This window comes from Triticum urartu, chromosome 7 (assembly GCF_003073215.2).
Source record: "Triticum urartu cultivar G1812 chromosome 7, Tu2.1, whole genome shotgun sequence".
In the NCBI taxonomy this organism is placed as follows: domain Eukaryota; kingdom Viridiplantae; phylum Streptophyta; class Magnoliopsida; order Poales; family Poaceae; genus Triticum; species Triticum urartu.
This window is the reverse complement of record NC_053028.1, coordinates 393,365,697-393,509,875: the sequence shown is the minus strand read 5'-3', so window position 1 is coordinate 393,509,875 and position 144,179 is coordinate 393,365,697.

Here is a 144,179-nt window from a genome sequence, read left to right as displayed (position 1 = left end):
CGCAGTCTCCAAGATCCTTTCATCGCACCCTGGGCCAGCCAGACGCCTTGACATCCGCGTGTTCAGTACCAACTGCAAGGTCCAAGCCAAGTTCGACGAGTGGTTCTTATCCCCCGCCCTAGATTTGCTCGAGGAGCTTAGCTTTGAAGCTAGATGATGTCGCTCTCTACCGTCGTCCGCGCTCTGCCTCATGCCAACGCTGCGCCGTGCCAGCTTCAGCTCCTACTATCTTCCCTAGATTAATGTCGCGCCTGCCCTTCTTCTCCCTCAACTCAAGCAGCTCGACCTCTTCGACCTTGGCATCTCGAAGAAGGCTATGGAGCACCTACTCCGCAGCTGTACTATGCTCGAGTACCTTCGTCTTGAGCAGATCCACGGGTTCATTAGCCTCCACATCGCCTTGAGGAATCTCCGATGGATTTTTGTGTCTTGCTGGCCCCGCAACAAGACATCAATTGGGAAGAGATCACTCCAGCTGTTCCATGTTATGGTCATTGGGAATGCACCTTTCCTTGAGAGATTGCTTGTATCTGATCTAGAAGGTCCAACAAAAATCTGGGTCATTGACGCGCTGAAATTGACAGCGTTGGTGTACTCGTCTGCCAAATTCTCCGAACTCGTTATTGGATCAGTAATCGTTCAGGTACAACACTCATCTTCTACTCCGTCTTCTTGAAATTAACATTTTTAAATTTCTTCTTGATGTATTTATGACCGTCTTCCAGAAAATGATTCCCAAAAGCTTGACCCACTCTATGCGCATCGTGAAGATCTTGGCAACAAAATCTATCGGCCCCAATCTGGATCAAGTTGTTGGATTCCTTACATGCTTTCCGAGCTCGGAGAAGCTACTCATCGAGGTGAAACTTCTTCCCTATTAGTAAACGGTAATCACAACATAGCTCAATTTTTTCGTAATTTTCCCAAATTACGATGACAAGTGTAGTGCTCAAAATTGCATCTACGCGCTGCACCTAGAGAAATGTTTTCAGTATTTTTTCTCACGTGATCACCTGCATCGTTTTTTTGTTGTACTACTATACTAGCCTAGTCTAGTCATAGTGGAAAGTAACTTAGACTAGTAACTCTATGTTGGTTTACTCTTCCTATCAAGTACTACCTCCGTCCTGGTTTACTCTTCCTATTTTGTAGTAGAGTATCAAAATTTGACCATAGATTTAACTGACAAAATGTTAATGTATGTCACTAAAAATTATATCGTTGGATTCGTATTTGAATATAATTTCAAATGGTATAAATTTTGGTGACATGCATTGGCATTTTCTTAGGTAAATCTATGGTCAAAATTTTACACTAAATACGAGGTAGTACAAAAGTGGGCTATAACGACCCTCCACTATGTAGGCCAAAACATGTGCCAAATTCACTTGTGATGCATTTGGCATCAATGCCCCTCCATTGCTCACCTGGTGCCCCAATCTGGATCACCTACTTTGCTCCGGTGCCAAATTTACTCACGCAATGAAAAAACACTTGCATGTGTGAGAGAGAGAGGACTAAGGCAATAAAAACACTTTTCTGGGAGAGTGAGAGGCTGGTGTCGTTGGTTTGATTGATTTGTTTATACATGTGGGTTTGTGTGCACAGCAGTGCCAACTCTCTTACATCGCGAGAGCGGTGCCAAAATCTTTTGATTTGACATCGGTGCGTATTATGTGGCATACTTTTGAGAAATATGGCATCGGCCACATAGTGGAAGCAACAAATGGCCAAGCTCTTCACGTGCTCCTAGGTAAATGAGAGGAAAGAGAAAGAGAGAGAGAGAGTGAAGAAATATCACTAGCCAGCCAACCCTATCGTATGAGCGAATGATATTGCTACCTATTGATGACACGACAATCTTATACAGCAAGATGCTCTAATATGTTCTCTTCTTTTGTAGATAAAAAAAGACCCGAAAGTGAAAAATGTGCTGCACTATAACAATCTCATCGAATGCCTTGATCTCCATCTTACAGAAATTGATTTGATCGACTACCGAGGCAGCACATCTGAGATTAAATTGGCCAGGTTCTTTGTTCAGGAGGCAAGTGTGCTCAAGGTAATGAGGTTTGGCGTTCTCTGGCGCAACAATGAATGGTGTGATGATCACCGCAAGCATCTAAGCCTAAATGACAAAGTCTCCGCAGAAGCTGAATTTGTTTTTGAAACATCAAGTGGCTAGAGACTCGAAAATTTATTTTCCCATTAGTGACTTGTCACGGTGGTGGATTTTAGTTTGGACGATAATGCTGCATCCACCTAAAGTAACGAAAGTTCTTACGTAAACTTCCTAGTAATTCCCTCTTCGTAGGTGCAGCATTACTCCTAACATTTGTAATATCAGTTTGAAAATTGTAATATTGTCGTGTCCTATTCCTGCGTTTTCAAAATCCTGCGAATCAAAGAGGTCCTGAGTTGGTGATGATGTTGTGCATGCCATCTTTCACCAATAGTCGTCGGACCTAGATCTGACGCATACAAACCAAACTTCTCCAGTTTTGCAAATAGATGCCTGCACTTGTTCCCTATTTACAAACAACTCCTTGTCTCTCACAATCAGCCTTATCTCCTCCCAACCACATCTAGAAGGCCATGGAGAAATCTAGCACGATGGCCGCTGCCGGGGCCGTCCACCCCCAATCTTGGCATTCCGTGCAATGCACAGGCATCTACGCACGGGAAATTATGTCGAATATGGCTAAGTTGTAAGAAGGCTAGCTCTACAACCATGATGATACTGACTGCAGACGGTGAGGCTGACTATGGTATGCCGAACACGGCGCCTATACTCAGGTGTCATCTCCGGCGTAGGGTCTTGTCACCTCACTATGAGGAGTAGCACGTAATAGTTTGACCAATGGGTAGCACATTGGTAGTACTACTACTAGTACTAGCACCACCGTCTGGATTTAGTAGTACTACCACGTCCATCTGGATTTAGTATTTGACTAGCAATATCTGGTAATGCATGTCACAAAAAATGTACTACTCCCTCTGTAAATAAATACATGGTGTATTGTTTTATTCATATCGGCGAGAGAACTTAATGTCTTTTTGCTAATTAATAGTATTACATGCAATGAACTAACCACTGCATGTCATGTTTGGTAGTCTCAAGTCATTGAAAGCATGCATGACCCACATCTCTCATTGGTTGATATGTCATGAAATAAGAAATGAGGAGGGAGTTAATGTACCGTGCCTAAGACTACCCACAGTGGGAGTAACATAGGTGGTAACATCACACTTATCTAGGAAAAATATATGATGTGGCATGTAATTAATGGAGAAAGAGAAGCATGTGGTAACATAGCTAGTTACTGTAACATCACACATATTAAGAAAAGATGAGTCTATAACCTAATAAATGAAGTGATGCATGACACAACACATACGTTACTACCCACTGTGGAGGTAGTAACATAGAGTAGTAACATACGCATGTTACTACTCTAAGTTACTCCCTACTGTGACTAGTCTAAGTGTTTTGGGATTACACAACATTTTTGGTTACATGCATTAACATTTTATTAGTTAAATCAAAGGTCAAAACTTGGCGCAAAATGCAAATGGGACCAATAAACCAGTAAGCATCAAAGTTCTCTCGTTTGGCCCCAACTAGAGGTCCGGTGAGATGACTATACTGCACCGGCACGGAGGGGGACGCAGCTTCATTGACTTACTGCACCTGCCTTTGGTTGTATGACACGTGGGCCCAACAGGTGACTGGCCCGCCTGTCATACACCCAAAGGCAAGTGCAGTAGAGGGCCGAGGAGTAGATGGCCAACACGCACGTGAATTCAACGCAGTCTGCACTTCTCATATAAAGGCTCCATGCCAGTCCAATCTATGAAATCCTATGCACCTATGCACCCTAACCAAGGGTAAGAGTGATCACTCTAATCACAAGATCAGTTGACTAGAAGCTAGACCCATGGAGGAGATGAGTGTGAGCATCAGCCGGCTATGCAAGATGGTCCACGACGCCGGCCTGCGGCCTGGCACCAAGGAACGTCTCTGGGTCATGCTTGAGGCCGCCAGGGTGAGAGGCCGCTTGGATGAGAGCTTCATCTCCTTGTTCGACAAGGTCCTCGTTGGCTTCCTCGACAAGTTCACCGTCATCAAGAAGCTCGCGGACGACCTTGACGTACGCCTCCATGGCTCTGCGATGCCCGCCACCCTCAATGGCCTCTATGGGGACAACCTCTTCGACGCACTGGTGGCCCTGTGACTGCCCGCTGTCGTGACAGAGAATGTCCACCTCGAGGTTGCGCTCGCCGCGCAGCACCTGGCACAGCAAGACACCATCGACATAATCACCCACGTCTACGTGCAAATCGTCCACAAGGACTACTAAGTGCTAGAGGAGGACGATAGGTCGCTGGCCTTCTTGACCCGCAGGGCAACCTTGGACGACATTGTTCAAGAGCATGTTGAGCTCGCCACCAACGCTGCTGCTCCTCACACGTGTGTTGGTGACCCGGCGCACTAGGGCGTGAGGATGTCATTGATGGATCTGTATGTATCTTTATCTTTCCATCAAATCCATGTAGTAGTATATGGTACTACTAGTAATTATCTTACCTTTCGCATCAACTTCATAATTTTTGTACATACTCCATCCCGCCCCGCCCAACGCGTGATGGCTGAGAAAACAGGAGGGAGAAGAGATGGTTGTAGCATGGACTCCAAGAAAATTGGTGTCGGATGGGACTCGTGTGGGTGGTGTGTGTCGTACTGCTAGACATGAATGCTAGTTATGGCCCATGCCACCCCACTATGTCGAGCCTATATAGAGGTGCTGGTTACATACAACAAATTTCCTGGAGTCCGTGCTCATCCTTCCTCTATCTCTCTTTCAAGCCAGCCAGCAGATGCACGGAGCCCATCGTCTGTTTGCTCACATGCGGTCCCACATGTCAGTGAAAACGCAAGAGGACCCACTGAACCTGCACATCTTTCACCTCGACATGCTGGTGATGAAAAACAAATCCAATAAAGCTCTTCGGTGGCCGCTTTTGGAGTTACTCAAGAGTAGTAAGATTCTATTTATAGTTTAACCCAAGATGCACATCACGTGGCTTCAACTACCACTCCATTTTCTTGCATGACACGACTTGGGTGCTGGATGTCCCACGTGTCAGAAAAGGAGGAAGAACTCGACCAAATCTTCTCAATATTTAGACCGGAGGAGTAGGAAACACAGCAAGCCCTGTGCGTACATCATACTACGTACAAGCCCACCTCACGCAGTCATGCTATCACCATATTTCTCGGCCTCCGTGCAACACCTAACTATTGGTTGGCTCTATGTGATGTGGCAACTTCATACTACTACGGATGCTGGCTATACTACTACGGCACTAACACTCCAAGAAGTCAGTCGAAAACCATTTATAAATTGAGTTTATGACATGCATATGTAAATGTACCATTCATTACATACAACAAGTTATCAACACACAATGACAACGAGGATACATGTTGGATTATAGATTAGTTCCAACAAAACATTCTAGTAAATACTAAAGTTTTCATCACACAACAAATAACAAGCAATGAAATAAACTTCAGCTCAACCACTCCTCGGCATTGGAAACGCTTGCTTTGAACCAGAAGAGTTTGTCTCAGAAGGGCCAGCTACTGTCAATCTCGAGACCAACGCAGGACTGATCATCCAGGCTAAAGAGGCCTGTTTCATTACCCATATTGTGATAGCCACGGTAGGGAAGCATAGCAATGTCCGAGGTATAGATACAATTGCTTCTCATAATTGGTAGTAATATTGTGTCAACAACAGCTGGATCGCCTTTCACCATGATTGGATAGTTTTGTCCAAGGAAGAGCGAGTTTCTCCAAGAGTATCAGTACGAAACCAGGGAGAAGGTGTTGGCACTAGCACAGTAGTATCCATCCCGAATACCCTGCAATGGATGTTGGAATAGGCCCGGAGAGTGCGACCATGGGAGACAACACATGCTTCCTTAGTCACATCAGTGGTGCTCTGTATACAGACAAGAAGTGGTGATCCATCGGAATAAGTTTCCAGGCGCCACTGATTATATGGGTCCTCATGCTCGTGATCATCATCATCGTCATCTCCCCCTTGGTTAATTTTTTTTCAAGTATAGGTGGTGGAATGTTCACAGGACCTTTGAATCACAACAAGGTTAATTAGTAAAGGGAAACTTGCTAACCCGCATGCATGTGGATGAAAAAATTATAATTATGGTGGACGACAAATGTACCGAAAGCATAAGGATTCCGTGCTAAAACAGTGCCACGAGTGGTGGCAGCAAACACAAGACCCTCGTATTGAATTGCATCACAGTACTCATCCTTGTATAGAAATTGATTTTTGCGCAATATCCATCCAGTCGAACTATGAAGGAAGGCAACAAGCTTGTCGAAGATAGAAACAACTACATATTCCATTAAATCCCAAGAGCGGTTACGAACTTGACAAATTGCGATCTTCTGTAGACGACAGTCACCATGACTGTAGTTGAAAGTACGGTCATAACCGGTGTGCTCAACCTCTGGGCAGACTGATATTTTTGGAAGTGGAACCAGGTGATGAGTGTACACATTCACAAGTTCCCACTCGCAGTTGGACCCAATATAAACAACTCAATCACCATTTGCGCCTTCCCAAGCCTTACCCTCAAGAGATGGCATCTTAACATCACACGTATCATTATCAAGCGGCACCAACTTGCACAAGGCGAGGCCTCCGCTGTCCGCGCGCCGGTGAGTAGGGTCACGGTGAAGAAGATAGGGGAGATCAAACCGCTCCTGGACCCTTGGGTTCATTGTAATGATGTTATTAATTGAGTCGAGAATGGTCTTGAGCGAACCTGCCATGCTAGCCGAGGTGATGATGTCGCACCGATCAATGAGTTCCTCCACCACGTCATTATTCAGATCGCGGCAAGAATAACAGGGTTGTTTCTGGTCTGTTCCCTCCATGGAGAAGACGACCGAACAATGGCAGAAGGAAGGGTGAAGGCAAATGGTGGAGGGAGGAAGAGCATGTGACAGCAGTTCCAAATCGAGAGGGAAAGGCGAAGAGTCGGTGGATGGTTGCCACGGTACACGAAGAGGTGCCCCAGCCTACATAGACATCCATTCGGAAATTGTACAAAAGGACTAGCCGTCGTCTCACTGACATGTGGGAATGGGACCACATGTCAACGAAGAGGCTAGTGGGGAGCAGACGGTTGCCACAAAGGTCACATACTGACGACAAGGCCGTCCTGTCAGACCTAGCGCCCGCGCGGGATGGATTCCGTCCCCCACATGAGTGAAGCCACTTGGCACCCCCACACGGTTGGTCCGCCATGACGCTAGGCCAACTCCAGTGTGTGCCGCTCGGATGCGTGCTCACTCAGCCCCCTTTCCCTTGACGCCCCGGAGCTACCCAACCACGGCTACGTGTTTTGCGCACCCGGCGGCCGGATTTGGAGCGGATCCGGTCGGGCTTGAGCTCGCCCGGTTGTGGGAGGTCGCGCCACGCCATGGACTGGCCGGGCACCAGGACGGAAGGCCCCGGCACAGCCGCAAGGCCGCATGCAGGTACTGAATCCTCCTCTAGCCACTCGGATCTACACCGTCGGCAGTCCGCCGGCAGATACATGAATGGCGGTTGGCCGGGCTCGGTGCTGGCCCAAAAGATCGTCGACGCACCATTGCCACTCATTACATCCGACGACTGCCCAAAGAAGGTCTTGCACCACGTGTCTACAATACCAGGACATCCCAGATGGGTTTTCATCAAGTGCTCAACCGATGGGGTATGTGCTACTTTAGCTTCAGTTGTGCTCTCGGATTAGACTTGTTGTGGTAACTTAAAATTTTATTGTGTAGAATGGATGCAAGTTTTGGTATTGGTAAGAAGAGTACATTGATATATTGATAGAGCGCAATTTCATTAATGTTGTAGCACTTTTAGCTAGCATAGAGGCTACAGATGAGACTAGGGCACTTGTTGATAGAATAGAGGCTAGACATGAGACTAGATGCGAGGAAGCAACATCCACTTCTTTACCCTAGAAGAAGAAAGAAACACGCAATATCGAGCCTCCGTCGATCAACAATGAATGCATTGAGAAGGCACTAATCCAACTTACAGGAGCAGTTATGGAAGTTGGATATCTTCTAAAATGTATTCTTGTGGTTCTTGTTTTCTTTGTTCTTGCTTTTCTAGTCAAATTTTGGTGATGTATTTCCATGTACCAAAAATCAATGATAAAAAAAGATATGTGTATGCAAAGAAAAATGTACGCATCCGGGATGCGTCCGCGCATTGGGCGCATGGCCACTGCATCCGAGAAATGGCCCGGACACGACCCCATTGCCCTACCCAAACGGACAGAATCCGGGCAAAACGGAGGTCTGTTTGGGGGTCGTGTGTTGGAGTTGGCCTTACAAGTGGGACCGCAGTTGAGGAAACCGACCATCGGCAAACCCCCACCTCACCCGCCGCGCGATGGCTGAGTTAGAGAAATGACAAGGTTGAAGAGATAGCTGTAGCATGAACTCCAAGAAATATGGTGTCAGATGGAAGTCGTGCTGGTGGCGTGTGCCGTACTCCTGGACCTGAATGCTTGTTCTGGCCCATGCCACCCTACTAGTACTCCAAGTAGTAGTATCGAGGATTTGAGGTGCTAGTTACGTACAACGAATAACATATGGCCCACCTCACACTATGGCCAAATTTCCTGGAGTCTGTACTAGGTTAAAAAGTGTTCTTTGTGAGGGTGGGTGGCTTGTCTCAAGTTTAAAACTTGTTGTATTACGTACATAGACGTAGAGATAGTGCAGCATGTGAAGCTAGTACAAATAGTGTACTATTGTTGATAGGCCTCATCCGATAACCTGTTGCAATGCACGTACAATTATGCGTTTGGAAAATATATTGTTGCCTCGTCGCAGCACCCACTCAGAGAAGCGACTCGAAAGACATTCATAAATTTAGTAAGTTTATCACAGGCATATTGTTTTATTACATACAACAGGTCATCAACCCACAACGACAACGAGGATACATTATAAATACTAAATTTTTCATCACACAACAAATAACAAGCAATGAAATAAACTTCAACTAAACCAATCCTCGACATTGGAAACACTTGCTTTGAACCACAAGTGATTCTCTGGGAAGGGCCAACTTCTGTCAATCTCGAGACCAACGCAGGACTGATCATCCAGGCTGAAGCGGCCTACTATATCACGACCAGGGTAGGGAACCACCTCAATGTCTCAGGTATAGATGCAGTTGCTTCTCATAAATGGTAGTAACGTTGTGTCAACAGCAGTTGGATCGCATTTCACCATCATTGGATTTTTTTATCCAAGGAAGACCGAGCTTTCTCCAAGACTATCAATACTGTACCAGGGAGAAGGTGTTGGCGCTAGCACACTATTATCCATCTCGTATACCATGCAACGGGTGTTGGAATAGGTCCGGAGAGTGTGACCATGGGAGACAACACCTGCTTCCTTAGTAGTAACATCAGCAGTGGGCTGTATATAGACAAGAAGGGGTGATACATCGCAATAAGTTGCCAGGCGCCACTGAGTATATGGGCCCACCTCGTCCTCATGCTCGTGATCATCACCATCGTCATCTCCCCCTTGGTTATAAAAAAATTTCAAGTATAGGTGGTGGAATGTTCAGAGGACCTTGGAAACATAAGAAGGTTAATTAGTAAAGGGAAACTTGCTAACCCACATGCAGGTGGATGAAACAATTATAATTACGGTGGAAGACAAACGTACCGAAACTACGAGGATCCCATGCAAAAACAGTGCCACGAGTGGTGGCAGCAAACACAAGATCCTCGTATTCAATTGCATCACAGTATACATCCATGTACAGAAACTAATTTTTGAGCAATATACATCCAGTCGAACAACGAAGGACGGCAACAAGCTTGTCGAAGATAGCAACAACTCCATAGTTCCTGTAGTGCCAAGAGCGGTTGGGAACTCGACAAATTGCTATCTACCATAGAAGACAGTCACCATGATCGTATTTCAACATGCATAGAATACCAGTGTGCTCAACCTCTGGGCAGTATGAGATTTTTGGAAGTGGAACCCGGTGACGAGTGTACACATTTACAAGTTCCCACTCATAGTTGTACCCAATATAAACAACCCAGTCACCATTTTCGCCTGCCCAAGCCTTGCCCTCAAGCGATGGCATCTTAACATCATACGTATCATTAACAAGCGGCATCAACTTGCACAAGGCGAGGCTTCCCTCGGCCCCGCGCCAGTCAGCAGGGTCATGACGAAGAAGATAGGGGAGATCAAACTGCTCCTGGACCCTTGGGTTCCTTGTAATGATGTTATTAGTTGAGTCAAGAAAGGTCTTGAACGAACCTCCCATGCTAGCCGAGGTGATGACGTCGCACCGATCAATGAGTTCCTCCACCACGTCATCTTTCAGATCAGGGCAAGAATAACATGTTCGTTTCCGGCCTGTTCCCTCCATGAAGAAGACGATCGAACAATGGCAGAAGGAAAGGGTGAAGGCAAATGGAGGAGGGAGGAAGAGCATGCGACAACATTTCCAAATCAAGAGGGAAAGGCGAAGATTCGGTGGACGGTTGCCAGTTTGCCACGGTTCCCGAAGAGGCGCCCCGGCCTACACGTCCATTCGGAAATTGTGCAAAAGGACTCGTCGTCGTCTCACTGCCATGTTTGAACGGGACCACATGTCAATGAAACATGGTGTGTATTTCTCGTGCAAAATGCGATCTGGCCGCGTTGGACCGAGGTGCCGCATTAGTTATCGACCTTTATTTTTTTAACATACAATCTGAGTGGATAGCTCCTGTGGTAATCACACGTGAGCGGATATATAGGTGGGCTAGGTGGGCAGGCGGCAAAAATTTAAGTGCTAAAAGACTTGATCCAATGCTTGGTTTTGTTTGGATTTTCCAACTATGACCATTGGATAGAGTGAATCAATGGCTTATGTTCAAAGTTATTCTCATACTATTGAATGGTATAGGAACGTGGAGAGATTTGGTTGATTTTATATTGCTGAATAATATAAAATATTATGAGTGCAGACGCTCCACCGCGAGGTTTGTTGCTCCTTCTAAGTCATCATGAATCTATGTTCTTCCACTCTATCGTTTAAGACATTAGCTTTGTTCATCCTTTTGCCGACATGCAGGACACCTATATGCCTCCATTTTAAAAATCATACTATATGCCTCCATGGCACGTCGGACATCTAGCATCAAGGTGGCGTGTCATGCAAGAAAATGGAGATATGCAATGCGTAACTGAGTCGTGCACTTCGCTGACACCTAGTACTACACAATATTTATTCTCCTCGATGGCACGTGAGTAGTGCACATACTCAATGACAGAGCACGGGATAGTACCATGGACATGGTCGGCCCTTTTTGAAGAGATTACTAATAAATGTACGTAACTTTGATGTGTCCCGTCAACTCACAGAATGATGAAAAGCTTGCTTACTACGCCTTCTCCCTCGCCAACATGTGTGTGGTGGCTCGCAGCACGAGGAGAAACTTTTGCTTACAAGCAGTGGACATGCAGCAGTTCATTTGGTGTCAGATTGCTAGAAGTACTACTGTAGTACCATCATTATTGTTCGAATTTCGAAAGAGGAGAAGCGCAAGGTCACGTACTAACTTAGTACAGTACTACTATAGCCAAAGCTGGTCCACCTTTTTAGAGCATGGTTAATTAATATATGCGGCTCTTGCAGCGGCACATCATTTAGAGCAAGTACTCTCTTCGTAGGAACAAAGGAAGTGAAACAAAAGTTGTAGTGGATGCTAGATTGCCAATTAAAACATGATTACATAGGGAAAAAATCCTATAGCATTCTATCCTATGAATGAAACGGCCAATGTAGGAAAATTATGAGGGGGGTCTCTCCAACAGTGTTCCTCGGCTCGCACCTAGCATGACGGTGGTCGAACTTGGAGTCATTCATCTCGTACATGTGGCATCTCAGATCTGGACACAAGGTGATGCGACCTCTCACTTCGTCCGCCATTTGAAGTGGCGCCGGTGGAGGGCTAGCATTCTCCAATATTAGGTTGGCTCTATGTGATGTAGAAACTTCATATACTAACCGGATGCCGGCTATACTACTACGGTACTCACAGTCCAAGAAGTGACTCAAGAACCATTCATAAATTGAGTCTATGACATGCATTTGCAAATGTACGATTCATTACATACAACAAGTCATCAACACACAACGACAACGAGGATACATGTTGGATTATAGATTATTTCCAACAAAACATTCTAGTAAATACTGAAGTTTTCATCACACAACAAATAACAAGCAATGAAATGAACTTCAACTCAACCAATCCTCGGCGTTGGAAACGCTTGCTTTGAAGCATAGGTGCTCTGGGAAGGGCCAACTATTATCAATATCGAGAGCAATGCAGGACTAAGCATCCAGGCTGAAGTGGCATATATCAGGATCAGGGTAGGGAACCACCGCAATGTCCAAGGTATAGATACAGTTGCCTCTCATAAATGGTAGTAATGTTGTGTCAACAGCAGCTGGATCGCCTTTCACCATCATTGGATAGTTTGGCCCAAGGAAGAGCAAGTTTTCTCCAAGACTATCAATAATGTACCAGAGAGAAGGTGTTGGCGCTAGCACACTAGTATCCATCCCGAATACCCTGCAATGGGTGTTGGAATAGGTCCGGAGAGGGCGACCATGGGAGACAACACATGCTCCCTCGGTAGTAATAATCTCAGTGAACTCTATACACACAAGAAGAGGTGATCCATCGGAATTAGTTGCCAGGCGCCACTGAGTATATAAGTTCTACTCGTCCTCATGCTCGTGATCATCACCATCGTCATCTCCCCCTTGGTTATAAAAATTTTCAAGTATAGGTGGTGGAATGTTCACAGGACCTTGGAAACACAAGATGGTTAATTAGTAAAGGGAAACTTGCTAACCCGCATGCATGTGGATGAAACAATTATAATTACGGTGGAAGACCAACGTACTAAAACTACGAGGATCCCATGCAAAAACAGTGCCACGAGTGGTTGTAGCAAACAGAAGATCCTCGTATTCAATTGCATCACAATACTCATCTGTGTACAGAAACTGATTTTTGAGCAATATCCATGGATGAGTGGAAGACAAACGTACCAAAACTATGAGGATCCCATGCAAAAACAGTGCCACAAGTGGTGGCAGCTAACACAAGATCCTCGTATTTAATTGCATCACAGTACTCATCCGTGTACAGAAACTGATTTTTGAGCAATATCCATGTACGAATCGTGGAATTAGTAACGACGGCAACAAGCTTGTCGAAGATAGCAACAACTTCATAGTTCTTGTAATTCCAAGAGTGGTTGGGAACTCGACAAATTGCTATCTTCCATAGATGACAGCCACAATGATCGTATTGGAACATACGTAGATCATCTATGTGCTTAACCTCAGGGCACTCTGATATTTTTGGAAGTGGAATCCGCTGACGAGTGTACACATTCACAAGTTCCCACTCGCAATTGTACCCAATATAAACAATCCAATCTCCATTTGCGCCAGCCCAAGCCTTACCCTTAAGCGATGGCATCTTGACATCATACATATCGTTATCAAGCAGCATCAACTCGCACAAGGCGAGGCCTCAATCGTCTGCGCCCAGGCGAACAGGCTTATAGCAAAGAGGATAAGGGAGATCAAACCGCTCCTGGACCCTTGGGTTCCTTGTAATGATGTTATTAGTTGAGTCGAAAATGGTCTTGAACGAACCTGCCATGCTAGCCGAGGTGATGACGTCGCACCGATCAATGTGTTCCTCCACCACATCATCTTTCATATCGGTGCAAGAATAACGGGGTCGTTTCTGGCTTGTTCCCTTCATGGAGAAGACGATCAAACAATGCCAGAAGGAAGGGTGAAGGCAAATGGAGGAGGGAGGAAGAGCGTGCGACAACAGTTCCAAATCGAGAGGGGAAGGCGAAGAGGTGGTGGATGGTTTCCACGGTACACGAAGAGGTGCCCCGGCCTACATAGACGTCCATTCAGTAATTGTATAAAAGGACTCACCATCATCTCACTGACATGTTGGAACGGGACCACATGTCAACAAAACATGGTGTGTCATTTCTCGTGCAAAATATCTGGCCGCGTTGGCCCGAAGTGCCACATTATTTCTTGAATTTATTTTTTCAATGGCGTGCCGTTCAGTTTTGAAGCACGACTAACTTATACTGTATGCAGAGAAAATATAAACTACTCTACCACTACTCCACCTCTAGTACTAGTAGTATAAAAAAGATATATAGGCTGGAGCTTCAGTGCTTTCTTGCTAAGGGCTGCCCAATTGCTTCTCACACTATCACCCTCTCTCCAGATTTAAAAAAGATGGCCTCTCTCTCCCTCCTCACCGGTTGTCATAGATCTGCCGGGGAAGAAAAGGACGTGCAGTGTTGACGCACTCCTTGTCGGCGAGCAAGGTCACGCACTGACGACAAGGCCGTCCTCTCAAACCTTGCGCCCGTGCGGGATGGCCTCCGTCCCCAAGCTCGTTTCCGTAGTGTGTGTGGAGGATGATGACCACGAGCAAAGCCACTTCCCATCTGCCACATCGTTGCATGTGGATCTTTTTCCGCTCCACCATCTTCCCAATTTGCTATCCTCTGCTCTGCTAGTCACGCAGACAAAAACCTTAATTTGCACTATTAAAGGAAACCCTACTTCATGTAGACTAATGCACGTCTGGGTTGAATAAGGAAAGGAAGGGAGACTGTACTGCCCAAGAGAGTAGGCATTGAACCCGCATCTAGGTTGAAAAGGGGAAATCCGTAGCTAAGGAACGAGTCTCGTGTCTCTTGGTTGAAGAAGGGTAGAAAGGCATGACAACGCAATAGAGAATGACCAGGTCGATCGGTTTGTTGTTCTCACATAGGAAAAAGGTGGCTAAAGAGAACAAAAATGGGACGTAATCCACATATGCTGCCTGGATATTTGTTGCTCTGGGCAACGATACCTCCCTCACCACTCTATGCGTCCGTGGAGGTACTGGTGCGCCCACTGTCTGAATGGGCCTCCCATGCTCTTATTGCCACTTTTTTGCTGTTAGTATAACGCCAGCAGTCAAGTCAAGCAATGCTACTGCTAAAGTGATGCCACATTTAACTAATGCCGCACTCAGTCTAATGTCACCGATAAATTTAAGCGATGTCATTTAATGTCACTGGATTATTTCAGGGTTAGCTGTTGATTGTGGATGTATTAAAGTTTTTTCAGCTAAGGCATTCTAATGCTGTTGCACAGTCAGTATACCAATGATGAATCTTGTTACTACCTTCAGATTTTTACACTATTAATGCTTATAGATTACATACCTCACTTTCATGAGATAAGTCAATTTTTTTGTGCAGTGTCAAGAGGAAAGGTCAAGAGTGGGCACCTCCTCCTCCGGTTGTTCTCTTGATTCGTTCGATCAAGTCTTTATGTTTGACCGATTATCAAGATTGGGATAGCAATTTTTAGGTCCCCTCGAGTTCGAAATGATATTTACCTTGAAGGTACATGGTTTGCAAATTTTTTTATACTGTCATTAGTTAATAATGCAAGTTACCTTCAGACTTTCGTATTAGGCTTAATGCTCATGCACAACTAGTATACCAATGCTGAAACTTGTTACCTTTACATTTTGTATTGTTAATTCTTGTAGAAACCTTCCAATGCGTTGAAATCTGTTCAGTAAAACCATTGTACTACACAATGTAATAAAATAACTACTCTACTGTTGCACTAGCCACTGGATTAGTGTATATTTGAACTATTCAAATGGTGTTGCATTAGCGTATGGACATAAATAAAGTGTGGCAAGCTTTCCTAGATATGTGCTCAAGAAAACTACTACTTGTTTTTCTAAATACTAGACGTTTGGGTACTTTAAATTGAACTGTGAAAACATCTTATATTAAGGAACAGAGGGTGTAGAGTTCATTCAAATTATCCCGGTAAAGCTAGTCACACCTTTGTTAAAATTAATGTTCATTATGTTATTAGAGGAGGTCTGTAAGTTTGTCTCTAATGCATGTCGACTACATACCTGACATCATGATGTAATGTTAAGTCATTTCCCTTTGTACAGTGTCATTGAATTGTCAAGGCGGTAATGGCATTTTATTTTAGTTGAACTGCACAAAATATGCTTAAAAGAAGAGGAAATATGAGGAATGGTTCAATTTTTCAGAAAAAAAACTATGTATGCCTTCCTAACATCAGCCGTTGTTGCCTTATTTATTCCTTGAAATAGGTGGTTAGAAACAGTCTTCCTACCTTTTCCCATTTAGAAATTGGAATGCTTATATTTGTGAGTCTATGCTTCAACTAGTGCCACTTTTATAGTAATCACACTTTCAATATCTATGCAAACAGGGATGCTCGATTTTAGTGGAACTGCACAAAAAGTCCAAATGGTTCATCATTAGGAGCATGTTGTCTTCCAAACCTTTATATCCAATTGGTGGCAGTATTAGCTGTTCATTACGAAGGTACATGGTTTGCTACTATCTTGCTACTATTTTTGTACTATCATTAGATAGTAATACTAGTGATTTGCATGTGAATTTATTGGCAGGGTGGACCTACATTGGAGGTGCAGGACAGGATTCATTGATTAGATGCTCAATTTTGGTTGTATTGATTTCACCTCTTCCATCACTGCGAACATGTATATCCTTGGTCTGATGAAGAATAGGTGCTATATTTCTGCTCTGAACCAGCAAATCAATTCAGTATGAAATTTTCGAGGGCAAAACATGAATGTATCAAATTGTCCAGTGCAAAACATGACAGATGCTAAGCGGAAGAGATGTGTTTAAACCGGAAATACAAGGTGGGGTATATGTTAAATAGCTGCTTGATATTTGTGCAGACAGAGATGTCTGCCCGTTGCTATTTGGGAAACAAACAAAGTGACCACAATTTTGGTTGAACTGCACAAGAGAATAGTATAGTCACTGCATGCAGTGCCATTTGAAAATAGACACAGAAAGATTGGATAGTCACTTCATGGACTGCAGAAAAGTAGTACTGTACTATTTATTGGTCAACACTAGGTGCTTCATTGCTTTGGTCTGATTATACAATGGGCATCATTTTGCCTAAGTTAAAGTTTGTATTCCGAAAATAGTGTCATCGTGTGATCGAGAGAAGACCAAATCATATTGCAGTGGATGTTCCTCCATCATGTGTGGTTCATTCTCATCGTTCCAGTTGTTGGTGAAACCACTTACGTTTGCAAGAGGTATTGTAGACTTCACAAAAAAAATTCTTTCTGTCTGTACTGAATTTTGGCCAAGAGAAGCATCCATGTTAGTAGGAAGAACAAATGTTTTTTCTAGATCTTTGCTTTTCAAGCTACATATTTGTATATGATTTGTGAATCATTGAGATGCATTAACATGTTGATCTTATGTATGTGAATCGTACTAGTTGGCTTTGAATTTGGGCTACTAATGTGAACATATTACAATGCCAGGCCTGTGAGTCTCGTGTGAACATTTCGAACGGATCGGCTCTTACTGCTGTGCACAACATGATCCTTATTTCTTTGTTCTGAGTGTTTACAAGTTACTAATAGTTCCTTATTTCTGTTCGCTCAGTGTTTACAAGTTACTGATCGATCACTAGCTAGCCTAGTAATGTAGTAATGCGCTCCCGGTAGTTTTAGTTGCGACGCAAGATCTGAAGTCGCAGTTTTTTGAATAAAAATGCCTACCTCTGAAGAAACTGACAAGCTGCTCTGAAGAAAATGCCATGCGAATCTGAAGAAACTGCCAGCAAAAAACGTTTGCAAATGCCCTATCTCTCAGCTAACGTTCAATAGCTAATGCGATCGTACACATACACCATCCGACCTATTCGATCGTACACATACACTATCCGACCTACTCGATCCTACACGGATAAATAGCGGATCACGCACGTACTACCTCGTTTCCGGTTTGCAGGGCTCAATTCAGGAAACAACCTACTCGATCCTACATGAATAAATAGTGGATCACACGCGTACTAGTACCTCCTCTCAAGTTTGCAGGGCTTAATTCGAAAATCTCACCAACCAAGGTACTCCCTCCGTCCGGGTTTATTAGTCCCGTGAGCCAAAGCGGCAAGACCAAGGCATGGAAATAATTAACTGCATGCAAAAGTTTAAGCCTAATTAATTCCAACAATTTAAGTGGCTGCATGCGTGGCCTTGGCTGTGACTCATTGCATGCTGCTCCGCGTACTGGCTGCGAACAATTCTGAGTGGCTGCATGTAGCCGGCCGTAATTAAGGCAGCTAACTGATGTGAAAAAAGATGTGCTTTAATTGTTGCGGGCCTTTTAAATCCGTGGAATCATTTTTGACAAGGAGGGAGTACCTCATCTGAATGATTCGAGTGCACTCGTTTGACCGTCACGCCGGCGTGCGACCCAGCACGAACGAGATGGGACGACACAGTCATAATTTCAGTTTTTATAGTTTTCCACGACAAGCTGGCGCGCTAAGCCATGCCTGCTTATGCATTGAATTCCGATGACCATGGCGTTTCCCGTGACACGCTAGTTTGCCTACCTTCTGCCTATAATTACTGTTTCCCGGGCTTCTCCGGTGGCACCATCACCCAACTCGCCCTATCCTCATAAGCCCCCACCGGCCTGACTTCGCTTGCCACTTATCTTTGTTCTCGCCACGTCCACCATGCCCCCGCTCGTCCGCAATAGGTGATGCCGGAGGCGGTCACCGCTGGAACTAGTGTTAGGTTTTTCACCGGAAGGCAGACGGAGGGAGGAGGCATTCTATCGGTCTTTAGAAGGCAATGCGGAGTATGGGGAGTTGTTGGAGCGCGACCGCCTAGTGAAGGAGCATCATATTGCCGATTTGCGCTGCCAGCGGGACATGGAGCAGTAGTGCACCGACGCTTTGAGTCACAAGCAGAGCGCCCCCAACTGGGCCGACTATGTGGAGGCCGGTGCCCGGCAAATAGCCCTGGAGGCTGTCGCGCACACACGCGTTTGCGACACCGAATTTTACTACAAGCTCGTCAAGTGGGTTTCCCGCTTAGAAGCCGAAGCTTCGGTGGACCACGCCGGCATGGAAAGGGCCAACGCGCGTGAGCAACGCGCCCTATCGCACCTCTGGCAAGTCCGAGGCGTGGCGAAGGACGCCAGTGCCGACGTTTAGCGTGTACCGCAGATGGCGGCCGGCATCGTCTCTTTAGCTAAGAGTAAGTTAGTACTTGTAAACTACTAGAGTATCGGTGGGAGTAGAGAGTTAACTTGGCTATGATGGTTGTCAACGTGGAAGTTCAGTACTCTATATCTTGATCAGACCTGTTACTTTGCTCTGAATGTTGAACTTTCCGTTTGAACGTATGGAATGGGCTGTTATTTTTTTAAATGGGTTGTATTTGTCCGCCACGGGTTTAGAGGCTGACTTGTGGGCCTACCAGGTCGACACGTACACAATCAGGAGATGACTGTACATGGAGAGGATGACAACAGGGACCCAACAAGGTCATGGAAGTATGCAAGCAAGTGCCTCCTTATTTCAAGCCAATAAAAAATGCCATTATCAACGTAGTCAATAAACGAGAGAATTGCACAGCGAGCGGCTGACACCAGGGACCCAGCAACTCGCCCAGTTATTTTTGTTTTGGTTTAATTTGATAAATGCCACTGCAAATCTGGTGATTCCGATAAATGCCACTGCAATTTCAAAACTGTGAAAAATGCGATTTCATGCCATTTCCAGTGGCATTTTTTGAAGTCTGGAGTGGCGTTTTTCAAAGTTTGCAAATTGCAGTGGCGTTTCTCAAAGTTTGCAAAAATTGCAGTGGCATTTTTTTAAGTTTGAAAATTGCAGTGGCATTTTTATGAATCGCCATAATTGAAGTGGCATTTATCTAATTTGTTTTTGAGACGGAAGCAAGGTGTCAACTGGGCTGTGCAGGGCACTCTGGCCTGTCTAGACAGCCTTTTCTTTTATGTTTACCACAGACCAGCCCAGTAGTTTTTTTGTTCTTTCTTAAAATGGCTAGCCCAGTTTTTTTGTGATTTGTGAAGTAAGTCTCTTTGTCAGGCTTGTTGGGCTGCAAAGTTTTAAGACGAGGAGAGCTTCATTCGGCTGACCAAGAAAATGGCCTATCAGTAATGAGAAATGGGTTGTGCATTTTTAAAACACATCAGACCGGCAATTAGTTTCAAATTTCTTTTTTTCATTTAGAGATTTTAAATTGCATTTATTTTTATGCGTGGACAATTTGTTGGGTTTTATATTGATATACATTTATTTTTAAAATCAGTTTGAATGTGACTCAAAATTTCGGGATTAAAAACGGTTCGGACCGCACCGAAATATGAAAAATTTCGTATAATTTTTTAACCATGGCCACAATATGGGCTGTAATGCTAACAAAAAGAATATGGGCTCCAAAAAAACCTTAAGAATTAGCAAATGGGCTGTAAATTATTAGAAATAATGGCAAATGGGTTGTATGCTGTTTCCCACCAATTTGAGGCTTTCCTAAAAAAAGGTTGACGCGCTAGCGGTGACTGTTGGATGTCCATCCAACGGCCGTCGTGCTTCCTCAATCTCTGCTCTTCCTGCTCTAGCCGTTCAAACAAGCACCGGCGGGACTACCTGCTCCCTCCTCCCACAGCCGGCTGTGCTACCGCGCAGGCCTCACCGCCCCATCGTACTCCCATCGCTGGCTTAGCCATCCCTCTACTCACCCACACCTGCTGTTATTCTCCGGTGACAGCAGCCGAACTAGTCAACCCTCGTACTCCCCACTGTGTGGGCAGCCACTGTCGTGTCTTCCCCGACTCCATGTCATTCCCTTCGTAGGCCTCGCCGTCATCCACCGCCCTGGTGCTCTCGGTGCGGCGTGGTCAATGTGGTCAAGGAACGACTTCCATCAGAAGAGTACTGTACATGGAGAGGCTGACAACTGGGTCCACGGCCGCAACAAGGAAATGCCTCCTTATTACGCACAAAATAATGATTCCGCCACCTAACAGCAGGGACCCACCAGACGGGCCACCGTATGTCACAAAAAAATGTTTCGCCCCTGACTGCTGGGACCCAGCAGCTACATCTTCGCATGCAAGGAAGTGCGTCCATATTATGGGAAAAAAAATGATTCACCCCCCTGACTGCTGGAACCCACCAGCTACATCTTCGCACGCAAGGAAGTGCCTGAGAGTCGAGACCCACCTGGTCAAAGCGTACGTAGCGTTGTCATTCTGGTCGCGAACGTGTATGTACATACTGGTCGTTCCTTCTATCTGCAGGCTGCAGCGATGGACCGTGCCCGTGTAAGGAAGGGCACGTGTGGTAGTAGAGGGGCGCACGTGTGGTAGTAGAGGCGCGCACGTGGCATGTACACGTACGTACAGCGGCCAGGGTGCAAGAAAGAAAATAAGGCCACGTACGTACATACGGGGGGGGGGTCTCGAATGCCTACTCGCGCATACGTACGGCTAGGGCTCGTGTACATGGCTGGGTTGGAACGGAGAAACTATGTCATTGTTGTGTTCATGGGGAGGCAATGGAATGCGTCATGTTCATCGAGAGGTAACGGAACGCGTGCTGTTCATCGGGAGCCAACCGGGTTGGACGGAACAGGCGATGGAAACGAGGCCTGGCATACCGCAGAATGGAGGAAACGGCCTTGTGTTCGATCGGCCATGGTGGAAACGGGATCCTGTTCATCGGGAGGGGTCTGGCGTACTGCAAAACGGAGGAAATGGACCTCCTACGGTCAAAACGGGGTCCTGTTGATCAGGAGGGGTGTGGCGTACCGCAAAACGGAGGAAACAGACTTGTGTTGGAGCGCTACGGTCGAAACGGGGGTCCTGTTCATCGAGAGTGGTGTGGCGTACCGCAAAACGGGACTCCACGGGATATTGTTCATCTGCACCGTTGACGTCCTCCAGCCTCCACGGGCTCCTATTCATCCACCATCGACCTCCTCCAGCCTCCATCTGTGACTGTTCATGCACGGTCTCCTGTTCATCCGGCCTCCACCGCACGCTCCTCCACCGACTACTGTTCAACTAGCCCTCCCCACGGGGGTCCTGTTCAACCACTCCTCCATGGGCTACTATTCATCCAGCCCTCCACCGGTTACTATTCAACCAGCCCTCCACCGGCTACTGTTCAACCAGCCGTCCACGGGGTCTAGTTCATCCAGCCCTCCACGGGGTCATGTTCATCCACCGGCTCGATCGATCGGGGTACTGTTCATCCAGCGGCAACGGCCTCTACTACCATGGGTTCCTGTTCATCCAACCCCCCACCGGGAACTGTTCATCCAAACCCCCTCAACAGCACTCAATGTTCATCTAGAGGCAGTATCAATCGGCTTCAGTTAGCAGCAGAAGCGAAGGAATCACACTCAGGTTCAGTTAACAGCAAGGGCTCAATCGGTCGCTCGAGTTCAGTAACGTGTAGCCTGCAGTGCAATCGCTCGGGTTCAGTCAGAGCCCAACGCCTCACACACACGCGCGTACGTACGAGAGAAACACGCATCGCTCGGCCCCGACCACCCACCGTAACAGGGAACTCCCCGATATTTTCCTCGCCCTCGCTTCTACCATAGTTTTTTCTGTCATGGACGGCCCAAAGAATGTCATGCAACCGCGTCTCCGGCCCGCCCAGGACGAAAAGCCCATTTTCTGTCATGATTTTTTGTCATAGAAGTAGGACCCCACCACATCAATGATGATACCGGGTTTTGTCACAATTATCATCATATAAGTGTCATAAGTATGACAGAAAAAAAAATTCGTTCGGCCCAAAATGTCATGGATGTGTCTTTTCTGTAGTGGTGGCATCGCATTGAAACGAGCAAATGCGGTTCGTCTGAGCAGTGCGTGATAGCCACTTCAGAAGGGGACGATGTCAAAGATCAAGTCTTCGCTTCGGAAGTTGTCCGGTGATCCAAAGACGACTTCCAATGTGATTGAGCCCATGCAGCGGGCCTCTACACCTGGTATTACTCCTTTAAAGGTAGTTTTGGTGGGTTTCATCCTTGACGGATCGATGCCCATCTTGCAGACTGTGTCCTGATAGAGCGGGTTAAGGCTGCTGCCACCGTCCATGAGGACCCGCATGAGGTGGAATCCATCAATGATTGGGTCGAGGACCAGTGCGGCTGAGCTGCCGTGAGGAATACTGGTTGGATGGTCCCTGCGATCGAAAGTGATTAGGCAAGATGACAATGGATTGAATTTTGGGGCGACTGGCTCTATCACATAGACGTCCCTGAGTGCGCGTTTGCGCTACCTCTTGGCGATATGAGTAACGTATATCATTTCACCATTCTGACTTGGGGGGAAATTTCTTCTGTCCGGCTGTGTTCGGTGGACGGGGCTCCTTGTCATCATTCTCACTTGGCGACCCCTTCTATTTGTCCTCAGTATGTAACTTACCGGCCTGCTTGAAGACCCAACAGCTTCTGTTGGTATGATTGGCAGGTTTATTGGGGGTGTCGTGGATCTTACATGGTCAATCGAGGATTCGGTCCAAGCTGGATGAGCCCGAATTGTTTCTTTTAAATGGCTTCTACCGCTAACCGGGCTTGGAGCCACTGAATCCAGCGTTAACTGCCGTGTCATAGGTATTATCACCGTTGTTCTGATGCTGGTGCCTATTGCACCGGGGCTTGTCGTTGCTATTTCTGGCGTCAGAAGTGCCAGGTTCGCTTGCATTATTGCTGCTACAGGCTAGCCAACAATCTTCACCCGCGCAAAATCGGGTCATACGTGCCGTCAGGGTTGTCATGGACTTCAGTTTTTCTTGGCCAATGTGCCGGGCGAGCCATTCGTCGTGAATGCTATGCTTAAAGGCCGCTAGGGCATCGGCATTTGGAAAGTCGACAATTTGGTTCTTTTTAATTAGGAACCTAGTCCAGAATTTCCTGGCTAACTCTCTAGGCTGTTGAACTATGTGACTTAAGTCATCGGCGTCCAAAGGTCGGACGTATGTACCCTGGAGGATGTCACGGAAGGCGTCTTCCAGGTCCTCCCAGCTGCCAATGGAGTTTTCTGGCAGGTTGTCTAACAAGTGCCGAGCTAGTCCCTTTAGTTTTAGTGGGAGGTATTTGATGGCGTGAAGATCATCACCGCGGGCCATATGAATATGGAGGAGAAAGTCCTCAATCCATACTGCGGGATCCATTGTTCCATCGTATGATTCGATATTCATGGGTTTAAACCCTTCTGGGAATTCATGTTTCATTACTTCGTCAGTGAAGCAGAGGGGGTGTGCGGCGCCTCTATAGCGGGCCACGTCGCAACATAGCTCGGATGGAGTCTGTCTACGGTTTTTGGCCCGGGTGTGGTTATGGCTGTCGTGCCCGGCTAGATAGTCGTCCTTGCGCGTCGGAGCATGCCCCCGCGATCCGTAGATCGATCTGGTCTGGCCCGCTTTGTTTTCCAAATCCTGCCGCAGGTCGTAAGTATATTTCCGAGCTTTTGTGTCTCTACCTTTACAGCGAGGTAGTAAGGGCTGGTATTCGGCTTGAGCTGCCGTTTTGTCATGGCCAAGTGGTGGTCGGTCGGCCGCGTTATGCGCCGATGGTACGGGCACTAGCGCCTCGTCGTCGAATTGAGGTAGCATCTTATGCCTCGGGTAACTCTTGGTTGGGCACTCAGGGCCGTATTCCTCGGCTGCCAGGACGTTAGTCGACCTGTCATTGAGTAGATCTTGGTCAGCTTGGAGCTGCTGCTGCTTCTTTTTCAAGCTCCTTGCAGTGGCTATTAGCCAGTGCCTAAAGCGTTCCTGCTCAAGGGGTTCCTCAGGCACGATAAAGTCATCGTCGCCAAGGCTCACCTCCTCCTTGGAGGGTGGAAGATAATTACTATCCTCTGAGTCTTCATTTATAGCCTGGTCATCAGGGCTAATTTGCCCATCTTCCCGATCTTCCTGTTCGGAGGTTGGCTCGGCGGGGTCTTCTTGGTCTTCGGTGTCGTCCAGAGTGTTGTTCTCTTCGGTGCCAGTATCACAGTCTTTTCCATGGTGTGATTTGGAGCGGCGCTGCTGACGTCGGCGCTTTGGTTGAGTCTCAGGAGGTATGCCCTCAACTGGATTTTTCTTGTTATCGTCGTTACCATCTTTGGGTGTATCCACCATATACACGTCATATGAAGAGGTTGCCGTCCATCATCCGGTAAACGACGTGTTTTGGGCCTGCTCTACTCGAGCATCGTCGTGCATATCGTCGATGTCTTTAGAGCCGCAATCGAGCATGTCAGTTAAGTCCTCGACAATGCCTATGAAGTGGGTGGTGGGCGGGACGTAAAATTCCCCGCTCTCAGCCCCTAGTCCGGGCTGGGCATGGTTCAGATGTTGCTCCTCTGTAATGACGAGGGATCACAATAAGTCGAGAGCCTCGCTTAAAGGCGAGGCTCGGTCAGGGAGAAGAGAGTTCATGGAGTGCGGCAAGAAGACAACTCTTTGGCCGAGCTCACATGATGATGACTCCGAGGGTTCGGGGCCAGTGTTCGGAGAGGAGTTCAGCTTCATGACGATTGCCGGTGATACTGCTTCCTCCGGCTCTCCCGAACTATGCTTAATAGACGCAGAGAGTCCGGCGCGCTTGGGAATCTCGTCTTCAGACCTGGAGACATGCTCCGGATTTAAGGCCAGAGCAGAGGTTGGGGTCGCGAACCCTTGGAAGATCAAGTCTCCTCGGATATCAGTGACATAATCGAGATTTCCAAAACTAATATGGTGACCTGGGGCGTAGCTGTCGATCTCTAGATGGCCAAGCGAGTTGGCCTGCAGTGCGAAGCCGCCGAAAACAAAGATCTGGCCGGGGATAAAGACCTCCCTTAGGGCAGCTTTGTTGTAGATGACTGATGTAGCCATCGAACCTTCTGGCGATGACACAGCGGAACTCTCAATGAAAGCACCAATGTCGGTGTCAAAACCGGCAGATCTCGGGTAGGGGGTCCCAAACTGTGTGTCTAAGGATCGATGGTAATAGGAGAGAAGGGACACGATGTTTTACCCAGGTTCGGGCCCTCTTGATGGAGGTAATACCCTATGTCCTACTTGATTGACTTTGTTGAGTATAGGGGTTACAAGAGTTGATCTACCACGAGATCGTAATGGCTAAACCCTAATTGTCTAGCCTATATGATTATGATTGTCTCTACGGACTAAACCCACCGGTTTATATAGTCACCGGAGGGGGCTAGGGTTGTATAGAGTCGGTTTACAGAAAAAGGAATATTCACATCTGCACGCTAAGTTTGCCTTCCACGCCAAGGAGGGTCCTATCCGGACACGGGAGGAAGTCTTTTGTCATGTATCTCCATGGCTCATTAATCCAGCCCACGTCACATAGCCCGGATGCCCGAGGACCCCTTAATCTAGGACTCCCTTGGGAGGGCGCCGCACACAGCTAAGACAATGTTCTAGTGTGCTAGGCGCCCCCTCCCACATATATATATGTGGGGGAGGAGGGAGCAGCCAGGAGGGCTCCCCAAGTAGGCCGAATCCTACTTGGGGTCTCCTCCCAAGTGGCGCCCCCCTTCCTTATTTGGAGTGCGGGAGGAAGTAAGGAGGAGGTGGCACCCCCCTTTCCTTTCTCTCTTGAGAAGGGGAAGGCGGGAGGAGCTAGCCCTCCCCCTTTCCCTTCCCTAGGGCCAGCCGGACAGGGAGAGGGGCGCACCAGCCCCCTGTGGGCTGTTCTATCCCTACTTGGCCCATTAGGCCCATATCTTTCGGTGGGTGTCCGGAACCCCTTCCAATGACCCAATTACTTCCCGGTACGTCCCGAAACACTTCTGGTGTCCAAATATCATCATCCTATATATCAATCTTTACCTCTCGACCGGTTCGAGACTCGTCGTCATGTCCGCGATCTCATCCGAGACTCCGAACAACATTCAGTCACCAAATCATATAACTCATATAACATTACATCGTCAATGAACGTTAAGTGTGCGGACCCTACGGGTTCGAGAACTATGTAGACATGACCGAGACACCTCTCCGGTCAATAACCAATAGTAGAACCTGGATGCTCATATTGGCTCCAACATATTCCACGAAGATCTTTATCGGTCGAACCATTATGACAACATACGTAATTCCCTTTGTCCATCAGTATGATATTTGCCCGAGATTCGATCGTAGGTATCTTCATACCTAGTTCAATCTCGTTACCGGCAAGTCTGTTTACTCGTTCTGTAATACATCATCTCGTAACTAAATCCTTATTAATTTGCTAGCAAGCTTATGATGTGTATTAGCGAGATGGCCCAAAGATATCTCTTCGATACTAGGAGTGACAAATCCTAATCTCGATCCATGCCAACTCAAAAAGCACCTTTGGATATATATGTAGAGCATATTTATGATCACCCAGTTACGTTGTGGCGTTTTATAGCACACAAGGTATTTCTCGATATCCGGGAGTTGCATAATCTCATAGTCAAACAAATATGTATTTGACATTAAGAAAGCAATAGCAATAAACTGAACGATTAGTATGCTAAGCTGACGGATGGGTCTTGTCCATTAGATCATTCTCCAAATGATGTGATCCCGTTATAAAATGACAACACATGTCTATGGTTAGGAAACCTTAACCATCTTTGATCAACGAGCTAGTCTAGTAGAGGCTTACTAGGGACATAGTATCTGTTAATGCATTCACACATGTATTTAAGTTTCCAATCAATACAATTCTAGCATGAATAATAAGCTATTATCATGATTTAGGAAATATAATAATAACCATTTTATTATTGCCTCTAGGGCATATTTCCATCAGTCTCCCACTTGCACTAGAGTCAATAATCTACTTCACATCGCCATGTAATTAACACCCATAGTTCACATCGCCATGTGACCAACACCCAAAGATTTTACTAGAGTCAATAATCTAGTTCACATCGCCATGCGATTAACACCCAAAGAGTACTAAGGTGTGATCATGTTTTGCTTGTGAGAGAAGTTTATTCAACGGGTCTACCACATTTAGATCCATATGTATTGCAAATTTCTATGTCTACAATGCTATGCCTGGACCTACTCTAGCTAATTGCTCCCACTTTCGATATGTATCCAGACTGAGACTCAGAGTCATCCGAATAGATGGCAAACCTTGCATCAACGTAACTCTTTACGACAAACTCTTTACCACCTCCATAACCGAGAAATATTTCCTTAGTACTCTTAGGTAAATAAGGATAATTTTGACTGTTGTCTAGTGATCTACTCCCAGATCACTATTGTACCCCCTTGCCAAACTCATGGCAAAGTACACAATAGGTCTAGTACACATCAGGGCATACTTTATAGACCCTATGTCTGAGGCATAGGCAATGAATTTCATTCTCTCTCTCTCTCTATCTTCTGTCGTGGTCGGGTTTTGAGTCTTAGTCAACTTCACACCTTGCAACACAGGCAAGAACCCTTTCTTTGACTGGTCCATTTTTGAACTTCTTCAAAAACTTCGCCAAGGTATTTTCTTTGTGAAAGTCCTATTAAGCGTCTCGATCTATCCCCATAGATCTTGATGCTCAATATGTAAGTAGCTTCACCAAGGTCTTTTATTGAAAAATTCTTATTCAAATATCCTTTTATGCTATCCAGAAATTCTATATCATTTCCAATCAACAATATGTCATCCACATATAATATCAGAAATGCTACAGAGCTCCCACTCACTTTCTTGTAAATACAGGCTTCACCGTAAGTCTGTATAAAACCATATGCGTTAATCACCTCATCAAAGCGTATATTCCAACTCCGAGATGCTTGCACCGGTCCATAGATGGATTGCTGGAGTTTGCACACTTTGTTAGCACTTTTAGGATCGACAAAACCTTCTGGTTGCATCATATACAACTCTTCTTTAAGAAATCCATTAAGGAATGCAATTTTGACGTCCATTTGCCAGATTTCATAATTATAAAATGTGGCAATTGCTAACATGATTCGGACAGACTTAAGCATTGCTATGGGTGAGAAAGTCTCATCATAGTCAACCCCTTGAACTTGTCAAAAACCTTTCGCGACAAGTCGAGCTTTGTAGATAGTAACATTACCATCAGCGTCAGTCTTCTTCTTGAAGATCCATTTATTCTCAATGGCTTGACGATCATCGGGCAAGTCCACCAGAGTACACACTTTGTTCTCATACATGGATCCTATCTCAGATTTCATGGCCTCTTCATAGTTCGTAGGTTCACCATGGTCTAGTAACATGACTTCTAGGACAGGATTACCGTACCACTCTGGTGCGGAACATGCTCTGTTCGACCTACGAGGTCCAGTAGTAATTTGATCTGAAGTTTCATGATCGTCATCATTAGCTTCCTGTCTAGGTTGTGTAGGCATCATGAGAACGGATTTATCTGATGTGCTACTTTCCAATTTGAGAGAAGGTACAATTACCTCATCAAGTTCTACTTTCCTCCCACTCACTTCTTTCAAGATAAACTCCTCTAGAAATGTTCCATTCTTGGTAACAAAGATCTTGCCTTCAGATCTGTGGTATAAGGTGTACCCAATTGTTTCCTTAGGGTATCCTATGAAGATGCACTTCTCCGATTTGGGTGCGAGCTTATCAGGCTGAAGCCTTCTGACATAAGTGTCGCAACCCCAAACTTTAAGAAACGACGGATTAGGTTTCTGGCCAAACCAATAGATTTAGATGGTGCCGTATTTAACATGAATGTGGTTGTTTCTAATGCATAACCCCAAAATGATAGTGGTAAATCGGTAAGAGACATCATAGATCGCACCATATCTAATAAAGTACGGTTACGACGTTCGGACACACCATTATGCTATGGTGTTCCAGGTGGCGTGAGTTGTGAAACAATTCCACATTATTTTTAAATGAAGGCCAAACTCATTACTCAAATATTCACCTCCGCAATCAGATCGTAGAAACTTTATTTTCTTGTTATGATGATTCTCCACTTCACTCTGAAATTATTTGAACTTTTCAAATGTTTCAGACTTTTGTTTCATCAAATAGATATACCCATATCTACTTAAATCATCTATGAAGGTCAAAAAATAATGATACCCGCTGCGTGCCTCAACACTCATCAGACCACATACATCGCTAACTATTATTTCCAATAAGTCATTAGCTCTCCCCATTGTTCCGGAGAACGGAGTTTTAGTCATCTTACCATAGAAGGTTTTATTCATGTAAACAAAAAAAACAATTATTCTTTGACTTAAATGAATAAATTTTTTGCAATAAACATGATCTAATCATATTCATGCTCAACACAAACACCAAATAACATTTATTTAGTTTTGTCGGCGTCCTGGGAATAGGGGTACCCAGACTTGCCCGCCTGTGGCCCAGGGCGTGGCTCCACCAACGGCCTGGTACGGCCTATCTTCATCAGCAACCACTCAAGACCATCGCGAGGGGCCAAGCCTCATGAGGCGGACGACACCAAGGCGTCCTCGGGGCGGCCTCGCTAGGCTGGCTCCCGAGGAGCGGAGATATCTATGCAGGAGGTACCTCGTGAGGTCCGCGTGACGTGAGCCATGACGACCAAGGCCAGGTGGGTGCCAGCGGGCACAGGGTGCCAGTTTCCTCTTTGGTGGTAAAGGGGCAGGCGCAGGCGAGGAGTCCCGACGCATCAGGCAAAGGTTTCCATATCGGTGGAACAAGACCAAGACCGGCAAGACGGCAGGACGGAGGTCACCGTGGAGCCCACAGCGGCGTCACCACCAGAACCTTTGGCAGGCGAAGACCACCTTTTGTCAGGATAACTTGTACTAGTTATCTCCCTTCGAAATTGGCCGTTGTGGGATCCCTTCCCGCCTAACATTGGGGAAGAGGACCAGGGCCTCTATAAATAGGACTAGCCACCGCCACAGCAAGGGGACGGATAATTCAGACCATCCTCAGACACACCAGCTCATCGATCTCAAAAACACCTCTCCTCAAGAGACTCTTCATCCATTGTACTAGTTCATCCTTAGCCCGCGAGGCAATCCACCACACCACACTGGAGTAGGGTGTTACACCACAACGGTGGCCCGAACCAATATAAACTCTCATGTCACTTGTTCCTTGGGTTCGGCGAGCTAGGCCTTGAGATCGTTGCGAGAGCGAGCTAGGGAGAGAGAGATATTCGTGTGCACCCCAAAGTTCGAACCTCAAGGGTTTTCTGGAACCCAGAAACTGACGTTTGGCGCGCCAGGTAGGGGTGCACCGAAGCTTCGCCTCTCCGCTTGCTTCGTCCTACTCCCATGGCTGGCGCCGCTCCTCCAATTAGGCCGGCGGGCTCCTGCAGATGCACCATGGGCGTCCGGGCCTTCACCCTCACTCTACGACAGGTGCGATGGCCATGCAAATTCAAGCCAGAGATGTCGCCCTACTACGATGGCGCGGTAGATCCAGAGGCCTTCCTGCAGGCGTACGAGGAGGCCGTTCCCGAAGCCGGAGTCGACGGCCAGGTCATGGCCAACTGGTTCCCCTGGCCCTGGCCGGTGTGCCACGCGCCTGGCTGCTCAGTCTGATAGGATCCTCGGTAGCCTCCTGGGAGGAGCAGTGCGGTCTCGTCGTCGCACGCTTCGCGGCACAGGCACCCCCTGCTATAGCAGTGCTCCTTGGTGGTTTGCGGGCACCACCCACGGATCACCATGTCAAGTAGTTCATCCGCCAGGTGGGCACTGCCCCGTGTGCAGTAGGGGGCTCCCCCAGGTTGGGCTGCGCGATCTCTTCGTCGCACGCTTCACGGCACAGGCACCCCCTGCCGTAGCAGTGCTCCTTGGTGGTTCACGGGCACCACCCATGGATCACCATGTCAAGTAGTTCATCCGCCAGGTGGGCACTGCCCGCGTGCAGTAGGGGGCTCCCCCAGGTTGGGTGGCGCCCCAGGCCGACCTCACCTTCAGCTAGGAGGACCACCCAGCCATCACCACGGGCTCGGGTGTGCTCCCAATGCTCTGCACACCCACCATATGCAACGTGGTTGTGACCAAGAACCTCATTGACAGAGGAGCTGGCCTCAACGTGCTCTTCGTGGAAGCTTTCGGGTTGCTTCACTACCATACGGCCGGCTCTGCCCCACCAAGCCTTTCTCTGGGGTCGACGTCAGCTCCACCAGCCCCCTGGGGCAAATACGCCTCCCGGTCACCTTTGGTACCCGCAACAACTACCACAACGAGCTGATCGACTTTTCCATCGCCCACATCAGCCTCGCGTACAATGCCATCCTCAGGTACCCTGCCCTGGCTCAGTTCATGGCAGCAACCCATCCATCCTACAACCTCATGAAGATGCTAGGGAGCAGCGGCATTCTCACCGTGGCTGGGGACACCAAGGAAGCCCTGATGTCTCTCAAGCTCGCCTTCAGGGCCGCCACAGTAGCATGCCGAGCTGACGGAGCTGCCCTGGGTGCTAAGGGGGCTGCGCCAGCAAAAAAGAAGCAGTTGTTCACTCAAGATCGGGCTGAAACCAAGCAAGTGCCAGTCGAGGAGGACGGGGCCTCGAGAGCCACTTTCACCATAGGCGCCAACCTTGATCCCGACCAAGAAGAGGCACTGGTGAGGTTCCTACATGCGAACAAGGAGGTATTCGCCTGGAGCCCAAGCAGCTGGCAGGGGTCCCAAGGGGGTAATCGAGCACCACTTAAGGGTGTGCCCCAATGTGCGCCCTGTGAAGCAGCAGGCGCGATGACAGTCCACAGAGAAGCAGTCCTTCATCGTCTAGGAACCCGCAAGCTACACGTTGCGGGTGTCATCCGCGAGGTCCGGTACCCAGAGTGGCTGGCGAACCCCGTCGTTATGCCCAAGAAAGGCGGGAAGGAACGTATGTGCGTCGACTTCACCAACCTCAACAAGGCCTGCCCTCAAGACCCGTTCCCACTTCCACGCATCGACCAGATCGTCGACTCCACCGCCGAGTGTGACCTGCTATGTTTCCTAGATGCCTTCTTGAGTTATCACCAGATCAAGATGGCGGTGGGGACATGGAGAAGACGACCTTCCTGATCCCGTGTGGGGTATACTGCTACACATGCATGCCGTTCGGACTGCGCAATGCTGGGACAACCTCCAGCGGCTGATGCACATCGCCCTGGGCCAGCAGCTCGGGAGGAACGTTGAGGCCTACGTCGATGACATCGTGGTAAAATCTCAGGAGGCGAGGACCCTCATACAAGACTTGGAGGAGATTTTCACCAGCCTACGCCAGGTGGACCTATGGCTCAATCCAGAGAAGTGCGTATTCGGCGTCCCTTCGGGAAAGCTGTTGGGTTTCCTCATGTCGCACAGGGGGTAGAGGCTAACCCGGAGAAGGTTAAGGCGATAGAAGACATGATCCCGCCCCAAACTCTCAAGGAAATGCAGAAGCTCGCGAGCTGTGTGACCTTGTTGGGGCGCTTCATCTCCAAGCTGGGAGAACGCGCCCTGCCGTTCTTCAAGTTGATGAAGAAGAAGGGCTCGTTCGAGTGGACCCCAGAGGACGACCTGGTGTTTCAAGACCTCAAGAGATATCTGACCAGCTCTCCTGTGATGGTCGCGCCTCGACCCCTCTTGTCCATGGTGCTCTACATGGCCGCCACGCCCCACTCGGCCAGCGCGGCGTTGGTGGCTGTCCGGGAGGAGCGCCAGGCCAAGGGTGCACCGCGTAATGCCATACCTTCAGCCGGGATAGTGCGGCGCCAAGACAGCGCCACTAAAGCCATGATGACTCCCGCGGACGATCAGGCCTGACAAGACGGTGTTTTTGGGCCTGCGGAGGCCATGATGGGTGACCAAGCTCCTGAGGTCCCCCCACCTCGGGAGGCGCCACAACCTCCAGAGGCCACAGGCTTCACCGATGCTTCGGCCCTCATGGAACACCAAGTATACTTTGTCAGCACGGTGTTACGGGACGCAAGAGCACGATACCCCATGCCACAGAAGCTCTTACTCGTGCTCCTGGTGGCCTCACGTAAGCTGCGTCATTACTTCCAATGTTGGGGATATCGCTTATCGGGAACTTATCGGTCGACCCATGATAAGGGGTAAATCAGCCAGTTTATCGGCATATCGGCCAATTTATCGCAATATCGGTTGATTTATCGGTCGATTTATCTTATCGGTTAGAGAACAGTAAGCGATAAATCGACCGATTTATCAGAATATCGGAAGATATCTTGAACAGTGATTACTTCCAAGGCCACCCAATCAAGGTCGTCTCGGCCTACCCACTGGAGAGGGTGGTCCGGAGCCCCAACGCTGCGGGAAGAGTGGCCGAGTGGAACATAAAACGGCAAGCATTCCAGCTGGAGTTCAGCACCACCAGGGTCATCAAGGGAGTCGCCCTCGCCAACTTCGTGGCAGAATGGACCGACGCTCCAGATCCCAAAGCAGGTGAGAGTCGATCCCTCTCGCCAGGAAATGAAGCGCCAGATGGCTGGGTCGTGTACTTTGATAGCACCTTTGCACGCCAAGGTCCGGGGGCTGGCACCGTGCTCATCTCGCCCACCCAAGACAAACTCTACTACGCTGTGCAACTCTGCTTCCAGTGGGGCGAGAAGGTCTCCAACAACATCGCGGAGTAAAAAGGTTTGATCGCCAGCCTCAAGGATGCGGCGGCCTTGGGGGTGAAGCGCCTCACCATCAAGGGCGACTCTCAGCTCCTCGTCAACTTCTCCAACAAGGTGTACGAACCAAAGGACGAGCACATGGAGGCATACCTCACGGAGGAACGCAAAATGGAGAAGCAATTCTTGGGCTTAGAATTGCAGCATGTGCCCCGCGGCACAAACATGGAAGAGGATGATATCGCCAAGAGGGCGTCAAGGCAACAGCCCCAGGAGCCTGGCGTCTTCGAGGAGCGGCTCTTTGAGCCTTCAACATCCCCTCCGGCTGCGAAGCCTACACTGCCTCCGGAGGAGCTCCCCCCACCACCAACCTCAGGAGCTCCCGCCTGCGGCCCCACCTTAGGAGAACGCCTGCTCCTTGCGCTTGAGACTCAGCAGGGGTGCTGGACTGAAGAATTCAAGGCGTACCTACTAGCGGGGACAGGAAGAGGAGGACGTGGAGCATGTGGCCCGGTAGGCTATGGCGTATTACATCCAGGACGGTGAGCTGTACAGAAAACGACCAAACGATGTTTCTTTGCGATGCCTCTCCAGGAAGCAGGGGAGCGAGTTGCTAGCTGACATACACGGTGGGGACTATGGGCATCACTCGTTGTCACGCACCCTGGTTGGCAAGGCATTTTGCATCGGGTTCTACTGGCCCACGGCACTCAATGACGCAGCCGAGCTGGTAAGGTCCTGCGAGGCCTGCCAGTTCCATGCCAAGCAAATCCACCAGCCGGCCCAGGGCCTCCAGACTATCCCACTCATGTGGTCATTCACGGTCTGGGGGCTGGATATCCTGGGTCCGTTCCCTCGAGCGCTCGGGGGCTACCGCTACCTCTACATCGCCATCGACAAGTTCACCAAGTGGGCAGAGGTGGAAGCCGTCTGCACCATCCCAGATGGGTCGGCAGTTAAGTTCATCAAGGACCTCGTGAGCCGGTTTGGGGTCCCTAACTGCATCATCACCGACAACGGCTCGTAATTCACTAGCAATCTCTTCAAGACATATTGTGCTAACCTTGGAACGCAGGTCTACTACGCTTCGGTGGCACACCCCAGGAGTAATGGCCAAGCCAAGCGCGCCAATGCGGAGGTCTTGAGAGGCCTCAAGAATAGGACCTTCAAGAAGAAGCTCGAGGCCTGCGGCAGGGGCTGGCACGACGAGCTCTAGTCCGTGTTGTGGTCCATCTGCACCACCGCCACCAAGCCAACAGGTGAGACCCCGTTCTTCCTCGTCCATGGAGCAGAAGCGGTTCTCCCTCACGAGGTCAAGCATCGCTCCACGCAGGTCCTGGCGTTCGACAAGGCATGTTAGGACGCCATGCGGGGGATGGACCTTGTGCTGGGGGAGGAGAGCCGCCGTCAAGCCTCGCTCCGGGCGACGAGATACCAACAGGCGCTCTGATGGTACCACTGTCACAGCGTCCGCTCCAGGACACTCGAGGTGCGTGATCTCGTCCTAAGGCGGGTGCTCTCCAGGGAAGGGCTAAATAAACTCTCGCCCATGTGGGAGGGCCCGTTTAGGATTGCCCGCCTCTCCAGGCCTGGTGCCGCGTGCCTGGAAACGCAGGACAGGACCCCCATCTAGAATGCCTGGAACATCCAGCACCTCCGGAAGTTCTACCCATCAAGCAAGGCCCAGTGCCTGTGAAGGTCTCTGCTCGTGACACTCTCATGTAATAATGAGTGGGGATATACATGCCCCGGAGTCTCCAGAGTGCTTCCCTCGGGCCTGGGGGGCTCCCTCCCATGTCCTAGTGGCAGCACTTAGCTCCGCGCTGGTGAGAAGACTAGACTAGGTGCAGGACGCGGCTGTTCATTTGCTTTCTGTAGTTGGTTTGCACCCATTTTTATGGAATTTGGAGTTTAGGCGTTTCTCGATTGCTCGGTTGAACCCTTTCTTTTCTCTACTTCCTCGCTTGGTTCTTTAATTTGCACTGGGGAGGGCGGTAGTTGCCCGACGCTGTCCCTCGCGTGCCTCGCGTGGGGGCTGGGCAGGTGTGTGCGTGCGCTGGGCTAACCTAAGCCACGGACACGCCTCGCCAAAGCCCTATCGCTCTAGAGCTTCGGCTCCCCTGACCTTCGCGAGGCACCCTCGATTGAGCTTGTGGTTGACGCACCCCCACTAAGTTCGTGCCCCACGGGTACCGCGACGTGGTGCGCTGGGCCATGATCATGAGGCCTCGCGCAAGGAAGGACAAGGCACCCGACGAACCTCCTAACAATTTCTGCAGCTCTGTGACGCCTCCTGAGGTCAACGGATCCCGAGCCAGCAACAAGGAGGGCTCACCAGGTGCCAGAGGGCGCGCCCTCATGAGACAAGCTTGCACCCATGTTTTCAAGCCTGCTCTGCGACAGTATCGATATAACTTGAGGAAAACTCACTTTGAAGGCAAGGCTAACAGTGAACTTGCCCAAACATCTCCAATGGAAAGTATATCGGATGAAGACTGGAGAGGCCTCGTTAAACACTAGCCTGATCCAAAGTATCAGGTACATTATATATATGTGATCAGATCACATGTTGAAGTCCTATTTACGCATGTGCCTCACAAATCTATCTTCTTATAGGTGAACTGAACAAGGCCAACCGTACGAAAGTGAAATTCCAACAGACAACAGGATCTTGTAGCTATATTGTACACTGCGAGGCTCTTGTAATTAGTTGTTGTTTCACTCTTTTCGCTGTACCATTATGACACCGGGATAATTAAGCTACAGTAATCCCATGTTAATGGTGCCAGGTCATCACATTACTGTTGCTAATCCTCACTTGATCCATTTCACAATCCAAATTCAAATTTAAAATAAAAGTCCAAAATTCAAATTTCTCAAAACATGCAAAATAAAAATGTTCAAAGTGTGGCAAATATTCCATAACTAATTATGGTGGGGAGCCAACATTTTTATAAAGTGGTTAAATGCCTTAACTTAATTCAAACAGTGGCCAATACATCATTTAAATCCTTCTCTAATTTATGAAAATCCCAAACTAATTCCAAACACTCCCCAAACTTTTTGTGGCAGATAGGTGTATGGCATACTGCTTTTTTGAGACCAGCCACACATTGTACCAAGGTGGGTTATTGTTAAAAGAAAATACAAAAACATAAAAAGAAAAAGAAAACAAAACAAAGAAATAAGGGAAAAGAAAACCTCGTGGCTCCCCCTGGGCCTCGACCCACTCCCACCCATCCAGCCCACTTCCCCCCGCTCCCTGCTTCCTCTTCCTCGGTCTCAAACCTCTACAGGGACATGCTCCCGCCCGACCACCTCGTCGGCCACGTCGCCAAGGGAATAAGGACGCTGACGCAGCGCCCCCTCGGTTTCCCTCCCCATCTCATCCACTCCCCCCATTTCCCCACACTCTCCTCTCCCCCTGTCCCAGATCCACCCCGGTTGCGCCCCGTCATCGCTGTGCATCTCGCTTCGCCACGGCGACCGGCGCGTCCAAGGACTTCATCGTCCTCGACCTCACCCTCGGCCTACACCAGCTAGAGCCAAGGAGGCCCCACGTCGTCTGCATTGAGCTCGCCTCCCCGTCGGGCGTCGTCGTCCGCCGCGGTCAATCTGGCCACTCTACTGCTACTAAGCTGCCACCTAGCCACCATGTGCCCTCCCCATGAGCTCCCCTTCCTCGCCGACCCCTCTTGTGCTCCCGTCCGCCGCGTAGTTCTCCCCCTCCGTCACGACGCCATTGCCGTCTCCTCCCTGCGCCCGCATGATGCTCCGGCCGAAGCTCTGTGCTCCTCACGCTCGTCTGCGTGTGGTCACGCTCGTCTTCGCGCCGCCCCGTTTCCGCCCCATACGGCCCCTGCGACCGCGCTTGCCCGCTCGCCGCTGGCTGGTGTCGCTCGCCTAGCCACGCTCATCCACTAACCACCGCCCCTGCCCCGCGCTAGCTCCGCCCATCGTCTGCTGTCGCTGATGCTTTCCCCTGCCACCGTCGTGCGCCGCTTCGCCCGCACCGTCCGTCGTTATCCCTGCCACTGTTGTGCGCCGCATCGCTAGCCGCGCCCACGGCGCTCGCTGCCTCCGCCGGCGCCTGGCTGCCCACGCGTTGCTGCTACGGCCCCGTGTTCCCCCGCCTCAGCCTCACCAGCCCACACCCGCGGTCACGTCCTCCTCCACCTCCCTGGCCTCCGACGCGTCGTGCCCAGCTGGCCCACCACCGCAGTCCGCCGCCCGCCTTTGTCGCCCGCAGTTCCCCCTCACCCGCGGCCCTCCTCCTCGCCAGCGGCCACCCGCCCGGGGCCGCCGCCGGCCGTGGCCATGGCCTCGCCGGCCCTGCTGGGCGAGCGCCCGCCTGGGGCCTGCGCCCGACCCCAGGGGCTCCGCCCGTTAACCCGCCCCGCTGGGCTCGCATTGTGCCACTGCCAGCAGGCCCCACGCCCCCTTTTCTATCAAACAGAAAAACAATTAGTAAAAACAATTAATTAATTAATTAACGTTGTTTGATTATCCTAATTAACTTGATTAGTTTAACTTAATCTGCTAATTAAACTGCATAATCTGTAATTAGTTAGATGTGATTATGACACGCTCCCCCTGTTGACCAGTCAAACGTTGACTGGTCAACTGGGACCCCCTGGCCTATCTGTCAGTCACCGTGTACACATTGTGTACACTATGCTGGGTGCATCTAGCATTTTCATATTTATTTTCAGATTAAAATAATTTTAGAAATTGTTTAAGTCTTTGAAAAATCATATAAAATAATCCGTAACTCGGAAGAAAAAGTTTTATACATGAAAGTTGCTCAGAACGACGTGACTAATCCGAATACGCTCTCCGTTCGTACGCCACACATCCCTAGCATAGTGAACATCAAACCTTTCCCCTCCGGTTCGTTTGTCCGAAAATGCCAAACTTCGGGAAAGCATTCCCGAATGTTATCCCCTTCGCCGGTAACGTGTAGCACCGCGTTAGAACACGTCTAGCTCTCAGTGTCGTCCTGTTATGCACTTGCTTGCTATATATTTACGGTTTCTCCCCCCCTTCTCCTCGGTAGACCTCATGACGGCTGCCGATGCCGCTGTGATGGACTACGTCACCGATGACCCCTCCTTCTCATCTGAGCAACCAGGAAGCCCCCCCTTTGATCATCTCGATATCGCCCATTCCATTCTCTCATGCTTGCATTATATTTTGCTACTGTAATTGATTGCTCGTATTCTAATGCATAGCCTGCTTTTGTAACCTGCTCATTGTACCTTACCTGCTTATCCAAAACTGCTTAGTATAGGTTGGTTAGTGATCCATCAGTGACCCCCACATTGTCCTTGTTGCCCCTCCTTCATTATCGACGACTCGATCAACATGATCGACGACCAGACCCAACACCTCACATCACATCACGCCTCTTTTGTTGCTTGACTTTGCAGAGCTACTATCGAGTGCTGAGGGTGATACCTCGCAACGCACTCCTGATGACAACTCTGTAGTGTAGCTATTCGGTCGTGGTTAACGAGGGTGGTTCCTCCTTCACCATTCCCGATATGGCTCTATCATGCAACACCTCAAGTGTGAACCTCGAGGGTGGTTCCTCATATGTTCACCTTGATGATTACATCAAGTGGAATCAATTGAGGGTGATTCCTCGGGTTTTCCCCTTGATGTTCGGACACACGGTTACCTTGACTTTACTTGAGACCATTATTGAAGTTGGGTCGGCCTGGAGGGGTACTCGCGGGTTGATGTGAAAGTCGAGTGGGCCGGTGGAGCACCCGCGAGTTTTCTACCTGGCACAGATGAGCATTCTGGTCCGTTGCCGTTAGTACATGAGACAGGGCGACGGGGTCACATTATCGTGAGTCTCTGCTCGTCTCCGCGAGCCCCCAATGCACTAACAGGTTTGGGTATTTGTTTTGAGTTGGCTTTCGGCCTTTATGCACTAACCACCACGCGAGAATAGATATGGGCCTCGACATCGTAGTATCAGCCGAATCTTTGTTAGATGTCTAGTTCAGCATTGCGGCATGATCGGATAGTGCTGGCCATCCGAGGCGGTGCTGGTATCCACCCTGCTCGCCACGACCTAGAGTGCAACGGGCGATGGGCCCAAAACCCCAGAGTGCTTAGGATGTAGACTGGCGGGGACCTCTCTGCAGAGCCTAGGTAGGGCTACAACGTGTTGATCTTCCGAGGCCAGGCATTGACCCAGAAAAGTGTGTCCGGCCAGAGTGATCGAGCGTGTTGGGTAACGTGGTGCACCCCTGCAGGGGAGATATATATTCGAATACCGTGTCCATGGTAATGGACGTTCAGACTTGTATCCTGATGCGGAGCATCCCATGATCATCCCCATGGACGTACCTACGCCTCCAACGACACCACTTGGACCAATGTCAAGAGCCAGAGCCAAGGCTATCGAAGATAAGGTGAACTCTCTCCTCTCCGAACTTCCACTTTCTATGCATGAGACATGGCTACTACCTAAGTCTGAGTTGTTGTGCATGATTAGGTACCAAGAGGACCCTCCCGAAGATGCACATGAATATGTACAAGTCCCCAAGTTCACGGATGAAGAGAACCAACGGAAGGAGTCAAGGACACATCCCAGGTCCCGGACATCCGGCCATGACCCCGGACGTCCGGCCCTTGGAGCTTCACCCACCACAGCTGCTCAGCCGCCAGGACACTACAGGCCCCGGACATCCGGCCTCATCAGCCCGGACATCCTGCCCTTCCCAAGCCCCTGGAAATCCGGCTGCCAGCCCAGATATCCGGACACCCCTGAACCCGAGAGCAACATGGCCAGCTTCACCAGCCCGAACATCCGGCCTCCACAGGCCGGACATCTGGCCCTCTGCGAATGCCCAGACATCCAGCCAGACGCCCGGACGTCCGCCTGTCTGCGCACAGTGTAAGGGCCGAGGCTCGTGTACCCCTTCTCCCCCCTAGACTATATATACTCCTCCTCATCCTACTTTCTAGGATTAGCATTGGTTTAGCTCATATTTAGAGATAGAGCATTGCTCATCCACATCGCATCTACTCCACGAGAGAGACCGCGGCCCCTCTTCAGAGTAGATCCCTTTGGATTCAAGACCTCCTAGCGAAGAGAACATCAAGACCTCCTCACGGAGAAGACCGGCTACCTTTGTATCGTCCTTAGTTGTCCGTGGATCGTGTGTTCTCTTATGTACTCGAGGATCTAGCACACGTGTGACTATTTATTGTTGGTTTAGTGTTTTCCTTGTGTTTCCCCTGTGTTTTCCCTTGTTTCCCTCCTCGTGTTCTTCGTGTTGATCGCGGGATCCGCTCCTTCCGTGAAAGATCGGCCGATTAGGGTTCTACCCTCCATCATCTTGGTATCAAGAGCCAAGTTGATCATGATTTCGGAGCCTCTCTGTTGTGTTTCTAGCCTAGTTTTTGTTGTTTTCGTCCCTAATTCAAAAATTCCCCAAAAAAATAGCCCCAAAAATTTTTTTGTGATGAAGTTTTGTTGGATTTGATCCGTGGATTTCGTGTGTTGCAGGTAGATCTAGCTTTCCATCCACTTTTCCCCAATTTCCATCCACAAATTCCTCCGAATTTTGCCCGGATTTGACCTCTCCTCGCGAAGATCTTTGAATCCGTCCACGGATCCAGAGCCCGGACAACCGGCCCGACAAGCCCAGACATCCGGCGCCCCGGACATCCGGCCCCTGCAGCACCACTTCCTCTCCACCGCCCGTTTTCCGCCCATATTTCTCCACATTTTGTTCCGGTGCCCACATATACTTCCGCATACCTCCACCACTTCCGCATAGCACCACCATATACCACATACATAGCCACCGCTTACCAACACCAACTCCGACAATTCTGGTCCAATTTTGCTTTGAGAATTTGAGTTGCAGTACCGTGTCCTACTTGTGTTTCGGCTATTTAGGTATGGTTTGACATCAACATCACCGCCGCTCATCTTCGCCATGGACGCGACATCAACAACGACCACCTCGACTACATCTTGGTATTTGTCACACTCATTCGACCAACGTCATCCGTTCTTGCATACGGACGAGGAACCAAAGACACGGTAACCTCACCTTGGTATTGGACATATCATTCTTGCCATTACATTGATAGCCATCATAGCCTTACTCCTTTGCGTCGCTTGCCCATCGAGACTAGCCGTTGAGTATTGCCGGCAACGAGACTTGTGCACATTAGTGATCATACTTCCCATAGCATACATACATCCTTGTTGCATATCTTGGTATAATCTATTGTGTCACAAGGTTGTCATCGCATACACAATTGCTATCTGGTTCGTGAAGAATTGCATGAGAAAAGATCTCAAACAACAAAGAGCCAAACAAGCTTTTAAGCAAAAGGGAAAGATAAGCAAAGAGTTTTTAAGCAAGAACCATAGCATCATAGAACATTAAGATTGACATATTAGATCATCTTGGATCATATCATAGAAACACCTTGCATAGAGCATACTTGGCATAGAAGTCGTTGCATTTTTGCTTAGTAGGTTGTGCACAAGTCTTTGTATCCGCGTATTGTGCAATCGTGCTAGCGTCTCTCTAGTGTTGTGCAATGAGAGCATTTTTGTGTATTCCACATTTTGCCTCACCCTTGGTTGCACGACCCCACTTATCTTTTTGCATGTGTGTTTCCGTGTACCTTATATTGCTTGGTCTACTTGTTGCATTGCAATCTTGCGAATCTTTTCCAACATTATTGAAGCTCACTTACAATTGCATCAAATTTTGTGCCACCATCCTAACCAAGCTCCACCATAAGCTTTTACTTGTGTAGGTGTGAGAAACCGACAAGAATTGGTACCAATTGTGCTATTTCCTTGTCCACATTGGAGTGATCATTGATCCACTTTCAACTTCTGTCATGGTACATTTGGTATTTGTTCTTCTCTTTCTACCACTCACATTTTTCCCTTGGAATGATGGATAGGCCAAGTACTTCTACCAACCCACTCTTCATTGAGCACGAAGACGATATGAAATCCTACGTCACCAAGAGCCACCTCTTTGGTGCATAGCGTGCTTTGCATCAAGAGCAACAAGCAATGAGTGAACGCATCGAAAACCTCGCCGCCGACTTGCGACTCTCCGAGCAACGTACAAGGGACTACTTTGACCACAAGCTCGATGATCACAAGAAAGAGAACGACGCAAGAATGGATGAGATTCACGCTTTGTTGCTCAACTGCTCCTGTTCCACTTTGTCCTCATCAAGAAGGACCCGCTCAACTCGACACTCTGAGTTCACCCTCTCTAGCTCAAGTACACCGACATCGAACACTCTTCGTCGTGCTGCGTGCAACGATCGTCAAGCAAGCCTCAATCCTCTATGCAACACCGACTCTCAAGAGCACCGACAACGTCAAACCCAAGAGGCTTTTGCGCTAGCACAAGAACGGCAACGACAACATCAACACGAAGAGGAAGAGCGCGCGCACGTCTACACCAAGATGCACAAGATGCCAAGGCACAACGCCAAGAACAACAACTTCGTGAAGCTCAAGCACTTGAGACGCAACAAGCCCTCCAAGATGCAAGTCAAGCCATAGCCAACCGAGGCCGACAAACTCGTGAACATGAGGAAGCACTTCGCGAAGAAGCTAACGAAAGAAGATTTCAAGCTCGCGTGCATTGTCAAGTTCCTCCAGTTCCTCCTCGAGATTGACAAGCTCCTCCAGAAGCTCGCCAAGAACATGAAATTCATCAGCGCATGACGACAATGGAAATCCTCCACGACAAGAGCAACATGAGGTTGACAACTCTCCTCACCAAGAACAACGTGAGCTTGACAATCATCAACAACATAGGCGTCATCATCCCCGACCCCAACACAATGAAGAGCAACGCTACGGAAAACTCAAGTTCACCATGCCCAAGTTCAATGGAAGCAATGATCCCAAAGAGTATCTTTCATGGGCATTGAAGATCGACAAGATATTCCGCTTGCAAAACTATGAAGAAGAGAAGAAGATCGTGATGGCATCCCTTGAGTTCCAAGACTATGTCCACATTTGGTGGGAACAAGTTATCGAGCACCGAGGCAAGAGGTGAACCACCCATCACTACGTGGGCGCAAATGAAGGATGTCATGAGAGCACGCTTTGTTCCTACCTACTACAAGACCTCTTCAAGAAACTCCAACTACTCAAGCAAGGAAAGAAAAGCGTTGAAGAGTACTACAAAGAGATGGAGATTGCCATGATAAGAGCCAATGTCACAGAAGATGATGAGCAAACTATGGTGCGTTTCTTGAACGGACTCAACCATCCTATCAAGAAGATCACCGACTTCCAACCATACTCGAATCTCATCGAGCTAGTGCATCAAGCTACCAAAGCGGAACGCCAAGTGCGAGATGATTTCAAGTATGCCAAGTTCTCATCCAAGTCATACGGCTTCTCCAACACCCAAGCTTCAACGACTCCAACACCGTCTACCAAGCCTTCTACAAGCAACGTCGACAAGTCGAGTTCCAAGAAAGCTTCGCCAACTCCATGTCATCATCCTACTACAAGCAAATTCAAGCCGAGAGCTTCATCATCATCAACCCCCACCGATGAGACCGTCAAGAAAAGTTCCTTCAAATGCTTCACATGCGGAGGCCAAGGCCACAAGTCCTATGAGTGCACCAACAAGCGGACCATGACGACGGCACCTACGACTCAATGAGTGAAGGAGAAATGGACGCCCTCGAGCAAGTCGCCATGCACCGGCAAGTGAACGATTAAGAAGAACAAGTCTTTTGCGATGAAGATTCAAGTCCCGCTCTTGTTGTCTCCAAGGTCTTGACTCTCCAACATCACCAAGAAGAAGACCAACGATGCCATATCTTTCATACCAAGGCCGGCATCAATGGACGCTCCATCAAGGTCCTCATCGATGGAGGGATTTGTCATAACCTCGCAAGTGAAGAACTTTGCTCCAAGCTCCAATTTCCCAAGATGAAGCACCCACACCCATACAAAGTGCAATGGCTTAGCCACTCCGGCACTATCCAAGTCGACATCGAGTACAAGTCTCCTTCAAAATTAGTGCCTATGAAGACATTTTGGAGTGAGACCTCATTCCAATGAATATTTGCCACCTTCTCCTTAGACGCCCATGGAAATTTGATAGAGGAGTCATCCACAACGGCCGAACGAACCACTACATCTTCAAAATGAAGGGAAAGGAGTATGTACTTCATCCCATGTCTCCAAGCCAAGTGGTCGCCGACAAGCAAGCCACCCATCGTGGAGAACATAGTGAGAGAGCGAGCCACCAAAAAGAGAGTGAGCGCCACAAGCCAAAACCGAGGGCCTCCACGATGAGCGAAAAGAAGAACTTAGTCATGTGAGCTAAAAGGAGTGTGAGAGAACCCATCTAGTGTCCTACACTATGTCCTTTTGTGCAAGGAAAATGAAACACAAGCTAACACCTCTCACACTCTACCTTTAGTGTTATCTTCTCTTTTGCAGGAATTTCACGATGTTTTCCCCGACGAGCTACCTCCGGGACTACCTCCAATACGAGGCATCGAGCACCGCATCGACCTCATCCCCGGAGGACCTCTTCCGAACAAACCTCCGTACCGCGTCAACCCCTAAGAAACCAAAGAAATACAAAGGCAAGTAAAGCATCTCATAGACCATGGACATGTGCATGAAAGTTTGAGCCCTTGTGCCGTCTCGGTCATTCTTGTGCCAAAATGAGAGGGTAGCTTTCACATGTGCTCCGATTGTAGACCTATCAATGCTATCACCATTCGTTATAGGTATCCCATTCCATGCCTTGATGATATGCTTGATGAACTTAGTGGTGCCACTATCTTTTCAAAAATTGATCTTAAGAGTGGTTACTATCAAATCCGCATACAAGAGGGTGATGAATGGAAAACCGCTTTCAAAACCAAGTTTGGGTTGTATGAGTGGTTAGTCATGCCTATGGTTCTATCGGAAGCACCAGGTACTTTTATGCGTCTTATGAATCATGTCTTTCGCCCTTACATTGGTCTGTTTGTCGTGGTCTACTTCGATGATATCCTTGTTCTTAGCAAGTCTCTCAAAGAGCATGTCACCCATGTCCAAACCATTTTACAAACTCTTCGAAAAGAGCATCTCTATGCTAATATGGAGAAATTCCTTTTTAGCGTTGATAAGATCGTTTTCATAGGTTTTGTTGTATCTTCTAAGGGTGTTCATGTTGATGAGTCCAAGATCAATGCTATTAAGACTTGGCCTTGCGGGTTTCTATCGTCGCTTTGTGAAAGATTTTAGCACCATTTCTTCACCTTTGCATGCTTTGAGCAAGAAGAATGCGCCTTTTGTTTGGGGACCATCCCGAGATACCGCTTTCAATGAGCTTAAGAATTTGCTTACTCATGCTCCCATGCTTGCATTACCCAACTTTGACAAACCCTTTCAGATTCATTGCGATGCTAGCGGTAATGGCATAGGAGGTGTGTTAACGCAAGAGAAGCGTCCCATAACTTACCTTAGTGAGAAACTTTCCGGAGCGCAACTCAATTACCCCATCTATGACAAAGAGCTCTATGCTTTAGTGCACATTTTGCATGAATGGGAACACTACCTTCGCCCTCATGAATTCATCATTCATACCGATCATGAAACGCTCAAGTACCTTAAGGGCCAAACCAAGTTGAACAAGCGTCATGCTAAATGGAGTGAATTTATTGAGTCTTTTCCTTATGTCATCAAGTACATTAAAGTTAAGGAAAATATTGTGGCGGATGCCCTTTCCCCCATATGCATCCTTGTTACTCAACTTGAGTTGAATGTCATTGGCTTTAACCACATAAAAGACTTGTATGAGCATGATCCTACTTTTGCTACTCCTTATGCCAAATTTTTGACGCATACATCTTGGGAACACTATTACATCAAAGATGGATATCTTATGAGATCTAACAAGCTTTGCATTCCTGAGTCTTCTCTTCATTTGTTGCTTTTGCAGGAATCTCATGGAGGAGGCTTAATGGGACATTTTGGACGCGACAAGACTTTCGCTACGCTCTCCAAGAACTACTATTGGCCCAAGATGTTTCGTGACGTCAACCGCTTCACCAACCGATGCTATACATGTCGCAAAGCTAAGTCTATAGCTCAATGCCATGGCCTTTACATGCCTCTACCAATTACATACCAACCATGGGAAGATATTACCATGGATTTTCTACTTGGATTGCCTAGGACTCGCAATGGAAAGGATTCGGTATTTGTCGTTGTGGACCGTTTCTCTAAGATGGCACATTTCATTCCTTGCAACAAGATAGACGATGCTTCACATGTTGCTAATCTCTTTTGTAGGCAAATATTACGTATTCATGGAGTGCCAAAGACGATTGCCTTGGACTGCGACGTCAAGTTCCTAAGCTACTTTTGGAAGACCCTATGCACCAAGCTCGAAATCAAGCTACTCTTCTCCACGGCTTACCATCCTCAAACCGATGGCCAAAACAGAGGTGACCAACTGCACACTCTATGCTCTACTTCGAGTACTCATCAAGAAGAACATCAAGGAGTGCGAGGAGTGTCTACCTATCGTCGAGTTCGCTTACAACCGCGCAAGACATTGAACAACCGGCAAGTCCCCCTTCGAGGTCGTCTACGGATTCAACCCTTTGTCCCCATTGGACATTCTCCCTCTACCACTACAAGAGCGCATCAATATGGACACAAGTGCACGCGTGAACCATCTCAAGAAGGTGCATGAAGATACAAGGCAAACCATCGAGTGCCAAGTACAACGACTTGCGACCAAGCGCAACATCAACAAGCACCCCATGGTGTTCAACATCGGAGATCTTGTGTGGCTACACCTTCGTAAGGACTGCTTCCCCAACGAACACAAGTCCAAACGTCGACCACGAGCGGATGGACCTTTCAAGGTGCTCGAACGCTACAACAACAACGCCTACAAGATCGACATCCCATGCGACAAGTACTCCGTGAGCGACATATTCAATGTGAAAGATCTCTTGCCCTACCATGGTGATGAGGATTTCGATCTGAGGTCGGATCTTCCCAAGGGAGGGGAGATGATGCGGAGCATCCCACGATCATCCCCATGGACATACCTACACCTCACACGACACCACTTGGACCAATGACAAGAGCCCGAGCCAAGGCTATCGAAGATAAGGTGAACTCTCTCCTCTCTGAACTTCCACTTTCTATGCATGAGACATGGCTACTACCTAAGTCTGAGTTGTTGTGCATGATTACGTACCAAGAGGACCCTCCCGAAGATGCACATGAAGATGTACAAGTCCCCAAGTTCACGGATGAAGAGAACCAACGGAAGGAGTTAAGGACACCTCCCAGGCCCCGGACATCCGGCCCCTGGAGCTTCACCCACCACAGCCGCTCAGCCGCCAAGACACTACAGGCCCCGGACATCCGGCCTCGCCAGCCCGAACATCCGGCCCTTCCCAAGCCCCAGGATATCTGGCTGCCAGCCCGGATATCAGGACACCCCCGAACCCGAGAGCAACATGGCCAGTTTCACCAGCCCGTACATCCGGCCTCCACAGCCCGGACATCCGGCCCTCCGCGAATGCCCGGACATCTGGCCCGACGGCCGAACGTCCGACCTTCCCTGTCTGCGCACAGTGTAAGGGCCGAGGTCCGTGTACCCCTTCTCCCCCCTAGACTATATATACTCCTCCTCGTCCTACTTTCTAGGGTTAGCATTGGTTTAGCTCATATTTAGAGATAGAGAATTGCTCATCCACATCGGATCTACTCCACGAGAGAGACCGCAACCCCTCTTCGGAGAAGATCCCTTTGGATTCAAGACCTCCTTGCGGAGAAGAACATCAAGACCTCCTCACGGAGAAGACTGGCTACCTTTGTATCGTCCTTAGTTGTCCGTGGATCGTGTGTTCTCTTATGTACTCGAGGATCTAGCACATGTGTGACTATTTCTTGTTGGTTTAGTGTTTCCCTTGTGTTTCCCCATGTTTTTCCTCATTTCCCTCCTCGTGTTCTTCGTGTTCATCGCGGGATCCGCTCCTTTCGTGAAAGATCGGCCGATTAGGGTTCTACCCTACATCATATCTTGATCTTATATAACTAGAAATGGATACTTGAGACATGTGATGGATATGTGGCTCCAGGATTGCCTTCTCGCAGGCAGTCGATGAAGGATCTCTGGGCGTTAATGCTACAACATGCTTGTTTAATATTAAAATGCTATTCTTTACTCTTCTACATGCTGCAAGATGCTTGGAGCTGCTTGAAGATGCTAGTCTTCGATAGGCTAGGCCTTTCCCGTCTATTCTCGCATTCTGCAGTTCAGTCCACAGATGCAACCCTTCCATTTGATACCAATGCATACTTAGTATAGATCTGATTCTTGCGAGTACTTTGTATGAGTACTCACAGTTGCTTTGCTACCCCTTTCCCCCCTTCTTTCTTCTTTCTGGTTGTTGCAACTAGTTGGTGGGTCCAAGAGCCAGATGCCACCCTAGTCGACTACTACTTCTTCCCGGAGGATGCCTGCTACTACGTGGAGACCACCGACGACCAGGAGTAGTTTAGGAGGTCCCAGACAGGAGGCCTTGCCTCTTCAATCCTTGTTGCTTTTGTGCTAGACTTCTTAAGACAGTCATGTCTAACTTATGTTTGTAGTAAGATATTGTTGCTTCTGCTGACGCTTGTGTATCGAGCTTATGTATTCGAGCCCTTGAGGCCCCTGGCTTGTAATATAAATCTTGTATTATTCTAATTTGCGTCTAGAGTTGTTTTGTGATATCTTCCCATGAGTCCCTGATCTTTATCATACACATTTGCGTGTATGATTTGTGTATGGTCGAATCGGGGGCATCGCAAGTTGGTATCAGAGCCGACTGCCTGTAGGAACCCCCTTTCCAACTCCTTGGCCGAAGTTGATTCTAGTGTTTGAAAAAAACATTTTACTAACATGCTTGTGTGGCTTACAACCCACGTCACCTTTTGGTGGCAGTAGGATCTTTTACTCCTCATCTATACTCTGGGATTCTGATATCTCTTCTACTTGGGTTAAATGAATTTGCTAACTCTAACAATAGGATCTCGTGATCACATCCACCCGGGGATTTGTATTACCCCTTCTCAAATCAAGGGTCAAGATCTGCTTCACATTGTTCACTGACCGCATGATCCTCATATCGAGAGCACCCTACGTCTTCACTTACAAATCCCTTATTCTAAAGGTTTTCTCCGGCGCTGATGTAGCCTTTGTTATGTCCCGATGTTGTACCCCTCCATCGCATGCATGCGTGTTGCCTAGTATGTCTAAGGTTCTTCTCCTATCTGAACTCCTACGAACAGCGTGTAATTGGCTATAGATATGTATCAGTATGTCTTCAAGACTACTGCTTTGTACATATTGCGCCTTTGCTCACTGTTTAGGTTACATCATGGATTATTCCATACACTTGCTCCACCCCTCACTGAACTGCCCCATGTTGCATTTAAGCAGGATGGTTAGACCCATTGGTTGTGGTCGTGTTGGCGACAATCCACCACCTCCTAAATACATAGCCGAAATGATACATCAGTTTGATGCTGAATCGCTAGTTCATGGTAGGAATGATGGCCCAGTGTCCTCATCCCAATATAAATCAGCAACCAACCCCAGTGAGCCTGCAAGCCTTTGCGCGTCTCAACCTTGTCTTCTACCGCAGCTCAACTCAGCCCCTTGATGCTGATGATTAGCTTCGTGACATCACTTTTGAGTTGGAGTCTACTAATGTAGCCCCTGCCAACTATGTCACCATCGCGGCTTACCACCTGAAAGTTCCTGCTGCTCAATGATGGGACAGCCACAGGTGTTCCTTACCTGTTGGAACGTCCATAACTTGGCCGGAATTCCAAGCTGCATTCCACGAGCCAATGTCGAACCACAATGGTTAGTCACAACGTTTCCGCTGAATTGAAGGGTCGTAATTTCATGTTTCCCCCATTGTTTTGAAGTCACCCAATATCAACCTCATTCTGGTAATAGAATGGTTGAAAACACATACCGTTTCTATCATTTGCGCCACCAGAACCATCCTTCTGCTACATCCTCCAAATGAGATAGTGAGCTACCATGCTCCTCTTGTTCGAAATACCGAAGCATGGATTTATCTCTTGAATGCGTGAAATGCTTCTACTTTTGTGAGAATTGAAAACGTTACATCGAATACCGAAGCATGGATTTATCTCTTGAATGCATGAAACGCTTCTCCTCTTGTGAGAATTGAAAACGTTACATCGAATTCTGAAGCCTCTGTCCGGTCTGCGTTCTCGTTCAAGCTAAACGTCGCACTCGTCTGAGGGTTGTCAAATTTCAAAATTTCAGTGATCAAATCCTTTTCAAGATGAAGCCACTTGGGAACTCGAGGATCGTCTTCATGATGAATACCCCGCTTTTGTTTCCTTCTACCTCCTAAAATCTCGGGGCGAGATTTCTTGTAGTGGAGGAGAATTGTGACGCCCAGATAATTAAGCTACAGTAATCCCATGTTAATGGTGCCATGTCATCACATTACTGTTGCTAATCCTCACTTGATCCAAATCACAATCCAAATTCAAATTTAAAATAGAAGTCCAAAATTCAAATTTCTCAAACATGCAAAATAAAATGTTCAAAGCGTGGCAAATATTCCATAAATAATTATGGTGGTGAGCCAACATTTTTATAAAGTTGTTAAATACCTTAACGTAATTAAAACAGTGAACAATACATCATTTAAATCCTTTTCTAATTTACGAAAATCCCAAACTAATTCGAAACAATCCCCAAACTTTTTGTGGCAGTGAGGTATATGGCAAACTGCTTTTTTGAGACTAGCCACACATTGTACCAAGGTGGATTATTGTTAAAAGAAAATACAAAAACATAAAAAGAAAAACAAACAAAACAAAGAAATAAGGGAAAAGGGAACCTCCTAGCTCCCCCCGGGACTCGGCCCACTCCCACCCATCCAGCCCAATTCCCACCGCACCGGTTGCCCCTCTCCTTGCTTCCTGTTCCTCGGTCTTAGATCGCAACAGGGATGTGCTCCTGCCCGACCACCTCGCCAGCCACGCCGCCGAGGGGATAAGGACGCCGACGCAACACCCCCTCGGTAACCCTCCCCATCTCATCCACTCCCCCCTTTCCCCACACTCTCCTCTCCCCTATCCTAGATCCAACCCGGCCGCGCCCGGTCATCGCTGTGCATCTCGCTTCGCCGTGGCGACCGCCGCCCCCGTCCCTCTCCGAAGCGTCCAAGGACTCTGCCGGAATCGACCTCACCCTCGGCATACACCACCTGGAGCCGGGGAGGCCCCACGTCGTCTGCATCTAGCTTGCCTCCCCGTCGTGCTTCGTTGTCCGTCGCGATCGCTCCGGCCCCTCTGCTGCTACTAAGCTGCCACCGGGCCACCATGTGCCCTCCCCGTGAGCTCCCCTTCCTCCCCGACCACTCCCATGCTCCCCCTCTATCCCGATGCCGTTGTCGTCTCCTCCCTACTCCCGCACGGTGCTCCAGCCGAAGCTCTGTGCTCCTCACGCTCGCCTGCGTGTGGTCGCCCCCGTCGTCACGCCGCCCCGTTTCCGCCCCATACGGCCCTGCGACCGCGCTTGCCCGCTCGCCGCTGGTTGTTGCCGCTCGCCTGGCCACGCTCGTCCACTGACCACCGCCCCTGCCCCGCGTCGGCTTCGCCCATCGTCTGCTGCCGCTGATGCTTCCCCTGCCACCACCATGCGCCGCTTCGCCCGCGCCGTCCGCTGTGGTCCCTGTCGCTGTTGTGCGCCGCTCGCCGCCTCTGCCGATGCCTGGCTGCCCGCGTGCTGCTGATATGGCCCCGTGCTCCTCCGCCTCGGCCTCACTAGCCCACACCCGCGGTCGCATCCTTCCTTCGCCTCCCTGGTCTCCGCCGTGTCGTGCCCTGCTGGCCCACCGCCGCTGTCCACCGCCCGTCTCCGTCAACTGCGCCCCGCCTTCGCCGCCCACCATTCCCCCTCACTCACGGTCCTCCTCCTCGTCGGTGGCCACCCGCCCGGGGCCGCCACCGGCTGTGTCCATGGCCTCGTCGGCCCTGCTTGGCGAGCGCCCGCCCGAGGCCTGTGCCCAACCCCAGGGGCTCTGCCCGTTAACCTGCCCCGCTGGGGTGGCCTTATGCCACTGCCAGCGGGCCCATGCCCCCTTTTCTATAAAATAAAAATAATTAATAAAAACAATTAATTAATTAATTAACGTTGTTTGATTCTCCTAATTAAGTTGATTAGTTTAACTTAATCTGCTAATTAAACAGCATAATCTGTAATTAGTTAGCTGTGAGTATGACAGCCCCGTGTTGACCAGTCAAACGTTGACTGGTCAACTAGGACCCCTGGCCCACCTGGCATTCATTATGTACACTTTGTCTACACTGTGCTTGGTGCATCTAGCGTTTTAATATTTATTTTTGAATTCAAATAATTTCAGAAATTGTTTAAGTCTTTGAAAAATCATATAAAATAATCCGTAACTCAGATGAAAAAGTTTTATACATGAAAGTTGCTCAGAACGACGAGATAAATACAAATACGCTCTATGTTCGTTCGCCACACATCCCTAGCATAGAGAACATCGAACCTTTCCCCTCCGGTTCGTCTATCCGAAAATGCCAAACTTCAGGAAAGCATTCCCGGATGTTATCCCCTTCGCCGGTAACTTGTAACACCGCATTAGAACACGTCTAGCTCTGCCTGTTGTCCTGTTATGCACTTGCATGCTATATATCCACTGTTTCTCCCCCTCTTGTCTTTAGTAGACCCTGTGACGGCTGCCGATGCCGCTGTGATCGACTACGTCACCGACGACACCTCCTTCTTTTCTGAGCAACCAGGCAAGCCCCCCCCCCTTTGATCATCCCAACATCGCCCATTCCATTCTCTCATGCTTGCATTATATTTTGCTACTGTAATTGATTGCTGCTATTCTGATGCATAGCCTGCTTTTGTAACCTACTCATTGTACCTTAGCTGCTTATCCTAAACTGCTTAGTATAGGCTGGTTAGTGATGCATCAGTGACCCCCACCTTATCCTTTTTGCCCCTGCTTCATCATCGATGACTCGATCAACGTGATCGACGACCAGACCCGACACCTCACATCACATCACACCCCTTTTGTTGCTCGACTTTACAGAGCTACTATCAAGCGCCGAGGTTGATACCTCGCAACGCAATCCTGATGACAACTCTGGCGTGTAGCTATTCGGTCGTGGTCAACGAGGGTGGTTCGTCCTTCACCATTCCCGATATGGCTCTGTCGTGCAACACCTCAAGTGTGAACCTCGAGCGTGGTTCCTCATATGTCACCTTGATGATTACATCGAGTGGAATCCACCGAGGGTGATTCCTTGGGTTTTCCCCTTGATGTTTGGACACACGGTTACCTTGACTTTACTTGAGACCAATATTGAAGTCGGGTCGGCCCTGAGGGGTACCTGCGAGTTGATGTGAAAGCCGGGCGGGCCCGTGGAGCACCCGCGAGTTTTCAACATGGCACGGCCGGACATTCTGGGCCCTTGCCGTAAGTCCATGAGACGGGGCGATGGGGTCACATTATCGTGAGTCTCTGCTTGTCTCCGCGAGCCCCAATCAACTAACAGGTTTGGGTATTTGTTCTGAGTTGGCCTTTGGCCTTTACGCACTAACCACCACACAAGAATAGATATGGGCCTCGACACCGCGGTATCAGCTGAAGCTTTGTCAGACGTCCAGTTTGGCATTGCGGCACGGTTGGATCGTGCTACCATCTGAGGCGGTGCTGGTATCCACCCTGCTCGCAATGACCCGGAGTGCAACAGGCAATGGGCCCAAGACCCCGGAGTGCTTAGGATGTAGACCGGCGGGGACCTCTCTGCTGAGCCTAGGTAGGGCTGCGACGTGTTGATCTTCCGAGGCCAGGCATTGACCCAGAAAAGTGTGTACGACCAGAGTGATCGAGCGTGTCGGGTAACGTGGTGCACCCCTACAGGGAAGATATATATTCGAATACCGTGTCCATGGTAGTGGACGTTTAGACATGTATCCTGATCTTATATAACTAGAAATGGATACTTGAGACATGTGATGGATATGTGGCTCCGGGATTGCTTTCTCGCAAGGAGTCGAGGAAGGATCTTTGGGCGTTAATGCTACAACATGCTTGTTTAATATTAAAATGCTATTCTTTACTCTTCTACATGCTGCAAGATGCTTGGAGCTGCTTGAAGATGCTAGTCTTTGATAGGCTAGGCCTTCCCCGTCTATTCTGGCATTCTGCAGTTTAGTCCACAGATACAACCCTTCCATTTGATACCAATGCATACTTAGTATAGATCTGATGCTTGCGAGTACTTTGGATGAGTACTCATGGTTGCTTTGCTACCCCCTTTTCCCCCTCCTTTCTTATCCCCGGTTGTTGCAACCAGTTGGTGGGTCCCAGGAGCCACATGCCACCCCATTCGACTACTACTACTTCCCGGATTATGCCTACTACTACGTGGAGACCGCCGACGACCAGGAGTACTTTAGGAGGTCCCAGGCATGAGGCCTTGCCTCTTCGATTGTTGTTGCTTTTGTGCTAGCCTTCTTAATGCAGTCTTGTCTAACTTATGTCTGTACTCAAATATTTTTGCTTCTGTTGATGCTTGTGTATCGACCTTATGTATTCAAGCCCTTGAGGCCCCTGGCTTGTAATATAAAGCTTGTACTATTCTGATTTGTGTCTAGAGTTGTGTTGTGATATCTTCTCGTGAGTCCCTGATCTTGATCGTACACATTTGCGTGTATGATTAGTGTACAGTCAAATCAGGGGCATCACAACCATATTATCAGATCTATATTGACTTGTTCCAAATACGGAGGAAATCCTGCAAGGACCAAAAAGTACCTGAACCAAATGTTGTGGAAATCTTGAAGGACTTTCACACCTGCAAGACGAAGGGCATGACTACGCCAGTCAAAGCCGCTGTTATAGGTCCTTAACCCTCATGCCTTTTAACTACTGCTTACTCTGACTTATGCGTTGAACTACATGGTTTGCAGCGAATGTCTATTACTCATTTCAATTTTATACACAATTGTCTTAGCGTATCATTGCACCTTACAAAGAAAAATCTATCAAACGAACGTCCAATAACAGAAAACTAACGAACGAATTCGTTCGTTAATAGAACTAAATGGGTGAACGTTCACTAATTAACAAAACCAAAAAAATAAAACCAATCTAAAAGAAAAACCAAACAAAAAACCATTGAAAACCCATCGGTTTTACCGGTTCACGCGTGTTCGGCCGGCGGCGACAACGGCGTTCTCCGGCGAGGTCGGAGAGGCGGGACGACGGTTCATGCATGGCAGCGGGGAGGCGGCTACGGCGGCGGGGAGCGGCGGGAGGCGGCGTGGCGTGGCAACGACGAGCGGCTACGGCGGCGGGGCGGCTTGGGCGGCGGGGCGAGGCATGCGGTGGTGGCTAGCGAGTTGAGGAGGAGCGGGAGGCGGCGATGGGTATTTAAGGAGGGGTGAGCAGGCTTGGGGGAGGGGGCACGAGCGGCGGCGGCGCCGCGACGATTGCGGGCCGGCTGGGCTTCGGCCCAGTCGGTCGAGAAGATTTTATTTATTTTTTAATAATTTTGCCGAAAAGGAAAAAACCAAAATAAATTAAATAAAAATCCTAAAATCCCAAAAATAATTTTCACAGTCCTCTACTAATATTTAGGACCACGTGAACATTTTTCTGGGTTAAAATGCAATTTTCCCTAATTTAACCGAATAAAATCTCAAATAAAAATTCAAATAAATAAATATTTTTATTTAGAATTAAATTTCCATTATTTCCTCTGTTTTGAAGAAGTCATATTATGTTCTCTCATTATTTTATTTATTTTGAAATGATTGGAAAAATAATTTCAAATAAAAATCACCTTCATCCAATTTACCAATTTTGAAAAATTCAAAAATGGAATTTTATGAAAACCACCAACTCTCTCATATGGTCATTGAGTTGCTTAAGGTCTCTAGGATCAAAATGTCCAAATAAAGCCAATTCAAAATGCAAGAATCATGAATGCATATGATGACCTAATGATTAACATCCGAATAGAAAATTGGGATGTTACAAACCCCCCTCCCTTAAGATGAATCTCGCCCTCGAGATTCGGGTTCGCTAGCAAATAGGTGTGGGTGGTCTTTCCGTAGGTCTTCTTCTCACTCCCAGGTGGCTTCTTCCTCGGTATGGTGGCTCCATTGAAACTCGCAAAACTTAATGACCTTGCTGCGTGTAACTCGGTTGGCACACTCAAGAATCTTGACGGGGTTGTAACGCCCCGGATGTAACTTGCCATATTTGTACTCCGACTCTTGCCATTTTCGGCTTTAAGTTATGAGATTCCCTTCATGGTTGGGTTTTATCTTCATTTTGAATTTTGTTCATGTCATGCATTTCATATCATGTCATCATGTGCATGTCATTTGCATACATGTTTGTCTCATGCATCCGAGCATTTTCCCCGTTGTCTGTTTTGCAATCCGACACTCCTACGTGCACCGGCGCCCCCCTTTGTCTCTTTTCGTGAGCAGGTGTTAAACTTTCTCGGAATGGACCGAGATTTGCCAAGTGGCCTTGGTACACCACCGGTAGACCGCCTGTCAAATTTCGTGCCATTTGGAGTCCGTTTGATACTCCAACGGTTAACCGGGGAACCGCAAATGCTTGGTGTGTGTTGCAGCCCAACATCCCTCCAAAACAGCCCAATAACCCTTCCAAACCATCTCCATGTCCTCCGCCGTCGGATCACAATCGCGTGGGCAAAAACTACACTCCATTTGGACACTCCTACCTCCTCCTAGGTATAAATAGGTGCACCCCTCCGTCAAATTCGCGGTCCAAAACCCCTAGATCCACCCTCATCCGCCGCCGGACACGTCCGGTCCGAGCCAGGCGGAATTGCCGCCGCGCCCGGACGAATCATGCTGCGCCATGTGGCACGCCGCCACCCACCACCGCCATGGCCCGTGAGCCCAACTCCGTCGCCCCGCGCGCGTGAGCTCCTCCCCTCGCCGCCCGACCCGACGCCGCTTCTCCGCCGCTGGCGTGCCTCCGTTGTCGCCTCGCCAGCGCGCCACCGCCTCCGCCGTTGCCGGTCGCCTCGCCTAGCGCCGCCGCTCGCCGACCGGACCCCACCGCGGCCGCCGCCTCCTCCCTGCAGCTCCGGCCCTCCTCGGCCCTCTCCGGCGTCCTCTCCTCACTCCGGCCGTCTCCGGTGAACCCCGACGCTCTCCGGCGAGCCGTTCCCCAGCGAGATCTGCGCGCGCGCCAGATCTAGATCTAGATCCACGAGGTTGACTTTGTTTTTCCAGTAAGTCCCGGAAATTGTTGCATTCTGGTGCCCCCCTTTGACATGCCATAACTTGTTGCATACTGCTCCGTTTTGCGTGTATTATATATCAAAATGTTCATTGGGAGATGCTCTTAATTTCATTCCATTGTGACATGCTTGTTTGAGTCCATTTTGATGCCCAACTCACTAATGCAAGAGTGTTATAAATTGTTAGGTGATGTTACTTATCAGAGTATGTGGTTTTGTCATTTTTGTCACATTTGTTGTGTGCATCATATGGGCATGAGCTCTACATGTGTTTTGATCTATGCCACGCCATCTTTATAGGGGTGCTTGCCATGTATTTTTGTGATCAATGTGGTGACTAGCAGAAGCATGCAAATTAGCCTTTGTGATATTGCTGATTTCAGGGACTTACGATTTTGCTAAGTCCTTGCTCTGCTGTTAGTTTTATGCCATGTAAACATGATGCTACAGTGATATCCATGCTTGTTTTGAAATACTTCAGTAAGGAGATTTTGAACATATGGTTATGCTCTATCCATCCATGCCCCTGTTTGCATTTATGGAGTGCCCTAGAATGTCTTAATCTTTCTCTACTTTTGCTATAAAATGTTCCTGGCAGATTGTTTACATGTTAATCAATTTTGCCATGGTTGTTGTAGTTAATCCATGCATGCTATGAACTTCATCTTTCCATGGTAGCTTCATGAACATGTATTATTGTTGATGCTATGCTTGTTTTGTCATGCAATGCCTTGTGGTGAGTGAATAGAGCTTGCAAAGATGCCTTCATAACTCTGTTTATGCCATGCTCAGTTTTCTGCTAAGTCTGAATCTGTTTATAAAACTTGCTATGTTTACATGGGTGCCATCATATCTTCTGTTCCTTTTTGGCTCATGATCAGTAAGGGACTTTTGTTCCATGATTTGATTAGATTCAGACCAAGCCTTTGTTTGCTATGATTTGTTCCTGTAGCATGTTGTTATTCCTGGCATGTTAGTATTTTCACCAAGTCTGTGAAGCTGTTATCTTTTGCACTTTTGCCATGCTTGTTTGAACCTGCTCTTGTGTGAATTAGCCGTATCTCAGTTTTCATGTTTTGTCAAGCATCTTGAGTACATCACTACCATTTGCTTTGTTGTTATGTTGGGGTGCAGTAGCTTAGTTTCTTGTTGCATTCTAGATGGCATCATGCTGTTAATCGCAGAATTGTGCCATTCTTGTTTTGCTTGCCATTTGCAAACCGTGCATCCGATTCCGGTGATCTTTATATCGATTTCGACCGAAATCATCTCATCTTTCCAGTGGCACACTTGGTTTGCCAAATTGATGCCTTGTTCATCTTTTTCCTTCCGGAGCACGCATATGCATAGCATATCACATCTCGCATATCATGTCATGTTTTGCATCATGTTGCTTGTGCATTGACCGTGATTGATTGTTGGTCTTTTGCTTGTGTTCTTGCTTTGGGTAGAGCCGGGAGATGAGTACGTGATCGAGGAACCTGTTGAGTACGCTAACGAGGATCAAGCTTTCGTCAACTCTGAGAACTTTGCAGGCAAGATGATCATACCCTTGAAATCACGTCTATCTTTGCTTGCTAGTTGCTCGCTCTTTTGCTATGCCGCGATACCTACCACATGCTATATCCTGCCTCCCATATTGCCATATCAAGCCTCTAACCCACCTTTCCTAGCAAACTGTTGTTTGGCTATGTTACTGCTTTTGCTCAGCCCCTATTATAGCGTTGCTAGTTGCAGGTGAAGATAAAGTTTGTTCCATGTTGGAACATGGATATTGTTGGGATATCATTATTATATCTTGTTTACTCTAATGCATCTATATACTTGGTAAAGGGTGGAAGGCTAGGCCTTATGCCTGGTGTTTTGTTCCACTCTTGCCGCCCTAGTTTTCGTCGTACCGGTGTTATGTTCCTTGATTTTGCGTTCCTTACGCGGTTGGGTGTTATGGGAACCCCTTGAAAGTTCGCCTTGAATAAAACTCCTCTAGAAGGGCCCAACCTTGGTTATACCATTTGCCACCTAAGCCTTTTCTCTTGGGTTCTGTAGACTCAAGGGTCATCTTTATTTTAAACCTCCCCCCCGGGCCAGTGCTCCTCTGAGTGTTGGTCCGAACCGAGTAGACTGCGGGGCCACCTCGGGGCAACTTGAGGGTTGGTTTTACTCGTAGGATGTCTCATACGGTTTGCCCTGAGAACGAGATACGTGCGACTCCTATCAGGATTTGTCGGCACATCGGGCGGCTTTGCTGGTCTTGTTTAACCATTGTCGAAATGTCTTGTAACCGGGATTCTGAGACTAATCGGGTCTTCCCGCGAGAAGGAATATCCTTCATTGACCGTGAGAGCTTGTGATGGGCTAAGTTGGGACACCCCTACAGGTTTTTGAACTTTCAAAAGCCGTGCCCGCGGTTATGGGCAGATGGGAATTTGTTAATGTCCGGTTGTTGAGAACTTGACACTTAACTTAATTAAAATGAATCAACCGCGTGTGTAGCCGTGATGGTCTCTTTTCGGCGGAGTCCGAGAAGAGAACACGGTCTCATGTTATGCTTGAACGTAAGTAGCTTCAGGATCACTTCTTGATCACTTTTAGCTTCTCGACCGTGCTTTGCTTCTCTTCTCGCTCTCTTTTGCGTAAGTTAGCCACCATATATGCTAGTGCTTGCTGCAGCTCCACCTCACTACCTTTTCCTACCCTTAAGCTTAAATAGTCTTGATCTCGCCGGTGTGAGATTGCTGAGTCCCCGTGACTCACAGGTACTTCCAAACAGATGTAGGTGTCGATGAAGCCAGTGCAGGGGACGCTACCGAACTCAAGTGGGAATTCGACGAGGATTCGGGCTGTTACGATGTCTCTTTTCCGGATGATCAGTAGAGGAGTCCAGTTGGGGCGGTCAGGGATCTAGCATTTGGGGTTGTCTTTCTTTATTTTGGTTCCATAGTCGGACCTTGATTGTATTCTGGATGATGTATGATATATTTATGTATTGTGTGAAGTGGCGATTGTAAGCCGACTCTTTATCCCTTTCTTATTCAGTACATGGGATGTGTAAAGATTACCCCTCTTGCGACATGCCTACCATGCGGCTATGCCTCTAAGTCATGCCCCAACACATGGGAGATATAGCCGCATCGTGGGTGTTACAAGTTGGTAATCAGAGCCTTCCCCGACTTAGGAGCCCCCTGCTTGATCGAATCTGTAACACCCTCGATGCGACTATAGCTCCCATGTGTCGAGGCACGACTTAGAGACATAATTGCATTGAAGGCATATGTCGCAAGTTAGGCAATCTTCACAACATCCCATGTAATATGAATAATAAAGGGAAGAACATAGTTGGCTTACACTCGCCACGTCACATCAAAGTACATAAATAACATTACATCATCCAAAACACTCATGGCCCGACTACGGTGCCAAAATAGAAGAAAAAGCCAACAAGCGACAACGGTCCCAATCACCCCCAACTGGGCACCACTACTGATCATCAGGAAAAGACACGTATTATCGTTGAGAGTCTTCGTCGAACTCCCACTTGAGCTCATACTCATCACCTGGAGCGGAATCACGTGGACCTGCATCTGGAGTTATAGTATCTGTGAGCCACAGGGACTCAGCAATCTCGCACCCTCACGATCAGGACTATTTAAGCTTAAAGGAAGGGTAGGCAAAAATATGTGGAGCTGCAGCAAACGACTAGCATATACGGTGGCTAACTTATTCGCAAAAGAGAGCGAGAAGAGAAAGCGAAGCACGAGCGAGAATCTAGAGGAACAACCTGCGCAAACATTACTCCAACACCGTGTCCACTTCCCGGACTCCGCTAAGAAGAGGCCATCATGGTAACACACTCAGTTGATTTATTTTAATTAATTAAGTTTCAAGTTATCTACAACCGGACATTAACAAATTCCCATCTGCCCATAACCGCGGGCACGGCTTTCGAAAGTTTATCCCTACAGGGGAGTCCCAACTTAGCCCATGACAAGCTCTCACGGTCAACAAAGGAATAGACCTCCTCCCAAGACGTTCCGATCAGACTCGGTATCTCGGTAATTCAAGACAACTCCGACAATGGTAAAACAAGTCCAGCAACACCACCCGCTATGCCGACAAATCCCGATAGGAGCTGCACATATCTCGTTCTCAGGGCACACCGGATAAGCTAAGCGTACGGGAGCCAACGTAACCCAAGTTGCCGAGGGACGGCCCCGCACGGTGCTCTAGGTTGGACCAACACTTAGAGGAGCACTGGCCCGGGGGGGTTAAAATAAGATGACCCTTGAGTCCGTGAAACCCAAGGGAAAGGCTAGGTGGCAAATGGTAAAACCAAGGTTGGGCACTGCTGGAGGAGTTTTATTCAAGGCGGACAGTCAAGGGGTTCCCATTATAACCCAACCGCGTAAGGAACGCAAAATCCGGGAACATAACACCGATATGACAGAAACTAGGGCGGCAAGAGTGGAACAAAACACTAGGCGAGAGGCCGAGCCTTCCACCCTTTACCAAGTATATAGGTGCAATAAGATAACATGGCAATATAATGATATCCCAACAAGTAAATAAAAGATGTTCCAACAAGGAACGGCCTCCAATCTTCACCTGCAACTAGCAACGCTATAAGAGGGGCTAAGCAAAGCGGTAACATAGCCAATCAATGGTTTGCTAGGACAAAGGTGGGTTAGAGGCTTGACATGGCAATTTGGGAGGCTGACAAGCAAAAGTTAGGCATCGTAGCATTGGCATAGCAAAAGAGCGAGCAAACTAGCATAGCAAAGATAGTAGTGATTTCGAGGGTGTGATCATCTTGCCTGCACAGTTGTCAGAGTTGACTGGATCCTCAAGAGCAAACTCAACAGGCTCCTCGTTAGCGAACTCATCTCCCGGCTCTACCCAAACAAGACAAACAAATAACAAGGATACAATCAACCATGTGCAAGACCAAGCAATATGATGAAATGATGATATGCTATGCGGGATGCGATGCGGGATGCAAAATGCAAGATATGACAGGAAATGCATGAACCTGGCCTCAACTTGGAATTCCAAGGGTGCCACTGGAAATATGGTATGAAATCGCTTGAAAACGATGTAAAGAACGCCGGAATCGGAGTTACGGTTTGGAAATGGCAAGCGATTCAAAAATGACACCGGTCTGCGATTTACAGCAAGTAGGCATCTAAATGCAATGAAATGAACATGCTACAGCCACCAAACATGACAAGAAAATACATGGCAGGGATACACACAAGATGCTTAACAAAAGTCTAGAACTGAGCTACGGCCAATTCATCCATTAGGAGGTTCAAACAAGCATGGCAAAAACGCAAATGCAAAGCTGATTCCAGACTTTGTGAAATTAACACTTGTCTGAAATTTCAGATCACGAAGCCCTCTTCGGAGCAGCAAAAAAACATGATACATGACCTGATTAAGACAAGTAAGAACATGGCATGGAGCTAATCAACAAGCTTAACAAAAGACCCAAAGTGACATGGGGCCAAAAGGGTTCACAAAATATACTAACGGGCACACGAACATAGCTAAAACACAATCAGTTTTCAGACTTAGTGAAAACTGAGACATGCTGAAATATAACTCACGAAGGCACGTAAACGAGCTCGATGCACTCACCACGGTGCAAGTCATGGCAAGGCAAGCATACATCCATTAAGAAGGCATAAAATTCAAGCTACACATGGCAAGAACAATGGCATAGCATGCACGGATCAACTACAATAACATCGGCAAAGTCGCAAACAAGTTGACGATCTGCCCAGATTCACAACGAAGCAAAAGTAGAGCTCGATTGACTCAAGCTAGGTGCTCCATAATTGAAAACAAAGACATGGATAGATAGAGCACTACAAGGTTAACAAAACTCCCTTACTGATCATCCTCAAAAGAGGCACAGATCACTAGGAAACAACACGAACATATGGCATCATGAACTGAATAATCCCAGACTTAGTGAAAACTACTAAGTCCCTGAAAACAGATTTACCGGGTGCCTCACTTTGCAAGCTTGCACAAGTCACCACACACATCCTAAAAATGCATGGGTTGCACCTCTGGAAATAAGACAAAATCCTTAACAAAACATATGAAGGACTCACAGGCATATCATGCACACAATAATCATGGCAAAAATGACAAAATTCTAAGATGAACTAGCAGATCTGACAAATAACTCACGAAGCCTCCTTCTAACAGCATTTCGGGCATCAAGATGAGCTCAAATGAAAATGATGCAATGGAATGAAATGATGTACTCGTCAAGATGAACATTTTGATATGCTATATGCATGAATCGGAGCTACGGATGCAAAGTTACGGGGCCGCGAACATGGGTATATGGATCTGTAGATTTCAGGACTTAGACGAAATTTATACCCTATGCAAAAAGTCAACGGGACGAGGGTATCCCGAGACGGCGGGATCCGGGCGGCGGGGCTGCGTTTGGATCGAGGAGTGGGTGGATCTGATCCCACTCCCGGATCGAATTCGGCCCGGGGCTGAGGAGGCCGGCGATGGCCGACGGCGGTGGCGGTGCGGGATGGCGCCGGCGACCCGGCCGGCGAAGTCCGGCGAGAGGGCGCGGTCGTCGGTGCGCCCAGGCGGTGGCGAGGAGCGCGGGTGGCGGCGGAGGAACCGAGGCGAGGCGCGGCGCGGGCGGCGGGCGGCGAGCGGCGACGGGCGGCGGGCGACGAGCTCGCGGCGGCCGGCGCGGAGGGGCTGCCGGAGCAGGGCGGCTCCGGTGGCGGAGCCTCGCCGGCGTCGGAGGAGGAGGTCGGGCGCGGGGAAGAGGGAGCCGGGCAGCGGCGTGGGCCTCGGGGGCCGGCCACGGGCCTCCCGGGCCTGGCGGCGGGGATGTGGGCGCACGCCCACGTGGCAGGCGGCGATTGGACGTGGGGGCGGCGGCGGACGCGTCCGGCCGGGTCAGACAATGTCCGGCCGGCGCGAGGGGATTTTTAGGGTTTCGGAGAGGGAGAGAGATCTGAAAACGGGGGGGCTATTTATAGGCATAAGTGGAGCTAGGAGAGTCCAAATGAGGTGCGGTTTTCGGCCACGCGATCGTGATCGAACGCTCTAGGACATGGAGCAGAGTTTGGTGGAATTTGGGCCAAATTGGAGGGGTGTTGGGCTGCAACACACACGAGGCCTTTTCGGTCCCTCGGTTAACCGTTGGAGTATCAAACGAAGTCCAAATGATACGAAACTCTACAGGCGGTCTACCAGTAGTAAACCAGGGCCGCTTGGCAAGTCTCGGTCCAATCCGGAAATGTTTAATCCCCATACACGAAAGAAAGCTAGAAATGGCCACCGAAGGAGAACGAAGCGCCGGAATGCAAAACGGACAACGGGGAAAATGCTCGAATGCATGAGATGAACACGTATGAAAATGCAATGCACATGATGACATGATATGAGATGCATGAGAACAAAAACAACACACGGAGACAAAGACCCGAACTCGAGAAATAAATATAACTTAACGCCGGAAACGGCAAGAGTTGGAGTACAAATTGGGCAAGTTATATCTGGGGCGTTACAGAATCGCTGGCATTGTTGAGTCTAGAACAAAATGTTTTTAGGCTTATAGGATTATATATATCGAAGAGTAGGATTCTTTTTACTCCTCAGTCCTTTCGTCACTCTGGTGAGGCCTCCAGACGTAGAGTTTTGACTCTTCTCTCCTCAAATTTCACTAAAAAAATTAGGATCACGCGGGTATCTTGGAATCGTTCTGATGGTTTTGTGACGAGAACATTGTTCTTGGTGCCTCCTGACAGTTAGGGGTTGTGGAAGTGTCCCAGGGAGTTGAGCTCCGAGGTGTTGTCGTCACAATTTTATCGTTACAATTCTAGAATACCTGAGTTCGCCGACAATGAAAATCTCCTTTATGCAGTTGTTGGTGAGATAACCTTGAAGCCACCCAGTACTGGGGCGGGAGTTCGGGAGTATTGCCATAACTCGTATAACGGATGCTTTTCGAAGGTTGAGGTAGATGATTTCCGAAGGTTTCTTGGTTTTGTGTTGAAGGATGGATATGGCTGGATGTAGCATTTGCTAGTTTTTGGTGAGATATTATGCTTCCCCTTTATCCCCAACACCTGATTGCATTACCAAAAAGTTTCGGGAGTTTCATAGGTGGGAATTCAAGTAGCTCTAGTATTTCTTCCCGCAGATATTTGGTTTGCGATTGGGTAATCCTTACCACGTATTTGTTCATATCCGTAGCTTGCTACTTTATTAATGTACCTTTATCTAAGTGGCTTCTTAATTTATGGAAGTGTGATGATTTACTTTGGAATTCATTCGTTCATTCTTGTTCGAATGTTAAGGCTTTATGTTGCAATTTCGATCCATTGATTCACCTTGTATATATGTCTTTCAAGATGCTAACGGATGTCAACCTCTTCAGGATGGCTCCTCCAACACGTCAGAATCCGAACCCTCCGCCACCACCTCCACCTCCGGAGGCATGGCAAGCTGTCATGGCAGCCACCAATGCCAACACTCATATGCTTTTGCAACTCTTGCAAGATCGCAACCAAGGGCAAGGCAACCAAGGAAATCAAGTTCAAGGCAACAATCAACCTCAGTTTGCTACCCTCAATCAGTTCCTCGCAAACCAGCCGAAGTCCTTCAGCAACTGTGTCGAGGCCACAGATGCCGACGACTGGCTCATGGATATCTGCAAACATTTTGAGTGCAGCAATGTCAAGCCTGAGGACTTTGTCAAGTTTGCTTCATTTCAACTCAAGGATCAAGCTGTTGAGTGGTATCAACAATACAAAGATTCCAAAGGAGGTCGTGTGATTACCTGGGATGATTTCTGCCGAGACTTCAAAGCTCACCACATTCCAAAAAGTGTTGCTGAGAGTAAGCGTGAGGAGTTCCACAATCTCAAGCAAGGTAGCATGTCTGTGTATCAATACAATATCATGTTTCAGAGGCTCACTCGCTTCGCTAAACAAGACGTCCCTGATGAAAAGAGCATGATCTATCAATTCAGAGGTGGCCTCAGGGAAGATCTGCAATTAGCTCTCGTGCTTCTTGAGCCGACTAAGTATGATGAATTCTACAACATGGCACTAAAGCAATAGGCTGCTCAGCTCAAGTGTGATGCTTCTAAGAAGAGAGTCAGGGATGTAGCTCAATCTTCTTCTTCAACTCAAGTGGCAGCTAAGCAACAAAAGTTCTGGTTGCCTCCTCCTCCTCGGTTCCGTCAGCCCTACCAGCAGAAGAGTAAAGGTGGCAACGGATCTTCCCACCCACCCAACCCAGGCTATCAGAACAAAGCTCAGTCTCATGCTCCAAGGTCAAGTGCTCCTTATCACCGTCTGCTCTCAGAGGTTACTTGCCACAAGTGTCAGTAGAAAGGGCACTATGCAAACAAGTGCTTCAACCAAAGGCGCCTTCCGCCTCCTCCTCATGTGAGATCTGCCAGTAATGAAGTGGTCAAGCATAATCCCAAGCATCCTAAGGTCAACATGATGAATGCAGCTCAGGCAGAGGATTCTTCAGAAGTGATCATGAGTAACCTTCTAGTTAACTCCATTCCTGCAGAAGTTCTTTTTGATACTGGTGCATCCTCACTCAACCCAACCTCAACCTCAGGCAGACTCGTTGGGTCAAAATGATTCAAGAATACAATCCGAGTATTGAATATACTCTAGGCAAGACCAATGTCATTGCAGATGCTTTGAGCAGGAAGGCTTACTGCAACAGCCTAATTCTCAAGCCCTTCCAACCGGACCTTTGTGAAGCTTTCTGCAAACTTAATCTCCAAGTTGTTCCTCAAGGCTATCTTGCCAACCTTCAAGTCTCTCCTACTTTGGAAGATCAAATTTGTGAGGCACAACTTCTTGATGCCATGGTGAAGAAGGTGAAAATGGGATTGCCAAGAGCCAACCCAAGTACAAGTGCTATCACCTTGATGGCAAAGACACTCTATTCTTCGAGGATCGAATTGTGGTTCCTAAAGGCAATCTAAGGAAAGTCATTATGAACGAGGCTCACAATTCCCTTCTATCCATTCATCCTGGAAGTACAAAGATGTACCATGACCTCAAGCAGTCGTATTGGTGGACTCGAATGAAGCAAGAAATTGCTCAATTCATGAACGAATGTGATGTCTGCAGAAGAGTGAAAGCAGAACACCAACGGCCAGCTGGTCTCCTCCAACCTCTTGCCATTCCAGAATGGAAGTTTGACCATATTGAGATGGACTTCGTGCCTGGATTTCCCAAGTCCAAGAGTGGCAATGATGCTATCTTTGTTGTGATCGACAAGCTTACTAAAGTGGCTCATTTCCTTCCTATCAAAGAATCTAACACAGTAGCTCAGTTGGCAGAGCTATGCACCTCCAGGATTGTCTCCTTGGACGGCATCCGCAGTTGATATATTCAGATCATGGAAGCATCTTCACTTCTAAGTTCTGGGACACCTTCCAGAAGGGCATGGGCACCAACATTCGCTTCAGCACAGCCTTCCATCCTCAAACTAGTGGACAAGTTGAGCGAGTCTATCAAATTCTTGAAGATATTCACAGGGCTTGTGTCATTTCCTTCGATATGAAGTGGGAAGATTGTCTTCCATATGCCGAGTTCTCCTACAACAACAGCTTCCAAGCGAGTCCGGGCAAGGCCCCATTCGAGATTCTCTATGGCAGAAAGTATCGTACTCCTCTTAATTGGTCAGAGACTGGTGAACTCCAACTTCTTGGCAATGACTTAATCACAGAAGCTAAAGAAATGTGTAAAGTCATCCGGGGTAATCTCAAAGCCGCACAATCGCGCCAGAAGAGTTACTATGATAGCAAGCACTGTTACTTGGCTTTCGAGATCAGAGACCATGTCTACCTCCGCGTCTCTCCAATGAAATGTACTCGTCGCTTCGGTATCAAAGGGAAGCTTGCCCTAGATACGCGGGTCCTTTCAAGATCATTGGTAAAAAGAGGCGACCTGGCCTATCAACTTGAGCTTCCGTCCAACTTTGTAAATGTGCACGACGTGTTTCACGTGTCATAGCTTCGCAAGTGCTTCAAGACTCCTGACCGCACCATCAACTTCGAAGAGATTGATCTCCAAGAAGACCTGTCTTATCATGAGCATCCCGTTCCTATTCTTGAAGAAACTGAACACAAGACTCGCAACAAGTCTATCAAATTTCTGAAAGTGAAGTAGTCACACCATTCCGACCGAGAAGCCACCTAGGAACGCGAGGAACACCTCCGTTCTGAATATCCAGAGTTCTTTCAGTCCTAGATCTCGGGACGAGATCCTTTCATAGTGGTGGAGTGTTGTAACGCCCCAGATGTAACTTGCCATATTTGTACTCCCACTCTTGCCATTTTTGGCTTTAAGTTATGAGATTCCCTTCGTGGTCGGGTTTTGTCTTCGTTTTGCATTTTGTTCATGTCATGCATTTCATATCATGTCATCATGTGCATCTCATTTGCATACATGCTCGTCTCATGCATCCGAGCATTTTCCCCGTTGTCCGTTTTGCAATCCGACACTCCTACGTGCACCGGCGCCCCCTTTTGTCTCTTTTCGTGAACGGGTGTTAAACGTTCTCAGAATAGACCGAGATTTGCCAAGTGGCCTTGGTACACCACTGGTAGATCGCGTGTCAAATTTCGTGCCATTTGGAGTCCGTTTGATACTCCAACGGTTAACCGGGGAACCGCAAATGCCTCGTGTGTGTTGCAGCCCAACACCCCTTCAAAACGGCCCAATAACCCTTCCAAACCATCTCCATGTCCTCCACCGTTGGATCACGATCACGTGGGAGAAAACTACACTCCATTTGGACACTCCTACCTCCTCCTAGGTATAAATAGGTGCACCCCTCCGTCAAATTCGCGGTCCAAAAACCCTAGTTCCACCCTCATCTGCCGCCGGAAACGTCCGGTCTGAGCCGGACGGAATCGCCGCCGTGCCAGGACGAATCGCGCTGTGCCATGTGGCACGCCGCCACCCGCCGCCGCCGCGGCCCATGAGCCCAACTCCGCCGCCCCCGCGCCTGAGCTCCTCCCCTCGCCGCCCGACTCGACGCCTCTTCTCCGCCGCCCCGCGCGCCTAAGCTCCTCCCCTTGCCGCCGCTTCTCCACTGCCGGCGCGCCTCCGTCGTTGCCTCACCGGCGCGCCACCGCCTCCACCGTCGCCAGTTGCCTTGCCCAGCGCCGCCGCTCGCCGACCGGACCCCGCCGCAGCCGCCGCCTCCTCCCTGAAGCTCCGGCCCTCTCCGGTGTCCTCTCCTCACTCCGGTCGTCTCCGGTGAACCCCGACACTCTCCCGCGAGCCGTTCCCCAGCGAGATCCGTGCACGTGCCAGATTTGGATCCAGATCCACGAGGTTGACTTCGTTTCTCCACTAAGTCCCGGAAATTGTTGCATTCTGGTGCCCCCTTTGACATGCCATAACTTGTTGCATACTGCTCCATTTTGTGTGTATCATATATCAAAATGTTCATTGGGAGATGCTCTTCATTTCATTCCATTGTGTCATGCCTATTTGAGTCCATCTTGATGCCCAAATCACTGATGCAAGATTGCTATAAATTGTTAGGTGTTGTTACTTATCAGAGTATGAGGTTTTGTCATTTTTGTCACATTTGTTGTGTGCATCATATGGGCATGAGCTCTACATGTGTTTTGATCTATGCCACACCATCTTTACAGCGGTGCTCACCTTGTATTTTTTTGATCAATGTGGTGACTAGCGCAAGAATGCAAAATAGCCTTCGTGATATTGCTGATTTCAGGGACTTAGGATTTTGCTAAATCCTTGCTCTGCTCTTATTTTTTTGCGATGTAAACATGATGCTACAGTGATATCCATGCTTGTTTTGAAATACTTCAGTAAGGAGATTTTGAACATATGGTTATGCTCTATATATCCATGCCCCTGTTTGCATTTATGGAGTGCCCTAGAATGTCTTAATCTTGCTCTACTTTTGCTATAAAATGTTCGTCGCAGATTGTTTACATATTAATCAATTTTGTCATGGTTGTTGTAGTTGATCCATGCATGCTATGAACTTGATCTTGCCATGGTTAGCTTCATGAAAATGTATTCTTGCTGACGATATGCTTGTTTTGTCATGCAATGCCTTGTGCTGAGTGAATCGAGCTTGCAAAGATACCTTCATAACTCTGTTTATGCCATGCTCAGTTTTCTGCTAAGTCTGAATCTGTTTATAAAACTTGCTATGTTTACATGGGTGCCATCATATCTTCTGTTCCTTTTTGGCTCATAATCAGTAAGGGACTTGTGTTATATGCTTTGAGTAGATTAATTCCATGCCTTTGTTTGCTATGATATGTTCCTGTAGCATGTTGTTAGCTTGCTCTAAACATTGCTTCCTGATGTTATTCCTGGCATGTTAGTATTTTCACTAAGTTTGTGAAGCTGTTATCTTTTGAACTTTTGCCATGCTTGTTTGAACCTGCTCTTGTGTGAATTAGTCGTATCTTAGTGTTCATGTTTTTTCAAGCATCTTGAGTACATCACTGCCATATGCTTTGTTGTTATGTTGGGGTGAAGTAGCTTAGTTTCTTGTTGCATTCTAGATGGCATTGTGATGTTAATCGCGGAATTGTGCCAATCTTGTTTTGCTTGCCCTTTGCAAATCGTGCATCCCATTATGGTGATCTTTATATCGATTTCGACTGAAATCATCTCATCTTTCCAGCAGCACACTTGGTTTGCCAAGTTGTTGCCTTGTTCATCTTTTTCCTTCCGGAGCACGCATATGCATGGCATATCACATCTCGCATATCATGTCATGTTTTGCATCATGTTGCTTGTTCATTTCACCGTGATTGATTGTTGGTCTTTTGCTTGTGTTCTTGCTTTCAGTAGAGCCGGGAGACGAGTACGTGATCGAGGAACCTATTGAGTACGCTAACGAGGATTAAGCTTTCATCAACTCTGAGAACTTTGCAGGCAAGATGACCATACCCTCGAAATCACGTCTATCTTTGCTTGCTAGTTGCTCGCTCTTTTGCTATGCCGCGATACCTACCACTTGCTATATCCCGCCTCCCATATTTCCATGTCAAGCCTCTAACCCACCTTTCCTATCAAACCGTTGTTTGGCTATGTTACCACTTTTGCTCAGCCCCTCTTATAGCATTGCTAGTTGCAGGTGAAGATAAAGTTTGTTCCATGTTGGAAAAATGGATATTGTTGGGATATCATTATTATATCTTGTTTACTCTAATGCATCTATATACTTGGTAAAGGGTGGAAGGCTAGGCCTTATGCCTGGTGTTTTGTTCCACTCTTGCCACCCTAGTTTCCGTCATACCGGTTTTATGTTCCTTGATTTTGCATTCCTTATGCGGTTGGGTGTTATGGGAACCCCTTGACAGTTTGCCTTGAATAAAACTCCTCCAACAAGGTCCAACCTTGGTTTTACCATTTGCCACCTAAGCCTTTTCCCTTGGGTTCTGCAGACTCAAGGGTCATGTTTATTTTAACCCCCCCAGGCCAGTGCTCCTCTGAGTGTTGGTCCGAACCGAGTAGACTGCGGGGCCACCTCGGGGCAACTTGAGGGTTGGTTTTACTCATAGGATGTCTCATCCGGTGTGCCCTGAAAACGAGATACGTGCAACACCTATCGGGATTTGTCGGCACATCGGGCGGCTTTGCTGGTCTTGTTTAACCATCATCGAAATGTCTTGAAACCGGGATTCCGAGACTGATCGGATCTTCCCGCGAGAAGGAATATCCTTCATTGACCATGAGAGCTTGTGGTGGGCTAAGTTGGGACACCCCTACAGGGTTTTGAACTTCCGAAAGCCGTTCCCACGGTTATGGGTAGATGGGAATTTGTTAATGTCCGATTGTAGAGAACTTGACACTTAACTTAATTAAAATGAATCAACCATGTGTGTAGCCGTGATGGTCTCTTTTCGGCGGAGTCCGGGAAGAGAACACGGTCTCGTGTTATGCTTGAATGTAAGTAGCTTCAGGATCACTTCTTGATCACTTTTAGCTTCTCGACCATGCTTTGCTTCTCTTCTCGCTCTCTTTTGCGTAAGTTAGCCACCATATATGCTAGTGCTTGCTGCAGCTCCACCTCACTACCTTTTCCTACCCTTAAGCTTAAATAGTCTTGATCTCGCGGGTGTGAGATTGCTGAGTCCCCGTGACTAACAGATACTTCCAAACAGATGCAGGTGCCGATGATGCCAGTGCAGGGGACGCTACCGAACTCAAGTGGGAGTTCGACGAGGATTCGGGCCGTTACTATGTCTCTTTTCCGGATGATCAGTAGAGGAGCCCAATTGGGGCGATCGGGGATCTAGCATTTGGGGTTGTCTTTCTTTATTTTGGTTCTGTAGTCGGACCTTGATTGTATTCTGGATGATGTATGATATATTTATGTATTGTGTGAAGTGGCGATTGTAAGCCGACTCTTTATCCCTTTCTTATTCAGTACATGGGATGTGTAAAGATTACCCCTCTTGCGACATGCCTACCATGCGGCTATGCCTCTAAGTCGTGCCCGACACGTGGGAGATATAGCCGCATCATGGGTGTTACAGGGTTTCTCCTCGTAGGTTAGGTCACTCTCCAACTGAATTGCTTCCAGGGGCACTGTATCTCTCAGAGGAATATCGGCCATCTCTGCTTGGCACTTCTTCAACTGGGAAATGTGAAACACATCATGAACTCCTGAAAATCCTTCGGGTAATTCCAACTTGTAGGCCAGCTCTCCCATATGTTCCAAAACGCGGTATGGTCCTACAAATCTTGGGGCTAACTTCCCTTTGACTCCAAATCGTTTAACTCCTCAAAGTGGTGACATGCGGAGATATGCTCTTTCTCCGATTTCATAGGCTACCTCCTTGTGTTTAGTATCTGCATAACTTTTCTGCCTGGACTGAGCAAACTTTAGTCTATCACAAATCAACTTAACCTTCTCTTCAAACTCTTTGATTAAATCTGGTCCGAACAACTGACGGTCTCCAAATTCATCCCACATCAATGGTGTCATGCATCTCCTTCCATATAAAGCTTCGAAAGGGGCCATCTTCAAACTAGCCTGGTAACTATTGTTATATGAGAACTCTGCATAAGGCAAATTATCGTCCCAACTAGATCCATAATCTAGCGCACAAGCTCTCAACATGTCCTCAGAAATATAATTGACTCTCTTAGTCTGTCTATCAGAGTAATGGGCCACGGGTAGGCTAACCCGAGGCCCAAAACCTTTCAAGACATGGGGCTGACTGCGCCCCTCGAGACGCCAGATGAAGAGCCGCCTTCTGGAGGACGGCTGAAGGAACGGTCGCCTGCCCGCATGCAGCCGAGTCCTAGAGGCGAGGTCAAGACTGGCCGACTCCCTGCCTGGCGGCTTCCAGAGAAGCTGGCCACGAGGAGTCAGCCCGCGGCACCAACAAGGCCCATGCCCTCATCAGGGGGGATGGGACGGGGAGTGGCAACAGTGAAGCCCACTCCCTCCCCTTTTCCAGGAGATGTCTAGGCCACAGTGCGTTGTACCAACGGAGATCTCCGTCTGGCGCGGCACTATTGCCATGCCATCCCTGACATCAGCAACAATGGGCGGAGTCCTGTGCCCACGATGACCTATCAGTATGGTCCATGGACGACGGGCCCTACCGGTCAGCAAGAGTCCAGAAGACGGCAAGAGCGCCACCAGTCGGACACGTAGGGAGTCGGCCCCCAGGAGTCGGCCTGCCCTTCCCACGGGTTCCCCGCGCCATTAACCAGACAAGACAGGGAGTGGCTACAGTGACCACCCGCCAGGCGGCGGGGCTGTAGCCACGACCCCATGACCAAGCCTGCGTCATAGGAAGCACGGCTACAATAATCAGCAGCCGGCAAGACCCGCAAGCGGCGGGTACGGCCTGTCGGCTCCGTACCAGACCAGTCGGCGGGGCCCACTAGTCGGCGGGCCACAGCAGTCGGCGGAAGGGCCGGCAGGCGAAGAGACTGACGGCTAGGCCCTGTGCCCAGTTACTTTACCATTGTACCCCTGGGGGTAGGCCTATATAAACCCCCCAGGGCACCCATGCAAAGGGACGACCCATTAGAACTAGACCAGATCATAGAGGAGGGGGGAGAGTTAGCCCTGCCTTCTCCTACCTTCAGCATACAGCTCGAGGAGCGCCCTTGTATTCACTTTGCCTTAGTGATCATGCAGAGACCCCGCAGAGCAGGAATAGGGGTGTTATCTCCTAGGAGAGCCCCGAACCTGGGTAAAGTACGCCGGCGTTCGTGTCTACGCCTTATCCCGCTTCCAGGCACCGGCGACGTTCTACTTGCCCCCACCATGATAAGCCATCCATTGTCATATGTCGCACCCAACCCCCGACATTTGGGGCCCACCGTGGGGCCTGGTGCACCGTCATCTGGAGACCTGTTCTGGACGGGAACCCTTTTCCTCCCTGGCGAGCGCAGCCAGCCCGGCACGCCAGACGGAGTCTATGCTGATGCGCTGCAAGGTGCTGAAATCGCCTGCACGGCCAGTTGCCTCGCCGATCTTGTCAGCGGGGTCCACCTCTTCGACGAGCCCGCATCCGACACAGGCACAGGCGGCCCCGAGAGCCTCCTCGTGGGCCTCCTCGGTCAACTCCACGTCGCCAGCGAGCCAGCTGGGGACTTGGAGTCCGTAGGCTCCACTGACCCTATGTTGGTCGACTCCGACACCACGTTGCTTGACACGTTCCCCACCAACGTGGTGGTCTACGACGAGCCTCTCCCTTGCGCGGAGAGCGGCGGAAGCACCGTCACGGAAGTGCTTGTCATTGATCACAACAAGCACTCTGGCAGGGGTGATTATGACCCGCTCAGCGCGGCACTGCAAGATCTGGCAGCGCCCATTCCCGAAGATGCCGACGCCGAGATGCTGGAGGCACGCCGCCTTCAGCTAGTCGAAGGCGCCAAGAAGCTGGCCAGCATGAGACGCCTATCAGAGGCCTACCAACGCGAGATGGACCGCACTGTGGGCGGCACGCCGGCTCCAGCTGGACCTAGCCGCCTTGGCACGGTCCGGCAACGCGGCATGGCCATCGCCGACATGTTCGAGGCAAATCGCCCCGTTAACGCCACGCCTGCAGAGAACATCCGAGTTGCCCAGGTGGCGGCGGACGAGCTGGACAAATTCGAGGGCGAATAACGTTGCTTGATGATAGAGCGCGTCCAACAACTCCTTGACGCGGCTGCAGAGCAGAACGAGGCCGGCTGCCGCACCGATGCGCCACACCGGCAGAATGACGACCTGCCTCCCTGCCGAGACCAAGGCGCGACATCTCGGACGCCGACTGGTGGCGTCCGTAGAAGAAAGGACAAGGAGCCGGCTGCCAGCCGCAGTCGGACTCGAATCACCATAGAGCGTGACCAAGACGGCCGCCCAAGAACAGTGGAACGACGGCACGACTGTTCGCCTCCTCCCCCTTGTAGGGAAAGGCGAGTCTCCGCGCCGCCTATTGATCACCCGACGCTCGGCGACCGCCTTAGCCGCCGAGAGGGAGTTGGAGAGAATGACGCCCGCCACCGGATCGACCATCTCCATCGATCCCTGGCGCTTGAAGAAGAAGATGAGTTGGGTCCGCCGTGTTTCAGCCCCCGCATTCGAGACGAGCCCTTCCCCAAAGGGTTCACGCTCCCAAGAGACACACCCAAATACACCGGCTCCGTTAAGCCGGAAGACTGGCTAGTTGACTACTCCACGGCCGTCAGCATAGCAAACGGCAACAAGCATGTTGCCGTGAAGTACGTTCTGCTCATGCTCCAGGGCACGGCCCGGACATGGATGAACAGCTTGAAGCCCCGCAACATCAACAGTTGGGTCGACTTCACCGACGCCTTCTTCCACAACTTCACCAGCACGTACAAGCAGCCCCCCAAACTTCGCCAGCTCTCCTTGTGCGTGCAAGGCCCCAATGAGTCAACTCGCGACTACCTCACGCGCTGGGCCGAGCTCCGCAACTCCTGCGAGGGCGTGCACGAGGTGCAGGCCATTGACTACTTCACTGCAGGATGCCGAGGGGGCACCCTCCTCAAGCACAGGCTTCTCTGCAATGAGCCGGAGACCCTCGAGGAGCTACTGATCATAGCAGACAAATATGCCACGGCCGACTCCTCCATGAAGACGGAGATCCAAATTAGTGCGACAGGCAAGGTGGCTCCTCAGGCTCCTCAAACCCTGGCTGGAGATGCCAGTCAGCGTCAACAGCAGAATGACCACAAGCGCAAAGCCCCACAGCTGGCTTCCACCAGTCGACAGGTGGCGACAGTCGAAGACCAGCAGCCGGAAGGGCAGCCTCTGCCCAAACGCCGGAAGGGCGGCAAGCCCAACTGGCAGCCGGCTTTCTCATATGAGCAGACTTTGGATGGACCCAGCAAATTCCATAGTGGCGCGAAGCCGTCCAACCACACCACTCGGAAGTGCCACTGGCTCAACGGGATCGCTAAGGGAGACAACCTTTTGCCTCCCCCACCCGCTGGGCAGCCGCCTCCTCCTCCGCCCCAGCAGCCGGCGGTCAGACCAATCGACGCGATACAAGACGAGTACCCAGAAGAGCATGGAGCCTATGCCGTGTTCACCAGCGTGGCCGATGATCGACGCAGTAGGCGGCTGCAGCAGCAAGAGGTGAATGCAGTAGCATCTGAGACACCAGAGTTCATGCATTGGTCTGAGAAGCCCATCAGCTGGAGCAGAGCTGACCACCCGGAAGTAATGCCTAAACCCGGCTCCTATGCCTTGGTTTTGGACGCCACCTTTGCCACGGACAAGCGAGCTGCTCGCTTCTCCAGAGTCCTGATAGACGGAGGCAGCAGCATCAACATCTTGTACAAGGATACCATGGAGAAATTAGGAATCAGGCAGAGGCAGCTTCAGTCCAGCCGGACAGTGTTCCATGGCATAGTTCCTCACCTTTCCTGCTCACCAATCGGCAAGATCTTGATTGACGTCCTCTTTGGAGACAAAGATCATTTCCGCCGAGATTCAATTTGGTTCCAGGTGGTGGACCTTGAGAGCCCATACCATGCGTTACTTGGCCGGCCTGCCCTGGCCAAGTTCATGGTTGTCCCCCACTATGCCTACCTCAAGATGAATATGCCAAGTTCCAAGGGGATTCTGACCATAACTGGCAACTACAAGAAGTCATCTTCCTACGCAACAAAAAGCAGTCGGCTGGCCGAGTCCCTTGTGATCGCAGCTGAGAAGCGGCTCCTTGATCGGGTTGTGGCGATGGCAAGCAAGCAACCAGAGATGTCGCCCGATCCCAAGGAATCGGAAGCTGAGGGCTCGTTCAAGCCGGCAAAAGAAACAAAGAAGATACCCTTGGACCCGGAGCACCCGGAGAGGTAAGATGTCGTAGGTGCAAACCTCGACAGCAAATAGGAAGGCGAGCTCGACGATTTCCTCTGTGAGAATCGGGACATCTTTGCATGGTCCCCAAAGACATGCCAGGTGTCCCGACGGATTTTGCCGAGCACAAATTACATGTCCGGTCTAATGCCAAGCCAGTCAGGCAGCCCTTGCGCCGCTTGTCAGAAGAGAAGAGAAGAGTTGTTGGAGAAGAGATAGCCCGGCTGCTAGCAGCCGGCTTCATCATGGGAGTGTTCTTTCCAGAATGGATAGCCAACCCGGTCCTGGTACTGAAGAAGAACAAGCAATGGAGAATGTGTATTTACTACCCTAGCCTCAACAAAGCATGCCCCAAGGACCCGTTCGCTTTGCCAAGGATCGACCAAGTGATAGACTCCACAGCCGGATGCGAGCTGTTGAGTTTCTTGGATGCATATTCAGGATATCACCAGATCAAGTTGAACCCGGCTGATAGGCTGAAGACCACCTTCATCACGCCGTTTGGAGCCTTCTGCTCATTGACCATGACGTTCGGCTTGAGGAACGGCGGCGCCACCTTCCAACGTTGCATGTAGAAGTGCCTCCTCAAGCAACTCGGTAGAAATGCCCATGTTTACGTGGACGATGTGGTGGTGATGATGGAGAAGCGTGGAACACTGCTGTAAGACCTCAAGGAGACCTTTGAGAACTTGCGCCGATTTCAAATCAAGCTCATCCCGGAGAAATGCGTCTTCGGAGTACCAACCGGCCAGCTTCTTGGCTTCCTGGTCTCTGAACGCGGCATAGAGTGCAACCCTATGAAGATCAAGGCCATTGAGAGTATGGAGGTACCCAGCCGACTGCTGGACATACAAAAGTTCACCGGCTGTTTGGCATCCATCAGCTGATTCATCAGTCGGCTGGGTGAGAAGGCTCTCCCCCTATACTAACTCATGAAGAAGACCACTTTTTCGAGTGGAACCACAAGGCGGACGAAGCTTTTCTCCAACTGAAGAAGATGTTGACTACTCCACCTATCCTAGCCGCTCCGAATCCTAAGGAACCCATGCTCCTCTACATCGCCGCCACCAGCCGAGTAGTCAGCACAGTCATCATAGTAGAGCACAAGGAGGAAGGTAAGGCACTACCAGTCCAGAGACCGGTATATTATTTGAGTGAAGTACTGTCGACCTCCAAGCAAAACTACCCCCACTAACAGAAGATGTGCTACGGCGTGCACTTTGCCACCAAGAAATTGAAGCCTTACTTTCAAGAGCATCCAATCACTGTGGTTTGCACGGCTCCACTCGCCGAGATCATCGAGAGCCGGGATGCTTCGGGCCGAGTGGCCAAATGGGCCATAGATTTGGCCCCTACACCATCTACTACCAGCCTCGCACCGCCATCAAGTCGCAAGCGCTGGCCGACTTCCTCGTCGACTGGGCCGAGACCCAGTATCTGCCGCCAGCGTTCGACTCCACCCATTGGCGAATGCATTTCGACGGCTCCAAGATGCGCACCGGCTTGGGAGCCGGCATCGTCCTCACCTCTCCCAAAGGCGACAAGCTCAAATATGTGCTGCAAATCCATTTTTCCGCCTCCAACAACATCGCCGAATACGAGGCACTCATTCACGGGCTCCGGCTGGCCAAAGAGCTCGGCATTCGCCGGATCCTGTGCTATGGTGACTCCGACTTGGTGGTCCAGCAGTCGTCAGGAGATTGGGACGCCAAAGACGCAAACATGGCGAGCTACCGCTTCCTCGTACAGTAACTCAGTGGATATTTTGAGGGGTGTGAGTTTCTCCATGTGCCAAGAAACGACAACGACCAAGCAGATCCCCTGGCACGAATCGGCTCCACCTGTCAAGCAATACCGCCCGGCGTCGTCCTTCAGCGCCTCCTCAAGCCGTCTGTCAAGCCATCGCCAGAGTCAGACTCTATCTTCGTGTCGGCTCCTCCTGAAGCAGTCGGATCTGACTCGAGAGCCCCCGCAGATGGCATGAGTATTCCGGCAGGCGGCGCGGGGATCGTAGCAGTCGCACCCAGCCCGGGGACTGCGGCGGTCGGCCCGGAGACTCCAGAGCCCGGCCTGGGGACTGCGCCAATCGGCCCGGGGACTTCAACGACACAGCAAGCGGCTGCCGACTCCAACCCACCGCCTCCCGGCCCAGCCGCCATCATCCAAGTCGCAGTCCTGACAGTTGCAGAAATTGCAGCCCCTTCGTGGGCCTAGCCCATCCTCAAATTCCTGGTGAACAAAGAGCTGCCAACTGATGAGATCTTAGCTCGACAAGTGCAACGTCGGGCGGCAGTCTACACCATAGTCAACAGAGAGCTTGTAAGGCGCAGTGTCACTGGTGTCTACCAGTGCTGCGTGGAGCCAGAGCAAGGCCAAGCAATTCTCAAGGACATCCATCAAGGCGAGTGTGGCCACCACGCGGCTTTAAGAGCACTCATTGCCAAAGCCTTCCGCCATGGTTTCTTCTGGCCGACTGCTCTTGAAGACGCCAAGGCCTTGGTCCAAAAATGCAAAGGGTGCCAGAAGTTCCGCTCCAAGCCACATCAGCCGGCTTCTGCACTCAAGACTATTCCCATTGCCTGGCCCTTTGCTGTTTGGGGCCTGGACATGGTGGGACCATTCAAGACGACACGAGGCGGCTTGACTCACTTACTCGTCACAATGGATAAGTTCACCAAGTGGATAGAAGCAAAACCAATCAAGAAGTTGAATGGTCCGACTGATGTGACCTTCATCTCCGACATCACAATTCGGTACGGCATACCGCACAACATCATCACCGACAACGACACGAACTTTGCCAAAGGTGCCTTGGCCCGGTTCTGCGCGACGCAGGGCATTTGACTAGACTTAGCGTCTGTTGCCCATCGGCAGTCCAACGGCCAGGTAGAGCGAGCAAACGGCCTCATCCTGTCCGGCATCAAGCCTCGACTGGTCGAGCCTCTGGAGTGTTCGGCCGGTTGTTGGCTCGACGAGCTGCCAGCCGTCCTCTGGAGCCTGCGCACAACTCCAAACAAGTCAACCGGCTTCACGCCCTTCTTCCTCGTCTACGGTGCCGAAGCCGTCATCCCAACGGACATAGAATTCGACTCCCCTCGAATCACCATGTACACCGAAGAGCAAGCAGAAGAAGCACGTCAAGACGGCGTCGATCTGCTGGAAGAGGGCCGGCTGTTGGCACTCAGCCGGTCTAGCATCTACCAGCAGAGCCTGCGCCGATACTACAATCGGAAGGTCAAGCCAAGATCTTTCCAAGAAGGAGACCTTGTGCTCCAGCTGATTCAGCGAACAGCCGGCCAGCACAAGCTTTCAGCACCTTGGGAAGGCCCTTTCATCATCAGCAAATTGTTGGGCAACGACTCCTACTACCTGATCGATGCTCAGAAGCCCCGAAGATTTTATAGTTAATGCAGTATGTACCACGCTACCTTTTGTATTAAAGTATGAAGACTTTGGGCCCCTCGAGAAGAGCTTGAGGACTGCCCCCTTTTATCTATATGATAATAATTATGCCTATGAGTATGCTATTGTTTGTTATGCCGTTGGGCACCGGGTTCGACTAGTCAGCCCGGGGACTTGCCGCCTTATACTATGAAATGACTTCCTGCAGCCGGACAAGTAGTGTGTGGCACTTAAGCCGTCTCCTGTTAGAAGCCGCAGCTCACAGCGCGACTGTCTGGTGGGCAGGAGTAAGGTAGAATGGGTATCCACATGAAAAATGGCTAACGACTCAAAGCATGTACATAGTTTAAGCTGGCTTCCAATCTTTTACAACCGACTCTTGAGCAGCCGGCTCGCCGTTTTCTAATCAATTTGCTAAAAAACTCTAAACAGCTAAGTACTTGCCTTCCCAAAGAAGCTAAGTACTTGATCCAGCAACAGTCCGCAGAGCGGCTGTCCGACTGGCAAGACGGCAACCAAGGGAAGGCGGCAAAGGAAAAAGCTGAAGAGCAATAAGCAAGAAGAGATAGAACACGGAGAAATATATACATAAAAAGGCCCTTGGCCAAACTTCAAAATAGAAGTTCAAGATACACCCCATGGGTGGAATTGTGCAAATGAACAAGTTCATTGAGACTATTAAGCAGATAAAAACAAAGATGAAGTGGCAGCCTAGAAACTACAGACGGATTCAGAGGACCGCAGGGGTCGGCGGTGCCAGTTGCCGGAGTGGCCGGCTAGTTGGTCTCCGCTTGGTCACCTCTGGCAGCAGCTGGCTCGGTTGGGCGTGACTCGTTGCTAGAGGCGCGGTCGAGCTGGGGCTGGCCGTCTGCTCTGACCTCTGGCACCTCCTCCTCGTCTCCTTCCTCCTCCTCGCCTTCTTCCTCACCACTTGAGTCAATCACCTACGCCGAGTCCTCGCCGTCGTTCGGGTTCAACCCAAACCACTCCGGCGGCGCCTCCTCGCCGTTCTCAGCTCGCTTTGGGATGAAGACACTGGTGTCGGTGTATTCGGCGATGGACGCTGCACGCTCGACGAGATCGTCTTCCACGACCGCCAACTCCGCGTGAGCTTCTAGCTGGAACGTGGCTAGCTGGGCTAGACTCAGCCCAGGATACCACGCCTTGGCGAACTCTAAGGCCCGGCGCGCTCCAGCCCAGGCCGAAGAGCCCTTCCAGGCCTCAAGGCGGCTAGCTGCTACCTCCAGCCAGTCGGCAATCCGACTGGGGGTGCGCGATGCCTGCATATCCGGCCACAGGGCGGCAATCGCCTAGGCGTTGACACGTTGAACCGGCACAGCATCCGGTGAGCCGGCCGAAGGCGGGCCTCGATGCTCAGGATCTGCTCGCCAAGAGTTCGGGGGGCGTGGGCGGCGATCTGTGCGCCGTCTGCCCTCCGCCCTTCGTGATCCGCTTTGATGGCTTGGTTGGCAGCGACCGAGTGGCCAGGGAAGAAGTCTGCCAAGGTAGAAGAACGAAGAGCAAGATTAAAGACTAGAGGTCGACTCAACTAGCAGTTGGCAGCTTAGAAAAGGAAAATGAGGGGAAGCTCACCGTCGACGAGATCTTCGATCGCATGGAAGCCGGAGACCAGCGTCGCCTCCGTGTCGGTCCAGGAGGAGCGCTCAAACGTGAATTCGGCAAGGAGGGCGGTCTCCTTGTCCTCCGCCTCCTTCTGGGCCTTCTTGAGCAGCTCCTTCTTCTCCGCCAGCTGTGTAGCCAGCCGGTCGCGCTCCTCCGCCAGCCGGCCGCACTCCTCCTCCTTGAAATGCAGCGCAGTGTTGGCCTCGCCAAGCTGCTGCTATAGGGCGGCGTTGGCCTCTGAAGAAGAAGAAGAAAAGGTGTCAGTCGCCAACTAGGAAGAACGGTCGCCGGGGAGATCCGGCCCGACTGCTCAGCAGTAGGCCCGAATCTCGGGGACTACAGCCCGCAGGTGCGCCAACGCGCCCCCGCGAAGAAAGGAATCATCAACAAAGAAGAATAGTCACCGGGGATATCCGTCCCGACTGCTCAGGAGTCAGCCCAAATCTCGGCGACTACTGTCCGCGGGTGCACCAGCGCGCCCCCGCAGAGAAGGAAGAGGACTCACCTCGGCTGTCTGACAAGTCGGCGGTCCGCTTGGCCAGCTCCTCAACGTTAGGCGGTCACGCGAAGATTGTGGTAATCCTGCAACAAAGTTTCAGACAAAGTGTTGGTACTTGGAACTCACCGATTAGAGTTCCGAGTCGCCTGCTCAGCAGCCGGCCCGAAACTCGGGGACTACACCCAGTGGGTGCGCTGGCGTGCCCCCACAAAGAAGAACAAGAAAAAGAAAAAAAAGAAGGAAGGACGCGTACCCGGATGGCTGCTCGCGATGCCCGATACGCCTTGGTGCATTCCTTGATGGCATCGCCCTCGGCTCGGAGCTTGGCCTGGACGTCCAAAAGCGCCCGATTCAACGGGCCCGTCCCGCCTCCCCGCACCCACCCAGTGGCCGCGGCGCTCGTCGCCTCGGTGTCTGGGATCGTGGAGCTCGTGCCACCGGTCTCCAAAGGGCGCGGCGCCGAGGCCGCCTTCACGAGACGGCGGTGCGTCGGCGTGCCGACCTCGAGAGCCAGGCCCGTTGCCACCATGTTCTCAGTTGGCGGCACCGGCGGGTTCGCCGGCTGCCCGCCCGGTGCGCTCCCGGACGGCGGCGGTGGCGGCACGATTACGTCCGGCGTGGCGATGTCGTCGCCGTCCCTCTTCATGATCGAGTTCTCGTCGCCGACTTCCCCAGTCTACGCCGTGAACTCCGGTGGTGGCGGCGCAGAGTTCAAAGGGACGAACACCGCCAACTGGCGGTGTGCGGCTTCTTCAGCATGCTTCTTCTCCGCGTCGGCGGCCTCGGCCTCCGCCAGCTTCTTCAGGGCGGCGACCTCCGCCTTGTCAGCTTCCGCCTTCTTTAGGCGGGCGGCTTCCCGCTCCTCGCGCGCCTCCCGCGTGTTCCACTCCGTCGCCTCCCGGAGATCGGCGGCCGGATCAATCTGCCGGGTGGTGGAGGAGGTCTCCGCCGACTTCATGACCGAGCCGGCGGCCGACTTCTCAAGAGAGAGCGGGGCCCTAAAGTGAAGAATGTAAACCAAAGGAATCTCAGACGGAGTCAACGAAGAAAAAGTGAAGGTGCAAAGGAAGGTAGCACTTACGCAGAAACCAGCTATGGCGTCTTCACCACCTTGCGGAAGCGGTTGGCCTTTGTGGCCACTTCGTCCCGCTTGGTCGCCGCGGCTAAGCCCTTGGGCTTCTTCGGCTGGCTGCCGAACAGGCTTGTCCCGGCCCTGCGCTTCTTAGTGCCGCCTTGGGCGTCCGGCGCGGCGGACGAGCTCGTGCCCGGCTGGCCGGCTCCTGGCTGGTGGTGCAGGGTGACCTCCTCGTCATCGTTAGGCCAGTCCTCGAGACTGGCCCCAAGTCTCGGGCCACCCACTGCGCCGCTTCCTCCCTCGACGTCGTCCTCTAGGGCCGCCACCCCCAAGTCGGGGTCGTCAATGTCGCTCTCCACCCGGTTGGGGAGGAGTTCGCGGTCCGGCCCCACGGTGCCAGCTGCTGGCTGGAGGAGGGGGTTCTGACCAAAGCCGACTGGTCAGATCGGACAAGACGGACTCGGCAACGAAGAAGTCAGGAGAGTCAAAGAAAAAGAGAAAAATAAACGACTCACCAGAGGCGGTGGGGCGACACGTGAATACGGCTCCTTGCCGAACTGCCACTCTTCTTTGAGGTCGCAGCTCGCAAGATAATTCACCATATAGGCTACCTCCTCGTGAGGCATTTCCTTGGTGCACATCCGACTCGGGTCCCGATGCTCGCTCATCTGGCAAATCATGTGGGGGCGACCTTGGAGTGGGAGCACTCGACGCGCCACGAAGGCGGCCAGCAAATCCGGCCCGGTCTGGCCCTCCGACTGCGTCAGCACTCGGAGTCGCGCGACGGTGCCGGCTCCTGCGAGCGTCAGCGTCCTGGCCCGATACGGCCAGTTGGGCTGCCTCCCTGCCGGCGGGCCGGCTACGTAGGCTGGCAGATTGACCCAGTCGCCCTCCGCGGAGACGTTCTTCACGTAGAAGTACGACCGCTGCCACATCTTCACCGACTTTATCAGCTTGATGGAGGGAAACGGGTTGTCGGCCCCCGACCTCCGCACGGCGATGAACGCGCCGCACTGAGCTGGCACGCCCGCGGCTTGGGTGCCGAGCTTGGAGTATAAGAACCCCCCCCCAGAGCTCGATGGTGGGGAGAATGCCGAGGAAACCTTCGCACAAGGTGACGAAGGCGGACAGCAGCACCACCGTGTTGGGGGTGAGGTGGTGCGGCTGGAGACCGTAGAATTCAAGAAAAGAGTGGAAGAAGCTGCTCGCCGGTAAGCCAAGGCCGCGTAGGCAGTGCGAGCGGAAGACGACCCGCTCGTCCTCCTGCGGCGCCGGCGAGATTTCCCCCCTCTGCACGAGACGGACCCGCATGAGGTCCTCGCCGGGCAGCCAACGCGCCTTGAGGAGGAAATCAACGTGATCGTTGTGGACCTCCAAACCGTCCCATGTGCCGGAGTGCGCCATAGGGGGCGTGATGGTGGAGGAAGAGCTCATTGTGAGTAGACCACCGCAGCGCTCGATGTAGCTTGAGGCGCGGCAGCAAGAGGAAAAAAAGAAGAAGTATGAGGAGGCAGGGCGCGCGTGCTCCGCCGCTCCCCCTACTCCCCCTACTTATAGACTCATGGGCTGCGAAGCCGAGGGGGCGGTTGTGGGATCTATTGTGCCCACTACCCCGCGCCCCCATGTTTATCGTGCAAAGTTACTACGCGCCATAACTCCGCGGGAACCTCAACCGTCCACCCCGGCCGCAGCGGATCCACTCGCACGCTGAGGCGTGGTAGTGGCAAGCCCCACCTGTAGGCTTGTCCCGTCGCGCATGTGGGAGAGCAGACTGGCCCGGCCACTCGTTGCCACGTGACGGGCCCGAAATGGGCGGTGGCCTGGAAGCTTAGCTAGTACGCCACTGGGATTCCGCTGGGGCGTTCGAAAATTTTGGACGAGTCAAATTGGGCGAGTCCGACTCCTGCCAGTCGGCCCGGCATAAATCGAACGAGGTTTTCACCTCAAACACTCAGAGAAAGAAACTGCTGAGGCTCCTCGGCTGATCATTCGTGGTGCCTCATCAGCTTCGGGGACTACTGTCGGAGTAATGGGCCATGGGTAGGCTAACCCGATGCCCAAAACCTTTCAAGACATCGGGGCTGACTGCGCCCCTCGGGACGCCAGATGAAGAGCCGCCTTCTGGAGGACGGCTGAAGGAGCGGTCGGCTGCCTGCTTGCAGCTGAGTCCTAGAGGCGAGGTCAAGAGCGGCCGACTCCCCGCCTAGCGGCTTCCAGAGAAGCCGGCCACGGGGAGTCTGCCCACGACACCAACAAGGCCCATGCCCTCATCAGGGGGGGATGGGACGGGGAGTGGCAACAGTGAAGCCCACTCGCTCCCCTTTTCCAGGAGATGGCTAGGCCACAGTGCGCTGTACCAACAGAGATCTCCGTTTGGCGTGGCACTGTTGTCATGCCATGCCTGACATCAGCAACAGTGGGCGGAGTCCTGTGCCCACGGCGGCCTGTCAGTACGGTCCATGGACGACAGGCCCTACCGGTCAGCGAGAGTCCAGAAGACGGCAAGAGCGCCACCAGTCGGACCCGTAGGGAGTCGGCCCCTGGGAGTTGGCCTTCCCTTCCCACGAGTTCCCCGCGCCATTAACCAGACAACACAGGGAGTGGCTACAGTGACCACCCGCCAGGTGGCGGGGCTGTAGCCACGACCCCATGACCAAGCCTGTGGCATTAGAAGCACGGCTACAGTAATCAGCAGCCGGCAAGACCCGCAAGCGGCGGGTACGGCCTGTCGGCTCTGTACCAGACCAGTCGGCGGGGCCCACCAGTCGGCAGGCCCCAGCAGTCGGCAGAAGGGTCGGCAGGCGAAGAGACTGACGGCTAGGACCTGCGCCCAGTCAGTTTACCATTGTAACCCTATGGGGTAGGCCTATATAAACCCCCCAGGGCACCCATGCAAAGGGCTGACCCATTAGAAGTAGACCAGATCATAGAGGAGGGGGAGAGAGTTAGCCCTGCCTTCTCCTACCTTCAGCATACAGCTCGAGGAGTGCCCTTGTATTCACTTTGCCTTAGTGATCATGCGGAGACCCCGCAGAGCAGGACTAGGGGTGTTATCTCCTAGGAGAGCCTCGAACCTGGGTAAAGTACGTCGGCGTTCGTGTCTATGCCTTATCCCGCTTCCAGGCACCGGCGACGTTCTACTCGCCCCCACCATGATAAGCCATCCATTGGCATATGTCGCACCCAAGCCCCGACATTGTCCATCTGTCTGCGGATAAAAGGTTGTACTGAACTCTAGCCTGGTACCCAAAGTCTGGTGTAATTGATTCCAAAACTTCGAGGTAAACTGTGTTCCTCTCTTTGATAAGGTGGTCCTCAGAACTCCATGCAGACATACGATCCTGCTCATATATATCTTGGCCAACTTCGTGCTCCTATAAGTGGTTTTCACGGGGATAGAGTGAGCCACTTTCGTCAAACGATCTACTACTACCCAGATGGAATCATAACCTGATCGTGTCCTGGGTAATCCGGTAATGAAATCCATGACAATTTTATCCCACTTCCATTCGGGTATCGGCATAGGGTGAAGTAATCCTGGTGCCTTCTGGTGCTCTACCTTAACTCTCTGACAGATGTCACATACTGCTAAATACTCGATAATATCCTTCTTCATTCCTGTCCACCAGAAATGTTCCTTCAAATCTAAATACATCTTGGTGTTTTCGGGGTGAATCGAGTATGGCGAATCATGAGCTTCCTGAAGTATTAACTTCCTGATCTCTGGGTCATTGGGCACATAAATACGATACTCAAACCATAAAGTTTCGTGTTCATCCTCACGAAAACCTTTGGCCTTTCCATTACTCATCTTTTCCTTTATCTCTGCAATCTCCTTATTAGTCTTCTGGGCTTCTTGAATCTTTCCCAACAATGTGGACTGAACTTCCAACGTTGTAACAAAACCTCTCGGAACTATCTCCATTCGAAGTTCCCTGAGATCTTCCGCTAGCTCTTGCGGTAATCCTTCGATTACGAGAGTATTAGCATAACTCTGGCGGCTCAAAGTATCTTCTACAACATTGGCCATTCCTGGATGATAATGCAGCATCATATTGTAATCCTTTATGATCTCCAACCATCTCCTCTGCCTGAGATTCAGCTCCTTCTGTGTGAAGATGTACTTCAAACTCTTATGATCCGTGTATACATCACAAGATTTCTTTAAGTGCATCTAGTGCCACCCCTAGTTGGTTTTGGAGTATTGACGACAAACCTGGTTGAGGGACTAATGTGTTCGTAAGAATTGCAGGACAACACAGGTAGAAGTCCCTCATTGATTCGGTTTTCCTACCGGAGATGACCCCTAAAAATGTATGAAGACATTGAAGACAAAGGTGGTATGTGAAGACATTCACATTGAAGACTATGACAAGAGAAGACATCGCATGAAGACTATGGAGCGCGAAGACTTAGTTGTTTCATCGTTTCCTTTTCTTCTTTGTTGAGTCATAAGAACCACCGTACTGTTAAGTGGGGTCCAAGTGAACTAGTCAGAATGACTGAAGTGATGCTTAACCAAAAACCTATGTCTTCGAGCGAAGATAATGAGAGCAAATCTTATCCAGAGTTGGATAAGTCAGCTTTGCTTGTAGCCCAAGTAAAGTTGTCATGTGTGTTTGAAATCTAACCGTTGGAACACGTGTCAGTTCCTTAGTGACCCAGGGTCATTTCGGACAAATCAGGTCGGGTTGCCTAGTGGCTATAAATAGTCCACCCCCTACACCATAAATTGGTTGGCTGCTCAGAGTTAGTGCACGGCTTTTGTCGTTTGAGAGCAACCCACCTAGAAGCCTTTGAGAGAGAAATCCTTGCAAGGAAAAAGCCCTAAACACCCAGAGCCAAAGAGTCTTAGGCATCACTGAAGTCTTCCTGACTGTGTGATCTGAAGACATATTACACTTGAGGACTGTGAATCCTCCAGCCGGTTAGGCGTGGCGTTCTGAGCATCCAAGAGTCATTGTGGATCTCCGGTGAATGAAGTCTGTGAAGGTTTGGAAGTCTACCTTGAAGACTTACCAGAGTGATTGGCGAGGACTGGGTGTCCTTAGCTCAAGGGGAATAAGGTGAAGATGCGGTCTTCTGAGTTAAATCTTAGCCTCCCTAACCAGACGTACATTTGTCACAGCAATTGGAACTGGTCCAACAAATCATTGTCTTCAATGAGCTACTGCTTCTATCCTTCCCATCTCTTTACTTGCAGTTGGTCCTTGTGAAGTCATTGCCTGTCTGCATTATCTTTTGTCTTCACTAAATGACTGCTTGTTCTGATTGGCTTCATACTATCTTCCATCCTGATCCATACTGCCTAGCTGCTATTAGTCTTTGTGCTTTCACTTCATTGAATACTTGACTATGGCTTGCCTAGTGTAGTCTACCTTCCGCTACATGGTAATAGGTTTATTTATATCGTTTGTCTTCGAAACTTCCATGTTTTGAAGACTTTCATAAAAATCGCCTATTCACCCCCTCTAGTCGATCACTAGCACTTTCAATTGGTATCAAAGCAAGGTACTCCCTTGTTCTGTGTGATTCGGTTTAACCACCTGGAGTTTTAGCTATGTCGACTGTAGGGATAATCAAAGTCTCCGCTGCGTGCCCCGTCTTCAATGGAACTGAATATCCCTACTGGAAGAATAAGACGCGCATGCATCTTGAAGCCATTGATGTCGACCTCTGTTATGTCATCAAGAATGGTGTCCCCAAGGCCGGTGAAGGTGTCACCACTGCTAATGTCAAGAAGTTTGTTCAAATGGATTCCACTGCCAAGAATATCATCTGTGGCCATCTGACCAAAGGGCAGTATGGCCGTGTGAGTGCTCTGGAAACATCCAAGCTAGTCTGGGACTGGCTCTCCAAGGTCAACGAAGGCGTCTCAACCCAGAGAGATCAAAGGATCAGTGTCCTTCTCAACCTCTTCAACTGCTTCAAGAGAAATGACAATGAGAATGTTCGTCTCACGTTTGATCGACTCACTGACATCACAAATGAGCTTGAAGATCTTGGTGCTACTGAGATCACCAAGCATGAAATTGTCAAGACACTCCCGAGATCACTTGACAGCCTGTTTGACACCTAGCCCTGATGATTCAAGAACGCCCTGACTTCAAGAGACTCGATCCGTCTGACATACTTGAAAGGCTCAACACACATGAGTTTCAGCTGTCTGAGAAAAGAGACATCAACGGTCCCAACTATGGCCGAACTCGTGCCTTGAAGGCAAAAGCTGTTTCCTCATCTGAAGAAGAATCTGACTACAGTTCTGATGATCCTAAAGACATTGGAAAGGAGCTTGCTATGCTTGTGAAGAAGTTCCATAAATTCACCAAGAAGACAGGCTTCAGAAAGTCCTCATGATCCAGCTCAAGGAATGATGAAGCTTCTGCTCATGACTACAAGAAGAGAACACGCCACAAGTGGAAGAAACCTGGTCACTACATCTCTGAGTGTCCACAGTGGGACAATGAGAACAAGAAGAAGAAGAAGAAGAAGAAGAAGAAGAGCAAGGAATATGATTCTGACGACAAGAAGAAGAAGAAATACTCAAAGTCTTCTTCCAAGTCTTCCTCAAAGTCTTCATCACACAAGAAGAGCTCATCTGGCAAGGCTCGTGCGTTTGTTGGCAAGGAAATGGATTCAGAGGAGGAGTCTGCTTCTGAGGAGGCGGAGGTGGAGTCTGAGGAGGAGTCCGATTCTGGCGTTGCAAGTCTGGCTACAGCCTACGTTGCCAAGTCCATCTTCAACACTAAAGACAATGACTTCATCACCGACGCCGATGCTGATGACAAGGACAACTCCACTCCCACCTACTACTTCATGGCACGCAGTGCCAAGGTAAACTCACGCACTACTCACTATCAAACTTCCAGTGAAGATGACTCTGATTGTGGTTCCAAACCCAGCTACAAAACACTTGCTAAAATTGCAACTGAACAATAGAAAGCTATGGAACATATTCAAAAACTGTTAGACAAAAGCGATGACCTATTAGATGCTGAAATGACTCGATCTGAGTCCTTAATTGAAGACATAAAAAATCTTCATGTTAAGTATGAGGAACTTGAAAGTTGTCATGAAATGCTCTCAACAACTCATGAAAAGCTTTCCTATGATTATCTTCAAAGGAAGCAAGATCTTGAGAAATTGAGAGCAGCTCATGAAGATCTTCAAAAGGAAAACGAGTCACTTCGTGCCAAACAGATCAGTCCCGCTCAGGAAGTATTTGAACCACCATGTGTTAAATGCATTGAGCGTGACAACGCTACTTCTGTTGCTGGATGTTCTACTGCTGCTACTATTGCAATATCTTCAACTGTTGATGTGGTAACTAACCCCTCTACTGAGAATGCCACTGCTATTGCTGATGAAAATGCTAGGTTGAAGACACTGCTTGAAACAGGGATGTACAAAAGTCTCAAAGGGCATCAGACACTATGTGATGTCCTCAAACAGATCCTGAACTGAAACCCTAGGAAAGAGGGTGTTGGGTTCGAAAGGAAAATGAATGCTGATGGCTCTTACTGGAAACCTGAGTAGTACCCCAAAACCACATGGGTGGCTGCAAAGGAACCTTCAGTGGATCCATCCACCCTATCTGGCCTAACTTGTGCTAATCCCATTGTCATTGATGAATCCTTTGATGCAAACTATAAACTGTTTAAGAATCAGAATGGTGAAGTGTTTGCCAGGTATATTGGTACTAACTACAGGAATGGGCCACCTATGAAGAAAGTCCGGGTGCCGAAAAAGTGTCTAGAGAATCTTCCTGTGAATGTCGTCATGACACCACAAGTGAAGAAGACAAACCCCAGACCACAGGCTTCATATGGTCCAAAGGCTTCATACAGACAGAGGACTCACCTGAGTTGCACTAACGCAAATGTTTTGCAGGGAAACCATACTCAGGCCCATGAATATGAGCGTGTTTCATCAAACCGCCATGTTCATAAGACCCAGAACTACTATGCTTATTCTTATGAGTACTATTGTCCTCCTGCAAGACTATTTGCTAGGGCTCCAAAGCCAAAGTTCTCAGATGCTGCACTTAGACTCATTGCTTCGAAGCCACCCTTGAAGATGTGGGTGGCTAAGAAAGTTTAACTCTCTTATGCAGGGAAAGGTCTCCGGCCGAAAATTAAATGCGTCTGAAGCTATTGTTGGGGACCTTAAACATCTTGTAGGGCGCAAGATCAAATGCCCAAATGGTCTTATTATGTATTTTGTTCCTGAGTCGCTTGCTACTTGCCCTATCAGTCCTAACCTCGATCTAAGCTTTAATAATCCTCTTGCTCGTCAAATGTTTATGCTTCACAATTATCTTCATGAAGCCTATCCCCCTAACTGCACTGTAGGGTATGACACCATCTGCTTCAGAATGGATTATTGATAGTGGATGTACTGATCACATGACTGGCAAGCGAAGTCTTCTCATGCACTCAACCTTACGTCCATATGACAAAATTCACATCACATTTGCTAATACTGGTAAAAGCAAGGTATTGGGTTTAGGTAGAGTTGCAATCTCAAAGGATCAGCACATGGATAAAGTGATGCTTGTTGAATCCCTTGGTTTCAACTTAATGTCCATCTCAATGCTTTGCGATTTGAACATGATTGTGATATTTGGAAAAATATCGTTGCCTAGTTCTAATGGAATCTGACAAGTCTCTAGTCTTTGAAGGGTATCGGAAAGATGATTTGTACATGGTAGATTTCTCAGCAGGACCATAGCTTGCCATATGTCTTCTTGCAAAAGCTTCTGAATGCTGGCTCTGGCATCGGAGGCTAGGGCATGCTGGCATGAGGAACTTGCACACTCTTGCAAAGAAGAAGCACGTCATAGGCATCGAGGGCGTCAAGTTCAAGAAGGATCACTTATGCGGTGCCTGCGAAGCTGGAAAGATGACGAGGGCCAAGCATCCCTCGAAGACAATCATGACAATGACTCAACCCTTCGAACTGCTACACATGGACCTCTTCGGCCCTACTCACTACTCAACCCTTACTACTACTACTTGTCTCTATGGCTTCGTCATTGTTGATGATTATTCAAGATATACATGGGTGCATATAATCCTCTACAAGACTGAAGTGCAGGATGTCTTCAAACGCTTCGCCCATCGAGCCATGAACAACTATGGCGTCAAGATCAAGAACATCCGAAGTGACAATGGCATTAAATTCAAGAACACCGGCCTCGACACCTATCTTGATACATTGGGCATCACTCAAGAGTTCTTAGCTCCGTACACGCCGCAGCAGAATGGCATCATGGAACGCAAGAATAGAACACTCATTGAGATGGCTCGGACGATGCTCGATGAATACAAGACTCCAAGGAAGTTCTGGCCTGAAGCTATTGATATTGCATGCCATGTCATCAACCGTGTTTGTCTTCACAAGCTTCTAGAGAAAACATCCTATGAACTCCTCACTGGTAAGAAGCCAAACGTCAGTTACTTTAGAGTATTTGGTGCCAAGTGCTGGATCAAGGATCCACATCACACTTCAAAATTTGCACCGAAAGCACATGAAGGTTTTATGCTTGGTTACAGAAAGGATTCGCACTCCTACAGAGTCTTCAACCTCTTTCACTATAAAGTGGTTGAAACTATGGATGTGCGGTTTGATGAGACTAACGGCTCGCAAAGAGAGCACCTGCCAAATGTGCTAGATGAAATTCCACCCAGTGAATCCATCAAGCTTATGGGAACTGGATAAATCATACCGTCTGAAGTATAGCCTGAAGAGGAACTTATCATCTCTGCACCTGATCAACCTGAAGACAATGCTCAGCCTGAAGACAATCCTTCAAATGATGACAATGATCAGCAAGAGCAAAATCTTCGTCTAGTTCGTCCTCGTGTTGCAAATGAAGTACAGATAGAGAAGATAGTCGATAGCATCAATGCACCTGGTCCACTCACTCGTTCAAGGGCAACACAACTAGCAAATTTCTGTGGGCACTTTGCATTCGTCTCAATATCTGAACCCAAGAAAGTTGATGAAGCCTTCATGGAACCTGAATGGATTTAAGCTATGCAAGAAGAGCTTCAACAGTTTGAGCTGAATAATGTATGGGAACTGGTCAAGCATCCTGGTCCTCGTAAACACAATATCATAGGAACTAAATGGATATATCGCAACAAGCAAGATGAGCATGGTCAAGTTTTCAGAAACAAGGCTCGTCTCGTTGCTCAAGGATACACTCAAGTTGAAGGAATTGACTTCGATGAAACATTTTCTCCTGTGGCTAGGCTTGAAGCTATACGCATACTGCTAGCCTATGCAAATCATCATAACATCCTTATGTATCAAATGGATTTAAAGAGTGCTTTTCTCAATGGCAAGATTGAAGAAGAAGTGTATGTAGCACAACCGCCTGGCTTTGAAGATCCAAAACATCATGACATGGTTTATAAGCTCAACAAGGCACTGTATGGCCTCAAACAAGCCCCTCGTGCTTGGTATGACACACTCAAAGACTTCCTTAAGAGCAAAGGCTTCAAAACTGGTTCCCTGGATCCCACTCTCTTCACGAAGACATATGATGGTGAACTGTTTGTGTGCCAAATATATGTGGATGACATTATCTTCGGCTGCACCAATTAGAAATACAGTGATGAGTTTGGATACATGATGCAAGAGCAATATTGGATGTCCATGATGGGTGAGCTGAAGTTCTTCCTTGGTCTTCAAATACGGCAGCAACGCAACAACATCTTCATATCTCAAGAGAAATACCTCAAAGATTGCCTGAAGAAGTTTGGAATGCAAGATTGCAAGGGTTATACGACGCCAATGCCTACCAAGAGTCATCTGGATTCTGACGTCAATGGTAAAGAGTTCGATCAAAAGGTATACCGCTCCATGATTGGTTCTTTGCTTTATTTATGTGCATCTAGGCCAGATATCATGCTTGGTGTTTGCATGTGTGCCCAATTCCAAGCGGCACCAAAGGAATCACATCACTTAGCTGTGAAGCGAATTCTTCGATATTTGGCTTACACCCCAACACTAGGATTATGGTATCCAAAGGGCTCAGAGTTTGATCTAGTTGGATTCTCGGATGCTGATTATGCTCGTGACAAGGTGGATCGCAAGTCTATGTCAGGCACATGTCACTTTCTGGGACAATCACTTGTGTGTTGGTCTTCAAAGAAGCAGAACTATGTATCTCTCTCCACTGCTGAATCTGAATACATTGCTGCTGGATCTTGCTGCGCTCAGCTTCTATGGATGAAGCAAACACTCATAGACTATGACATTCATCTGAAGCAAGTGCCACTCTATTGCGACAATGAAAGCGCCATCAAGATCGCCAACAACCCAGTTTAGCACTCGAAGACAAAGCACATTCAGATCCGTCATCACTTTCTCAGAGATCATGTCATGAAGGAAGATATTGATATCATTCACGTCAACACTGAACAGCAACTAGCAGATATCTTCACAAAGCCCTTGGATGAGAAAAGGTTTTGCAAGTTGCGGTGTGAGCTAAATATCTTGGAATCCTCAAATGTCCTGTGATCATGCACACATCCTAACACTTATGCATGTTGATGACTTAGATGTGCAAACACACGAAGTAACATATATCTTCAACTAATGAAGACTTACACTCTAAGTGTGAATACATTAACGCGGAATTTGACTTCGGAGCTCCACGATAATTGTGCGCCGTGTCTGGGTCTAATACTTCCTATACGGTGGGTAACGCCACCACCAAAGATTTGTTTGGAATACTTTCTGTTGGCGTTACATTTGCGAAGTCTTCGCATTTTGTTTGTCTTCAATGTTAACATGGCTTCATGTTTATCTTCACTATATTGATTTGGTTTATGTCCTCTATAGCATTCACTTATAGCTATGTCGTCTAGTTGAATCTTTTGAAGTAAGTGAATGTGATCGGACCCTAACCTTTCTATGCTCCTGTCTCAAATCTATCTATCCAAATCATATGCATTCTATTGAAACTGTCAAATGTCTTCTCTGTGTCCTTGTCAGCAGAAGATACAGAGGCAAACATTAATCTGTTTTCAATGCTCAATCCTTTTTTCCTGAAACCCGGAGAAGCGGGAACGACCACCCGATAATCCAGGCGTACGTGGGAACGTGGAACAACCTCCGATGTGTTGCATGATCGCCACGTGTCCTTCCGATGTGAACCGCCAGGGGCACCTGCGTAATAACGATGTGCCGTCCCTGTCCCTATAAATACATGCCTCACCCCAGTCATTATCTCTTCTTCCACTTCTCTCTCTCGCACAAACCCTGGCGCCACTGCTAGCCCTCGACGACGTCGGCGACGAAGCGCTTAGCTGCCAAGACCTCACCGACGCCGTCCTCATGCCGGCCGCGGACATCGTCTTCTCCGCCGTCGCCGTAGGTGTCCTCCATCGCCAAGTTAGGGAACGGAAGATCGAACTGCTCGGCCTCTCCTCCCACTCCGTCTAGCAGTTCCTCGTGTGGTAAATAAAAACTCTTTTTAAAGTCCTTTTGATCCGATAGATTCATCCTCTTCAACCTCAAGTGCTTTCTGTTGCTACAAAGTTGGATCTATCCTGTTCTGCATCTCATAGCATGCCTAGTATGTTCACTTATGCTTCACAAAGTAGTTAGATTCCTCACTTGTACTTACTTGTGGATTCGTACAAATCTGGAACCAACTCTCTACATATGAGTGAATGTCTTCGCACTATGAGGTCAATGTCTTCTAAACTGATTTATCTTCGAAATCTTCTAAGAATGCATATGACCTCTTCCCTTTCCCTCGCATCTCTAATGCTGTCACAGGTACATGTCCGTGGGAGAATCCCTTGGTTCTCATAGTCTGCATTCATTTGCTGAGTTCTTACAGCATCACATAAATTCTCCTGAAGCCAGTTCCTGTCTGACCAGTAGACGGAAGACTTTGACAGTGTTGGAGCCTTTCAGTCTAAACTTCATGGCTAAAGAGAAATCAGCAAGGAAGGGTGGCAGACAGCGCCGTGGGGGTACATCAATGGACCTGCCCGAAGATCTCTATGAACTATACAAAACTGACCCCGAAGAAAGCTATGGTCAGCGCAAGACACGAATCCAATGGATTCGAAGATACTGGGCCAAGCAATGGTTCAAGTATAGATTCGTCACCAAGGAGTATGCTGAAAAGAATGCTCTCTCGCAACCTTGGGGATATATTCTCTATAAAAATCTTCAACCCAAGAACAGAACTGAAGCCATTGCTCAAGGATTTTACCCTTGCATGGTCCGAGGGCCACAACCTACTGATGCCGACCCATCGTCATTGCTATGGTGTCGAGATGACAATCTGTTCAAGCGCAACTATCAGGCTGCAAAGAACTCAGCCAAGGAAAACAAGAACTCTTTGGGATTAGACTTCAACCCAGGCCCCTCTGCACCACGTGCTGACGGCACACGCGAAGCTGAACCCAATCTTGTTGGGCCCTTCTACAACTTAGATGTTCTCATCACTCACATTCAGGTTCAAGGGGCAGCCGTGGACCACTCTGCAGATGACGCTGATTCTGACGAAGTGCCTGCACCACCGAAGCCTGTGAAGCAAAATTAACCAAAGGCTTCAAAGCCCTCCTCTGCACCAAAGGTCTCACGGGCGAAGCCTCTGGCCACTGCACCTCCTGAAGCCAGTGTGTAGTCTGAAGATCTCTCTCGCATCTCCAAGTCTGACAAGTTGAAAAATCCCATGCAACCAACTGGTCAAGCATTGACTCCTGCTACTGTTTTGAGAAACGAGAATGACGCCATTGATCTGTCTAGCGACAACGATCTTGGCAATGATGCTCTTGAGCAACTGATAAAGAGAAAGCAAGAGGCGGAAATCTTCAATGATCTTCCCCTCTTTGATGTGGAGATTCTGTACAAGTTTATTGATGAGTGGTTTGACAGCCCAGACCACAGTTTTGATGATCTTCAGCTCCCGATTGGCCTCAGCGTCTCCTTCCATGGAGCCATTGCTCCTGAGCTAGCTCTTGCCCAAAAGATTGTTGAGCTGAGGCACAAGATTGACTATGAAAAGGCTCAGTTCAAGAAGCACATGGCCAAGCTCAATGTTGAAGACATTCAAAACTTCAAGGTCATGATGCATGAGCTCAAGGAGGCATTCCACAAGAAACGAGAAGAAGCAAAAGGTTCTCGTGAGCGCATGAAGAATCTTGCTGCCAAATGTGTTCAAGGCTACAATGAAGCTGAAAAGCGCAAGGATTTGGGGCAACCAGACATCGACCCCAGAATGGCTGCCAAGATGAAGAAGCCCGTTGTGGCCGAACCAGAAGCATCAAGGCAGGAAGAACCTCGCATTGTCTTCCTGGCCAGCATGATAGGCTCGAAGCCTAAGGTCCCCACAGTGGCTTCGGGGTTCAAGAAAATGAGAGCAACTGAAGCCGAAGCCAGAAAGCGCAAAACCAAAGCCACCACTGATGATGCTCCACCAACCAAGAAAAGAAAAACAAAGAAGAGAGACCGGGCTGCTTCCACAGAGCCCCTTGTTGTCGAGCCAATTTCTGTTGCTCGTCCTTCCTCTGCACATCAAGAACGCCGTTTGGTAGTTCATGAGCCTGCTTCCACTGAGGCTCCTGAAGCTGAAGAGAATCCAGCAGTTGACCCCATCGCAGCTGAAGACATTGGTCATCAAGACAATGTTGAAGATGATGAAGTCCTTCCTCTTATCGAGCTCAATTTGGTATCATCGCCTGTTCTCATGAATAGCGAACTCATCAGGATTGGTCTTCCATTGACGCCAATTTCTCAGGATCACTCATGGGCTGATCACCCCCAAGAATCCCCTCGTGATGAAGAATCACCAGTTACTCCCCCAACCCAGGTCACCACTCCGGTGATTAACAATGAAGACTTTGAGGCCCAACCAACTCCATCTCCACAGGCGTCGCCAGCGTTTTGCAGGCTTCGCAAAGGACCAAGGCCATAGGTCACATTGTCAAGTGTTCCAGAAGGAGAAGAGCATCAATCCGTTTCACGCAAAGTCTTTCCTGAAGCCTCTCCTACTACGAACATCCCTGAATCTGAAGCCAAAACGGCTGAAGATATTTCGGCTGCATCAGCCGATGATCAAGAAGAAGAACCAAGAGATGAAGGAAGAGCTGCTACACCCCCGTCCAACCCTGAAGTTGTTCTCGAGGAGAACGTGTCTGGCCCTCCAGCTCCTGAAGTGGAGGTTACCAATACTGAGGCTGCCACCAACACTGAAGCCCATGACGTTGTCATGACTAAAGCTAATGTGGCACCTGAAGCTAATGTGGTGCCAGATGTCGCTGCACCTGAAGGTTATGATGCACCTGATGCAAATTTGCAGCTTGAAGCCAATGCCTCTGCTCCTGTACCACCTCCCAGGCCACACACCATCGAGCAAGCATATGATCGTGGTCAGCTTGTTACAGTCCGCTGGCCAATTCCGGTTCCTCCGCCTGCTCCCGGACCTCAATTTGCCTATCATGTGGAGCACAGGCCTCAGGTCCAGAAGCCAAAGCCAAGGCTATCACGGTTCCCAGGTACTGCAATGTCACCAAGATCGTTTAATCTGAATGGATTCAAGGCACACAACATATTCTTTGATAGTGACAAGAATCCCTACACAAGGCCAAGAATCTCCTCAGATCGATTCTGGAGTTATCAGCAGCGAAGCTACTATTCTTGCATCTTGTACAATCAGGTGCGCATCTTCCCACATATGCATCTTGATTGTGAAGCCATTGCTGGACTGCCATGCCTTGAAGAAGCCCTTGACTGCTTCCGTGATGCGGGTCTGCTCAACTTTGTGACTACCAAGGAACACTGGAATGAAGAACTTCTACTTCAACTCTATGCTACCCTCCACATTCGTGGGTACAACAGGGATCCAAAGACTTGGATCCTTGAGTGGATGACGGGCGATGTCCATCATGAACCTAAAGCCCAAGACATCATTGAGCTTACAGCCCTGCCCACTCCTGGCAAATATTATGAACCATGTTGTCAACAACACCAGAATGCTTTGGAGAGCATTTTCCATAAGCCTAAGCCTAACATGAGCCAAATGCTGAGCATGATGAAGCCTCTGCCACGCGACAATGAATACCCAACGGAATTCTTTGTCGAAGACCTAGAGTACTCTGCCCCGTACCATTTACCATATCATCAGGAAAACTCTATGACCTGTCAAAGGACATTCATTTGCAGCAAAGCTTGAAGGAGAAATGAAGACATTGGTTTTCTATATCTTCAATGGCATCAGCTTCAATGCTCAAGACTTCTTCATCAAGCAGTTGGCTGCATCTGGCTCCGACATCTTTGGTCTGAAGTTCTATGCTCCATGGGTAATGCGCCTTATCAAGCTTCACTCTTCCTTCAACTATCAGTCGTCTGCGCGCAATCATCTCGTATTCTTGCCAGAGGTTGATCTGTCTGTTGAAGCCATTTACCCAGAGCCTGCAAAGGATCCAATTTATCTTCACAATGTTGATCGTCAAAGCTTCACCCAGCCCATTGAAGGAGTTTAGGCCGTCTCTCGTGTTTATCCCTTGGCTGGAAACACACGTGCCCCTCGCACCCTGAAGCCACAGGAAGCACCATTGCCCAAGGCCTCGGAAGCGATCTCGTGTTCTCAATGACCAAGAGCTCCTCGTTGCTCTACATCAGAAACAGGATAAGCATCATGACTGGCTTAAGCGTCAGATGCAAAGCCTCTTGGTGGACGTCAATCGCATTCACAATCTTGGCACCAAGAATGCCTTTGTTACACATGAAACCTGTCAGAGGCCCTGGAAGAGTTTGACATTGCTCACTGCTGAAGCAGATCTTCAAGACGATGGCTTCACAGAAATATTCGACTTTGACTCCACTCCTCCAAGGAATGCTCACTTGCGTCGGACTCCCTCACTTGAAGACTCTGACTATTTTTCCTCAGCTGCAATGGTGAATGCCAAAGTCATAGATGATCAAGATGATGCCACTTCACCACCTCCACCTTCAGCACGTGTCGACACTGCACCAAGTTCCTCTGCACCACCGGACCTCAACAACGACCCTGCTGCTTCACCTACTCCTCATGGGAACGAGTAGAAGCTCTATGTCTTCAAACCTTTTTGGTCATTAGTGACAAAAGGGGGAGAAGCATATGAGTTGATAGTCTTCAAGCGGGTCCATATGGGTGGTTGCTTTACTTTTGCTACATTTGCCAAGTGCTTACAACTCTCGCTTTTGAAACATTTGGTTCATTTTGAGTTGTAACACTTAAACTTGATGGTCGTCTGCTACCTTTTCGACACTATGTGATGTGATGATTAATTCCGCATGTGTGACGATAAATTCCGCATGAAGTCATTTTGCAGACGTCCATTCTTCATTATGCATGTCATTATCTTTGATATATCCTTTCATGCATGATGAATTGTCTTCTTAAGTAGAAGAGGAGCTCCGCAAGTACAACCTTCCATGTGCATTTGCATTCAAAAGCAAACTACTTATATGCACATCTTCAGGGGGAGCCTCTCTGCTACTTACGAAGACAATACCTAAATCCTTTACAATTTCACATACTTTTATCCCCGTTGAAAACTTCAACTAGTTTGTCATCAATCACCAAAAAGGGGGAGATTGTAAGTGCATCTAGTGCCACCCCTAGTTGGTTTTGGAGTATTGACGACAAACCTGGTTGAGGGACTAATGTGTTTGTAAGAATTGCATGACAACACAGGTAGAAGTCCCTCATTGATTCGGTTTTCCTACCGGAGATGACCCCTAAAAATGTATGAAGACATTGAAGACAAAGGTGGTATGTGAAGACATTCACATTGAAGACTATGACAAGAGAAGACACCGCGTGAAGACTATGGAGCGTGAAGACTTAGTTGTTTCGTCGTCTCCTTTTCTTCGTTGTTGAGTCATAGGAACCACCGTACTGTTAAGTGGGGTCCAAGTAAACCAGTCAGAATGACTGAAGTGATGCCTAACCAAAAACCTATGTCTTCGAGCGAAGATAATGAGAGAAAATCTTGTCCAGAGTTGGATAAGTCAGCTTTGCTTGTAGCCCAAGTAAAGTTGTCGTGTGTGTTTGAAATCTGACCATTGGGACACGTGTTACTTCCTTAGTGACCCAGGGTCATTTCGGACAAATCAGGTTGGGTTGACTAGTGGCTATAAATAGTCCACCCCCTACACCATAAAATGGTTGGCTGCTCGGAGTTAGTGCACGGCTTTTGTCGTTTGAGAGCAACCCACCTCGAAGCCTTTGAGAGAGAAATCCTTGCGAGGACAAAGCCCTAAACACCCAGAGCCAAAGAGTGTTAGGCATCACTGAAGTCTTCCTGTCTGTGTGATCTGAAGACTTATTACACTTGAGGACAGGGAATCCTCCAGCCGGTTAGGCGTCGCGTTCTGAGCATCCAAGAGTCATTGTGGATCGCCGGTGAACAAAGTATGTGAAGGTTTGGAAGTCTACCTTGAAGACTTACCAGAGTGATTGGGCGAGGACTGGGTGTCCTTAGCTCAAGGGGAATAAGGTGAAGAAGCGGTCTTCTGAGTTAAATCTCAGCCTCCCTAACCAGACGTACAGTTGTCACAGCAACTGGAACTGGTCCAACAAATCATTGTCTTCAACGAGCTACTGGTTCTATCCTTCCCATCTCTTTATTTGCAGTTGGTCCTTGTGAAGTCATTGCATGTCTGCATTATCTGTTGTATTCACTGAGTGACTGTTTGTTCTGATTGGCTTGATACTATCTTCCATCCTGATCCATACTGCCTAGCTGCTATTAGTCTTTGTGCTTTCACTTCATTATATACTTGACTATGGCTTGCCTAGTGTAGTCTACCTTCCGCTGCACGGTAATAGGTTTATTTCTATCGTTTGTCTTTGAAACTTCCATGTTCTGAAGACATTCATAAAAATCGCCTATTCACCCCCCTCTAGTCGATCACTAGCACTTTTAGTTTCCAATAAGAAAATGTCTCCAGGTCTTGAGCGCATGCACTACAGATGCTAACTCCAAATCATGCATGGCATAATTCAACTCATGAGGTCGAAGCTGACGTGAGGCATATGAAACAACGGTTTCTGTCTTGCATAAGTACACCTCCAAGTCCCTGGCGAGAAGCGTCGCAATATACTTGGAAGTCCTTGCATATATCCGGAAGTATTGGCACTGGGGCTGTAACTAAACATTTCTTCAACTCCTGAAAACTGGCCTCACATTCTTCGGTCCATTTGAACTTGGTGTCCTTCTTCAATAACTCCGTCATGGGCTTCGCAATCTTGAAAAAAAAATTCAATGAATCTCCGATAATATCCTGCGAGTCCAAGAAAACTAGGTATCTCTCCAACTAAGGTGGGTGCCAACCACTCAGTGACAGACTGAACCTTGGAAGGGTCTACTGCTATACCTTCTCCAGATATAACATGTCCGAGAAATCCAACTTCCTTCAACCAAAACTCACATTTACTGAACTTGGCATATAGCTGATGTTCCCTGAGCTTCTCAAGAACTAAGCGCAAATGTTCTTTGTGTTCCTCTTCATTCTTCGAGTATACCAATATATCATCAATGAACACCACAACAAACTTATCCAAGAACTCCATGAACACCTTATTCATCATACTCATAAAGTAGAAAGGGGCATTAGTCAAACCAAAAGACATGACAGTGTACTCATATAGCCCGTACCTTGTGGTAAAAGTTGTCTTAGGTATATCCTCTTCTCGGATCTTCAGCTTGTGGTATCCTGGTCAAAGATTGATCTTGGAGAATACTTTAGCTCCCTGCACCTGGTCAAACAAGTCATTGATCATTGGTAGTGGGTATTTGTTCTTGATCGTCACCTCATTCAGCGCACGATAATCCACAACCATTCTCAAAGATCCATCCTTCTTCTCAACTAGGAGCACTGGGGCTCCCCACGGTGATGAACTTGGTCGAATATAACCTTTCTCCAATAACTCCTTAATCTTCTTCTTAATCTCCTCCAGATCATTAGCGGGCATCTGATACGGTCTCTTCGATATTGGTCTGGTGCCAGGTAACAACTCTATCAAAAATTCTATATCTCGATCTGGTGGCACGCTTGGTAGTTCCTCCAGGAATACGTCGGGGTAATCCTTCACAACTGGCACTTCCTCCTGAACAACTCCTGAAAGTGAATTCACTTGAGTCCTCCTTGGCGCATGCTTAGACACATACTCGATCCTTTTCCCCTCCGGGGTGGTGAGAAGTATCGACTTACTAGCACAATCGATGTTTCCTCCATACATCGATAGCCAATCCATGCCTAGTATCACATCCAATCCTTGTGACTCCAAAATTATTAGGTCTGAGGGGAAAAATGCCTACCTATGGTCAATGGCAACTGAAAACATCCTCTTCTAGCCATATACTCAACTCCAGGTGAGCTTACTAACATAGGTGTCTTAAGGGCTACGGTGAGTAACTTAAACTTATCCACAAATCCCCTTGATATGTATGAATGCGATGCACCAGTGTGAAAAAGGAAAATAGTTGTAAATGACTTAATCAAAAACTTACCAATAACTGCATCGGGCTGCTCTTCAACTTCCTCCATGTTGACGTGGTTCACCTGCCCTCTGGTGAAAGGGTTGGGCTTCTTTCCAAAGCTTCCATTGCCATTTCCATTCTTTAACTCAGAACAATCATCAGCGTAGTGTCCGGTCTTCCCGCACTTGAAACAGGTAACATGGCTCAAATCCTTCTTGGCGGGTGTTTTCAGGTTGGAACGGCTCTGACTGCTGTTTCCTCCATTCCCATTCCCATTATTAGGGCCACTGTGATTACGTGAACTTCCTCCGTTGTGAGTATGGTCTCCATGGTTATGATGGGTATGTCCTCCCGAGTTCAGGGTAAAACAAAGCTTCTGCTGAGCTCCAGAGTTGTACTTCCCCCGTCCATAGTTCCGTTTGTGGTTCTCTATCTGCTGCTACTTGCCTTCAATCATAAGAGCCCTATCTACCAGCTCCTGATAGTTGGCGAATGTTGCCACCATCAACTGCATACTCAGCTTGTCATTCAGCCCTTCCATAAACTTCTCCTGCTTCGCGGCATCTGTCGCCACATCATCTGGGGTGTAGCGAGCTAACTTGCTAAACTCATCCACGTACTGCCCCACGGTACGATTTCCCTGGCGTAAGTTGCGAAACTCATGCTTCTTCATACTTATTGCTCCAGCTGAGACATGTGTAGTGCGGAATGCTTGCTGAAATTGATCCCAAGTGACATTGGCCACAGGGAAAGTGATTGTGTAGTTCTCCCACCATGAGGTTGCGGGTCCATCCAATTGATGTGCGGCAAAGTGCACCTTCTCAGCATCTGTGCAACCTGTGGTGGTCAGCTCCCTTCCAATCCTGTGGAGCCAGTCATCAGCAACAATCGGCTCGGTGCTACTAGAGAACACCGGCAGATTCAACCTTAGAAAACGGGCTAAGTTGTCCACTGGAGGTGGTGGCGGTGGGTTGTTGTTGTTGTTGTTGTTGTTTTCTGGACTAGCAACTGCATCAAGTCATTTTGTTGTTGGATCAACTGAGTGAGCCCAGGTGGGAAGGCGAATGTGGGGTCACATCTTGGAGGCATCTGATAGGTTTAGAGGGGTGAGAACATAATAGAGTGAGGCCTAAAGAGAAATTTCACTACCCATATGCACATGAGAAAAAATCATTCATTTCACACCACTCAATTCAAACAAGATTCATACAATCGATCTAAGCTGCCATTACAAAAAGCTCATGGACTATCACTATATACATGGGAGAATACTAATGATATATGGTGGTCGACTAGAAATTTCGATCGGTGAAAGACTCCACGATATCTGCTCCAGCTTCGTCTTCATAATCATCATCGTTGTCGGGGTCGGAGTCTGTGTCGTCTATTATGATGTAATCCTCTGAACGAATGTCCACTCTTGGTTCAGGATCCCCCATGAATATTCCTAGCTTCTTCTTTAGGTCTTCATTCTTCTCCAGTAGTACAACAATTTCTTCTTCATATCCATCGCGTGTAGACTTAAGTTCTTCCTCCAACTCCATGTTCCGGGTCATCACCTTCTTCGTGTCTATCATGTTGGCGCACATATGGTTCTCGTAGCATCGAATGTGCTGGTTCAACTCCTGTATGTAGGCTGCAATGGATCTATCCTTCCTGGTGTGGATCATCTCCCATTGCTCATCTCGGCATCCACATATCTGGTAGATGGTGTCCTTAAGATCTTTGTTGTACACCTCGTCGATACGTCCAATGGCGATGTGGGTAGCCATGCTCTTTCCTAAACTCCAGGTTGATGCATCAAAGGAAAACTCGATGGGCTCGGTAACTGGTGTGAATGTACTTCCTGGAACACGAAGTTGAATCGTCCAGCGCTCCTCTTCTGGTAAAGTGGCGGTGTAGGTCCCGGTGAAGCTTGGTATGCCGATGTTCAGGTACCTAGTGACTTCCTTCAGGTGTCGTCCGAATGGGGTGTCGTCATCCGGTTGAGTGAACTTGTTCCTTGGGTCTGCCATCTATAGAGTAGAAATGGAGAAGAGTTAGAAATTAGTAGAGAAGAGTATCATGTGGCTTTTCCTAGTGGTCGCGTCCTACAGCCAGCATGTGCTTTGATACCATCTTGTAGCGACCCGATCCCAATGGACCATAGTCTCTGTGCTTAAGTGTCATCCCTGGATCGGTATTGCTGACACACACAATACTCGAGGATTTATTGTAGACTTCAATCACACACTTACTACATAAGTGTCTCAAAAAGAGTACTTATTACAAAAATATGGCTGAAGGCCATCTAACTAAGATAACTGCGGAAGCTTCGAAGATAAATGAGTCCATCCAACTCCACGGCAAAACTGAGTGCATGACAACAACCTATCGCACCTTACTCTTCGCCTGAAAATTCTGCAAACATGATACGTTGCAGCCGTGTAGGTCAACACATGGAATATGCTGGCAAGATAACACCATAGAGCAATTAACAAATAACAGTTATCACTACATGCATATTTGGCTGGTGGACGCTCTACGGTTATCATTTGCATAAAGCTAATTTTTTCCTACAACAAAGGAATATATTTTATTTGACTACAAAGTTTGTCGAAATTATTGAGAAGGTACCCCAAACACAATCCCAAATTAACATTTAATAACCCCACAAATTCATTAAGTAGAGTGATGAGATCAACATAATAATTCAAGTACCAGATTCTCAAGATGTCCATAACCGGGGACACGGCTAACCATGATTAGTTTATACACTCTGCAGAGGTTTGCGCACTTTTCCCCACAATACCCGATCTCCTCCGTTTTATTTCTCGCACTGCATGATGTTTGAGAAACGGATGACCGAGACACAGTCTTTCCGAAGAGGTCACCTTAACCGATAGATAGGCAGGTACACCTACAATCCCCTACATCTGCTAGCCCATCATGGAAAGGATTCCCAAAACTTACCCAACTATGCCAGAGACCATAAGGGCTTGTGGCTGCACATGGAAGTATCTAGCATGAATAATCTTATGATCCCTTTGAGCCTGGGTGGCATTCCATAGGAGGATCACACGGGTACCTCGGGATCTCCTTGGAAAACACTTGATTCCCCAGGTGCCCACAACCAATCCACCCAGATGTGTATTAAAGTTGCCACATTAATTTTAACCTTAGATATAAATAACTCTCACATCTTTCATGAATCTCACAAACCAACCCACTTCTACGAGCATATCAAAGTAGTGCAATCATAATGTAGCAAATACCCGGGGTTTGAATATAAGACAATAGGTTCCTACCTCATCAACTACTTCCCAATACCCACATGTTATCAAAGTCCTACTCATGCAATGTTTGAGGGTTGAAACTAATGCATAAAAACTAGGTAATAAGGGATATGATCAAAGTGTTACTTACTTTGCTGACGATCGGAAAACCCTAGAGATTCGTAGTAGCGAGCCTTTTACCTCAAGGGTAATGTCAACAATAATAGTTCATGAAAACTCACATCCAATTAGCCATATATATCAGGATCTTTCCAACACATTGTGCTTGCCAAAGGATAAAATATAAAAAGGAAAGGTGAAGATCACCGTGACTCTTGCATGAAGTATAAGAAAAGAATAAAAGATAGGCCCTACGCAGAGGGAAGCAGAGGTTGTCATGTGCTTTTATGGTTGGACGCACAAAAACTTAATGAGAAAGAATGTCACTTTATATTGCCACTTGTGATATGGACCTTTATTATGCAGTCCGTCACTTTTATTTCTTCCAGATCACAAGATCGTATAAAGCTTATTTTCTCCACACTAATAAATCATACATATTTAGAGAGTAATTTTTATTGCTTGCAACGATGATAACTTACTTGAAGGATCTTACTCAATCCATAGGTAGATATGGTGGACTCTCATGAAAAAACTGGGTTTAAGGATATTTGGAAGCACGAGTAGTATCTCTACTTGGTGCAAAGAATTTGGCTAGCATGAGAGGGAAAGGCAAGCTCAACATGTTGGATGATCCCTGACAATATAGTTTATCTCAGATGTAAGAAAACATAACCCATTACGTTCTCTTCCTTGTCCAACATCATCTCTTTAGCATGTCATATTTTAATGAGTGCTCACAATCATAAAAGATGTCCAAGATAGTATATTTATATGTGAAAACCTCTCTTTCTTAATTACTTCATATTAATTGCAACGATGACCAAAACTATGCTTGTCAACTCTCAACAACTTTTATTCATCATACTCTTTATATGTGAAGTCATTACTCTCCATAAGATCCATATGATCTCTTTATTTCTTTTTATTCTTTCTCTTTTATTTTATTCCCTCAAGATCATAGCGAGATAATCAAGCCCTTGACTCAACACTAATCTTTATTATATATAGCTCATGGACTCGATTACATAGAAGGATCATAAAGCAAAACTCAAAACTAGATCATACTAAAACTTTATTCTACTAGATCAAGATATTATCAAAAGGATCGAACTAAGAAAAACAGTAAAGATAAAAGTGTGATGGTGATACGATACCGGGGCACTCCCCCAAGCTTGGTAGTTGCCAAGGGGAGTGCCCATACTCATGTGTTTATGTCTCCTTCTTCGGGGGTGGTGATGTGATATTCTTGGCGATGATTCCCCTCAGGATATGATTCTCCTCCTCGAGCTTATTGACCTGCTGCTTGAGGTCCATTATTTCCTTACGGAGCTTGACCGTGACGGCTAAAGCTCCTTTCACCCAAGGATGTTGCATAGCTGCGGGAGAACAAGTAACACTCTTCATATTTTCTTAAGAAAGAAATCTAACATTGGAAGGGATTACCGAGTTTGGAATAGCTGAGCTCTGTAGTTCCCCCATCGTGAATCCAGCTCAGAAACGAGAAGTAACTTCTTCATCCTCCTCCATGGCATCTATCCTTTTCAAGTCAACCTCCATCTCTTCCTCAGTTGATAGCCCAAAGTGGTCAGCATTGCTGTTTGCTCTTGGCCCTGGTGTTGGATGAGACACCCGACTCTCCCCGACAGACTCTTGAGAAGACATCTTGCTCTAAATCTACAGCAGAAATAGCTCAAAACAAAAATAGAGGATGTTTCCGTGGTACAGTGGTCAAAACATTCGGGAGATTATATAACGAATTTTTACCGACCAAAAGAAGTATCGTGCAAGAAAACGGAGTCCGGAGAGCACACGAGGTGCCCACGAGGCAAGGGGCGCCTAAGGGGTAGGGTGCACCCTCCACCCTCGTGGACACCTCGTGTCCTTCTCGGACTACTTCTTATTTTCCTATTTTCTTAAATATTCCAAAACGGAGAAAATTTTCTATTAGAACTGTTTTAGAGTCGATTTACTTACCGTACCTCATACCTATTCCTTTTCGGAGTCTGAAACATTCTGGAAGGTGTCCTTTATGTATTTCTCCGGGGTTACAGTTTCAATAACTGTAGTTCAACATTTATAGGATTACCTGAGATATGATGTTTGATTCTTTGACAGTTCACCACCCTCGGATTCGTGCCTTCGAAGTTGTTGATTTTTATGGCACCGGAACGATAGACCTCCTCGATGACGTAAGGACCTTCCCATTTAGAGAGGAGTTTTCCTGCAAAAAAATCTTAAACGAGAGTTGTATAAAAATACATAATCACCTATATTAAACTCACGTTTTTGTATCCTTTTGTCATTCCATCTTTTAACCTTTTCTTTAAATAGTTTGGCGTTCTCATAGGCATGGGTTCTCCATTCATCAAGTGAGCTAATGTCAAAAATGCTCTTCTCACCGGCAAGTTTGAAATCATAGTTGAGCTCTTTAATGGCCCAATATGCCTTACGTTCTAGTTTGAGAGGTAAGTGACATGCTTTTCCATAAACCATTTTATACGGAGACATACCCATAGGAATTTTATATGCAGTTCTATAAGCCCATAATGCATCATCAAGTTTCTTGGACCAATTCTTTCTAGATCTATTAACAATCTTTTGCAAAATTAATTTAAGCTCTCTATTGCTCAGTTCTACTTGACCACTAGACTGTGGGTGATATGGAGATGCAATTCTATGATTAACATCATACTTAGCAAGCATTTTACGAAAGGCACCATGAATAAAATGTGAACCACCATCAGTCATTAAGTATCTAGGGACTCCAAACCTCGGAAAAATAACTTCTTTAAGCATCTTAATAGAGGTGTTATGATCAGCACTACTAGTTGTAATAGCTTCTACCCACTTAGTAACATAATCAACAGCAACTAAAATATGTGTATAACCATTAGAGGAAGGAAACGGTCCCATATAGTCAAATCCCCAAACATCAAATGGTTCAATAACAAGTGAATAATTCATAGGCATTTCTTGACGTCTACTAATATTGCCAATTCTTTGACATTCATCACAAGACAAGACAAACTTACGGGCATCCTTGAATAGAGTAGGCCAATAAAAACCGGATTGCAATACCTTATGTGTAGTTCTATCTCCAGCATGGTGTCCTCCATAAGCCTCAGAGTGACACTTGCGTAGGATCTGTTCCTGTTCATGCTCAGGTACACAACGTCTAATGAGACCATCTACTCCTTCTTTATAAAGGTGTGGGTCATCCCAAAAGTAATGTCTTAAATCATAGAAGAACTTTTTCTTTTGTTGGTATGTGAAACTAGGTGGTATAAATTTAGCAACAATATAGTTAGCATAATCAGCATACCATGGAGCAGTACGAGAGGCATTTATGACAGCTAATTGTTCATCAGGAAAGCTATCATCAATAGGTAGTGGGTCATTAAGAACATTCTCTAACCTAGACAAGTTGTCTGCAACGGGGTTCTCAGCTCCCTTTCTATTAATAATATGCAAATCAAATTCTTGTAGAAAGAGAACCCATCTAATAAGTCTAGGTTTAGCATCTTTCTTTTCCATAAGATATTTAATTGCAACATGATCAGTGTGAACAGTTACTTTAGAATCAACAATATAACGTCTAAACTTATCACAAGCAAATACAACTTCTAAAAATTCTTTTTCAGTAGTAGCATAATTTCTCTGGGCATTGTCCAGTGTCATACTAGCATATTGGATAACATTTAATTTTTTATCAACCCTTTGTCCTAGAACAGCCCCTATAGCTTAATGACTAGCATCACACATAATTTCAAATGGTAAATTCCAATCAGGAGGCTGAACAATAGGTGCAGAAATCAAAGCTTTCTTAAGTATTTCAAATGCTTCTACACAATCATCATCAAAGACAAAAGGAACATCTTTTTGTAAGAGATTAGTCAGAGGCCTAGAAATTTTAGAGAAGTCCTTAATGAACCTCCTATAAAAATCGGCTTGACCAAGGAAACTTCTTATGCCTTTAATGTCCTTTGGACATGACATCTTTTCAATAGCATCAACCTTAGCTTTATCAACTTCAATAACTCTTTAAGATATTTTATGCCCCAAGAAAATACCTTCATTAACCATAAAGTGGCACTTCTCCCAATTCAAGACAAGATTAGTTTCTTCACATCTCTGCAAAACTCGATCAAGGTTTCTTAAGCAATCATCAAAAGAAGTTCCATAAACGGAGAAATCATCCATGAAAACCTCAACAATCTTTTCACAAAAGTCAGAGAATATAGCAGTCATACATCTTTGAAAAGTAGCAGGTGCATTGCATAAACCAAAAGGCATATGTCTATAAGCAAAGGTACCAAAAGGGCAAGTAAAAGTTGTCTTTTCTTGATCCTCTTTTGACACAGGTATTTGAGAGAAACCAGAATAACCATCCAGAAAGCAAAAATGTGTATGTTTGGACAATCTTTCTAGCATTTGATCAATAAAAGGTAAAGGGTGATGATCCTTTTTGTAGCTTTATTTAATTTGCGGAAATCAATTACCATTCTATAACATGTAACAATTCTTTGTGGGATCAATTCATCTTTATCATTAGGAACAAAAGTAATACCTCCCTTCTTAGGGACACAATGGATAGGGCTTACCCACTGACTATCAGCAACGGGATAAATTATACCTGCCTCCAGAAGCTTTAGTATTTATTTTCTTACCACTTCTTCCATCTTAGGATTTAACAGTCGTTGGTGATCAACAACCGGTTCCGCATCTTTCGCCAATTTTATTTTGTGCTGGCATAGAGTGGGACTAATGCCCTTAAGATCATCAAGAGTATATCCAATAGCAGCACGGTGCTTCTTCAGAGTTTTCAATAATTTATTTTCTTCATGCTCTGAAAGGTTAGCACTAATAATAACAGGATATATCTCTTTCTCATCAAGATAAGCATATTTAAGAGTATCAGGTAAAGGTTTAAGCTCAAACACGGGATCACCCTTGGGTGGAGGGGGATCCCTTAATATCTCAATAGGTAAGTTGTGTTTCAAAATAGGCCCCTGTTTAAAGAATACTTCATCTATTTCCCTTCTTTCATCCATAAACATATCATTTTCATGGTCTAGCAAATATTGCTCTAAAGGATCATTAGGAGGCACGGCAATAGAAGCAAGACCAATAATTTCATCTTTACTAGGCAATTCTTTATCATGGGGTTGTCTACGAAATTTAGCAAAATTAAACTCATGAGACATATCCCCTAAACCAACAGAAACAATATCCTTATTGCAGTCTATCTTAGCATTAATAGTATTCAAGAAGGGTCTACCAAATATCATGGGACAAAAGTTATCTTGTGGGGAACCAAGAACAAGAAAATCAGCAGGATATTTAACTTTCCCACACAAGACATCAACATCTCTAACAATCCCAACTGGTGAAATAGTGTCTCTATTGGTAGGTTTAATAGTAACATCAATTTCCTCTATCTAAACAGGTGTAATATCATGCATAATTTATTTATATAGGGAATGAGGTATTGCACTTGCACTAGCACCCATATCACATAAGCCATGATAGCAATGATCTCCTATTCTAACAGAAATAACAGGCATGCCTACAACAGGTCTATGTTTATATTTAGTATCGGGTCTAGCAATTCTAGCAGCTTCGTCACAGAAGTAAATAACATGCCCATCAATATTATCAGCCAAGAGATCTTTAACCATAGAAACACTAGATTCAACTTTAATTTGCTCAGAGGGTGTAGGTGTTCTAGTATTACTCTTACGAACCACAGTTGAAGCTTTAGCATGATCCTTTATTCTAACGGGGAAAGGTGGTTTCTCAATATAAGTAGTAGGAACAACAGGATCATTATAAGTGATAGTCTTTTCTTCAACTTTAATAGGTGCAACTACTTTTACTTCAATGGGAGGATTATATTTAAACCACTTCTCCATAGGGAGATCAACATGAGTAGCAAAGGATTCACAGAAAGAAGCTACTTTCTCAGAGTCAAGTCCATATTTGGTGCTAAATTCACAGAAAGCATTGGTATCCATAAGAGATTTAATACAATCAAACTTAGGTGTTATACCTTACTCCTTACCTTCGTCGAGATCCCAATCTTCAGAGTTGCATTTAATTCTTTCCAATAAATCCCATTGGAATTCAATAGTCTTCATCATAAAAGAGCCAGTACAAGAAGCATCGAGCATGGAGCGATTATCGAGAGAAAGCCGAGCATAAAAATTTGAATAATAATTTCTTGAGAGCTCATGATTGGGGCATGAATATAACATTGACTTAAGCCTCACCCAAGCTTGAGTGATGATTTCTCCTTCGCGAGGGCAAAAATTATATATATAATTACGATCATGATGAACAAGATGCATAGGGTAAAACTTCTGATGAAATTCCAATTTCAATCGGTTGTAGTTCCACGATCCCATATCATCACATAGCCTAAACCATGTCAATGCCTTTCCCTTCAAAGATAAAGGGAAGACCTTCTTCTTGGTAACATCCTTGGGCATACCTGCAAGCTTAAATAATCCACAAACTTCATCCACATAGACTAGCTGCAAATCGGGATGTAATGTTCCATCACCTGTGAAAGGATTAGCTAGCAGTTTCTCTATCATACCCGAAGGAATTTAAAAGTAAACGTTTTCAGTAGGTTCAGTAGATTGAGGAGAAACTATTTGCTCTACTAGTCGGGGTGAAGATACCCCGAACAAGCCCCTCAAAGGATTATGTTCCATAGTAACAAGTGACAGTAAATTTCAGCACACTATATAAATTTTTCCTTACCAAATTCCACCTACCAAAGGCACTTCACTCCCCGACAACAGCACCAGAAAAGAGTCTTGATGACCCACAAGTGTAGGGGATCTATCGTAGTCCTTTCGATAAGTAAGTGTGTCGAACCCAACGAGGAGCAGAAGGAAATGATAAGTAGTTTTCAATAAGGTATTCTCTGCAAGAACTGAAATTATCGGTAACAGATAGTTTGGTGATAAGGTAATTTGTAACGGGTAACAAGTAATAAAAGTAAATAAGGTGCAGCAAGATGGCCCAATCCTTTTTGTAGCAAAGGACAAGCCTAGACAAACTCTTATAAAAAGAAAGCGCTCCCGAGGACACATGGGAATTATCGTCAAGCTAGTTTTCATCACGCTCATATGATTCGCATTCGGTACTTTGATAATTTGATATGTGGGTGGACCGGTGCTTCGGTACTGCCCTTCCTTGGACAAGCATCCCACTTATGATTAACCCCCCTTGCAAGCATCCGCAACTACAAAAGAAGTGTTAAGGTAAACCTAACCATAGCATGAAACATATGGATCCAAATCAGCCCCTTACGAAGCAACGCATAAACTAGGGTTTAAGCTTCTGTCACTCTAGCAACCCATCATCTACTTATTACTTCCCAATGCCCTCCTCTAGGCCAAACAATGGTGAAGTGTCATGTAGTCGACGTTCACATGACACCACTAGAGGAAAGACAACATACATCTCATCAAAATATCGAACGAATACAAAATTCGCATGACTACTTATAGAAAGACTTCTCCCATGTCCTCAGGAACAAACGTAACTACTCACAAATCATATTCATGTTCATAATCAGAGGGGTATTAATATGCATAAAGGATCTGAACATATAATCTTCCACCGAATAAACCAACTAGCATCAACTACAAAGAGTAATCAACACTACTAGCAACCCACAGGTACCAATCCGAGGCTTTGGGACAGAGATTGGATACAAGAGATGAACTAGGGTTTGAGATGAGATGGTGATAGTGAAGATGTTGATGGAGATTTACCCCCTCCCAATGAGAGGATCGATGGTGATGATGACGATGATAATTTCCCCCTCTCGGAGGGAAGTTTCCCCGGCAGAACAGCTCCGCCCGAGCCCTAGATTGGTTCCGCCAAGGTTCCGCCTCGTGGCAGCGGAGTTTCATCCTGTGAGCTAGCTTATGATTTTTTCCTCGATGAAAGACCTCATATAGCAGAAGATGGGCATCAGAGGGCTGCCAGGGGGCCCACGAGGGAGGGGGCGCGCCCCCCACCCTCGTGGATGGTGGGTGGCCCACCTCTAGTACTTCTTTCGCCCAATATTTCTTTATATTCTAAAACTTTCTCCCGTGAAGTTTCAGGACTTTTGGAGTTGTGCAGAATAGTTCTCTAATATTTTCTCCTTTTCCAGCTCAGAATTCTAGCTACTGGCATTCTCCCTCTTCATATAAACCTTGTAAAATAGGAGAGAATAGGCATAAGTATTGTCACATAATGTGTAATAACAACCCATAATGCAATAAATATCGATATAAAAGCATGATGCAAAATGGACGTATCAACCTCCAACTCTCTCATATGGTCCTTGAGTTGCTTAAGGTCGCTAGGATCAAAATGTCCAAATAAAACCAATACAAAATGCAAGAATCATGAATGCATATGATGACCTAATGATTAACATCAAAATTGAAAATTAGGATGTTACAACGGCCGTCCATCCGTCCACCGCCCACATTAATGACAAGCAGCTGCTGATGAACCTACTCCGGCGCCAGCCATCCATCCGTCTACGGCGGCTCATTGCCATTCGCCCGCTATATTAACTTCAGCCCCAGCTCCCAGCCATAGCCAAAGACCCACAGTCATTCTCCTCCAGTCCCTTCCTTTTGTCGGCAACACTTCAACCACGGCCTCCTGGTTTCTCCAAAGCTCTCTTGGACATGTTGTTACAGGAGCAGACGAAGGACATCGGTGGCTCCACTCCGGGCGCGCTCCAAAGCTCTCTTGGACGTGCTGTCGCAGGAAGAGATGAAGGACATCACTGGCTCCCCCCTCCCCCGGCCGCCCTCCACCACCACGACCACGAAGCCGACACGCGTGCACGGGCACAGCCGGGAGCGAGGAAGAGTAGTACATGGTAGGTCACCGCCGCTCTGGTCCTAGGAAGGCCATCACTCCTCCACTCAGTCGACGCCAAGCTTGGTGGGGTAAACATCGGCGGCCGATTAGCCGCTTGACAGCGACGTGGAGGCGCAAATCTTCAAAACCTTGTGCTCCAGAGGAGGAGGTTATCGAGGTGGAGCGGGACAAAGCTGAGGCAGATGAGGAGGAGTCAAAGGCAATAGCCGGAGCGTGAGTTCTCGGGGTTCATGGCCAGACATGGTGGTCGGGCGCCGACGATCGTTTAGATTGGATTTACAGTTGGTTTTAGTATGGTTTGTGCGAAATATGTAATGAATTTCATCCAGTTTATAGGGAAAGTTTTTGAAATGTAATGAACTTCATATGGTTAATTTGAAATTTGCTTTGTTTGCATGAATTTCATCTGGTTAGTTCATATAGTTGTCCAAAGGTGATAACCCACAAGTATAGGGGATCGCAATAGTTTTTGAGGGTAGAGTATTCAACCCAAATTTATTGATTCGACACAAGGGGAGCCAAAGAATATTCTCAAGTATTAGCTGCCGAGTTCTCAATTCAACCACACCTAGAAACTTAATATCTGTAGCAAGGTATTTAGTAGCAAAGTAAAATGATAGTAGTGGAACGGTGGCAAAAGTAATATTTTTGGTTTTATAGTGATTGTAACAGTAGCGACAGAAAAGTAAATAAGCGAACAACAATATATGAAAAGCTCATAGGCAATGGATCAGTGATGGATAATTATGTCGGATGTGATTCCTCATGCAATAGTTATAACCTAGGGTGACACAGAACTTGCTCCAGTTCATCAATGTAATGTAGGCATGTATTCCGAATATAGTCATACATGCTTATGGAAAAGAACTTGCACGACATCTTTTGTCCTACCCTCCCGTGGCAGCGGGGTCTTATTGGAAACTAAGGGATATTAAGGCCTCCTTTTAATAGAGTACCAGACCAAAGCATTAACACATAGTGAATACATGAACTCCTCAAACTACGGTCATCACCGGTAAGTATCCTGATTATTGTCACTTCGGGGTTAACAGATCATAACACATAATAGGTCACTATAGACTTGCAAGATAGGATCAAGAACTCACATATATTCATGAAAACATACTAGGTTCAGATCTGAAATCATGGCACTTGGGCCCTAGTGACAAGCATTAAGCATAGCAAAGTCATAGCAACATCAATCTTAGAACATAGTGGATACTAGGGATCAAACCCTAACAAAACTAACTCAATTACATGATAAATCTCATCCAACTCATCACCGTCCAGCAAGCCTACGATGGAATTACTCACGCACGGCGGTGAGCATCATGAAATTGGTGATGGAGGAAGGTTGATGATGACGATGGCGACGGATTCCCCTCTCCAGAGCCCCGAACGGACTCCAGATCAGCCCTCCCAGGAGAGTTTAGGGCTTGGCGGCAGCTCCGTATCGTAAAACACGATGAATCCTTCTCTCTGATTTTTTTCTCCCTGAACATGAATATATAGAGTTGGAGTTGAGGTTAGCGGAGCACCAGGGGGCCCACGAGGCAGGGGCGCGCCTAGGGGGTAGGCGCACCCCCACCCTCGTGGACAGGGTGTGGGCCCCCTGTCCTTGATTCTTTCGCCAGTATTTTTTACATATTCCAAAAATAATCTCTGTTGATTTTCAGGTCATTCCAAGAACTTTTATTTCTGCACAAAAATAACACCATGGCAATTCTGCTGAAAACAGCGTCAGTCCGGGTTAGTTCCATTCAAATCATGCAAGTTAGAGTCCAAATCAAGGGCAAAAATGTTTGGAGAAGTAGATGCGATGGAGACGTATCAACTCCCCCAAGCTTAAACCTTTGCTTGTCCTCAAGCAATTCAGTTGATAAACTGGAAGTGATAAAGATAAACTTTTACAAACTCTGTTTGCTCTTGTTGTTGTAAATATGTAAAGACAACATTCAAGTTTTCAGCAAAGATTATGAACTAACCATATTCACAATAACATTTAGGTCTCATGTTTACTCATATCAATGGCATAATCAACTAGCGAGCAATAATAATAAATCTCGGATGACAACACGTTCTCAAAACAATCACAATATGATATAACAAGATGGTATCTCGCTAGCATGGAAGAATACAGACAGCCTTAGTTGATACATGAGCTATTCGAGCATACAAAACAGAATTTTTATTTGAAGGTTTAGAGTTTGGCACACACAAATTTATTTGGAATGGCAGGTAGATACCGCATGTAGGAAGGTATGGTGGACTCATATGGAATAACTTTTGGGGTTTACGGAGTTGGATGCACAAGCAGTATTCCCGCTTAGTACAAGTGAAGGCTGGAAAGAGACTGGGAAACGACCAGCTAGAGAGCGACAACAGTCATGAACATGCATTAAAATCAATCAACACTGAATGCAAGCATGAGTAGGATATAATTCACCATGAACATAAATATCATGGAGGCTATGTTGATTTTGTTTCAACTACATGTGTGAACATGTGCCAAGTCAAGCCACTCGAATCATTCAAGGGAGGATACCACCCTATCATACCACATCACAACCATTTTAATAGCATGTTGGCACGCAAGGTAAACCATTATAAACTCCTAGCAAATTAAGCATGGCATGAGCAACTATAATCTATAATTGTCATTGCAAACATGTTTCATTCATAATAGGTTGAATCAGGAACGATGAACTAATCATATTTACAAAAACAAGAGAGGTCGAGTTCATAACAGCTTTTCTCACCTCAACAGTTCATCATATATCGTCATTATTGCCTTTCACTTGCACGACCGAATGGTGTGGATAATAATAATAATGCACGTGCATTGGACTAAGCTAGAATCTACAAGCATTCAATACATGGGAGAAGACAAAGTAATATGGGCTCTTTGTCAGATCAACAATAATTCATATGAGAGCCACTCAATATTTTCATCATGGTCTTCTCCTCTCGACCCCCAAGGAAAAGAAAAGAAACAAAACTATTTACACGGGAAAGCTCCCAACGAGCAAAAGAAGAACAAGAAATCATTTTGGGTTTTATTTTTAATTACTACTACTACAGGAATGAAAAGTAAACTAACTAAAAGCTACAACTAATTTTTTTTTTGGTTTTTCTTAAGGTTTTTCAAACACAAAAGAAGAAATCTTAAAAAGAAAATAAACTAGCATAGATGATACAATGGAAAAGTATGAGCACCGACAACTGGCATGAGTGTGTGAACATAAATGTAATGTCGGTGAAAAATACGTACTCCCCCAAGCTTAGGCTTTTGGCCTAAGTTGGTCTATGCCCATGGATCAAAGTTCTAGCTAGGGTCGTACTGAGAGGCAGCGGCAATTGCCTCATGAGCTGCAGCTTGGAGGCAAGCCACCTCCGTCCTCCTCTCGTACTCGCTCGCCTCCTCCCTGGTTATAACATATCTCCCTTTTGTCTGAAAGTCAAAGAAAGCAGGAGCAGGGAGAGCAACATGGAAGGTGCGTCGTCTGTCAAAGATTAGTCGGTACTGGAGGAACTGATCGTTCCTCTCAACAAACTGATGATGAACCATGACATTATAATCTAGATAAGCAGGAGGCAACTCAATATCATCCCCACGTATGGGTATACCAAGAAAATCAGCTAAACGAGTTGCATAAATTCCACCGAAGAAATCTCCATTAATACTATTGTTATGCAACCTACGTGCAACAATGGCCCCCAAGTTATATTGTCTATCTCCTAATACACCACTCTTGAGAACACTAAGATCAGGAACACACATGTGACATGCCTCATCCTTACCGTTAATGCATCTACCTATGAAGAGAGCAAAATAATGTATGGCAGGAAAATGAATGCTCCCTATGGTAGCTTGTGTGATTTCCCTAGATTCCCCCATAGTTATACTAGCAAGAAAGTCTTTACATTCAGATTTGCGAAGCACACTAGCACTACCCCACTGCGGGAGTTTACAAGCAGTATTAAAATCTTCTAAGTCCATAGTATAAGATTTGTCATAAAGATCAAATAGGACAGTGTGAGAATTGCGCAAGGATGTAAATTTAAACCTTCTCACAAATGAATCAGTTAAGTAGCGGTATTGTCGGAACTTATCTGCCTCGAATCTCTCCAGATTAGCGTTACGCACATATGCGTCAAATTCTTCCTTGATGCCTGCTCGAACCATGAAATCCTCTGACGGCCAATCACAAGACCGCACTTGAGCCTCCCTTGGTAGTTCATTGTCCGGCTCGCGTATTGCGGGCCTTGGGCCTTGCTTCCTTGAGGAACCACCTTGGTACATTTTCCTAAACATAATTCTTCCTCTGAAAAATTTCTGAAATTTTTAGTGACTCAAAATTAAAGTGAACCAAACTCAACAAAATTGATAACAGCTACTCCTAGAAGTGTCTAGAGGCTATATCATGCATTAAAACTACTTTTGACCACATAAATTTGACATGAAAGCTCAAGAACAGGGTCGCCTAAGAAGAAAAATTTTGCAATAAATAAAGCACTAGAACAAAAACTAATTGGACCATTGGAGGAGTCACATACCGAAGAACAATCACCCAAAGTAGTTTTGCGAATGGATCTTTGAGCAAGGAGATCGAAAATGGCAGCAAGATGAGCAAGAACTCGGGTTTGAGCTGGTGGGTGATTTTTTCTGAGCAAGACGAAGTGTGTGGGTGAAAGGATAAGTGGAGGGGATCCATGTGGGTTCCACGAGGCAAGGGGCGCGCCCTCCACTCTCGTGGGCACATGGTGGGTCCCCCTGGTGTGTTCTCGGTGCCAATAATTCTTAAATATTCTGGAAAAAAACATATTTCATTTTCAGGGCATTTGAAGAACTTTTATTTTCGGGGTATTTTTTATTGCAAGGATAATTCAAAAAACAGACAGAAAATACTATTTTTGTTTTATTTAATATAAATAACAGAAAGTAAAAGGAGGGTACAGAAGGTTGTCCTTTCTAACTTCATCCATCTCATGCTCATCAAAAGGAATCCACTAACAAGCTTGATCATGTCTTGTTAACAAACTCATTTCGAATAACATGAAACCGGGGAAATTTCTAATAACACTAGGTTACCCCAATGGGGATATGCACATCCCCAACAATAAGAACATCATATTTCTTCTTGACAGTAGGAAGAGGAAATACAAAACCTCCAATAGTAATTGTTGAAATTTTTCCAATAGAAATGATACTGTGGACTTGAGGTTGTTTCCTCGGAAAGTGTACAGTATGCTCATGTAACACCCCGGACACACCCGCCGGTGATCGTTACTCCTGGCGGGATCTAGACTGGCCCTACATATCAATACTAGTCTTTTCTGCGCACTTTGTCCTCACTCGTGCGCACCCGGGAGCAACTTCCCGGTCGGTCACCCATCCTGAAACTACTCCAAGCTGAGCACACTTAACTTTAGCGTTCTATCCGAATGGGCTCCCGGAAAAGAAGGAATTCCTTATTGATATCAGTAGTCTATCATCCCTAATAAGCCAGGCTATCACATACACCCCCACTTAGAGGAACCGACGTCCTCATCGGGCCACAGGAACGTTCCCTCTTGGCACATACGTCTGTGCTTCCAGTCCGGCAGATGTGCCATGCCATGTGCCACGACGAGTCACAAACGTCATGCACAACATGACTGCACACCTGTCTGCAAACATCCGTGTAACCGCGAGGGTCAGCTCTGATACCAACTTATAACGCCCCAGACACACCCGCCGGTGGTCGTTACTCCTGGCGGGATCTAGATTGGCCCTACATATCAATACTAGTCTTTTCTGCGCACTTGGTCCTCACTCGTGCGCACCCGGGAGCAACTTCCCAGTCGGTCACCCATCCTGAAACTACTCCAAGCTGAGCACGCTTAACTTTAGCATTCTATCCGAATGGGCTCCCGGAAAAGAAGGAATTCCTTATTGATATGAGTAGTCTATCATCCATAATAAGCCAGGCTATCACAGCTCATTACCATTAACATGAAAAGTGACATTGCCTTTGTTGCAATCAATAACAGCCCCTGCAGTATTCAAAAAGGGTCTACCAAGGATAATCGACATACTATCGTCCTCGGTAATATCAAGAATAACAAAGTCCGTTAAAATAGTAATGTTTGCAACCACAACAGGCACATCCTCACAAATACCGGCAGGTATAGCAGTTGATTTATCAGCCATTTGCAAAGATATTTTAGTAGGTGTCAACTTATTCAAATCAAGTCTACGATATAAAGACAGAGATATAACACTAACACCGGCTCCAAGATCACATAAAGCAGTTTTAACATAGTTTCTTTTAATGGAGCATGGTATAATTTGTACTCTTGGATCTCCAAGTTTCTTTGGTATTCCACCCTTAAAAGTATAATTAGCAAGCATGGTGGAAATTTCAGCTTCCGGTATCTTTCTTTTATTAGTAACAATATCCTTCATGTACTTAGCATAAGGGTTCATTTTAACCATATCAGTCAAACGCATACGCAAAAAGATAGGTCTAATCATTTCAGCAAAGCGCTCGAAATCCTCATCATCCTTTTTCTTGGATGGTTTAGGAGGAAAGGCATGGGTTTCTGAATCCATGGTTCTCTTTCCTTACCATGCTTCCTAGCAATGAAGTCTCTCTTATCATAACGTTGATCCTTTGATTGTGGGTTATCAAGATCAACAGCAGGTTTAATCTCTACATCATTGTCATTGCTAGGTTGAGCATCAACATGAACATCATCATTAACATTATCACTAGGGTCATGTTCATTACCAGATTGTGTTTCAGCAACAGAAATAGAAATACCATTGGGATTCTCAGGTGTGTCAACAACAGGTTCACTAGAAGCATGCAAAGTCCTGCCATTTTTCTTCTTCTTAGAAGAACTGGGTGCATCAATAGTAGTTCTCTGAGAATCTTGCTTAATTCACTTAGCGTGGCCCTCAGGATACAAAGGTTCTTGAGTCATTTTACCCCCTCTAGTCATAACTCTAACAGCATTATCATTTTTCTTATTATTTAATTAATTGAGCAAATCATTCTGAGTCTTAAGTACTTGTTCTACTTGAGTGGTAACCATAGAAGCATGTTTACTAATAAGTTTAAGTTCACCTTTAACTCTAGACATATAATCACTCAAGTGTACAAGCATATCAGCATTGCGTTTCAATTGTCTACCAACATAAGCATTGAAGTTTTCTTGTTTGACAATAAAATTATCAAACTCATCTAAGCATTGGCTAGTAGACTTATTACGAGGAATATCACCTTCATAAAATATATAGAGAGAATTTACCTTTACTACCTGTGTCGGGTTATCAAGACCATGTATTTCTTCAATAGGTGGTAAATTCTTAACATCTTCAGCTTTAATACCTTTTTCTTTCATAGAATTCTTTGCCTCTTGCATATCTTCAGGACTGAGAAATAGAATACCCCTTTTCTTCGGAGTTGGCTTAGGAGTTGGTTCAGGAAGTGTCCAATCATTTTCATTACTCAACATATTATTCAATAGCAATTCAGCTTGATCAACAGTTCTTTCCCTGAAAACACAACCAGCACAACTATCCAGGTAATCTCTGGAAGCATCGGTTAGTCCATTATAAAAGATATCAAGTATTTCATTTTTCTTGAGAGGATGATCAGGCAAAGCATTAAGTAATTGGAGAGGCCTCCCCCAAGCTTGTGGGAGACTCTCTTCTTCAATTTGCACAAAATTATATATTTCCCTTAAGGCAACTTGTTTCTTATGAGTGAGGAAATATTTAGCAGAGAAGTAATAAATCATATCCTGGGGACTACGCACACAGCCAAGATCAAGAGAATTAAACCATGTTTTAGCATCACCCTTTAATGAGAACGGAAACAACTTAAGGATAAAGTAATAGCGAGTTTTCTCATCATGAGTAAACAGGGTGGCTATATCATTTAATTTAGTAAGATGTGCCACAACAGTTTCAGATTCATAGCCATAAAAAGGATCAGATTCAACCAAAGTAATTAACTCAGGATGGACAGAGAAATCATAATCCTTATCAGTAATAAAGATAGGTGAAGTAGCAAAAGCAGGGTCATATTTCATTCTAGCATTCAAAGAATTTTCTTTAAGCTTAGCTAATAATTTCTTAAGATAAGATCTATCATTGCAAGAAATAAAGCTCTAGCAGTTTCTTCATCCATAACATAACCCTCACGCACAATAGGCAATTCATATATAGGGGGAGAATCTTCATCATCACTTTCATCAATATTATCAGTTTCAATAATTTCATTCTCTCTAACCCTAGACAGTTGTTCATCAAGAAATTCACCTAGTGGCACAATATTATTAAGCATAGAAGTAGTTTCATCATAAGTATCATGCAAAGCAGAGGTGGCATCATCAATAACATGCGACATATCAGAATGAATAGCAGGTGTAGGTGTCGCAAGTTTACTCAAAATAGAAGGTGAATTAAGTGCAGAGCTAGATGACAGTTCCTTACCTCCCCTCGTAGTTGAGGGAAAAATCTTGGTTCTTTGATCTTTCAAGTTCTGCATAGTGACTAGCAGATATAAATCCTAAGTGACTCAAAGAATAGAGCTATGCTCCCCGGCAACGGCGCCAGAAAATAGTCTTGATAACCCACAAGTATAGGGGATCGCAACAGTTTTCAAGGGTAGAGTATTCAACCCAAATTTATTGATTCGACACAAGGGGAGCCAAAGAATATTCTCAAGTATTAGCAGCTGAGTTTTCAATTCAACCACACCTGGAAACTTAATATCTGCATCAAGGTATTTAGTAGCGAAGTAATATGATAGTAGTGGTAACGGTGGCAAAAGTAATATTTTTGGTTTTATAGTGATTGTAACAGTAGCGACAGAAAAGTAAATAAGCAAAGAACAATATATGAAAAGCTCGTAGGCAATGGATCAGTGATGGATAATTACGTCGGATGCGATTCCTTGTGCAATAGTTATAACCTAGGGTGACACAGAACTAGCTCCAGTTCATCAATGTAATGTAGGCATGTATTCCGAATATAGTCATACGTGCTTGTGGAAAAGAACTTACATGACATCTTTTGTCCTACCCTCCCATGGCAGCGGGGTCCTATTGGAAACTAAGGATCATTAAGGCCTCCTTTTAATAGAGTAACGGACCAAAGCATTAATACAAGTGAATACATGAACTCCTCAAACTACGGTCATCACCGGTAAGTATCCCGATTATTGTCACTTCAGGGTTAACGGATCATAACACATAATAGGTGACTATAGACTTGCAAGATAGGATCAAGAACTCACACATATTCATGAAAACATGATACGTACAGATCTGAAATCATGGCACTCGGGCCCTAGTGACAAGCATTAAGCATACCAAAGTCAGAGCAACATCAATCTCAGAACATAGTGGATACTAGGGATCAAACCCTAACCAAACTAACTCGATTACATGATAAATCTCATCCAGCCCATCACAGTCCAGCAAGCCTGCGATGGAATTACTCACGCACAGTGGTGAGCATCATGAAATTGGTGATGGATGAAGGTTGATGATGGCGATGGCGATGGATTTCCCTCTCCGGAGCCCCAAACGGACTCCAGATCAGCCCTCGCGAGAGAGTTTAGGGCTTGGCGGCGGCTTCGTATCGTAAAATGCAATGAATCCTTCTCTCTGATTTTTTTTCTCCCCAAACACGAATATATAGAGTTGGACTTGAGGTTTGAGGAGCACCAGGGGGGCCACGAGGTAGGGGGCGCGCCCAGGGGGTAGGCGCGCCCCCCACCCTCGTGGACATGGTGTGGGCCCCCTGGCCTTGATTCTTTCGCCAATATTTTTTATATATTACAAAAATAATCTCCGTTGATTTTCAGGTCGTTCCAAGAACTTTTATTTCTGCAAAAAAATAACACCATGGCAATTCTGCTGAAAACAGCGTCAGTCCGGGTTAGTTCCATTCAAATCATGAAAGTTAGAGTCCAAAATAAGGGCAAAAGTGTTTGGAAAAGTAGATGCAATGGAGACGTATCAAAAGGTATGCGGGCAGCATTGCATGGCATCCTCTGGCATCAATATCCTCGGACAGATGCCGGATTTGTGGGTCGGCGCTGGACATGCCCTAACTATCATGTTATAATCGCTAACAGTGCTCCATTATTTCGCAGGGAACAGTTATCCCTCGATCAAAATCAGACCCGCCGTGTTTCGCACTCCTCCCACATAAGAGTGGAGATGCTTGCTGATACGTCTCCAATGTATCTACTTTTCCTAACGCTTTTCCTCTTATTTTGGACTTTAATTTGCAAGATTTGAATGAAACTAATCCCGGACTGACGCTGTTTTCAGCAGAACTACCATGGTGTTGTTTTTGTGCAGAAATAAAAGTTCTCGGAATGAAAAGAAACTTTGCGGGGAATTTTTATATAATATATAAGAATTTCTGGAGCCAAGAACTACCGAAGGGGGGAACCTGGGTGGGCACAACCCACCAGGGCGCGCCCCCTCACCAGGCGCGCCCAGGTGGGTTGTCCCCACCTGGTGGCCCCGCAGACCCTGAAACCAACGCTATAAACCCTATTTTCGGAGAAAAATCACGGGAAAGAATTATCGCGATCCATGAGACGGAGCCGCCGCCAAGCCCTGTTCTTCCTTGGGAGGGCAGATCTGGAGTCCGTTTGGGGCTCCGAAGAGGGGGGTCTTCGTTCTTCGTCATCACCAACCCTTCTCCACTGCCAATTCCATGATGCTCCCCACCGGGAGTGAGTAATTCCTTCGTAGGCTCGCTGCTCGGTGAGGAGTTGGATGAGATTCATCATGTAATCGAGTTAGTTTTGTTAGGGCTTGATCCCTAGTATCCACTATGTTCTTAGATTGATGTTGCTATGACTTTGCCATGCTTAATGCTTGTCACTTTGGGCCCGGGTGCCATGATTTCAGATCTGAACCGTTTATGTTATCACCATTATATTCATGTTCTAGATCCGATCTTGCAAGTTATAGTCACCTAGTACATGTTATGATCCCGTAATCCCGGAGTGACAATAACCGGGACTTCTTCCGGTGATTACCGTAGTTTGAGGAGTTCATGTATTCACTATGTGTTAATGCTTTGTTTCGGTTCTCTATTAAAAGGAGGCCTTAATATCCCTTAGTTTCCAATATGGACCCCGCTGCCACGGGAGGGTAGTACAAAATATGTCATGCAAGTTATTTTGATAAAGCACGTATGACTATTTACGGAATACATGCCTACATTATATCGATGAACTGGAGATAGAGCCGTATCATCCTAGGTTATAACTATCTCATGATGAATATCATCCAACAAGTCACCGATCCAATGCCTACGAATTTATCCTATATTGTTTTTGATAAGTTACTACTGCTATCATCACTATTACACTTGCTACAAAACTATTGCTATCACTGTTACCATTACTATTGCTGTTGCTACTACTATCAAAATTATCATACTACTGTGCTACTGATCACTTTGCTGCAGATAATTAATCTCCAGGTGTGGTTGAATTGACAACTCAGCTGCTAATACCTTCAAATATTCTTTTGCTCCCCTTGTGTCAAATCTACAAATTTGGGTTGAATACTCTAACCTCGAAAACTGTTGCGATCCCCTATACTTGTGGGTTATCTATACCTTTTTCTTGCGTCGTTGCTGGGGAGCATAGCTATATTTGTTGAGTCACTTGGGATTATTATCATATTATCACTATGAAGAATCTGAAGGATGCTAAGACTAAGATATTTCCCTCAAAGACGAGGGGAGGTAAGGAACTGCCATCCAGTTCTGGTTTAGATTCACCTTCTGTTATAAGTAAACTTGCAACACCACCACATGCTATTAATTCTGATATGTCGCAAGTAATTTATGATGCCACTTATGCTATGGATAATGCTTATGAGGATGCTAGTACCTTGCTTAATGATGATGTGCCACTTGGTGAATTTCTTGATAAACAAATTGCTAGAGTTATACAACATGATGTTGTTAAATCTGATGATGATCTTGAAACTGAAACTCCTAAAACACCTGCTAGAACTAGCCTTCCTAGATATGAATTGCCTAAGGTACCTGAAGGTTATGCTATGAGTGAAGACAACTAGAGATATTCTTGCTTCCAATGATAGAGATGATCTAGAGAAATTAGTATGCAAGTATAAAGAAAAATCTTTGAATGCTAGAATGAAATGTGATCCTAAGTTTGCTACTTCACCTATCTTTATTGATGATAAGGATTATGAATTCTTAGTCGACCCAGAGTTGATTACTTTGGTAATCTCATCCTTTCCATGGTTATGAAACTGAAACTATTGTGGCACATCTTACTAAGTTGAATGACATAACCACCCTTTTACTCATGATGAGAAAAATTTCTATTAATTTATTCTCAAATTATTTCATTTCTCATTAAAGGGTGGTGCTAAATTTTGGTACAATACTCTTGCTCCTGGTTGTGTGCGTAGTCCCCAGCATATGATTTATTACTTCTCTGAAAAATATTTTCCTGCTCATAAGAAACAAGTTGCCTTATAGGAAATATTTAACTTTGTGCAAATTAAAGAGGAGAGTCTCCCACAAGCTTGGGGGAGACTTTGCCTATTACTTAATGCTTTGCATGATCATCCACTTAAGAAAAATGAAATACTTCATATCTTCTATAATGGACTATCTGATGCTTCTAGGGACTTCCTAGATAGTTGTGTTGGTTGTGTTTTTAGGGAACGAACTATTGGACAAGCTGAGGAATTATTGAATAACATATTGAAAAATTATGATGATTGGACTACTCCTGAACAACCGCCTAAACCCACTCCGAAGAAGAGGGGTATATTATATCTCAATCCTCAAGATATGCAAGAGGCAAAGAAATCTATGAAGGAAAAGGGTATTAAAGTTGAGGATGTTAAAATTTTACCCCCTATTGAAGAAGTACATGGGCTTAATACACCACCACATCCTAAGGTGGTAGATGTAAATTCTCTAATGAAATACAATGATAATGACAATCCTCACAATATGCATCCTAGCCAATGCCTTTGTGAGTTTTAAAATTATATTAGAAAACAAGATCACTTCAATGCAAATGTTATGAAACAATTGAAATACAACTCTGATATGATTGCTTACTTGAGTGACTTTTTATTTAGAATATCAAATGATGTTAGAGGTGTTGGAAAGCATGCTTCTATGGTTCAAACTCAGTTAGAACAAGTTGATAAATCTCAAAGAGGGTTGCTTGATGAAATGAATAATAATATGCATGACTTTGCTGTTAGAGTTGAAACTAGAGGAGGTAAAATGACTCAGGAACCACTTTATCCTGAAGGACACCCAAAAATAATTGAACAATATTCACAAAGAGCTAACACTAGTGCACCTAGTCCTTCTAGCAAGAAAAATAAAAAGAAAAATGATAGGACTTTGCATGCTCCTAGTGAACCTGAAATAGAAAAACCTCCTGACATAGATAATGAAGTTTCTATCTCTGATGTTGAAACTCAGTCTGGTAATGAACATTCACCTAGTGATAATGAAAAAGAAAATGATGGTGTTCATGAAGACTCTCAACCAAATAATAAAGAACCAGACAATGATGTTGAGATAGAACCACCTGTTGATCTTGATAACCCACAACCTAAGAATAAAAGATATGATAAAATAGACATCATTTCTAGAAAACACGGTAAAGAAAGAGAACCATGGGTTCAAAAACCTATGCATTTTCCACCTAAGTCAACTAAAAAGAATGATGATGAAGAATTTGAACGCCTTGCTGAAATTTTGAGGCCAGTCTTTTTGCGTACTCGCTTGAATGATATCTTGAAAATGCCTCCTTATGCAAAGTATATGAAAGACATCATCACAAATAAGAGGAAAATACTGAAAGCTGAAATCTCGACTATGCTTGCCAATTATACTTTTAAAGATGGAGTACCTAAAAAACTTGGAGATCCGGGAATACCAACTATACCTTGCTCTATCAAAAAGAATTATTTGAAAATTGCTTTGTGTGATTTAGGAGCTGATGTTAGTGTTATGCCTTTCTCTTTGTATAAAAGACTTGATCTGAATAAACTCACACCTACTGAAATATCTTTGCAAATGGCTGATAAATCAATTGCCATACCTATCGGTTTCTGTGAGGATGTGCCCGTTGTTGTTGCTAATGTTACTATTTTGACTCACTTTGTTATACTTGAGATGCCCAAGGATGACAACATGTCGATTATCCTTGGTAGACCCTTCTTGAATACTGCAGGGGCTGTTATTGATTGCAATAAAAGCATGGTCACTTTTCATATCAATGGTAATGAGCATACGGTGCATGTTCCGAAGAAACAATTCCAAGTGAATGGTATTAATGTTATTGAAAAATCTTCGATAATCACTATTGGAAGTTTTCAAATACCTGTACCCACTATCAAAAAGAAATATGAAATGCTTATTGTTGGGGAAATGCATATCCCCATTGAGGTAACTTAGTGATTTACGGACGTTCTTCAGTTTCATGTTAATCAAAAGTTGTTGTTAATAAGACTTGATCAACCTTATTAATGGATCACTTTTGAACGGTATGAAGTTCATGAATTTAGTAAGCACTATTTTCTCTCCCTACTTTTTATTCTCTGTTTTTATTAGTTAAATAAAATAAAATGCCATGTTTTGTCTGTTTTCTGAATTTCCCGTGCAATAAAAACATGACCCAAAAATAAAAGTTCTCAGAAGGCCCTGAAAAATTAGTACAATTTTTTCTGAATATTTAAGAATGTTTGGTGCAATAAACATCAGAGGGAGGTGCACCAAGTGGGCACAACCCACTTGGGCGCGCCCTGGTGGGTTGTGGTCCCCACGTGGGCCCTCTCACTTATCTCTTTACACCACATCATCACCCACCTCCAGAAAAAATATCCATTGCTCTCTCTCTCTCCCGTGTTCTTGCTCTCAAACCCGCGGATTTCGATCTCTTTGCTCGAAGCTCCATTTCCGAAACTGTTTCGGGTGATTGTTGCTTGGTATGTGATTCCACCGTTTGTCCAATTAGTTTTTGTTTTAGTGGTTTATATTTTGAATAATTAGCTACTCTTGGTGCTACTGTAGATGTGCTTGCATGTTGAATTCTTAGTGTTCTAAGTAGTTTGAATGCTTGCTTTGGCCTCCGTGTATCCCTATGAGTAGTTGCTATCAATCTTATAAAGTTTTGTTGACAAATTCTTGTCACCCAAAAATTTCCAAAAAATTGTACGCGGACATGATGAACTTGTTTGGAAGGAGTTCCTCGAGGAGGCGATCCGCGGGGGCATCCTCTAGTGACAGCTCCACTCGCCAGTCATATGTTGAACCAAGTGAGAGTTCCACTCGAGATGCCGCAACCAAAACATGCTTATGGCCTTGTGATGAGTATATGATACGTTTGGGCATTAAAGACGAATTCGAGCAATATGTTCACAATGTCGGTCTCGATCCCTACCTTTCAGATAAATGTGAACAACGCCACCTTCTCACTGAATCATTTGTCAAAGGATTTAAATTCTTTCCCCATGAGTCTAGGTGTCGTTTATGCTTTATGATAACCCATTTACCATATCACTAGAGAATTTTTCTTACCACTGCAAACTCCCATATTGGGGATTGCTTGACGAACCGTCAAAGGCTGAGTACCAAACATTCTTGACTAGTCTTCATTACGGTGAGAACAGAGGAGTGACACAAGGTAGAATAAAGAGCATTCATTTTCCCGCAATTTACTACTTTGCATTATTTAACAGGAAATGTATAGTAGGCAAGCAATACTGTAGTACACTCTATGCTCCATACTTGAGCCTCATCCACACCGCTCTCGCCGGTGAAAGGAATTATAACCTTGGAGCGATTGTTGCACGCAGACTTCAGCACAACGCTAACAGTGGATATTTCTATGGTGGAATATATGCTACGTGCTTAGCACGAGGGCTGGGTGTTGCACCCTTGCCCTTTGATCCTATCCTACCCACATTGTATTTAGATTGTGCCACCCTAAAGGAACATATGATTCTCAAGGGAAAGGTTGACAACTTCACTTATAATCTGCTGTTTAACCAAACATCTATTGTGAAGACATATTTGCATGTGCCTGCTCTTTTTGATTATCATAGCAAAGGAAGATATTTTGTTCTTGAGAGCGAGGCCCGAGCTCACAACGCAACAGTGGAGGCAGCACAGCAGGCCAAGGCATCCGTACCGAGAGCCTCCTTAGCTACCACGCCAACTACTATCCAGATTATTGATCGACTACCAAGTTAGGCCAAAAGCCTAAGCTTGGGGGAGTACGTGTTTCTCACCGATATTACATTCATGCCCACTTATTCATCTTATCGATCTTCACACTTTTTCATTGTATCATCCATGCTTAGATTTTATTTTCTTGCTTTCTTCTTGTGTGTTTCAAAAACTTTGGAAAAACCAAAAAAATAGTTGTAGCTAGTTTACTTTCTATGCATGTTTAGTTGTAGTATTAAAAAGAAAACCCAACAAGATTTCCTTGTTCTTCTTTCGCTTGTTGGGACCTTTCCCGTGTAAATAGTTTTTCTCATTTTTGCTTTTCCCTTTTATTTGCTTGTTCAAGAAAACCAAAAAATCCAAAAATATTTCAGTTTGTTTCTCTAAATTTCTTTTCTTTTATTCGAGTTGTACCAAGGAGAAGACCACGATGCAAATGTTGAGTGGCTCTCATATGAATAATTGTTGAAATAATAATGAGCCCATTTTACCTTGTCTTCCTGTTGAATAAAATGTTTTGTAGATTCAAGCTTAGTCCATGGCACTCTTGCACTATTATTATTATTTTCACATTGTTCGGTCGTGAAAGTGAAAGGCAATAATGACGACATTCGATGAACTGACCGTGGCAGAGAGAAACTGGTATGAACTCGACTTGTTCTCTTTGTGTAAATATGTTTAACCTAATATCCATGATTCAGCCCATTATGATTAAACATGTTTGCAATGACAATTAGAGATTATAGTTTCTCATGCCATGCATAAGTAGCTGGGAGTGGATAATGATTTATCTTGGATATCAACATTGAGTTAAAATGATTGTGATGTAGTATGATGATATGGTATCCTCCTCTGAATGTTTGAGTGGCTTGACTTGACACATGTTCATGCATGTAGTTGAATCAAAACCAACATAGCCTCTATGATATTTATGTTCATGCTGATCATATCCTACTCATGCTAGTGTCCAATGTTACTTATGCATGATCATGATCGTTTTTGCTAGCCTTCGCCTATACTAAGTGGGAATTCTGCTTGTACATCAAAAACCTTGAACCCAAAGTTATTCCAGATGGGTCCACCATACCTACCTATATGTGGTATTACCCTACCATCATAAGTAAATTTGCATGTGCCACCTCTAAAAACTTCTAAAAAATTATCCGTTTTGTGTGCCTGGATCATTCATGGAACGACAGGAGGTGGTCGGTATCTTCCATGCTAAGCGGGTAATTCTCAGGTCGAGTGTTTATTCACTCGCCATTGCATGAGAAAAGGGCGGTATTAGGGAGGCCCAATCCCAAACTGCAAAATACAAAAAGAGTTAATTACTCGAATAATCAAACAAAAACTCCCAATGGAGTCAAAACCTTTACTTTTATTGCTTGGGAACCGCCACTAGCCTGTTTAGCATGGAAGATATTGATTACTGATAGTCATGAAGTAAATGAGAAGGGTGCATGTCTCAAAATATCATTTATCTCTGTTGTAAAATCTTGAGATCTGGCACCTCTGCAAATCACTTCTTCCCTCTGCGAAGGTACTTTCTATTTAGTTTTATGTTGTGTCATCACCTTCTAAAACAAGCACTAGAAAATCAGAGAGCACAACTATCATGACTTATGCATTGCGTGTAGCTAATGTTGGGTGCATCATGACTGCATCTTTTCTACAATGAATTGCAATGTTTAGTCACTGCTTGGACTTTGGAGGTACTCTGCATTTATGTTTTGTGGTCTCATAAAGGGCTAGCGAGATACCACTATTATCATATTATATCATGTTGTTTTGACAACGTGTTTCCATTCGAGATGTCTTAATATTGCTCGCTAGCTGATTATGTCATTGATATGAGTTAACATAATCTTTAAGAATTATTGTCGGCATGGTTAGTTATAATGTTGGCTGAAAACCAGGGTGCTGTTTAAGCTTATTTATGCAAACAAGAGCGAAAGAGTTCATAAAAGTTTTTCTTTTTCACTTTCAGTTTATCAACTGAATTGCTTGAGGACAAGCAAAGGTTTAAGCTTGGGGGAGTTGATACATCACCAATGTGTCTACTTTTCCTAATGCTTTTCCTCTTGTTTTGGACTCTAATTTGCATTATTTGAATGAAACTAATCCCAGACTGACGTTGTTTCAGCAGAACTACTATGGTGTTGTTTTGTGCAGAAATAAAAGTTCTTGAAATGGAATGAAACTTTGCGGGGAATTTTTATATAATATATAAGAATTTCTGGAGCCAAGACCTACCGAAGTGGGGCACCTGGGTGGGCACAACCAACCAGGGCGTGCCCCTGATACGTCTCCAAGGTATCTACTTTTTCTCATGCTTTTCCTCTTGTTTTGGACTCTAATTTGCATGATTTGAATGAAACTAACCCCGGACTGACGTTGTTTTTAGCTGAACTACCATGGTGTTGTTTTGTGCAGAAATAAAAGTTCTCGGAATGGAACGAAACTGTAACGCCCCGTGACCGATGTGCCAGGTGTCGTCCAGTTATTCGTTGTTGTTGCCTTGTCATTGCTTGCGTGTCATGCATTGCATATCATGTCATCATGTGCATTTCATTTGCATACATGTTCGTCTCATGCATCCGAGCATTTTCCCCGTTGTCCGTTTTGCAATCCGGCGCTCCGTTCTCCTCCGGTGGTCATTTCTACCTTTCTTTCGTGTGTGGGGATTAAACATTTCCGGATTGGACCGAGACTTGCCAAGCGGCCTTGGTTTACAACCGGTAGACCGCCTGTCAAGTTTCGTACCATTTGGACTTCATTTGATGCTCCAACGGTTAACCGAGGGACCGAAAAGGCCTCGTGTGTGTTGCAGCCCAACACACTTCCAATTTGGCCCAAAACCCACCTAAACCTGTTCCATCATCTCGGACGTTCGATCACGATCGCGTGGCCGAAAACCGGACCTCATTTGGACTCTCCTAGCTCCCTCTACCTATATATATGTGGCCATCCCTGAAATTTTCGCGGATGAACCCTAGTCTCCGTCCTCATCCAGCCGCCGGGCGTGTCCGACCGGGCCGGACATGTCCGCCTCCGCCCCTCGTCCAACCAGATCGCGCCACGTCAGCGCTCGCGCCGCCCCACTTTGCCGCCGGCCCGTGAGGCCCGAATCGGACCCGCCCCGGGCCGCGCCGGGCCCGAGGAGGCCCATGCCTCCGCCGCCGTCCCCGCGTTGCCGGAGCTCCGTGCCGGCTTCGTCTCCGGCCGTCGCCGGCCACCAGCTCGCCGGAGCCGACCGCGCCGCCCTGCCGCCTGGAGGCCCGCTCCCAGCCGGACCCCGCGCCGCCCAGATCCGCCGACGTCTGCCCGAGCTGCTGCTCTGCCCGGAGCTTCTCACACCGGCGAGCCCGCACCACCGCGCGCCGCCGCCCTGTTGCGCCGCCCCGCCGCCTGCCTCTCGCCTAGGGCGCCGCCCCTTGCCGCCGCGCACCCCCAGCGCCACCCCCACGCACCGCCCCAACGCTGCACGCAGGCCCCGCCGCTTCTTCCTCGCCGCCGGCCACCTCCCTGCTCGCCGGAGTCCGCGAAGACTCGCCGGAGTCCAAGTCCGGCCAGATCTGGGTCGGGTTGGATCAGATCCACCCATCCCTCCAACCAAACGACCATCCCGAACCGGATCCACCTCGTCCCGCTTCTCCTCATCCCGGGTTGACTTTTGCGAGGTTAAAATTTCTACTAAGTCCCCAAAATTCCCAGATTCATATGCTCATGTTCATCGCATCATAACTCCTCATCCGTAGCTCCGTTTTGGGCATATAGCATATCAAAATGTTCGCCTCAGAGAGTACATCATTTCATCTCATTGCATCATTTTCTTTTGAGTTCATCTTGATGTCCGAAATGCTGTTAGAAGAGTGCTACTTGAGATAATTGTCAGATCTGCTGCTCCATTTAGATATTTGTCATTTTAGCCATGATTATTGTGTGCATGATATGCCCATGAGCTCTACATATGTTTTGTTAAGGGTTTTGCCATCTTTCCAGAGGTGCAACCCATGTATTTTTGTGATGTCTGTGGTGACTAGCACGAGCTTGCAAAGTGAGGCACTTGGTAATGCTGATTTCAGGGACTTAGCATTTCCACAAAGTCCTTGAGCTGTTTATCTCATATGGCCATATGTTCATGTTGTTTCCTAGTAATCCGTGCCTCTTTTGAGGATGATCAATAAGGATGTTTTGTTAATCTTGTAGTGCTCTATCCATCCATGTCTTTGTTTGCAATTATGGAGCACCCTAGCTTGAGTCAATCGAGCTCTACTTTTGCTATTTCGTGAATCTGGGCAGATTGTCTACTTGTTAGCGATTTTGCCGAGGATGTTGTAGTTGATCCGTGCATGCCATGTTATTGTTCTTGCCATGTCTATCTTGTATAATGTGTATTCTTGATGGGTGTATTCTTAGATTATTATGACTTGCTCTGTAGTGAGTGCATCGAGCTCGTAAACATGCCTACTTGATATCTGTTTCAGCATGCTCCAGTTTTCACTAAGTCTGTGATCTGATATGTTTTTGCTATGTTCACATGCTTGCAATTGTATTTTCTGATCCCTTTTGGCTCAAGGTCACTAAGGGACTTTTGTTAAGCTCTTTGAGTAGCTCAATGTGATGCTTTACTTTGCCATGTTCAGGTCCTGTAGCATATAGTTTTCATACTCCAAAGTGGGCTACCTGATCTGAAATTCCAGACAAGTGTTAATTTCACTAAGTCTGAAATCTGTTTACCAAATGCATTTTTGCCATGCTTGTTTGAACCTGTTAATGGATGATTTGGTCGTAGCTCAGTGATAGACTTTTGTTAAGCTTCTTGAATGCATACCTGCCATGTATTTTGATGCCATGTTTAGGTGCTGTAGCATGTTCATCTTGTTGCATTTAGATGGCTACTTGCTGTAAATCACAGAACGTGGTCATATTTGCATTGCTTGCCATTTCCAAACCGTAACTCCGATTCCGGCGTTCTTTATATCATTTTCAAGCAATTTCATATCATCTTTCCAGTGGTACACTTGGTTTTCCAAGTTGAGGCCAGGTTCATGCATTCCTTGTCCAATCATGCATATGCATCGCATACCGCATCCCGCATATCATACCATGTTCATGTGTTGGTTGTTTACTATGTTGTGTGCTTCTTTCCGGTGTTTGCTTCTTCGGGTTGGTTCTGGTAATGTCATGTTTGTGAGGACCCATTGGTCTACGTCCGTTTGTCTTCTTCATGGACTCGTTCTTGTTCTTTGCGGGATTTCAGGCAAGATGATCATACCCTCGAAATCACTTCTATCTTTGCTTGCTTAGTTGCTCGCTCTTTTGCTATGCCTATGTTGCGATACCTACCACTTGCTTTTCATGCCTCCCATATTGTTGAACCAAGCCTCTAACCCACCTTGTCCTAGCAAACCGTTGTTTGGCTATGTTACCGCTTTGCTCAGCCCCTCTTATAGCGTTGTTAGTTGCAGGTGAAGATCGAAGTTTGTTCCTTGTTGGAACATGGAGATGTTGTTCCTTGTTGGAACATGTTTACTTGTTGGGATATCACTATATATCTTATTTAATTAATGCATCTATATACTTGGTAAAGGGTGGAAGGCTCGGCCTTATGCCTGGTGTTTTGTTCCACTCTTGCCGCCCTAGTTTCCGTCATATCGGTGTTATGTTCCCGGATTTTTGCGTTCCTTACGCGGTTGGGTAATAATGGGAACCCCTTGACAGTTCGCCTTAAGTAAAACTCTTCCAGCAATGCCCAACATTGGTCTTACCATTTGCCACCTAGCCTTTTCTTTTCCCTTGGGGGTCGCGCGCCCAAGGGTCATCATTATGTTACCCCCCCGGGCCAGTGCTCCTCTGAGTGTTGGTCCAACCGAGCGATGTCCGGGGCTACCAGGGGCAAATCTGGGCTGGCCTACCCGACGTCTGGCTCATCTGAGTGTGCCCTGAGAAAGAGATATGTGCAGCTCCTATCGGGATTTGTCGGCACATTCAGGCGGTGTTGCTGGTTTAGTTTTAACCTGTCGAAATGTCTTGTAGAACCGGGATACCGAGTCTGATCGGAATGTCTCGGGAGGAGGTCTATTCCTTCGTTGACCGTGAGAGCTTGTGATGGGCTAAGTTGGGACACCCCTGCAGGGATTTGAACTTTCAAAAGCCGTGCCCGCGGTTATGGGCAGATGGGAATTTGTTAATGTCCGGTTGTAGATAACTTGAACCTTAACTTAATTAAAATGAGTCAACTGCGTGTGTAACCGTGATGGTCTCTTTCCGGCGGAGTCCGGGAAGCGAACACGGTGTTGGAGTTATGTTTGACGTAGGTTGTTTAGGATCACTTCTTGATCATACTTTTATCAACCGTGCTTTGCCTTCTCTTCTCGCTCTCATTTGCGTACGTTAGCCACCATATATGCTAGTCGCTTGCTGCAGCTCCACCTCATACCTTTTACCTTACCCATAAGCTTAAATAGTCTTGATCGCGAGGGTGCGAGATTGCTGAGTCCCTGTGGCTCACAGATACTTCCAAAACCAGCTTGCAGGTGCCGTTGAACCGTGCAGGTGACGCAACCAAGCTCAGGAGGAGCTCGATGAAGATCTCGTCCTTTGTGTTGTCTCGTTTCCAGTTGTTCAGTAGTGGAGCCCAGTTGGGGTCGATCGGGGACCTTGTCGCATTTGGGGTTCTTCTTTTATTTTGGTTCCATAGTCGGACCTTGACTGTATTTGGATGTTGTAATGTTTTATTCATGTAATTGTGTGAAGTGGTGATTGTAAGCCAACTATGTATCGTTTCCCTTATGTATTACATGGGTTGTGTGAAGATTACCTCACTTGCGACATTGCTTTCAATGCGGTTATGCCTCTAAGTCGTGCTTCGACACGTGGGAGATATAGCCGCATCGAGGGCGTTACAGAAACTTTTTGAGGATTTTTGATACCAATAATAGGAATTTCTAGAGCCAAGACCCACCGGAGAGGGGCCCCTGGGTGGGCACAACCCACCAGGGCGCGCCCCAGTCTCCTGTGTGCCCAGGTGGGTTGTACCAACCTCGTGGCCCTGCTGATGACCCCCTGATACTATAAATTCACATTATTCTAGAAAAAATTCAGGGAGAAAGAATTATCGCGATCCACGAGACAGAGCCGCCGCCAGACCCTGTTCTTCCTCGGGAGGGTAGATCTGGAGTCTGTTTGGGGCCCCGGAGAGGGGGATCTTCGTTCTTCGTCATCACCAACCCTTCTCCATCGCCAATTCCATGATGCTCCCCATAGGGAGTGATTAATTCCTTCGTAGGCTCGCTGGTCAGTGAGGAGTTAGATGAGATTCATCATGTAATCGAGTTAGTTTTGTTAGGGCCTGATCCCTAGTATCCACTATGTTCTTAGATTGATGTTGCTATGACTTTGCTATGCTTAATGCTTGTCACTTTGGGCCCGGGTGCCATGATTTTAGATGTAAACCGTTTATGAATTCATCATTATATCCATGTTTTAGATCCGATCTTCCAAGTTATAGTCACCTACTACGGTTATGATCGGGCAACCCAGAGTGACAACAACCGGGCCCACTCCCGGTGATGATCGTAGTTTGAGGAGTTCATGTATTCACTATGTGTTAATGCTTTGTTGACGTTCTCTATTAAAAGGAGGCCTTAATATCCCTTAGTTTCCAGTATGGACCCCGCTGCCATGGGAGGGTAGGACAAAAGATGTCATACAAGTTCTTTTAATAAAGCACGTATGACTATTTACGGAATACATGCCTACATTATATCGATGAACTGGAGCTAGTGCCGTATCGCCCTAGGTTATAACAGTCACATGATGAATATCATCCAACAAGTCACCGATCCAATGCCTACGAATTTATCCTTATTGTTTCTGCTAAGTTACTACTGCTATCATCACTGTTACACTTGCTACAAACTACTGCTATCACTATTACTGTTACCGTTGCTACTATCACTACTATCAAACCACTTTGCTACTGATCATATTACTGCAGATAATTAATCTCCAGGTGTGGTTGAATTGACAACTCGGCTGCTAATACCTTCAAATATTCTTTGGCTCCCCTTGTGTTGAATCTATAAATTTGGGTTGAATACTCTACTCTCGAAAACTGTTATGATCCCCTATACTTGTGGGTTATCAAGACCTTTTTCTGGCATCGTTGCCGGGGAGCATAGCTATATTTGTTGAGTCACTTGGGATTATTACCATATTATCACTATGAAGAATCTGAAGGATCCAAAGACTAAGATTTATACCTCTAAGATGAGGGGAGGTAAGGAACTGCCATCCAGTTGTGCTTCAGATTCACCTTCCGTTATGAGTAAACTTGCAACACCACCACATGCTATCAATTCTGATATGTCGCAAGTTATTGATGATGCTACTTCTACTATGAATGATGCTTATGATGATGCTAGTACCTTGCTTGATAATGATGATGTGCCACTTGGTGAATTTCTTGATAAACAAATTGCTAGAGCTATACAACATGATGTTGTCGAATCTGATGATGAGCTTGAAACTGAATCTCCTGAAACACCTACTAGAACTAGCCTTCCTAGAAATGAATTGCCTAAGATACCGAAAGGTTATGTTATGAGTGAAGAAGCAACTAGAGATATTCTTGCTTGTAATGATAGAGATGATCTAGATAAATTACTACGCAAGTATAAAGAAAATCCTCTAAATTCTAGAATGAAATGTGATCCTAAGTTTGCTACTTCACCTATCTGTATTGATGATAAGGATTATGAATCCTTTGTCGACCCAGAGTTAATTACTTTGGTTGAATCTGATCCTTTCCATGGTTATGAAACTGAAACTGTCGTGGCACATCTTACTAATGTGAATGATATAGCCACCCTTTTTACTCATGAAGAGAAAACTCGTTATTACTTTATTCTAAAATTATTTCCTTTCTCATTAAAGGGTGATGCTAAAGCTTGGTACAATACTCTTGCTCCAGGTTGTGTGTGTAGTCCCTAGGATATGACTTATTACTTCTCTGAAAAATATTTTCCTGCTCATATAAAACAAGCTGCCTTATAGGAAATATTTAACTTTGTGCGAACTAAAGAAGAGAGTCTCCCACAAGCTTGTGGGAGGCTTTGCCAGTTACTTAATGCTTTGCCTGATCATCCTCTTAAGAAAAATGAAATACTTGATATCTTCTATAATGGACTAACCGATGCTTCTAGGGACTT